The sequence below is a fragment of the Glycine max genome, chromosome 10 (genome assembly GCF_000004515.6).
Source record: "Glycine max cultivar Williams 82 chromosome 10, Glycine_max_v4.0, whole genome shotgun sequence".
Taxonomy (NCBI): Eukaryota; Viridiplantae; Streptophyta; class Magnoliopsida; order Fabales; family Fabaceae; genus Glycine; species Glycine max.
Window position 1 is genome coordinate 1,014,226 of NC_038246.2, and position 121,896 is coordinate 1,136,121.

The 121,896-nt window shown below is 32.3% G+C and overlaps 13 protein-coding genes, 1 long non-coding RNA gene, 1 other non-coding gene and 2 pseudogenes across 29 annotated transcripts; 11 read left to right on the forward strand and 6 right to left on the reverse strand.

Annotated features, from left to right (window-relative positions):
* The window catches only part of LOC121172984 (uncharacterized), a 1,259-nt pseudogene extending 243 nt beyond the window's left edge, over window positions 1-1,016 (forward strand).
* Window positions 1,017-6,455: 5,439 nt separating this feature from the next.
* Window positions 6,456-12,874, forward strand: LOC100790536 (long chain acyl-CoA synthetase 1). 6 transcript variants are annotated; one of them, XM_041006267.1, is made up of 20 exons: window positions 6,456-6,586; window positions 7,270-7,435; window positions 7,616-7,679; window positions 7,778-7,867; window positions 7,975-8,031; window positions 8,133-8,181; window positions 8,493-8,569; window positions 8,694-8,733; window positions 8,827-8,921; window positions 9,377-9,553; window positions 9,637-9,747; window positions 9,900-9,987; window positions 10,220-10,286; window positions 10,419-10,494; window positions 10,662-10,779; window positions 11,233-11,478; window positions 11,574-11,713; window positions 11,953-12,135; window positions 12,379-12,498; window positions 12,613-12,874. In XM_041006267.1, the coding sequence occupies exons 2-20, from the start codon at window positions 7,290-7,292 to the stop codon at window positions 12,658-12,660; spliced, it is 1,992 nt and encodes a 663-aa protein (XP_040862201.1). In that variant the 5' UTR covers window positions 6,456-6,586; window positions 7,270-7,289; the 3' UTR covers window positions 12,661-12,874. The 6 variants fall into 6 exon arrangements, with proteins under 6 accessions (XP_040862201.1, XP_006588558.1, XP_040862203.1 ...); XM_006588495.4 differs by having other exon boundaries at window positions 9,377-9,544; XM_041006269.1 differs by having other exon boundaries at window positions 6,503-6,664.
* Window positions 12,875-14,912: 2,038 nt separating this feature from the next.
* Window positions 14,913-18,275, reverse strand: LOC106794709 (probable pre-mRNA-splicing factor ATP-dependent RNA helicase DEAH2; annotated as a pseudogene). The gene is made up of 7 exons (XR_005886895.1): window positions 18,039-18,275; window positions 17,142-17,906; window positions 16,630-16,966; window positions 16,089-16,214; window positions 15,746-15,985; window positions 15,573-15,620; window positions 14,913-15,213 (listed from the first exon to the last, which is right to left on the reverse strand). The product of XR_005886895.1 is annotated as a probable pre-mRNA-splicing factor ATP-dependent RNA helicase DEAH2 (transcript).
* Window positions 18,276-24,881: 6,606 nt separating this feature from the next.
* LOC100781133 (probable glycerol-3-phosphate acyltransferase 3) lies at window positions 24,882-27,616 on the reverse strand. Its single transcript, XM_003536816.5, has 2 exons — window positions 26,676-27,616; window positions 24,882-26,082 (listed from the first exon to the last, which is right to left on the reverse strand). Exons 1-2 carry the CDS (start codon window positions 27,402-27,404, stop codon window positions 25,141-25,143), a joined length of 1,671 nt encoding a protein of 556 aa, XP_003536864.1. The 5' UTR covers window positions 27,405-27,616; the 3' UTR covers window positions 24,882-25,140.
* An 8,680-nt stretch (window positions 27,617-36,296) lies between these two features.
* LOC100306582 (uncharacterized) lies at window positions 36,297-39,167 on the reverse strand. 2 transcript variants are annotated; one of them, XM_006588498.4, is made up of 4 exons: window positions 39,001-39,167; window positions 38,228-38,792; window positions 36,624-36,767; window positions 36,297-36,491 (listed from the first exon to the last, which is right to left on the reverse strand). In XM_006588498.4, the coding sequence occupies exons 2-4, from the start codon at window positions 38,790-38,792 to the stop codon at window positions 36,475-36,477; spliced, it is 726 nt and encodes a 241-aa protein (XP_006588561.1). In that variant the 5' UTR covers window positions 39,001-39,167; the 3' UTR covers window positions 36,297-36,474. The 2 variants fall into 2 exon arrangements, with proteins under 2 accessions (XP_006588561.1, XP_003535905.1); XM_003535857.5 differs by having other exon boundaries at window positions 36,297-36,767; window positions 39,001-39,163.
* Window positions 39,168-50,192: 11,025 nt separating this feature from the next.
* WRKY54 (WRKY transcription factor 54) lies at window positions 50,193-52,955 on the reverse strand. 2 transcript variants are annotated; one of them, XR_001382923.3, is made up of 4 exons: window positions 52,358-52,955; window positions 51,703-51,846; window positions 50,993-51,487; window positions 50,193-50,442 (listed from the first exon to the last, which is right to left on the reverse strand). XR_001382923.3 is itself a non-coding variant. In NM_001250509.1 (3 exon segments), coding segments are annotated over 3 exon segments (972 nt in total).
* Window positions 52,956-65,036: 12,081 nt separating this feature from the next.
* LOC121172987 (uncharacterized) lies at window positions 65,037-69,413 on the forward strand. The gene is made up of 2 exons (XR_005886899.1): window positions 65,037-65,403; window positions 69,000-69,413. It is a non-coding gene; the product is annotated as an uncharacterized lncRNA (long non-coding RNA).
* MIR403B (microRNA MIR403b) lies at window positions 65,173-65,272 on the forward strand. Its single transcript, NR_048848.1, has one exon. It is a non-coding gene; the product is annotated as a microRNA MIR403b (primary transcript).
* Window positions 69,414-72,377: 2,964 nt separating the features above from the next.
* Window positions 72,378-81,037, forward strand: LOC100798285 (uncharacterized). Of its 2 annotated transcripts, none has more exons than XM_003535863.4 (8): window positions 72,378-72,955; window positions 73,027-73,094; window positions 73,799-73,865; window positions 73,966-74,120; window positions 74,224-74,300; window positions 78,567-78,635; window positions 79,823-79,923; window positions 80,603-81,037. In XM_003535863.4, the coding sequence occupies exons 1-8, from the start codon at window positions 72,704-72,706 to the stop codon at window positions 80,909-80,911; spliced, it is 1,098 nt and encodes a 365-aa protein (XP_003535911.1). In that variant the 5' UTR covers window positions 72,378-72,703; the 3' UTR covers window positions 80,912-81,037. The 2 variants fall into 2 exon arrangements, with proteins under 2 accessions (XP_003535911.1, XP_040862214.1); XM_041006280.1 differs by having other exon boundaries at window positions 79,832-79,923.
* Window positions 81,038-86,229: 5,192 nt separating this feature from the next.
* LOC100781679 (pentatricopeptide repeat-containing protein At1g02370, mitochondrial) lies at window positions 86,230-87,908 on the reverse strand. Its single transcript, XM_014762880.3, has 2 exons — window positions 87,615-87,908; window positions 86,230-87,529 (listed from the first exon to the last, which is right to left on the reverse strand). Exons 1-2 carry the CDS (start codon window positions 87,855-87,857, stop codon window positions 86,342-86,344), a joined length of 1,431 nt encoding a protein of 476 aa, XP_014618366.1. The 5' UTR covers window positions 87,858-87,908; the 3' UTR covers window positions 86,230-86,341.
* A 140-nt stretch (window positions 87,909-88,048) lies between these two features.
* On the forward strand, window positions 88,049-90,383 carry LOC100499918 (uncharacterized). The gene is made up of 8 exons (NM_001251026.2): window positions 88,049-88,177; window positions 88,257-88,352; window positions 88,429-88,533; window positions 89,234-89,333; window positions 89,475-89,566; window positions 89,670-89,750; window positions 89,886-89,954; window positions 90,038-90,383. Exons 1-8 carry the CDS (start codon window positions 88,055-88,057, stop codon window positions 90,167-90,169), a joined length of 798 nt encoding a protein of 265 aa, NP_001237955.2. The 5' UTR covers window positions 88,049-88,054; the 3' UTR covers window positions 90,170-90,383.
* Window positions 90,384-92,430: 2,047 nt separating this feature from the next.
* Window positions 92,431-99,524, forward strand: LOC100305437 (NAK-like ser/thr protein kinase). 2 transcript variants are annotated; one of them, XM_006588307.3, is made up of 8 exons: window positions 92,431-92,800; window positions 92,873-93,208; window positions 93,904-94,275; window positions 96,858-97,067; window positions 97,776-98,147; window positions 98,285-98,528; window positions 98,608-98,755; window positions 98,863-99,524. In XM_006588307.3, the coding sequence occupies exons 1-8, from the start codon at window positions 92,767-92,769 to the stop codon at window positions 99,238-99,240; spliced, it is 2,094 nt and encodes a 697-aa protein (XP_006588370.1). In that variant the 5' UTR covers window positions 92,431-92,766; the 3' UTR covers window positions 99,241-99,524. The 2 variants fall into 2 exon arrangements, with proteins under 2 accessions (XP_006588370.1, NP_001235388.1); NM_001248459.1 differs by lacking the exons at window positions 92,431-92,800; window positions 92,873-93,208 and having other exon boundaries at window positions 93,921-94,275; window positions 98,863-99,240.
* A 967-nt stretch (window positions 99,525-100,491) lies between these two features.
* Window positions 100,492-101,142, forward strand: LOC102667123 (uncharacterized). Its single transcript, XM_006588499.3, has one exon. It carries the CDS (start codon window positions 100,492-100,494, stop codon window positions 101,140-101,142), a length of 651 nt encoding a protein of 216 aa, XP_006588562.1.
* Window positions 101,143-105,522: 4,380 nt separating this feature from the next.
* On the reverse strand, window positions 105,523-111,277 carry LOC100782216 (pentatricopeptide repeat-containing protein At1g71490). Of its 5 annotated transcripts, none has more exons than XM_041006266.1 (7): window positions 110,973-111,277; window positions 107,989-110,772; window positions 107,701-107,844; window positions 107,267-107,346; window positions 106,989-107,178; window positions 106,027-106,834; window positions 105,523-105,908 (listed from the first exon to the last, which is right to left on the reverse strand). In XM_041006266.1, the coding sequence occupies exon 2, from the start codon at window positions 110,659-110,661 to the stop codon at window positions 108,490-108,492; it is 2,172 nt and encodes a 723-aa protein (XP_040862200.1). In that variant the 5' UTR covers window positions 110,662-110,772; window positions 110,973-111,277; the 3' UTR covers window positions 105,523-105,908; window positions 106,027-106,834; window positions 106,989-107,178; window positions 107,267-107,346; window positions 107,701-107,844; window positions 107,989-108,489. The 5 variants fall into 5 exon arrangements, with proteins under 5 accessions (XP_040862200.1, XP_025979796.1, XP_040862199.1 ...); XM_026124011.2 differs by having other exon boundaries at window positions 106,027-106,235; window positions 106,643-106,834; window positions 106,989-107,346; XM_041006265.1 differs by having other exon boundaries at window positions 106,027-106,264; window positions 106,643-106,834; window positions 106,989-107,346.
* On the forward strand, window positions 107,392-108,225 carry LOC112998115 (uncharacterized). Its single transcript, XM_041006091.1, is given in 3 exon segments — window positions 107,392-107,437; window positions 107,729-107,854; window positions 108,009-108,225. Coding segments are annotated over 3 exon segments (360 nt in total). The 3' UTR covers window positions 108,197-108,225.
* Window positions 111,278-111,662: 385 nt separating the features above from the next.
* LOC100802533 (ATP-dependent Clp protease proteolytic subunit 5, chloroplastic) lies at window positions 111,663-115,929 on the forward strand. The gene is made up of 9 exons (XM_003535870.5): window positions 111,663-112,014; window positions 112,567-112,686; window positions 112,760-112,874; window positions 112,963-113,055; window positions 113,290-113,335; window positions 113,466-113,538; window positions 114,798-114,832; window positions 114,965-115,053; window positions 115,530-115,929. The coding sequence occupies exons 1-9, from the start codon at window positions 111,896-111,898 to the stop codon at window positions 115,749-115,751; spliced, it is 912 nt and encodes a 303-aa protein (XP_003535918.1). The 5' UTR covers window positions 111,663-111,895; the 3' UTR covers window positions 115,752-115,929.
* Window positions 115,930-120,222: 4,293 nt separating this feature from the next.
* LOC100783287 (uncharacterized) lies at window positions 120,223-121,495 on the forward strand. Its single transcript, XM_003536819.5, has one exon. The coding sequence runs from the start codon at window positions 120,460-120,462 to the stop codon at window positions 121,315-121,317; it is 858 nt and encodes a 285-aa protein (XP_003536867.2). The 5' UTR covers window positions 120,223-120,459; the 3' UTR covers window positions 121,318-121,495.
* The last annotated feature ends 401 nt before the right edge of the window (window positions 121,496-121,896 follow it).

Consider the following 121,896-nt stretch of genomic DNA (forward strand, 5'->3'; position numbering starts at 1 on the left):
GTTGGTTTTAAATTTCAACTTGCACTTTGCATATTACCATATTATTAGCTCAAATTTTTATTTTTAATCTATTTCTCCAAATTTATAGCTTCCTTTCTTGCTGGGGTTATTTTATTCCTCTGTTGATTTGCTTCAACTCTACCTAGACGAAAAGGTCTCGAACAGGGTTCAAGAGGCAACTTTAGCAAAGACAATTCTCTCGCCAATGTAAGTACCTACTGCATTATAGGTTTATAGTATGAAATGGAGAATGCAGAAAAAGTATGTATTTATAATATATATATATATATATATATATATATATATATATATATATATATATATATATATGGGATTAATTATGATTTGAGTGCAATAAAATATCATGATTTCTTTTATTTTAATCCTTTTATAAAAAAAACTATTCATTTTAGTCCTTAGTTTAATAAAATGACATGGTTTATATCTTACTTAAGAAATTAAAAACACTTGTAATAAGCAAACTAAGACTATATCATTTTAGAGTCTAAGAACTAAAAATGTATCAAATATTTACAGAGATTAAAATAATAATAATAAAATCATGATATTTTCATAAATTAAAGTGATATTTAAACCTTATAGGGTTATCCAGTCCTAGATTGCTGGCGCTGTTTATAGAACTGAGTGCCGGAATAGCGGACAAGATTGAAGCCTACATTTTATTTGCTGCAGCAGACTCATATGGTTTTACTTGGATAGGACATGGCCAGGTTTCACCTTGGCATGCATTGTTGGGCTTGGTTGCCCATTGGCTGAGGTTCCAATTATGAAGTAAACCCTTTTTTCTCTCACCCAATTGAAATTTGAAAATATGTTTGGCTAGGTATTCATGAATACTTTCTCTTTTGCTTCTTTCAGGTTCTTCCACCTTTGGTACTATCCTCAAGCGAATATTGAAATCTTTGGCCAGGTACATGATATTACAATCAGTTCCCACTAAATGTTGATGATTTCTAATTATGCTCCTCAAACTGAGGACTCTCCCTAGAAAATTATGTACCTGTGCTGTCTATTACATTAAGTAGTACTAATAAATAGCATCAATTTGCAGCCTTTGACGGACACATTGTGGCAAGGCATTATAATAAGGCCTTCTAGATCAATATATCACACTCGTGCATTAATGACTTAGCGCACTTGAATTAATTCTTTATTTTAAATTTCCAACTCCTCTAGCTCTTTGTTCCTATTGAACAGTAAAGTGAGGCATTTTTCATACAAGTTGGTTCAGTGATATCATTACTATAATTTTAAATATTATAGTGACAACTAAACAGTTAAGTTTAGGAACTACAGTAATATAATAGAATTTTTTTTATATATACACTATCGTTTTTATTCATTGCATAATGCCATTGTGGCTGTTGCTTGCTTCCTTTATTTTCTATTGTATTATGGAAAGCTTATTCTAAAATACGAATTACATTTTTGAATGAGTTTTTCATAATGTAATGAAAAGTACATGAAGTAATAGTGAAAGTGCAAGAAGTTTTGTCTGTCGTTGTGTTTCGTTGTGTTCTGGTGACGAAATGATAAGCCAGAATTTGAAAAGGGAAAGGGAATGGGCTAGCCCGATGCCGAAACATAGCTTGTCTTGGCCCATTAAATGGTTTGGGCTGGTCTAATTTTGGAAAGCTCATTCTTTAGTTGAGCAATTCATAGATGTTAAATTAGCTATCAGCAATTGCTTCCTAAAACCATAATTGTTTCCTGCACTTTTTTTTAATCTTATGGAAAGTTTAATCCAAAATATAATTTTATATTCAAGATTAACCTTTCTGAAATATTATTCAAAATGTAATTTTTTATATTTCAAAATCACTAATTTGAGATGTAAATTACATTTTGGATTAGGATGCAGGAAGCGATTGCCTTAGCTATCAGCTCGTCTGTATTTCTCCATCCTACAAATTCTAATGCCCACGTTTTTGCGTCACGCACTGTTGACCTAAGGACCCCACTTGTACCTTTATAATGTAGTAAACTAGTCACTAGTAATAAAACAAGAAAAACACAACGAAAATAATTGTTTGAATTGGACTATGATAGCAAGCATTTTTTTCCCCTAAAAGAATATTTTCATGGTAAAAAATTATGAAACTAATTTTTAATACCTATAGATTATTGAAATAAATTATATTTTTCAATGAAATCTTCTTCACATGCATGATAAAAAAATTGAACCCCTATCTATTTGCTTAAAAATTCTAGTCATTCATCAATTATGTTGAGCCTTACTAATATAAATCTATGACAAGTTAATAAGTGTAGTTGGACATGATCCTACTCGAGAACGTTTGTGTTTGTCACGTTATATGGGAATCTAATTCTAAATACAACATAGGTAAGAGGGCTCTTTAAAAATAATAAAAAATGGCAGTACTTTAAATAAGACTTGTTTTTTTTACTGAATACTTTAAATAATGATATATTCAGAGGATGCTTGTGAATTGAGTTAGATGAATTTAATGTAAAGTTCTAGAATCCAAACTTACTTAAAAAAATTTAGAGAACTAATTAAAAATTTTAGTAAAAGCAGAGTGCGGAGTAATTAAACTTAAAATATATAATTAAAATAAAAAGTATATTATTTTGAAAATAGAAATATATTTCCAAAAATAGGCAAAAATATAATAATAATAATAATAATAATAATAATAATAATAATAATAATAATAATAATAATAGAAATCGTATTGTTACATAAAGCGCACAGCTAAGTATTAAAGGATAGCATTTATAATGATTTCTGGTGCCAGAATGGAAGTTAATGAATCTTCAGAAAGGCGTTCAAAATAAAATTCAACAATTAATGTAATTTATTTAATATTTTTTTTTCTGTACAAATTTATGTAAGTTGTAAACTGAAAATGCCTACTGCGTTGAATGAACAAATTATTGAATATCCTGATATTATCTTAATAATCATCACCAATTTTAGATAAATCAATAATTTTCTGTCTCACTATTTTATACAATGTATCAGTATCGAGCAAAGTACGTCTTTGTTGTCCTTTTCGGGGGTTATCCACATCAATTTGGCATACGTTTCATTCAATAATTTAAGAATAATTAGGGGTCAAACGGTTTTCATTTTTATTTTTTGTTTTTATTTTCTGTTTTCATTGCTTGAAAATTGTTTTTATTTAATAATAATAATAATAAAAAAGTCGAAATAGTGTATGAATATTGTGTCAAGTACGTTGTTGTTGTCCTTTGTGTGGCATTAATGTAAACCTAGCTACTGTCAACCGACAATAGTGCTATCCAATAACGAGATGACAAGAGGGGAAGGGCAATGACACCACAACTAATTCAACATGGAACCACAAATCACAAGGGAATTAATCAATATTGCCATGTAAATGTCACTATGACTATAGCCTATAGGACAGGGACAATTTACTTACTAATACAATCACTAAAACATAATGTTGAATGTACCTACTTTTGAATATTTCGTCGTTTGAAAACTCTACCGTTAAGCATATCTAATTTGAGTAATTTTAAGATAGAACACCTATTGTGAAGTTTCTTATCAAGTGTCTAAGTTAGACAAAACATGCTAAAACATTTCATATAATTTTTTTAAAAAAAATCCACACAAAGACAAATCTGTATATTAACTGACAATTTTAATGCGGACCACAAATTTACTGTTTAGAAACTAAAAAAGATTTTTGAAAAAAAAAATAATCCCTCGAATTTAATATTTAAGAACTAACAACGTTCCATTAAAAAAAACTGAAATCGTATTTTTTTATAAAAAAATTAAGAGATTAAAATAAGTATTTTTCTCAAAATTTAGGAGACTAAAACTGAATTTTTCCTAAATTTCAGAGACTAGTCAATTTTTTATAGTCTTATTCAGTATTGAATTGTTAAAATTATCATTGATAATTCTTGTGATAATTATTTAAAAGTCACATTTAAAGAATTAACTTAATGATTACTGTTTCCACAGCACCTCTGATGCTTTAATGAAATTGCTATTGCTGAAAAAAAAAAACTTAAAGATCACTATTGTCACTGATTATCCAAACCGGCAGTAGAGCAACCTAAAACACCATATGCCAATAAAACTTATTAAAGGGAGATGCTCTATCAAACACTGTCCAAACGTAGAAATATGTGCGCTTTTGTCACTGATTTAAGCTTGAATAATTAATAAAACGGATTTGCATCCTTTCATGTTAATAAATATTAGGATAATGTTATATATATATATATATATATATTTGCTAACATACACTAATTTGTGTTTTAGTTGAAATACATTAGTAAGTATAATCGTCTACTTTAAGATAATTTTATTTATGGCTTACTTACTCCAATTTAAAAAAAAATGTGTAATTACTATTTAGCAAATTTAAAAAGTAATTGTTAACATAAACACAATTATTTTTTAATTGAAATGTGTTATCGTTTAAGATAATCTCTAACTAATTAATTATAATTTGTTAATAAAAATAAGACATTTAATACTTGATGCAAATCTATTTTGAGACAATATAATAATTTAATATTTATATTTAAAATTCAATTATTTATCCTCTGCTCATTTTCTCTCTGTTTCCTTGTTTCACATAAAAATACTTAATTTTCTCTCCTCTCTCATTGAGCCGAACAGCTTGTTGAGGGTCTTCGGCTCAACCTATGTAAGGCTTGACTCGGCTTGACTTGTTTATTATAAAGGACAAGTTCAAGCTTTTTAAAAAGCCTTTTTAGATAAAAAGGTCAAACTCAAACCATAAAAAAAGCTTGTTAAGCTTAACAAGCCGGTTTGTTTAACTAATAATAATAATAATAATAATAATAATAATAATAACTTTATTTTATCCAGATTTTATTCTATCTAGATTTTATTTCCTCCAGATTTTATTTCATCCCATCTTATCTTGTCCAGATTTTATTTTATTTTATTCATTTATGGGCTTGGACTTAATAGATTTGTAAGCTTTGGGGCTGAGGACCTATATATCAGCACCAAGGTTTTAGTTTAGGAAGTTTTTGTTCGGAGAGAAGAATAATTCTAAGATTTTAGAATTCCAGTTTTTATTACTGTTCATGCACACTGTTCATGTAGAATAAAATTCATTTTCTGCAAATCATCTCTACTTCATACATTTTTTGATATTATGCTCTTTTTATTTTTTTTTATATGCTTTGTGCTTTAACGACTTAAATTCAATATGATTTTGTATATCAATTATTTTTGGATTTATACATTACTTATAGGAAATTTTATAAGTTTCATTTTTTAGTTAGTATTTCACTAGGTTTTAAAATAATTAATTAATCAAAGACGTCTTTAGGCGAACTTTTAAATAGACTTGTGGATCAAGCCAGACTTTTATGTAAGCCGAGCCTTAAAAAAAAGTATATGATAGATAATGAGCCAAGCTTAAGCCTTACGTGTCCAACTCAAGCCAAACTCAAACCTAATAAAGCTTTGACTTGGCTTGACTCATTTCCACCCCTATTCATATCTCATTTCTCTTATTCTATCTCATCTCCTATCAATCAAGAGGGATGGGTGGGATTGACATAATAAAAAGAAGGATGGGTGGAGTCCGTCATTGTTAAGTTGTAACGTTGTACTGCATGCTCACACACGACTTAGATTAAGTTCTTAGACACAATTTCAAATTTTGCACCCAATTGAAATCAGGCTGGTTTCTTTATTCGTTCCCTTGTCTCAATTTATGCATATGGGAGAAAAGTCCTCCGCATGGTTGCAGGGTCCAGGACATTAAAATTAAGATAGAATGAGTTTCTGTTGAGATCGATCGGTCACAGATCCTAGATTTGGAATTGGATGAAATGTGAAAAGAGAAGATAAATGAAAATTTGGATAGAAGATGAATGAAATCAACTATTTTTGCAATCTCAACTTTTCGGATGGAAAAGTGGAAAGAAGTGTGAGATAAGAATACCATTTTTTTTATACGCTTTTTAATTAAAAATATTTATATTATTTATACAATCAATTAAGAGAAAATAAAACTTTTTTTAATTTTTTTTCTCTCTTATTAAATAATTTAAAAATCGTTTTATTTCTAACTCTTCTCTCCCTTTACTTTAATTAACTTTTTATCTTAAACCAAACAAAACGTAAGTCATCACCTTAACGAACAATATTAAATTCCATCTTTTTAAGTAAGATAAGAAAGAAAGATCCAACTAAGTGGTCAGTCAAAAAAATTTAGATATCACCAAAATCAATATGTAATTAGTTCACACAAATATGGTACTGTTCAGAAAAAACATAAATGAATAGGGTGAAAACAAGTAACCTAAGAGCACGAGGGAGGAGATGGTCACGTGGAAACAATTGAAGTTTCTGTAAGATAGGGCTCCTCTTCATTCCTCATTATTATTCGTTTCCAACTTTCAACAACCTCATTTACACTAGCTAGCAACTTGCACTTGCACCTCCTTTCTTCGCTATAAAATTCTCAACTTGCTTCTTATATTATATAAGCCACCCCTCAAATAACCAAACTTATCCTATGTCTGACTTCTACCTTTGTTTCAACACCAAGTTCAGACAAAAAGCAGCGAGGTACACCCTATACACATACACAGCAACCTAGTCTCATTTCACACGTACACCCACCCACGCCAACGTCCGCACCTATCTGTAACCATGTTTCTCTTACGTGCCATGAGATTTTGACTTTAGTATCACTCACCCTTTTCGATTTTCAGTTGTCTTTTCTTTTAATGTTATAATTACTAATTAATATGATTATTTGCGATGAGTAAAGCCACTCTAAGTTTCTAACATTCTCCTTCCGTTCCCTGGGATTCGGAACCATGCTTCTAATGCGTGTTTTTTTTTTTCTATGTAAAACTATTATGTTGCCTTATTCTATGCTCCGGGACCACGTAAGCCAAACTCTAACGAATAATTAACTTTTTTTAATTGTTGTGAAACTGTTAATAAGAACTTGATTACATGTTTATTTAAAAATTAGTTGGGATCATATATTAGTCGATCGATGGATAAGTAAGTGATAGTTTCGTTTTGGACCATGCAATGTAACAAGTCGTACTTTATTTTTGTCACTCTTATTTTAAGGACTTTTTAATCATGCTTGACTTTTTGATGCATGTCCTTGGATGATTTAATCATACTAGAGAAAAAGTGCACGAAGTTGACAGAAATTTATGGGAGTTAATTAGTGCTCGTTTTCCTTGCCAGGCGGCTGAATGTTTATACTTGCGTTGTGTCTTGTTGATCAGGTTTTTCATAACAAAGGAGAATGAAGGCTTTTTCAGTTAAAGTTGAGGAAGGAAGGGAAGGTAAAAATGGTAACCTTTCTGTTGGTCCAGTATACCGTAACCTCCTCTCAGAAAATGAATTTCCTCCAATGGATCCTGATTTCAGTACCACTTGGGATATTTTCTGGTAACTAATTAATTTCAGTCCTTATAACTATTCAGGAGTAGCTAGTAGGATATAATGTTATGATCTATGTTCTCTACTGAGCTTTGCCCACTTAATAATATGGTGGGGTCTGTTAAATGTAAATATAGAAAATATTGAAAGTTGGTAGTTGACCAATGAATGATGTTTTGATTATTGCAGTGTGTCTGTCAAAAATCATCCCAATAACCGGATGCTGGGAAAGCGTAAAATTGTTGATGGAAAGGTATCTAATGGAGACAATTTTTTATTTTTTATTTTGTTATAGGACTTTATGTGTCATGAAAATCAAGTATTTTAGTTTTTGGTTCATAACGTTCATAGATTGGACCATATGTCTGGAAGACATATAAAGAAGTCTATGATGAAGTTCTGCATATGAGTTCTGCTTTACGAGCATCTGGTTCCGAACCTGTAAGTGCTTGTGAAAGGGCTTCCCTCGTAATTTATATGCACAGTAGATTTGTAGTTTTCAAAGGGAATTAATCTTCTTGATGTCTATTGTGGTGATCCTGTCACAGGGCACTAAAATTGGAATTTATGGATCTAATTGCCCTGAATGGATTGTGGCAATGGAGGTTTGACACTTCTATAACCCTTGTGTTCTCAACGTTTTCTCTCTTGTTCTTTCTATAATGCTACCATATCATAGTTCATAATCATGTTTATATTGGTGTAGGTTTGTTCTGCTCAAAGCTTTATTTGTGTGCCTCTCTATGACACCCTTGGTAAGTTTTCTCTGAAATGAAAATTGTCAAATAAATTCACGTATCCCCACTTCTCTCTCTCTCTCTCTCACACATCTTTATTGTTCTGCGGTTAAGACTTAAGAGTCATGCCAAAGAATAGATATGATCCTAATCGAAGCCAATCTTCGAACTTTGTTCATTTTACATCTCTTAGTAAACAGCTATGGTGCTCATTTTCTTTATTAGTGACACATTATTTAATTAGTTTTCTGGTCTAAATAAAATAAAATAAAATAAAAAAGCAGCATTCAAATTTTAATTAAGGCATTTTTTTTTCATTTTTAATCCAGGACCTGGTGCTGTAAATTTTATCATAGATCATGCAGAAGTAGATTTTGTGTTCGTCCAAGATAAGAAGGTTAAAGAGGTGAGGAAGAAGGAACAATTTTTTTTTAAAATAATAATTAATATTCTGCTTCAGATAATTTTATAAATCTGAGATTCAGAACAGCAGTTTATAGGTTCTTACTTAGTTTCTATACCATTTGCAGCTTTTAAATCCTGAATGTAAATCCTCAAAGCGACTGAAAGGTAAATTTAATTAGGTGTTTCAATTTCAATATTTCTGTGCTCGAGCTAGCAGAACGATTAAATGAATTAAACTAAAATTGATTATGGTTACAGCCATGGTGTGCTTCACTACATTAACAGAGGAAGAGAAAGCTAAAGCCACAGCAATTGGAATTAAGCCATATTCGTGGCATGAATTCTTGCACTTGGTTAGTACTTAGTACGTAAGGAATTGGTCATTCAATGCATAAATCATCCATCTATGCTTAGCACTGAATGAAATTGCTATCTTGTATAACTGCTCGGTTGTTTTCTTCAGTTGCTTGCACGTTTTTTATTTTTATGATGCAATTGTAGAATTGGGTTTGTTTTGTGAAGGTTGGATGCTTGCTCTTTCTAAAAACTTGTTCACACTGGATTAATGAGTTACTTTTCTTCTTTTGTAAAGGTGTTGTGTTATCCATATGAACCTCTTTAATTGAATCATTTGCTCTTTTATGAAATAAATGTAATCCCAAGCTGGCAGAAACTTTACAAAAAAAAAAAACCACCATATGGATATATATGTGGTGCTAAAATTGTTCTCTGTAGGCTATTCGTGTGATTCCTCGTACTTAATTATCTCTCTGATCTGGTTAAAACGAACACCTTATTATTCTTTCAGGGAAAAGAAAACCCAAAAAGTACTTTTCCACCTCAAGCTCATGACATTTGCACAATAATGTACACTAGTGGGACAAGTGGAGACCCTAAAGGTGTTGTTTTAACGTATGAAAACGTAACGGCTTTAGTAAGAGGAATGGATCTTTTCATGGAACAATTTGAAGACAAGGTAAATCTGGTGCTTAATACACAGGAAAAGTGTTATGATACCATTTAATTTTCTCGTAACAAAAGTGACATGAATATTAATAATTTGCATAGATGACCGTGGATGATGTGTATTTATCATTCCTACCCTTGGCTCATATCCTTGATCGCACTATTGAGGAGTACTTTTTCCGTAAGGGTGCATCTGTTGGATACTATCATGGGGTACGTTTGTCCTCCAATTTCTTGTTAATTTAGATTTGCTTGGTAGGATTATTAACTATTGACATGATACTATGGATACTATCATGAAGCACAAATATTCTGTGTTTTTTATTTATAAATTTTCGTGAATTTCTTGAATTGTTTGCTTGAAGGATCTGAACGCGCTGAGGGATGATTTAATGGAGTTAAAGCCAACACTGTTTGCTGGTGTCCCACGGGTTTTCGAAAAGGTCTATGAAGGCAAGGCCCTCAACAAAAAAAAAAATCTATTGCTTGTGGATTAGAAATGCGAGCAACACTATACATGTTTTGAACACATTTTTTTGTTGTTGCCTTAATTTTATTAGAAACTATAAAATTTTGTGAATCTTATTAATTTTATAATTTCTAATAAATTTTAATTAATCAAAAAATGAGTTAGAAGAAGTGTGTTGTTTACACTTTGTTTCAATGAATGAGAAATTTGTTTCAGGTATCAAGAAAGCAGTGGAAGAACTCAATCCAGTGAGGAGAACAGTTTTTGGCATGCTCTACAACTAGTAAGTTGGAATTCTGTATGATGCTATATTATCAGCAACAGTTTCGGTAAAAGTAACAGTACTCTCATTTATTGAGATCATGGATTTTGGGCTGAGGTAGTTTTGCCAATTCACATTTTTCTTTGAATGCAGCAAACTTGGTTGGATGAAAAAAGGATATAAACATAGAGAAGCATCACGTTTAGCCGATTTATTAGCCTTCAGAAAGGTTGTATAATAGTATCTCTTACTTAAAACTTGTATTTTTATTTTAAAAGATCAACTTCTCAAATTTTTTTTCTTTTATTTTTCTTGAAATTAGCCTTCTTTTACATATGGGTAATACCTTCTCCAAATTTTCAACCTACTCCTCCTGTCTTACCCCCTCCATTTTAGGTCAAAGCTAGGCTTGGTGGTCGTGTTCGACTAATAATATCTGGTGGGGCAGCTTTGAGCCCTGAGGTGGAAGAATTCCTGCGTGTCACTACTTGTGCCTTTGTATGCCAAGGCTATGGTAAGGAGAAAAGTTATTATACTATAAGAAATATTAACAACACCTTTTTTTTCATCACACTTGAAATTTACTTGGGTCTTATTAAATATGTAATCTCATTTTCAAATTAGTGAAAATCCAGGTTACAAAAATTTTTAAAAAAATATATAAAATTTAGTAAAAAAATGTATTATTAATCAAGAAATTATTATATAACTTGAAATGATGTGATGTTAATCGATGTTCACATAAATGTAACCATATTTTTAAATTTATTAAAGAAAAAAACTAATAATATATCACATGAAAATTGGTCAAAATTACATAATCCGGAACCATATAATAAGTTTGATTTACTAGTCTTATACTAATTATAAATTATAAATAAGATTAAACAGAGAAAATTTTAACATTTTTATGTTGGACATAACACAACATAATCAATACGTTACATTGACACACTGGTTAATCCAGGTCTGACAGAAACATGTGGACCAACTACTCTTGGCTTTCCTGACGAAATGTGCATGCTTGGTACTGTTGGAGCTGTATCCATATATAATGAAATAAAGCTGGAGGAGGTTCCAGAGATGGGCTACAATCCTCTTGAAACTCCTCCATGTGGTGAGATATGTGTGAGAGGGAAAACTGTTTTCACTGCTTACTACAAAAATCCAGAGTTAACAAAGGAAGCTATTAAAGATGGATGGTTTCACACAGGTAATTGAGTTGTCATTTCCTGCCTCAAAATAATCTGTTTTTAGGAATCTTAATATGGTCTAATGTGATTGTCTGTCATTGTTTGGTATCCTCAGGGGACATAGGAGAAATGCTTCCTAATGGTGTTATTAAGATCATTGACAGGAAGAAGAATCTTGTTAAACTTTCCCAAGGAGAGTATATAGCACTTGAGCATCTTGAAAATGTTTATGGAATCACTCCTATAGTTGAAGATGTAAGTATTTTCACTAGTTCAGCATAGTTTTTTTTTTCCCGATAAATGTTAGTTAATTGTTAATTTTTTGGTTTGCGGGAGGAATCAAACTCACCATATTTCCCTTCTTCTCTTCTCCTTTTACCACCAATCCAACCCTATAACTCCTAGTTCAGCATAGTTAATTGGTACACTTTTTAGTCCATAAACTCTCGATTGTTGGTATGTTTGTGATTCGTTTTTGTATGTTTTACTGTTAGATCTGGGTTTATGGGAATAGCTTCAAGTCAATGCTGGTTGCAGTAGTAGTTCCAAATGAAGAATTTGCCAATAAGTGGGCATATTCGAATGGTCACATAGCTTCTTTCCCCAAACTCTGCTCTCTTGATCAACTGAAGAAATATGTGCTATCTGAGCTCAAGTTGACAGCTGAGAGGAATAAGGTAACATCTACAAATAATGAAATGCTGTTAAAGTAAAAACTTTATTGCTTTAGGTATGAAAAAAAAAAAAACTTAAAATTATTATATTATTATTTTTGGAAAGATTTATAAACTATGAAGCATGGAGGCTACATAACAAACAGAAAACTAGAAAGACTTTGGTCTTGCAATCATATAACATCTGGTATATGATTCTCTAATTGTCTTGTGTCCTCTTCAATTTTTTGTCCTTCATAAAACTAGCTGAGGGGCTTTGAACATATCAAGGGGGTGATATTAGAGCCGCATGAATTTGACATGGAAAGAGATTTGGTGACTGCAACACTGAAGAAGAAAAGAAACAAACTGCTCAAGTATTATCAGGTGATCAGATATCCTCTTATTTTGGTCCTTACTTTGCTTACTCTCATTTATTGCAGTCTATTTAAATAGTGGTGTACACTAGAAATACTCACAAAATTGTTCATATTGTCACAGGTGGAAATAGATGAAATCTACCAAAGTTTGACAGGGAAAAAAGCATAACTTCTGAGGTTGCTAAATTCTAGACACGGATATGCCTATTTAGTAGTACCCAGTAACCCCGTTCCACAACTCTCATCTATATATATAATCCTAGAAGCTCAATGCTAGTATTTTGTGTGAGGTATTATGCAGCAACTAGCAACTGCTGAACCATGATATTTACCTAATTGTCAAAGTCTATATATACGAGAACAATTCATTTCGCGTGGAGAAAGTATGTTTGTTGTCAATCCTCATATGCCCGCGGCACGCTACAGCCTACAGGCATGTTGAATATAAAATCAATTTTTGCACACGGAATGAAATCAAGTCCATGAATTAGATTAGAGAATAGGTGGCCAGATAATAATTTCAGGATTCTTACGCTAAGTTACCCCGAAAGTTTGATAAAGTTAAAATGTTGTAAACAAGTACTGCTATATATATATATATATATTTATATATATATATATATATATATATATATATATATATATATTAAGATGGATCACATCAGTTACAAATGACTAAAATATTCTTCCCCAGACTTTGAAAATTCTCTCTCTGAGGTAGCTTTTGAATAAGTTAACTCTAATCAGTTTCTAACATGATGTTTAAATTTACTCAATATTGTTGTTAGGCTAACATACTCTTGCGGCTAATATGTCTGATATTGAGCATTTAAATAATGGACAAAAGAGATAAAGATGATATGATGTGATAAACAGAGAGAAAAATGATAAGTGTTGAATAAGTGTTTAAAAAAAATAGATGTTCAAATATGTAGTTCTTCCTATTTTCAACTCACGGACACTCAGACTCTATACATCTACAAAAACAGACACAAGAGCTGAAGGAAGTAAATGAATATCCCATCAATCCTTTCCACCAAATTTGTATCACCCAATACATATATGTACTTGAAAAACTCTCTTTGTTGCAACTCTTTTCAGTATTATTACTTGCTAGAATTCATTTTTTACTAAACCATTAAAATGTTTGTAAGTGATCATTATCGTCGCTCAATTGTTGGAAGCCTCGTTGAACTGAAATCTGAAAGCTTCTTGTCACTCTACTGATGTACCCTTGAAAAATCCAACCTCAATCTGGTTCAGACAAACAAATTCAAAGATCAAATCTTCAATATGATAGTGCATCGAAATGAGTAATAAATAATTTTGTATATTTTCATTTCAATTATCATCTTGATTGTCAATTGCCATTTGATAAGGTGGCATGTGCCAAGGGAAAATATACTTAGGACAAAGTATGATTGCTACTAGTAAAAGTATGTGAAGACAAACAAAATATGACAAGCTACAATATTCAAATAAAACATCATCAATTGACCTCTTTTCTTTGGGAGGGTTTAGTATACAAAACCTACATGGGAGTCTATCATTTTCAACCTAAAATTTATGGAAAAGTTTAAATAAATTTCTACCTTGCTTATATTTGATTAGACACAAAAAAAAAAATTAAACTAAAATATATTTTTGATCATTTATTTTTAAAAGACTTATTTTGATCTTTTAACTTTAAAATTGGAGTTATTTATTATTTCATCAACTTCAAAGTAACATCATTATTATTTTACTTTTAGTCATTTATTTTTTAAGATTCAATTTGATCTTTTATTTTTTAAAGATTTATTTTTATCTTTTAACTTTAAAATTGAGGGAGTTATTTGATAATTTCATCAACTGCAAAGTAGCATCATTATTATTTTACATTTTGCACCGGTTATAAAACACACCAATAACAATTTTAATCCATTAGTGAGCCAAGGAAAATATAACAATTTACAATATTGAAATAAAACATCACTATTTCACCTCCTTACTCGACGGTGTCTTCTTAGTAGCTCTACTTCATCTTTACACATTGTATTGTACTGAGGTGAAATAAGAAGAAAATCTTAATTTAAATTATTTTTTATAAATTACTTTCATTTTATCTAAAGACAGAAAATTTTCTAATTTTTTTTCATTCCATTTTCCTTTTACTTCTATCCTTTTTATTTCCTCTTCATTTCCATTCTAATCCAAACAAAACACGCATTATTTATTTTTTTACAAAATAATAGCCGTTCTTTTTTCAGAGCTTTCAATACAAATTATTTTAATAAAAAAAAATGAAAACATATCTCATTAGAAAAATGCATGATAAGGCCTCCAAAATAAAAATTAAAAATAGTAAAATTCCCATGGTCAATACTTAGGTGTATAAGAGCAAAAAGTGGACGAATATAAAACATGTAATACACTAATAAATAGTACAAGAAACACAGCCTATTTCTCATTAAAATTAACAATCAATAGGTCCTTCAGAGGTAATAAAACAGTACCACTCGGAAATTTTCCCGTGACAAAATTACGATGTCAAAATGCAGGAGACTAAATATCCAATTCCAATTCAAAGGCAAAAAAGGCATGGATTGTAGGACTTCATTTACGACTCCTGGCTTCCTCCTTTTCCTTTTCTCGCTTCTTGTAAAGCCTCTCAAGAACACGCTTCGCTTCACATTGTGGACAATTCGACAAATCATAGTAATGTGGGGCTACATCCACTAACCTGTAAAGTTGACTACATCTTAATAACATCTACCAAAGAAGAACCACAAGGTCCACAAAGATAAATTCGACAGTTCATCATGCAACGCTTCTACCAGCTAAATCAAGGAGTGGATGGAATTTAAAATGACATATTGGGTATATATCCCTGCTTCATTTCAATCTCAAAACCAAATGTTTCTGTAATTTATAATAGAAAACTATATATTTAATTGATTAGTTTCAGCGTTCTTTTACTCTAAAACAAAAACAGGCCTCCTTTCAAATACTATACACGAAATGTGTTTACGTTTTCACCATTTCGAGGTTGTCAAACTCAATCTTAGCTAAAGCATTCCAGATATCAAACAAAAATCTTACCCACTCCGGTTTGTGGTCCAGGCAATTTGATGGATGCAAGAGCACCACCTACTCAGAAAACAAACATAAATCATTAATATAAATATAATCTTCCAGCCTTCACGGTAGCTCTTTTAGTAGTGCAACAAGAAAAACAGAGAAAGAACTACAAACAGCATCTCTTACTAACAAACCTGGTTGTTTTTCACTGTCAAGTAAATGTCCTGTCCGCTCCAGATGGGCCACCTGCATGAAATATCCTGCCAGCATTGCCTTTCTAATGTTGACATAGTAGTCACGGCTATTGAAATCAGTGATGCATAACTTCAAGTTAAACCGAGCCATGATTCGCACAAGTTGTTGTCTAACACTGTCCGCTGATTTCAATGCCCTATGATTAACAAAGTTATCATAACACCAAGAAGGATCGTCATCTGAAAAGCCATTCATATATAATTAACAAATTTGACATCAGAACAAATAAATAGCAAGAATTCAATAATTAAAATATAAAAGGTATCATAAATATGTACTTACTATTTTGCTTGTAGGCATGGTATACATTCAAGAGCGTGAGATGATCCCCATCAATGTGTCCTAAACTAGCTTTTGCTTCATCTGCAGCATTTTGTGCTGCCCTAGGCCGGACAAAGCAATTGGGTACTAAAGAAAGAAATTATTATCACACAGGAGGCCCACAGAAGGTAAGCAGATGCATAGAGGCAAGACCACACCATTTTCTTCAAGAGATTGAGAGAATACTGAGAAACTGCAATTATCTGCATCAGCATTTACTCGGCATCCTATGGTGCATGCCAACGAGGGCATGGAACCCAGAGAAGACAGTTGCTGATGACTACCTAACAGGACATTTTCTACTAAACGCATTCATGCGCATCTGAGCACATGTGTAAGCAGTCAAACATCCCATCATGTGCACAATATTGCATCTGTGCAGATGTACAAATGCTGGACATCCCCATCAAAGTGGAGCCCAGCAAACCGACATTCCCTTAGCATTATGATTGCACTCTAGAGTCTAGACAGACACAAAAATAAACAATTAAAAGAAGAACACCAGATAGCACGGCAGAAACGGAAAGAATCTCATTTGAACAGTTGAATTCAGGACTAACAACGAGCATCTTTGGCATCTGAGGGTCCAGTGGAAATTCACTCATAATCTGACCCAGCTTTGTTAAGTTACCATCATCGTCCAGTGCACCCAAGTAATTCAACACTTCCAATGCACGCATTAAGGTCTCTGGGGCAGGAGGGTCCATGAAATCAAAAGGCACTAAATCATCTATACCAAGTTTCTTTAAGGTAAGAACAGTGTAGGCAAGATTAGATCTCAAAATTTCAGGATAGGTCTGCGGCAGAAGATCATTGTTGAAACTTTTTCAGTATAAAGTCTAAAGCATTTCCCTGGTTGAGTTCTTCCAGCATGTCCAGATCTCTGGTGTGCACTAGCCTTTGATATTGGAGACACCAACAAAGACTCAACACGCATTCGAGGGTTATAAACCTGCTGCTTAGCAAATCCAGGGATTTAAGGATAGGTCTGCGGCAGAAGATCATTGTTGAAACTTTTTCAGTATAAAGTCTAAAACATTTCCCTGGTTGAGTTCTTCCAGCACGTCCAGATCTCTGGTGTGCACTAGCCTTTGATATTGGAGACACCAACAAAGACTCAACACGGATTCGAGGGTTATAAACCTGCTGCTTAGCAAATCCAGGGTCAATAACATAGACTATACTATCAATTGTCAAGGACGTTTCTGCTATTTTTGTTGATACCATAATCTTCCTTCCAGGATGCCCTCCCTCCTTAACTGGAGGTGGAGCTGGCTTGAAAATCTTCTGCTGCATTGCAGGAGGAAGAGTAGAATACACAAGGGCACCACTTTCACAGGGCCCACCTGGTCTCCCATATTGGAAATTTCTTTGTTTATTTTGCGGCATGCATCCTCAATCTCTTCCTCTTCAGTGAGAAAAACGAGTATATCTCCAGGGAGTTCACACATGTGAATCTGCACCACCGTCCTAATAGCAGCCTCCAACTAATCCCTTTCTGGGTCCTGAGTATAGAAGATTTCCACCGGATGTAGTCTTCCAGGAACCTTCATAAGAGGGGCCCTGCTAAAATATCCCTGGAAATTCTCAGCTTCAAGTGTTGCACTCATAACAACTAACTTCAAGTCAGGTCTATTTCTAAGCACTTCCTTAAGAAGGCCAAACAGCACATCTGTAGCCAAAGTCCTCTCGTGTGCTTCGTCAAGAATAATTACTTTGTATCGTTCCAAAAGCGGATCCGTCATTGCCTCTCTCAGAGGCATACCATCAGTGAGATACCTATTGGCGGGAGAGAAAAACATAAAACATAAAACATCCCATTAGAGACATAAAAGAGCTAGCAAAAAACAAAAAACATTATACAGCAAGCTCTGAATTAATTAATTAATTAATTAGTATAATACAACATACTTCAAAAGTGTCCTGGCACTACTACAATCCTCAAATCTGATGCTGTAGCCAACCAACCTCTTCTCCAATGTTGACATCCATCTCCTCAGCCACACGCCTGGAAACAGACATCGCAGCCACTCTACGAGGCTGAGTACACGCAATCATCATCTTCCTACGTTTATCAGGGGTTTCTATATCCAAAGCTTCCGAAACAAATTGAGGAATCTGTTCCCCAAAATATAAAACAAAACACAATTAGAAAAGTACATTTTTTCTAGCAATTACTCCTAGTTCGATAGTAGCATCGCAGAATAAGGTAAAGCAAAAGCAATATATATGGGAGTTTGAATAGAGAGAGAGAGAGAGAGAGAGAGAGAGAAACCTGAGTGGTAAAGCAGCCTCAATGGAAGAAGCTCCTAGAAACTGGTAAAAAAAAAAAAAGTGAAGGAGGAACGTGGTGTGCGATTGAGATTCTGAATATTTATTTGGGCCGACAACGTTTTACGAGTGTGGATCGGGCTGTTTGCTATCGGGTTGGGTTTGGGGTGTAATTGTAATTGGGCCTAGTTTATTACCTTAATTGCACTTACGCTGTATTAAGATGGGCTTATTCTGTATGTTCACTGCTACGCCCATTCCAATATCACCAGTCGGTCCACTCCTCGTTGCTTAGAAAGAAAAATTTAGACAAGTTATTTTTCTGATACTCATAAGGAAACACTTTTTTTTCTTCTCTAAATTAGTTTGAAATAGGAGGATTTTTTTATTGTTAAAAATAATAAATAATTTCATGTTAAAAATAATAGATTAAAAAGTTAAACTTTTTAAATTAATGTCAAAATATTTAATATGATTTGTTTATTTTAATTTTCTATTCCACTTATCAAAACAAGTTGTAAGAAGTTACTATTTTATTTTGATGATTATAAAAATTACTTTTTTTCTATATATTTCATCGACATTTTCCCCCTGATATAAATAAAGGCAAGCATACGTAATAATAATGCTTGAGTTGGCAGTGACCAATGTAGACGGTTGCAATGGATAATTGGACATAGTGATGTTCGCCCGTGTCAAAGTTTTTGAAAAGGAAAATGTATGTAGGTGGAGTAGTGTGTTATAATTCGATTTGGAGGATGGTATAACCTACACATAATCATTTGAGATGGATGTTTCTGCAGTACGTTATGGTGCCCGTGTGATTGATACTGGTATATCATACACAATCATTTGAGGTGGATCCAGTACGGTATATTGCCCATATGATTGACAATTTTGCATGACATTCCAACTTTGAAGGTTATGTCACTTTTTTAACTTTTTTCTTCTAAAGTGCAGATATTTTTTTGCTGGAGGTAAAGTGGCAACTATTCTCCCTTTGGACTTCTGATTAAATAGGAAAATCTTAAGCAAGTTAATCCACCTATTTGAAAACAGATGTGATGTCAAATCTGGAAGCACATAAAGAAACAAAACTTAAAGGTTGGCCTTTTACAATTATTTCATCTTTATATCCTTGAAATATATAATAAAAAACTCAATTGTGTAACGTCTCTGTATTTAATAAATAAATAAATTACTTATCCAATAAATAAATCTGTGTAAATTTTTATTAATGTTTAAAATATCTATAAACTAACTTTGTTAACTTTAATTATTAGATAGTTCTTAGGATAATTACTTAAAAATAATATATGAATATAATTAAGATAAATAAACAATCAATTCATATTGTTTTATAATTATTATGTTATCTAACTCTTGCCTATAATTAAATAGCTAGGTTGTTTCAGTGATGACATTTCTCATTTAATTTTACCATAAATATTTTCTTTATCTCATAAGTGTTACGTAAGAGAGAAAAGGACAGAGAAAGTGATAAAATAAGGAAACAGTGATTGAAGGTTTGATACATTAATTCTAATCGATACTTTTAGGAATAAGCATAAAAATTATGGATTTGAATCTCATATATAGCTATAGACAAATAATATACTACGGGCATAGGTATCATATAACCCCAGCAAACCATGGTATTTCAGTTCAATTTCTATCAGATGGGCATAGGTAACATGTTAGTTACAAATGTTTAATTTTGCTATTGTTTATTTAGTGATGAATTTAAAATCATGAGCATAGTTAACATATTCGTGTAGTTTTTTATTATTATTTGTTACTATGATGTGATAGGTCCAAAATCATTAGTATAGTTTACATATATCTATAAATATAATATTTTATTACTATATAGTAGTAGTACCATTTAGTGATATATTCATAATTATAAATAAAAAATTATTTTATATGCGTACAAATGTTTGTTTGAATTGTTTCCATCCAAATATATTATAGAAATGGGTTTTGAAACTGTGGTTGTATACTTGTATATTTCATATTACATACTCTATTTCTTTTTAAGTGTCGAATTGTTGGTAAATTTTTGTTTCTGTCTATCTTCCGTTTGCAAAATTTAATATTACATTTATTATTCTTATTTATCTATTAATCTAATTAATTTATATATGTATTTATTGTGAAGGGAAAAAAAGGTAAAAAAAAAAGAGAGTCTTACAACTACAGCATTTTATCATAATAAATAAATATTATTGTATTTTTTTTAATTTGTTTCTACAAAACAACTTAAAAGGCAAATAATAAGTCGGGTTGATTTTTTATTTTTATGGATTGATCTAACTCAGTTTGTTGAATATGATTTCTGAGTATTATAAATATACAATGTATAGTGATGGAATTAATTGTTGTGAGTTACAGTTTCCCATAAATAGAAAAGGCCATTAGATGCGAACCTCAAGCTATAGCTAGGTCATGTAACATTCCCGGGAGTTACGTCCAACCTATTAACTGAGCCTCGAGCAACTGCAGTCTGCACATATGAAATTTAAAAACCGTCCAAGATAGATGAGATTTCATCATCGTGTAAAATAAGTTAAGAGGTTAGTACTATTGTTAGTTTTCGGTTCGGTGTCACAGATCATAAGTTGTGTAGTTTGCATGTCCTTTTAATTCACGTACTGATGTACCTGGCAACTGTTTCATAACTAGGCATTTTCAAAAGTACATGATGATACGTATCATAACTTGGCAACTATAGTTTGCCTTCCTGTTTGGATTACAACTTGAAAACTTCCCATTTTCACCATGCATATAGTCATCTGATTTTTTTTTTTAGGAGACATATATTCATCTGTTATACATATTGGAAAAATTTCATTAATCTGTGATGAAATATTAGTTGCATTTTACACTAGTATGTATAATCTGTTTTCGATTAAACTATACAGTACTTGTCATCGATCTGTTTCCAATAACACATTATGATGCGTAGTAATAATTATAAATATATATATATATATAAAGAAACTTATCGTTTGTGGTTTGTACTAGGCATCAGTTTCCAAATTCCTAACTTGAGATTCGTGGTAAATACTCAATAGATGGTTCCTTCTTTCTTCCGAAACCAGGACCACTGGTGGTTGTTACAAATCCAATTAATAGCAAAGTGAGAGAAATATGATACCTATAGACTATAGTTGGCGGTTGATGGAAAAACAAGTGACTATCCATTTCCAAAACTGATTCTCCACTGTGGGATCGTTAATTGGTTACTCCTATTCCTATCATCCTCACTCAAGTTCCACTGCCCAACCGCAACGGGACCTATCTAGCCGCCTCATTCCCGTCCTACAACAACTGTATTTTCTTCTTAAAATGTCAGACTAACTAATCAAATTAGTTAAACATATTTAATCACATTAATTTTAATTAAAAAGTAATTTTTTTAAACTTATCTTTTATTCAAATTTTATATTAAGAATGAGAAACAATCAATTAAATTAAAAATATTTTTAAAATAATATTATTAAATAATATAAAATTAGTTGAAATTTTTTTATATAATATTTGAGATCAAGAAAAAAGTTGTTTTCTTATAAGTAAGACCAAAGGAAATATATTAAGTTTGTTAATTTTTATAATAATTATTTTTGAAATTAAATAAGATATGAGTTTAATTAATTAATTAATAATATAGAAATAAAAAAATTACACTTACAATGCATGCATTGTCGATTGAACTCTTTCTTTTAATATTTGTTTAATTTTGATTAATTTGATCTGAAGAATTTGTTTGTTTTACATAGATGTCATTCATTATTGTTAAATAATACTACTACAACAAAAAAAGTAAATAAACTTATTTTTTGTGTGTGTGCAGAGTTGAAATTAAGCACTAATGAGTAATGAAAAAAATATATGTGCAGGTCATGTAATAAAAAAAATTATGTCTCCATGATGGATGCATTGTACATTTGCATTGCATCTATGAGTTATGATTTTTTTAGTTTGGATTATAAATATTTTTTATTGAAGATAATTATATTTAAGTTAGATAAAATTATTGTGAGCAATAAATATCTCCTTCCAAGTATATGCTGCGATTTTCTTCGCAGTCAAATCACATGTTGAGTGCGTTCAAGCCTTCAAGTTCAAGCCTTGGGCTTGAAGTATGCTATTAGTCTTTTACTACAAGCTTATTAATTAGTGCAGTCATATTCAAAACCGTCGCCATGGTTCATTTTTTTTTTAGATTGGCACAAACTCTTTGGCTGGATCAGAAATGTTGCAGAAGTTACGTACGGACCTTACGGTGCAACTTGGTCTCATGCACTCATATCTCGGCGGCAACTATCACTTTTTCACATCAAACTTCTTACACAGCTATAGTTGCAACACAAAGAACATGTGCATTTCCATAGCTTAGAAGTCGATAGAGATAATATAAACAACAAAACTAAGATTAAGATGAACGACGTAAGAAGAAAACAATTGTGAGATCCATAACTTCCCTGTCATGTTTCCTTTTACCGCGTAGCTAAAATTAATATTTTATTAACCCTTGGACTTGAAGTATGCTATGAAGTCTATAGTTGGCCAATTGGAGCACTCGAAAGTTCTGGTCAAATAGTGTTTAATTGCTTATTCCCCTCTCCCTGCTCTATCTACTCCTGCGTGCGGACGTTGCGCACTTCAAGAGCACAGCATTTATGATTTTATCGTTAAGGAAAAAAATACGCAGCATTTATGATTTTATCGTTAAGGAAAAAAATACGCAGCATTTATGGGACTACGAGACTAGACTGTAGTATTTTTTTTGCGGCATCATAATACCGTGGACGAGAGTAAGAGAACCATGTATCAAAATATTTACTGACGGCTTAAATGGGATAAAGTGGTTTGGTTCAATTAATTTTTTTCAGTATATATAGACATTTTTCTACTACTATTAAATATGAGGATGGATATATAGAAGGGATTCAAGGATTAAGGCTCAAACTTAGCCACATCATAATATATATATATATATAATAAAAAAGTATGAATAATTTTAATTTTTTAATGTTTTTATTTATTAAATGAATATAATATCAAAAAAAGATATTGTAGGAGCGCATAATTTAATATAAAAAAGTGAAAAATTCTTTAAAAAAAGATGTTAAGTTGGTCCAAAAGTAATGATTTTTGAAAAGCAGGACATAGCGAACCCATATTTCATTTTGTTTTATTTTTACAGAAGAGGATCTATTTTATGAAAATCATAACAGACGAATATCAAATTTGATGGAATAAAAAGAGAAATTACAATAAAACACGGAGGGACGAATTTGTTGGGCCGCAAATAAAATACTAGAGAGATTTTCATTTTTTTTAATTTGTGGGAATCAAAGATAAATATTAAAATATTTATAATAACCCACACATTCTACTCAATCAATTAAACTAGTTAGACTTGTTTGATAAAGAGATTTTCATTAACAAGTCACAAACAAACTACATAAATGCAATGTGTTTGAATTTTTGGTGGATTTTTCATATTATTTTACATATTATTCAACTTTTTTTACCCATAAATTTTGGATATGTTTGAATTTTTGGTGGTGGAAGGATCCAAAAATATATTTAAAGAGTAAAATTAATTTAGAGTCATGATTACTCTTCAAAAATATATTTGAGTAAAAAATTTCTTGCAAAATCAATTTTAAAGAACACAAATTAAAGTTATGATACTTTTACAAATTCTAATCCAAACATAAATTTATTGGTTCCTTCTCATTTCACATTTATCTAATCACAACAACTATAGCTATCAAGTATATCAATTAACTAAATTATTTGTGGTAATACTATTTAATTACACTGTAAGTTTCCTTTCTAAAACATTATATTCCAAATTGTTTAGTGTATATCAAATATTGTTGTTAAATATCTATTTTTGATGACATAAAAAAAAATTTCTTGTAAATCATCTTTAATCTTGCAGGAGATCCGTACATAAAGGAAGAAATAAATTGAAAAGAAAACAGAAAAAAATTAATAAGAAAGTGACTTATTAGACTAATTTTTAGCACAAGTATTCTTGATGACACCTGTTTTCAGGTGTTAAATGCTGGACAATTAATTACTGGGGAGTTAGGTGCATTAAAACTGTATTTGCGACATACTCGATCTAATTATGCACAATAGAAGTTTTGACTTTTGAACATCCAATTAAGGAACATTATAGATATTAAATCACATCTCAAACCATTTTAAAAATTCCGAGGAAAGAGAGTAGTACTACTTTTTGATTTTGACTTTGATAGTACATGATAGGAAAAGGTCATGGACAAGAAAACTGAGAAATGCAAAATCAATAAATGAATGGGATCGGAGCTGTGAAGACTATGTAAAATCTTGTTCGAGTTAAATTGCATTTCTATCTTAATTATACAACATGAGTGCATGTACATTTAGGCGGTAGCTCGATCCATTAAATTGCATGCATAATAAGAAGGACTATATATAGATGAGAATTAATTATTAAAATTGCTTTTGAACGTACTACACAAGGAATTGAATTATTACAAAGTTTGAAATAATAGAAAGGAATAGGAGTACGAATTTAATTAATTTTACTGGAGGCCCCATTGCTTGGCCTTGTATCTTTTTCATGGATCCTATATATATAAATACATAATTGGTCATTTTCGTCACAGCTAACGGTTGTTGGATGACTTTACAGAGGGAAACGTACTAGCTAGCTCTCGATCTGGATTTCGATCCACTACGACTTGGACTTGCTTTTGCATTTGGTGTTGGAATTAACAATGCCTTCATTACCAGCTAACATCAAGTACTTGTCCTTTCGTGTGAGTTTAGTGCACTCAAACCCCAACGCGGTACCAATCTGTGTTTGGACCCTATTAGCCACATGAAACCTCGAAGTTTGATGGTCAAGAACGCTGGTGTTACTGGTGTGAGATGATAGTAATTGGGAAGGGAAAACATGGTTGAGCAGCTGAACCGTGTAAACAGGCTCGGGGTTCATGAGAAAGAAGAATGGGTCCAAGCACTTAAGTCCACCAGCAGTGGTTCCGTGGAACATACTAACGTGGGAATCAACTGCAACGGGGACAATCTCATCGCACATCTCTGAGAACAGAGGGCTGAACCTCAATAAATAAGGTTCTCTACATGTGGTCCCTTCAGGACAAACCACCAGGTCCCCTTGCCCCAGCAAATTTTTCATCATTTTCGCATCCTCGTCGCGGTTTCTAGTTAACCGCACCGTTTTGATTGGGGCAAGGATCTCAGACATCCTACTCAAACTGTACGTGACGGCGGTTAAGTTTTTTTGCAATGAGAAAGATATGTAGAGCGGGTCTAATAATGTTCTGTGGTTACACACGTAGAGATTACCAACAATGCCCTTGTTGTTTTGTTTAATGTTGTGGGGGCGTGTGGGTGCTGATGTTGTTGTGGTGAGACGGATCCCACTAAAGACCAACAAGGGGGTTGAGATGGTAAATGGAAGAGAGAGAGCCAGGGAAATGCGAATAACAGAGAGGATGATTGCATAGGGGAACCACATCAACATTGCTATGGACTCCGCTGGAGTGGGTCTTAGCGCCAATCTTCCATCGTGAAAGATAAGGCCTCTGGGGTATCTCTCCCTTGCTAGCTTTTGCCAGCTCCTCTTGTCTGCTTCTGACACCACGTACACTTCCTGTATTTATTGTTTACAAACACAAATATTAACATCTCAGGTTAAATTTAAACTGCTGGAACTTCTCACTTCTCAGGGCATTGTATTCCCACATAAATATAATTTAATACTCTATTACTTTTTCATTCAAAAACTTCTCAAATTTTTACTAGTTTCTTACTACTAGTAGTACTATATAGTATCATGTGAAGATCATCGTGGAGTCCTTTACATAAAAAATCCAAGAGGCTAGAGTGTTACAAACACAACACATTTGTTAATATACCTCTAGTATATTATTATTTATTAACAATTATAAAATTATGAATAAAACTAGCTAAATAAAAAAATAAACTTACAAGATTTGATAAAGAGCTAGCGTGCTTTTAGTATTTTTCATAAATCACCAAGTTTGACCGTTGTGGGTTTTTTTTGTTTGAAAATAATAAAATATTTTTTTGTACTTTCTATATGATATATTGTTTATCTTTTAACGAAAAAATTGTTTCTGGTTCCTTAACTTGTAGAAATAATACATACTAGAATGGAAAAGAAATTTAAGACGTACATACTATACGGAACTTAAAAGGGTAGGGAATTAAAGGGAGACTAACCTTGCAATGAGAGAAAAATAGATCATGGTCGCGAATGTTGCGAAACCTTGTGATTCCGATCATGTCGGAGCATCCTTTCCCTTCTTTTACTAGCTCCAAGGCATGCATAGTTTTTGTGTCCTCCATCAACCCCACGTAGTATCCGCAGAAAACTTTCATCTCCCTTCCCACAACGAAATCAATGTCCAAATACTCTCTCAAGAAGCTTTCCACCATCACGTGGGGTAAATTGGTAACTCCCACTGTCTTCCCTCCTTTTTTGAGTGCCTCAAACATTTCTGCACCAACGTCCTCCAAGAAGAATTTGGGCAAAACGGACCTTCCAACTCTGAAGCTCGATGCTTTGATCCCGAAGAAGCATGCCATGACCATTATCTTCAACCCCATCTCTTTTCCTACGACACAAACAAAAGGGTATAGAAGAACCAAAACTATGGCTCTAACAAGCCCCCCTGCCTCAAAGGCCACGAGCATGAAATATGGGAACAAAGAAGAGGATTTCAACAACGCGTTTTCGACATCAAAGATCAACATGTGATCGTTGAGGTCTGATCGGTGGATTAGAGAGGGGAATTTCTGGTACTTATTAAACTGTGTTGGTGTTGCACCCGAAAAAGAATTGCTTATGGTTCTGTGGAAACGGATTAGGTTCCTTAGTTGCCTAAAGAGAAAACGGTACCAAAAGAAGAAAAGAGACTTGAAGAAAAACGCTCTGAACAATTTAGCCATCGAAACAAAAACACAACACCGTTGTTAGGTACTGTATGCTGCCATTTTCAGGAGGGGAACGCCTTGTATTTATAGAACCACGGATGCGTTAACACCCATGTTTTTGCGCTATTATTACGCTTCTGCCATTTTTTATTTGTCCGTGTTGAGCCAGCTTCACATGGCTTGCCAACTGCATTTTTTTTTTATTTGTTTTTTGTTGACCAAACTCCCAAGTCCATTACATTAATTGCATGAGGACTTTTTTCGGTGTTTTCCCTTCATTTGGTAAATATTTACAAAAGTTTAACTTCGTTGACTTGAATCACCATGGCAGACTCGGGAATTTGCAGAAAAAATTTCATATACAGTTGTGCTGTAACAATAAATTCCTGTGTCGGCATAGGGCTCTCAAGTGGCATTACACATTAGTAAAGCTTTTCAGCAAATGATCGAGTTCCCAAAGCAATTAATTAAAGATGATGAATATGGCTGAAATTAGAAGAAAGTGGCTAACTAAGTCTTACTATAACGGTATTCATGGCAGTGTCTTAACCAATCCATCGCCTTAGCCAACTTTACAACATCATGAATTGTTGTAAAGCTTTTTACAATATTTTCTTATTAAATTCTGTAAAAAAATGTATTTTCTTATTAAATTATTTTTACAGAATTATTACAAGATGTTGAATTTATAGTTGAAAATCTACGAAAATAAATATTGGAAAAATCTTTATTCATGACCAACAAACAAATTACATTAATAAACTTCACACCATGCATATTTCAATCTAGAACCTTAAGACATCATCTTTGCATTATTAGAATAAAATCCAATATCATTTTTCTGCCTCCTATAATTAACTAACTAGTCAAGAGTTCAATATGATTAATGATATTATTCATGAAAAACTAGAGTTAAAAAAATCAAGAAAATGATTAACGTGAGCAATGGTCAATAATAATAACTTAATAACATGCTCTAATTACAAAACAGAGAAAAATATTGGCGATATTTTATGTGACACTGTGTTTTTTTTTTACTTTATCTCCTTATTTTGAGATACGATTCACACAAAAAATGAATAATTTTCAATACATTTAAGTTAATCATATATATATATATATATATATATATATATATATATATATATATATATATATATATATATATATATATATTATTTGTTCATTACTTCTTTTTTATTTTATTTGTTGCCGACCTCAAGAAACTAATGGGCTACAAATTGAAATCCATGTTTTCCGTGAACGAAGGCATATGACTCTAGATCACAAATTCCCGATTCAAGAAAGACTTCAATCTCTATGTATAGCAAATCACATCAATCTCCGTGTATGTTCTTGCGAGTATAATATTTAATTTCACAATACGGAAAAATTAATAGAATATATACTATAATTTAAAAAACTCAATAATTACTATCAATTTATTCATAAATAGTCTACTGTTATATCTTTTAAAGCAATCACTTAGTTATTGAAAGCATGTACATTGGTGTACATGTAAAAAATAGGAACTGTCACTTGATATTCTCTCTTTCACAAATTGGCTATATATTAGATGAAATAATGAGTCATGAGAGAACATTAAAGTCAAATGGAAATGTTTTTTTTTTAAACAAGTCAAATGGAAATCATTCTTTTTTTTACTGAGTCAAAATGGAAATTTTATCCTTCTTTAAAAATAAACAAATGATTTAACATTCATTTATGATGATGTTACGTCCATTAGACCATACATACAAATTTGACGTATTTACCAGTAGGGTTTAACAACATAAACATAGACACATGACTATTCTAAAAATTAAAATTATATCACTTAAAAAAATTGAGTTTACAAAGAAAAATATATTAAGGTATACATTCAACCTTCCGGGCCGTGTCTAAAAAATTTAGAATCTAAGACAAAAAAATTGTCGAAATTTAATATAATATAAATTATCAATCTTTAATTTAATTTGAAAAACTTTTTTTAGCAATAGCAACCATTACGGGTATTGCAAGTAAAATTTTATAAACAATGTATACATCTGGAAAAATATTATCTTTTGTCATATATAGTCTAATATTTTGGATTTTTAATTTCTTATTTTAATAATTCTTCCAATACTTTCATAATACTAGCATAATATCTAAAACTTTTACGGTAAATAAGGCCAAGGCTACGGCCAATAATTAATAACTGGTTGCCAATTATAAAAACAATCGACAAAATAGTTTTTCTTACACACAGACCGTAACAGTTGGATAAAGAAATGGGGCCTTAGGCGGTTGCCTAGATGGCTTGCCCAATACACGGCTCTGCAAACTTTATATTAAAAAAAATCATGCATTAACTCTTTTTTTTTAAGGGTTGAACTCATATTTTAATAAAATAAAAAATAATAATATTTAATATATATAAGATCAATTAAACAAATTTCTAACACCTACAACTACAAGTGACTCCATCACAATGTTATTATGTTTGGATCAATAATCAACTTGGTTAGAATAATGAATCATTAAGTTAAAGATTCCATTCAGATCTAGAGAGTCATTAATTGACATGTATAACTCGATCAATATTAAAAAAAATTAAATAATTTAATAATATATAAACTTATACACTTAAAATTTAAATTTAATATATTTAGAAGCATAATTATGAATTTATTTAAAATTTTAATGATGCAACATATTTATTTAGAATCCAATATAAATAAATAATCTTAAGTTAGAATTTAGATTTTATATATATATATATATATATATATATATATATATATATATATAATTGTTGTATAATGATAAACATAATATAATATACATACAAATTAGCCAAGGGAAAATTAAAAATGTTAACAATTATATCATCTAAAATTTTAAGATGTGGTTATACTCAGTAAAAATAAATTAGCAGCAAATCTTTAAACAATCAAAGTGTAAGATATAAATTTATTTTTCTAATATTAGTGATGTTGTTCAACTGTAAAAAAAAAAAATTAAACATTACATGACCCATTGATTCAATTGGATCACTGAGTCACGTTTCAAGACTAAATCATGCCAAGTTGAACTGGGTCAAATATGGAACAAATTCAACAATTGGCTCGAACCCATTGGATGTCTGATTCCTAGGTCAAAACGTGGACTTGAGTCCAAATCGAGATTAATAACCATGCTATGTCCCCTTCAAAGGTTATGGAGCAATGCAAGCATGAAGTTTTCACAAGTTTGTTTCCCAATGCATCATTAAAAAAATAGGAGTGGTGATATTTAGACACTTCTCGTTAATAACAAACACCCACCAACATCTTTAATTTTGGTTTTATTTCTTTTTTTCCATCTCATCATATCATCTATCATATTTATGTTTTTTTCTACTCATATATATATATATATAGAGAGAACATGATTCCGTGAGAACAATATTTTGTGCGACAATATAAGGAAAACTAAAAGAAATCATTAGATCAAAATTAAAAATAATAAGTAATTGAGATTAAAATATTTAAAATTTCAAATTAAAATATAATATATCATCAAATCTCTAAAAGATTAATCAAATACACCAAACACATCTATAAAAATATCGATTATTACTTTTTAAATCATCTCATTTAACCCATCGTCACCATCATGATTGTCGTTGTCATCATCATCACTACTGACATTAACCACCACCTCCATCATCAACTTTCATAACATCTATCATTATAATCTTTGTCATTGTCATTATCACTATCATGATATATCGCAGTCCATGGTTTGAAGTCTTTCTGTCAAACAATATGCATGCTGTGGGCGCTCTCTACCTATTGGAATGGGGATGGTGACTTAACGGAAAGCGAGACATCTCCGACGTCAAATTCTTACATGTATTATAAAATTTCAACTATTATATATTAGCCTCATAATTGCTTTATAAATGCTAGGAAGAGGCTAACATCATGGACAAAGGATCCATATGCCGTGGCAAGCATTTATTGTGGCATTGTGGCATTATGGCCATGCTCTATGGACCATATACCATAATGTCAAAGGATCAAAACCCATGTAATGTAAAGAAGGATTATGCAATGCACACTCTCTAGTTTCTTCAATTTCTTTCCGTCTTTGTGTTCATGTTCCGTGAATTGTACAATAAATTTAAGTTAATCTATATATATATTATTTGTTGATTACTTCTTTTTTATTTTATTTGTTGCCGACCTCAAGAAACTAATGCGCTACAAATTGAAAGCCATGTTTTCCGTGAACGAAGGCATATAACTCTAGATCACAAATTCCCGATTCAAGAAAGACTTCAATCTCTATGTATAGCAAATCACATCAATCTCCGTGTATGTTCTTGCGAGAATATTTAATTTCACAATACGGAAAAATTAATAGAATATATACTACAATTTAAAAAACTCAACAATTACTATCAATTTATTCGTAAATAATCTACTGTTATATCTTTTAAAGCAATCACTTAGTTATTGAAAGCATGTACATTGGTGTACATGTAAAAAAATAGGAACTTTCACTTGATATTCTCTCTTTCGCAAATTGGCTATATATTAGATGAAATAATGAGTCATGAGAGAACATTAAAGTCAAATGGAAATGTTTTTTTTTTAACAAGTCAAATGGAAATCATTCTTTTTTTTACTGAGTCAAATGGAAATCTTATCCTTCTTTAAAAATAAACAAATGATTTAACATTCATTTATGATGTTACGTCCATTAGACCATGCATACAAACTTGACGTATTTACCTGTAGGGTTTAACAACATAAACATAGACACACGATTATTCTAAAAATTAAAATTATATCACTTCAAAAAATTGAGTTGCAAAGAAAAATATATTAAGATATACATTCAACCTTCCGGGCCGTGTCTAAAAAATTTAGAATCTAAGACAAAAAATTTGTCGAAATTTAATATAATATAAATTATCAATCTTTAATTTTGAAAAAAAAAATTTAGCAATAGCAACAATTACTGGTATTGCAAGTAAAATTCTATAAACAATGTATACATCTGGAAAAAATATTATCTTTTGTCATATATAGTCTAATATTTCGGATTTTTAATTTCTTGTTTTAATAATTCTTCCAATACTTTCATAATACTAGCATAATATCTAAAACTTTTACGGTAAATAAGGCCAAGGCTACGGCCAATAATTAATAACTGGTTGCCAATTATAAAAACAATCGACAAAATAGTTTTTCTTACACACAGACCGTAACAGTTGGATAAAGAAATGGGGCCTTAGGCGGTTGCCTAGATGGCTTGCCCAATACACGGCTCTGCAAACTTTATATAAAAAAAATTATACATTAACTCATTTTTTTAGGGGTTCAACTCATATTTTAATAAAATAAAAACTAATAATATTCAATATATATAAGATCAATTAAACAAATTTCTAACACTTACAACTACAAATAACTCCATCACAATGTTATCATATTTGGATTTGTCATCGACTTGGCTAGAATACTGGATCATTAAGTCATAAATTGATTCAAACCCAATGAATTATCAATTGACCCGGATTAATATTTAAAAAATTAAATAATTTAATAACATATAAATTTGTATACTTAAGATTTAAAATTTAATATATTTAGAAGCATAATTATAAACTTATTTAAAATTTTGAATATGTAACATATTTTTTTTTAGAATCCCGTATAAGTAAAAACCTTAAGTTAGAATTTAGAATATATATATATATATATATATATATATATATATATATATATATTATTGTTTCATAATGATAAACATAATATAATATACACACAAATTAGTCAAGGGAAAATTAAAAATGTTAATAATTATATCATCTAAGATTTCAAGATGTGGTTATACTCAGTAAAAATATATCAGCAAATCTATAAACAACGCACGTGTAAGGTATAAATTTATTTTTCTAATATTAGTGATGTTGTTCAATTGTAAAAAAGAAAAAACTATAAATTGCATGATATGTTGATTCAACTTGATCATCTAGTCATGGTTCAAGACTGAATCGTGCTGAGTTGAACTGGGTCAAATGTGAAATAAATTCAACAATTAGCTCAGACTCATTGGGTGTCTGATTCTTAGGCCAAAGCGTCGACTTCGGTCCAAACCGAGTTTAATAACCATGCTGTGTCCCCTTCAAAGGACATAGGAGCAATGCAAGCATGAAATTTCCACAAGTTTGTTTTTGAGCGCATCATTCAAATAGGAGTGGTGATATTTAGACACTTATCCTTAATAACAAACACCCACCAACATCTTTAATTTTTGTTTTATTTCTTTTTTTCCATCCCATCATATCATCTATCATATTTATATCTTTTTCTACTCCTATATATATATATATATATATATATATATATATATATATATATATATATATATATATAAAAAGAGAGAGAGTACGACTCCGTGAGAACAATTAATATCTTGTGCGACAATATAAGAACAATTAACAACAATCATCAGATCAAGATTAAAAATAATAGACGATTGAAATTAAAATATTTAAAATTTCAAATTAAAATATAATATATCATCAAATCTTTAAAAGATTAATCAAATACACCAAACACTATAAAAATATCGATTATTATTTTCTAAATCATCTCATTTAACTCATCATCATCATCACAATCATCGTTATCATCATCACTTTCATCAACCACCACCTCTATCATTATAACTTACCTTTGTCATTGTCATTATCATGATGTATCGCAATTGATATTATCATTTGTCACCAACTTTCACTATTATCGTTATCAATTGTCACCACCAAGATCGTCATATCATCGTTCTCACAAAAAAATAATTTTCAATGAATTATATATATATATATATATATATATATATATATATATATATATATATATATATATATAAGTAATAGGAAAAGGGCTAGAAAAAACATTCAAATGATTAAAATAAATAAAACTTAACGTACTTGATTATTTTATGTTTTCTAAAAAATAAATATATTTTATGTATACAAATCTTTAACCCCCTCTCCCCATCCAAAAAAAAAAGTAAGAGAGACGGGCTCCAGTCATCCATAATTAAAACCAATAAAGAAAAAGTCATGTGAATTTACAATATGAGTCATGTACCATAATTAAAACCAATAAAGAAAAAGTCCTGTGAATCTAGGGTATTCTATTTCTATTAGTAGAATGCAATTTATCACCACATCCTTCTCATCTTCTTAATTTATAGTTTCTACACCATTCGTGCACAAATTGTGGATCCTCAAATGATTGGCCAATTCCCGATATGTTCAAACTTCCACAGCATTATCCAGCTAGGCAAGAGTGGCCCAAAAACAAATATTTCAGATACACACATATTAAGGAAATTGAATTCAGCAATCATGCTGCCCACCCCCCACTTTCTTTGGGGGAGGTGTGGTTCAGTCTCAGTGCATTCACTGATTCACCCGCAACTCATTTCTAGAAAATCGTTGGTTGTACATGTATGTTCAAACTTAAAAGCATACATGAATCTGTGATTTGAGGCTACTCACATGGATTTAATAAGTATTGTATTTTGTACACTTATTTGTATTTTTTAAAACTAAATTACAAATATACTAGTACATAACTTGAACTTAAGAAAATAGTATTTAAAATAAGTAATACATGAAAACAATTAATATCAAAGTATAGACAATTGAAACTTGAGAAAAAAATTCTTTTAAAGTTCATAAATATCTACTTTTAAATTAAATTTGAGTTCTCATCTTGAAAAAAATACTTTTAAGAGTCATACTTAAATGAGAGTGTATATCCTCACTCTTATTAAGCCACGTATTTTTTTTTAAAGCCTCATATCTTATCTTAACCAATGTATCTAGCATATAATTTTATTGTATTTTTAACTTTCTGATTCTTCTAAACATACTTCTTAATTTTCATTTTAAATTTTAAATCCAAATCATTATATCAAACTAAAGATATTTTTCTTATAATAAAAAAATTAACATCACCAAAATGGTGTAATTAAGGTGTGTTTGATTTACATTTTTATTTTTTGAAAATTATTTTTATTTTCAAAAAATTAGAATTCTGAAAACATGTTTAATTTAACTTCTTGTTTTCTGTTTTCAAAAAATAAAAACAGTAAAATTTATGATATATTAACTTCTTGTATTTTTTGTATTTTTAAATTTGCTTAAAATTATATTCTTTGTCATTATATTTTCATTTTATTAAAATGAGGTTTGTGTTTTTAATTGAAAACAAGATTTTATTATTTTCATTTTCTGGTTGTTTCCTGTTTTCATTTTCACTAAAAATGTTTTAAAAAATTCAACCAAACACATTTTCATCATCATTTTTTGTTTCCAATAAAAATGAAAATAAAAAATAGTCAAACCAAACACCCCTTAATTTTTCTTTAAATGAAGAAACTTTCAATAGTTTCTTTTAAAGAAACAGTCAATATAGTTAAAAATAATCATATAACGCACTTTAAACTATTCATTAAAAAAATAAAAACATGGACAATTATTTTTCTTATGGGTGAAGGCGATCATTTAAGAATAAGCTATATTCTTACATGCAAATTGACAAAATTTTACATATCATTTTTAAGAGGTAAAAAAATCTGCTAACAGAAATTAATTGCCACAAAAAAACAACTTCTGCGTCGTGGCATTCTGCCAAAAACCCAAGTATTCTAAAGTTGTTACTTGCATTAGCTTATAATTTCCTATCAAAATCTTATGGATGAAACGGTAAGAAAAATGATATTTTCTCAAAAATCTAATACTAGTAAAATCTAAACATGCAATCCCTAGGAGAAATCAGCAGTGCCATCATTACCAAGGTGGACAAAAAAACTCACCTGGACATACTGCAAGCTAAGTCAGCAGAGACGAAATAATTTATAAGCAAAACTCTTTTTTTTTTTAATTAGCATTACCAATCAAGTCACTGTACAAGCAAACTTAACAAATGGCTAAGATTCCTAATGGCTGTACAACAACACATACATAATCCAAACTATTAAAAGAATAGCCTAAAATCACATTGAAAGGGAAAGAACCTTCAAAATTTCCACATTATCTTTTCTGCTGAACTGCAATAGTACAAAACAGTAGGAAAAGAATCAGATTGCTTCAATTTTGATATATTCCCATTAGTCCATTACCGTAGAGTACATAAAATTTCCTTCAATTACATAGTTGTGAAAAAAAAAGAAAATACACACATGGATTGCGAGAGCCAGGTGCATCTCCTTCATTTCTATTGAAGTCTGGGGGATACTGAATTGAAATCAAACCCTCATTTCCTGCAATTGTTGCCTCAGGGGAATCCATTAACCCAACGGCAGCACTATTTGCAGATCTGATTCCTGCATGCAATGTCTAAGGAACATGAGTATTTCCTAAATACCAGACTTCCAAATGAAAAGCATCCAAAACTATAAAGTTTGATGTGCATAAGAAGCCAGATTCCCCCTAGAGTTTGAAGATAAACTGTAAACTTTTTGCTGAAGGCAGGACGAAACCAAGAAAGCAAGATAATTTTACATGGTAAATACTATTTAATGAAAGCCAACTTTAAATATAATTGCACATAAACAAAGCTGAATAAGCACGGCTTAGTAGGATTTAATAATTATGCAAAAATGTTTGGCCATTCCAGGGCAGAAAGTCAGAAACCACATAAAAAACTAATAAAAAGAACGAGACATTCTCAAAACACATTGAAAAACTATTAACAAATCCTTAGCTCCAATAGTCACTTTACAATATTTCAAGATGTTCAATTAATATTCAAGACGGTAGGTCAAGGCTCAATCTAACTCCCCAACATAAATATTTACAGTTTATGTTTGGTTTTAGTTTCCTTATAATATAATGCATATTCAGAAGGACAAAATTATCATGTATAATGTGAAACGATAATTTAGTATTAGGATACATTCTCAAAGCTGTAGATATATAATATCATAGACAAACTTGAAGAAGAATGAAACCATTAAATACATACATTGAATCAGAGATGAGATTTGATTTGGTGAATACACGCATGCATTAAGCCAAATACCACTCATAAATTTTTTCAACTCAGAATAAGTATTCGATTTTGTAATAGAGCTTGTTATTTGTTACCATGATGAAGGAAAGGTAAAAGTAAAAAGACAGGGAAACAACAAAAGTAAATCAGACCCTAATGATATAACCTATATCTTGGTGATGATGAAATTACACAGTAAACTTTTCATTTAAGACAAGTCTTTGCTGTAATAGTCAGAAAAGTAGCCATGTATTTTTTCAGAAAGGGTAGATGTAAATCAACTAATTAGTGAAAAGATAAAATGCTAGGAGATATTTACCATGAGATAAATATAAGAAAAGAGCATGAGAAAAAGATGGCGTACAGTAAACTAAGTTTCAAGTTTTAGCCATCAATATAAACACCAAAAGAACCACAGTTGCAATGCAAATGAACTCAAGCCAGTGTATCAATACAAGCAGCTCTATGCTTCGGATTAATGTACAGAACGAACAGAACAAATGCTTCTCTCTATTATTCATTTCTAATCACCAATTTGGTATTTGGGAGGAGACAGTTTAGCTTTGATGTTAGTTTGAAAGTGGCTACATATATGACATGACACCGATTTGAGATTTGGGTGGGTGGTGTACTAGTAAACATAAAGTGTGTGTTTGAATTATCTCATTTACATTCAAAACAACTTATGTATTGAAAATCTCGTTGAGAGATCCTTAAAACTATATCAAAATTCAAATGTGCACTAATTACACCACTAGGAGGACAAAACTAACAAAAGAACTGCTTATTTACCGTGAAGTATTATGACAAGGAAGAAGAAAACAGTGATGACCATGGCATAAAGACTGGTATATGTTGATGATGACGATGAGGACTTGCTCGCTTTCATCTTTCTCACTGCTTTCATTTTCTTAACCCTTGCACGCTTCTGCAAGGCGAGCTCCGCAAGTTCCTCCATAAACTTCTGATCACCAGCATCCAGTGAAGGACCTCTTGGAGGCAGGGGTGGCTTTGGAGGCTTTTTGGGGATAAAGAGCTTAGTCTTCTGTTTTGCATGATTACCATTTACATTGGAAAATTGGTGTTGGACAAAACCCTTGTCCACAAGCAATTCCACATTATTTTCATCCATAACCACAACATCACCAGATTTTGCTGAATTGCTACATGACTCAGTCCCACTTTTACCCTTATATGATCCATCAACATTCAAAATCCCATTCCACGCCCAACCAAAAGCACCCTTTGATTCTCTATCACTAACATAAAGATCGTTGCCTACATCCTCATCGCTAGAGTTCCCACCACATTCAAGGTCAAATTCAACGTCTTTCTCTCTTGGAACAGTATGGTCCATCTGACGTTAATCAATTTCATTAACAAAGAGTTTCAATTTTAAAAACCCAGCTCCTAATCACGCTAAAGATTAAATTTTGAATGTTTAAAAGTATGAACAGATTACTCAAAAACAATGGATTCAAAAATTAAGATGAAATAGATAAACATAAAAAAATGGCAAATCGAAATATAATAGAAGATGAAGAAGAATAAGAAGAGGGATGTACCTTGAGTCAAAGGGTAGAACCCTAGAAACATTCCTAACTAGGAATCTATCGGTACCCGCAGGCGCACTCATACACAGACATGACATTTTTTTTTTTTAAAACAAATTAAAAGACGACAATTTATGTTTTTTTCTCTTTGAATAATGGCCAATGGTTTTTCTTTCCTTTTTATTTAATTTTAAAAATCTATTTTGATGTTTTTAATGAAGCCGAACGTCAATGGTTGAAACTTGAAAGTTGAAAGGCGTCTATTGGGAATAGAGTGAGTCAATACAATAGAAATAGACACGCTCTGTCCTCCCAATTCCAAGTTCCACAAGACGACACAACAACTATTTCCAGGTTGCATCCATTATCCATTACGTGTCAATTGCTCAAAATCTTCTATTTTATTTTTACAGGAATGTTATACAGTTTGTTCTCCCTTATAATTCATTCTAAAAATTATCCTAGTATACCTTTTATAATTTATTCCATAAATTTTCCTACTAATTTATAAAAAAATTAATAAAAATAATATATTTAACATTTTAAATAAAAAATTCAATATTTATCATAAAAAATTACTAAAAATATTATAAGAAAATTCAAATATACTCATCGGATATTGATCAATTCATTTTCAATACAGTTGTTAGATTTTTTTATCATACATACAAATAAATTTCCTTACCAAATTCCAAACTCGTATTGATAATTTTGTGAGTTTCAAAAGAAATTAATTTTCTGAAAAAAATTAATTTTAAAAGAGTTTCAAAAGGTTTTGTGCATTTCAAGATAGAAAGACTAGCTAGGAAAGATAAAAATAAAAAAATAAAAATACAATTAATAGTTGTGCACCGCAAGATATAATGGGCAATATAATTGTATTTTCATTTTTTTTTACCCCAACTATATACAAGAAAAACAAATTTTGGTAATGTGAATAGTAACTCCCTTCAAATAACCATGAGCAGCCCAAACCACCACTTCCGTAGTTAGTTTTTTTTCCCACTATATTTCAATAAATTATTTTTTAAAATACCTGTACCCTGAAAAAGCCCAAAAAATAGTATCCTATTTCATTTTTATTTGGGTAAATAACAACTTTAATAACCAAACCAACAATAAAGCTTGTCAATACATTGGATCACAAAATCAATGGTCGAATTTCAAAATCACCGACTGAACTGATCACTCGATATTGTAGTGTTATAAATAATTTTTTGTATATTTATATAATATACATATTATAAACATAATATTTGTCAATATTGTTACAAGAATAACCTCCATCTTAGTGTAAGGTGTGCTTGTGTCAGTTGCTGACGATAGATTTGAGCCTTGATATGTTGCTTTTTGTTAATTTATTCCATTAAATACGAATATCTTATTATAAATATCACATTTGTCAATGCTAAAAAATAAAAAGGCTCCAGGGTAGTGGTAAGACTTGTTTATCTCCCATCACTGGAGATATATTGATACCTATCATTCCACAACAAAAAAAAAAATTCCTTCCTACCACTTTACTTGATGAACTCAGATCCTTTTCATAAGTTGAGTGTAATCAAATCAATCATATTCATTGGATTTCAATAGTTTCTTTTAATCTTTATCAAGTGAGAATTTATATTTTTCATTTGCTATAGTACTTTGTAACGATTTAACTCAGATCCTTTCGGCTACGAGTAATTATTTAGAGAAAATAATTAATGTATTGTCGCATATTTCCCTGGAAGTTGTATTTCATGGAAGAATCTGTGAGATGATGGGTCTAGACCCTCGAGTTTCTTGCATGAAACCCCTTCAAGAGATTGTATTGGAAAGTCACAAAGCTAAACACACGGGTATTTTATCGCTATATATATATAGTCCTTCTGTTCTTTTCTCAAGCAAGGTAATAGATATACTTGCTAGTTACAGTAACGATGGATTTTGATGAGTTGTTTGATCTGAATGGAGTGCTAATCCAGACCCAAGTCACAAAAAGGAGAAATGTAATTGATGATGTTCTACAATCTTTCCCGCATCCTACACATAGTGAGGAAGTGAAGGCTATTGGGTTCGATACTGAGTGTCATTTGTCAGATGAAGATAATGAGTGAAAAGAAGTCAATCCATGTCACTGATGGAGAAATAGGAAGGGAGCCCAAAAAACCCAACACCTATTACCAAATGTGCGACTGTGGTGGAAATTCATGAATCATTATTCAGCTGCTACATTTGAATTCGATTCCTCTGTCACTGCTAAATTTTCTTCGTATGCCGGATTATACTTTCGTGGGTGTTGGTATTAGAGAAAATTAGGATAAGTTGGAGAAACAATGTGGAATTAGATGCAGAAATGCAGTGGAACTAGGACCTTTAATTTGGCTGCTACTGTGATGGAGAAGCCTCGTTTGAGTAGTGCTTGCGGCATTGATGAACTTGGTCTTCGAAGGCATGGACCTTTGAGTGTGGTCTTTATGGATTGGTGCCAATATAAACTAGCAACAAACGACCTACTAGCTACTCTTGTTACGCTGTTGGGAGAAAATTGCTTGCTGCTAATTTGTTTGGGAGGGGTTTTATTAATTAATAAATAAATACTGATGAGTGCTTGTGGTAATCTGATTATTAGGTATTAAAATTCTATTTATTGGCGAAGGGAAAATGCTAATGTCATGGTGTGAAGTATTTAGTTTTTTGTTGATATGTTTACCGTGTAATTTGTACGTTACCACCATCAAGTACCACATTCATCCGGATATTTTTAAATTTAATAGATCTTGAAATTTTTAATTTTTCGTCAAAACTTATCTTTAATCTTTAATAAATGAGGCTTTTAATAATTTCATGGAGTGGTATTAACAATTAGGAAAGACGAGCTATTTGAGGATCCTTTCGGCTACCAATATTAATAAATCTAAATTAAGATTTAATCTTGGAACTAGTATGCAAAAATAAAAACAACGTCTTTAATTTCGCATATTTCCCTTGGAAGTTGTATTTCAATTTCATGCTGGAATTTATGAAATTGGACTAAACCCTCGAGCTTCCTGCATCAAACCTCATACATTGATGAGATTGTACTGGAACGTCAAAACGCTAAACACACATGCATGTATCTTATCCCTATATGTAGTCCTCAAACTTTGTTTTTATTTTCAAGCTAGGCTGATTTTTTCTCAACAACTACGGTATCAATGGAAGAGTTTGAGTTTAGGTTCGGTAGTAATATTCTTGTGAAGACTAACGTGGCAAAGAGGTAGGATACATTTATGACGTCATTATATTTTCCTTTAAGTTGTTTCTTCTTATTTTTTATGTTTCGTATGCCATTGAGTGAGTTGTTAATAGAGTATCATACAATTAAAAATTAAGTAATTATCTAGCGTGAGAATGGAAGTTTGGATACAATTGTTTTTAGATTAAGGGATGATGACCTTAGTCTAAATTAGGCTCGGCCAAGTGAGAGATATTACTTTAGACAATTCTATGTAATAGACATCTTATGGCAAACCTTCATATATGTCCTTGAGATAAGGCTGATAATAAAAATAAGTAGACATACCAATTTTGTAGTAATCGAGATAGTATAGAGGTAATGCTGCTTAGAAGAGCAACAATTGATAAGAGTATATTTCTTAGCATTATCTACGTCATAAGTTGATATCTGAGTTAAGTTAATCACCTTGATCAACAATAATGTTCAAGATCTAAGCATAGTGTAAAGAACGATAGATGTGATGTATAGGTGCAATAGAAAACATTATTGCAAGTGCCTATAATTATGTCCACCATAGGCATGATGGAGTTGCATAGATTGTTAGACACTTAATGAGTGGGGGTGAACTAGTTGTGATAGTCATTAGCTTAGTTTGAGCCTAACTATGAAGAATCCTTTATAACCATCAAATTTCAATATTTAAGGAAAATTTAAAGGAAGATAGATGTGTAGGAAGAACATGTGATTTGATCTTGATTTTCTAGGACAAAAATCTTTTAAGGAAGGTAGAATTATAACACCTCAAATTTTGAGTACTAGGAATATATCATAAGGAGAATTCTTATTAGGAATCTTTTATTATATTTTTTTGTAAATATTTGTTATTTTTATTTGTATATTATTGATTTTGTCCTAAACATGTACTCATGTTGTGATAGTGTGTGTTCTTATACATGTGAATATTTTATATATATTATTATTATTGTTGTTGTTGTCTTTATCTTTATTATATTATATTTGGTGTTAGAAGAGTATTAGATTAAATTTTTATAGTTAAAATGCTTGAAAAGTTGTCTAAGTATAGTGTTAGTTTTATTTTGGAAATCCTAGAAAGACCATGTCATATCTTGAGTTATAGTTGTCTGTTTGATGTGTTGTTTGCGTCGTTGAAAAGCTTACTAAAAAAACTATAGTTCATTCACATACCTTAAAAATCAAGATTAGCTTCTATCTTAGAGAAAAAATAGCTCCTAAGTGATCATGAAAAACACTCTAAGTCCCACATTGAACAAAATAACCTCATGAATCTCTTTCTTCTTCTAAATATATATAAGAGACCAACAAGCCTTATATGCATCAAAGAATTAAGTGACCCTACCCTTAGGCGCGTAAACCCTCCTTAAGTTTATGATTATAACAGGTTTCTTTTCTTATACGGGTTGTGAATACCCTAAAGCACTATATTTTGTTATGATTTGGGTGAATTTGATTGTTGAATGTGTTGATATTTTGTTATTTTGATATTCTTGAAATTGAATTTCATAATTGATGTGGGACGCACATGCTAATTTTCTAATAGAAAACTTTAACTTAGAATACCAAAACATGTACTTAAATGATAAAATTAGACTTTAAGTTTTGTTTGTAAGAGTTGTAGCCCTGGATGGTAACTCCAGATATTGTAATTTTAGTGTGTAAAGGTTAAGTTGTCAAAATTATATAATCAGTTTGTATATTTTCTAATTTTAGGTTTCTAAACAATTGAAAGAGATTTTTAGGTCAACATAGAAGTTATAGATGACTATATTATCTTTTTGACGAAATATGAACCAACTCAATAGGATTAATACAATTCTAGACATGATAATTATACTCTATGAAGATTACAGTAACATAGAAGGAAAAATAAGTGTGTATATTGATATCATATGTTTTGAAGTGAAGGACATTTATGAACTTAATCGGCGAAGTCATGAATGAGTTTATGTATGACTCTGATCGTGGGATGCAATAATTTGGAATCTCCTTTAAGCTTATGCTAATGACATGTGTTAGAGTATCCTTTCAAGGCGGCCAAAACAACCTAACGTGCTACCAATAGTGTTATCTCGATGAAAGTGATAGTGTCGGGTTGCCCATTGTGTGACCATTCATTGACTACATGGACTCTTGGGCTACATTCGCAGTATTTTCCAAAGTGGTACCACATGCATATAAGTTTACGGGTCTAATGTGCATCATGTTTTGTGTGTGGCTTTGTGCATGGAATGTTTGGTTTGGATTAGGCATGTTTGTGTTATGGAACATAATTGTTTATAAATGTATCTTATATCATTATGACATCTTTAATGTTTTAAATTTATTGTGAGATATATCTAACTTCCCATTTGTTTGTCTTATTTGTATTTAGACTAAATGTCACTATCACATGTGAATGTCTGTATGGTTATGATGATGATACTACATAAAAGAATTAGGTCTCCACTTTATATTATTATTAATTTTAGTATTATGGATTCTTTCAAACAATGTAACATTGTGACACAAATTTTATTCATTTATCTAAGGATTAAATTAATGAATAATTTTTCATCATATTTTATTTATTATGGTTTGTATGGACTTTGTAGCGTCAAGATTTGTTTAAAATGGAATCACGTTATTTATTGATTTGTTTTCTTCAAGTTTGCAAATATCTAACATGTAATACTCTTACTTTTTTTTAAAAAAGTCGATACATTTTTTTAATTAAATTCCGGTGGGAATGTATTTAGAAAACATTATAAGTGTATGTGTCCTGGGAAAGAAGGATGTTACACCTATCCTTCAAAAAGTGAAAAACAAATTTCTTTTTCCTTTCAATGAGAGATAGAAACCTAAGATATTTTTCAGTTCCAATCAAATAAGAAACAACAAGAAATGATATAATGTCTTGTGTTGGAACTAAAGAAAATCTCAGATTTATGGAAGTTGATGATTTATCCTGATGCTCTTCCATAGGTGTCCAAAACATTTATTAGAGTGTTTGCTTCTTCTTTAGTAACCCTAAAAAAAAAAAAAAACTATCATAAGCAAATAAGAGGTGTGAGAGGGTGAGGGCCCAACACACATCTTGATACCATGTATACCTCCCATTCTCTCAAAGTGTTTTAAGATACATGAAAGTCCTTCTGTACAAAGTATAAAGAGGTAGGATGACACTGAGTCACTTTGTTTGAGACCTCTCCCAGGATAAAATTGACCTACCAAATCCTTATTAACCCTAACAGAAAATTAAACATTTTTCAAGTACATTTTCATCCATTCAATCCATTTATCTTTGAATCCCATTTTTCCATTAGATTGAAAAGATAGTTCCATTGGACCCTATCAATCTTAAGGGCAACTTCACATGTTTTGCATTTCATGTGTTGAATGATTTCAAAGGCAATAAGAATATTGTCAAGGATGAAACATCCTTTTAGAAAGGTAAATTGTTCTTAAGGATATGCATTTGTGAAGAATAAGTTTGAGGCGATTTGCAAGGGTTTTGGATATGCATTGTCATGTATATCTATTTACTAGTCAGTAGACTATTTAACCTAACCATGCCATCAAATTAATGGTAACTAATCTTTTTATTAATCAGTTAATGTTAGTGCCTTTAACAGCCAATGCTAGCAATTTAACTTTGAGACTAATGCCAATTTTTAAAAATGAAGGGACTAAATTTTTAAAATGAGAGTAGAGGAATAAAAATTTTAATTTAGTTTTAATTTAGTAAAAAAATAAAATATATTAATTATAAAATTATATTTTTTTTATAAAATGTATTAATTTTTATCATATTAGATACAAAATATAATTTAAACAATTATTACAATTTACAATCTATACCCAAGATAGATAGATTTTTCCCTGCAACTCGAGGTAGAATTGTAGAAATAGAAGTAAAGATATAAATTAAAAAAAGTTAATATCCTTATTAATTTTTTATCATATCATTTATTACTTATTTTTTACAACTTCCTTCATTTATTGTAATTATATTGGATCTGAAAAGTTGTGATTAAGAGTCTAATGGACATAAGAGTATAATTATAAAAAATGTAATTATTTCCAAAAAATTGTAATTAAAATGTTGTTTTAAACTTTTAAATTGATAAATAAACAATTTTTTTTCCGAAAATTAATACTCTTAAAAAGTTTTACATTAATTTATCTAAAACACTTTTAAAAGATTGGAGTAAACTTTTCTTGACATCCAACACTTAGAGAGACAAATCAAGTTACTGATTGTTTAGCTAAGTATGGTCCGTCTATTGAGGATAGAACTCATATTTTTTATGTTATTCTGTCTTTCATTTATTTGGTCATTTCGGCTGATGTAACTTTTACTGTGTTTCCTCGCTGGTTTTAGTGGTTCTTGGGATTATTTCTCCTTTATTTCACAAAAAAAAGATATTGATTTTGTGCTAAATTGATAAAACAATATTATAATTATAATATTTTAGGCTAATATAAATTTTTTTATTCATAATTTCGCATAAATAAGCGATTATTTAAATGAGAATGAGAATTTTCTTACCTTCAGCCTTCAAGACTTGAACTAACCTCTAATCCTCTAACTTCTCCAGGTACATGCAATTCTAATTTCTAAACATTATACAATCAATCATATTAGCAATTTTGTCATCATAATAAAAAAATTATACGAATTGAATCCTTTTTCTAATTATCCCATATCTAACTAGTTGGGCTCCTCTCCAGTGGATATTTTTTCCCATCTAACAAACTTTTCTCCCCTTCTCAAGTACATTGTCACTTGTCAGTCCTAACAATAACATCCTCAATTTTCGTAAACCATTTTTCTTGTTTCTCGTTTAAACTATTACAATTTTTGCCCTTTTAAAGTTAGCGACTTTGAGCATTCGTAAATCCTTCAATTAGCAGTTACAATTTATACTCGTTTCCTTTAATCATTTGATGCTGTTGTCAATTTGACATAATTGAGGTCCAGGTCCGACTACTAATATTTGAAGTGAATTATCAAATTTGACAAGGTACTTAGTGTTCTCCGTTTGATGTTTTTCTTCTAAGTACTGCCACATCTGTGTCACTTGTGAAAGCAGAGTAATGTTTTAACCCGTTTTTTTTGTGCAGGGTTTCTGCAACTTTGGTTATTAGTATTACTCTTTAAGAGTCATAGCTGCTCTGACATACATTTGTCATCCTCTCGCTCCCAACAAAAAATGCTCAAAGAGACAGGTACATTCTGAAATATAGTTCTTCCACGGTGAAATATAAAAATCAGCAACCTTTTTACCCTGTTTGATTTTCGTTTCTTTCCAATCAAGGTTTTAGATTGTGGTCACAATGCCATCATGGTGAGTCCAAAAACCTTGACTTTGCGGACCTCTTTTGAAACCATGTTTCTAATTGGTTGATTATTGTTTCATAAGTGTCGTGTAGTCCCATTGAATTTCGTAAGGCTTTAACTTTGATTTATCATGCATAAACATAATTGTCTTGCAAAAACATATGGTATGGTATCATTTCTTTATTTCGCACAAATGTGTCAGCCTTCCTGTGCATTCTGATGACATATTCCTATTTCAGTAATTCCAGTAATTCTACTTTGGGGATATTCTGCAAGCCAAACCAAAACAGGGTTTATTTTGTCGACTTTGTGTACTGGTGCAGTCCTTGACTTTTTTAGTATTGTATATTCAAAACCATTAGTGATTCCCCTCCTCACTTTTTCCCTCCCAGAGTAGATAATTATATATTGGCTTCTTCAATGAGTTATTTTGGTTACTTTGTACTTGTTGCTATTTGGGCATTGACGATGGTTAGACTCTTGTCCATATTTTGCACATGCTAAGTTTTTACTTCTTGAAACTTGTTTAAAATGTAAATATGATCATACTATGACACATAATTTTTTTAAAACCAAATTTAATCATGTATTAACAGAGTAGCCTATGTTTGTTGCTAAACTTTATTTAGCCATGGTCTGCTACTTCATATTAACAGAGTAGCCTATGTTATGCAGGAAAAATCATGCTCATTGGCTGTCAGAATCAACTCAAAACAAGTCCTTTTGCTTGGCAGGTCTATTTATATTATTCTTCTTGGGTGGCTCAAATTCCAGATTGTCTACAATTACTATCATTGCAAGACTTTTTAACTTGCTTCATAATTTATTTTCTAATGTTTCTTGTGGTTGTTTTTGTTTGGTATCAATTGTGCGCTTCAATTCTTTATTCTAAGCAGAGTAGGATGTTCCTGAGTTAAAACAAAACTCCTAATATCCATCTCCAAGTGAGAGAAAAACTCCTCAAATCTTATTCACTTTTCAACTAGGATGTTGCAATGCTATTATTCTTGCTAACTAATTCAAACTAATGACTAACAATTTGTAACTAGCATAACTAAATATACTAGTGTATTCTACAAATGCACCCTTACTTGTATCATAAGCTATTACTATTCGGATATTTAGTTATTAACTCCCTCCAACTCCTCAAGTAATTAAGGAGAGTTGTAGAGTACGAAAGTGAAACTCTAACCATTGTTGATTTAAAATAAAGCATCGTATAAGCGTTATTAAACCACTGTAAATCAATGGTGGCTAAACTCTCGATCACTTTCTTAATTTACAGCAGCTAAATCTTGATATTGGGGAAAATTGTTGCATTTCTATTTTCATAGCTGGAACTTTACTCTAAAAGAATATATTCTGGGTAATATTACACTCTGAATCTCTGATAGCTAGATAACCAAATAATGCGCTAAAATGTTCCAAATAAAACCTGTTTAGACTTGTGGAAGTAGGATAATTTAGGTGATTGTGAAACATCCTCCCTCACACACAAAAAAACATGACTTTTTTTTTTTCTGAATAAGGCGTGCTATTCGTATTTCATGAAGTCGTGCCAGGCTTTCCATTTTCTTGGTGGGGGCAGGTTATTGCAGCTGTTGATGCACGTTTTCATGTATGGCAGTAATTCATACTCGGCTAGTCAATCAAAGAAATATTAGGATTTTTATTCGTACTTTCATCGCTTGTAAGGTGTGAGAGGAATAAGAAATTAATTAAGCCTACAAGGCAAGATAAGAAGTGTGGCTCCACTACTACAGTAGGCACCACACAATTTAGATTCGCTGTCTGCTTGGTGCATTACTAAAATTTTAAGACGAATAATTATATTGAAATTTGACATAAATGGCGTTTTCAATTCAAGTAATGCCATGTGATAAACGGTGCCAAAATTTCCGTTTCATGCAATGGTGTTGCCTTTGATGTTAAAATTCTGATTGGTTGTTGAGGTTCTTGGGTTCTTTTCGACAATCTAGAAAATGGATTAAAAAAGGATCATGGATTTTTTACTCCCTTTCTAAACAAAGTTTAATATATTGTTTGTTTAATCAAGTCAACAAGGCCGTAATGCGTGGCATTTATATGTCTATTGGCCGAAAAAATCGAAGTAGGCAAATCAAGAGACAATTTTGGCTTTGTAAGAAGAGTGACAGGGTTACAGATTATTCCCACTTTATGAAGTGAAAGATTGTAATTCGATGCAATGTATGTGGCATTTGCCGTTAAAGAGAAAGAAAAGGAAAGCATACGAGAGAAAAGGGAGCTGGTCCCAGTAATTTCTTTGACGGTGGCGTGTCGTATATAACATCTCACAATATGTTAGCCTATGCCTATCCGTGAACGGCTATATAAATATCTCAAAAACTTCAATAATTCTTCACTGTGAGAACCTCCTTCAACTGCTCAATAAAACAAAACTTGTAAACAAACACGACCTATCTTGATACCTTCATAAATAAAAACTAACATGTGTCGTTATCAAAATCTATTCCATCATAGTGACCATATCACACTCGATATATGCTTAGCTTGTATGTATAAAAATTTCTCCTTTTGTATTTGTTCTTCTTTAATTCTCCCCTTCTCCACCACTATCCAATCCATGAATGGATTGCATCGCGTGCAGGATACACAGAGGCATTTACTCATTCACCTCAAAAGAGGGATCAGAATGGTTGAATTACTCTTCCCATTTATATCCTCGTGTCCATATTGGGACAAGACTTTTAGCACCATATCATCCTAATTTGAAAAATATTTTTCTATAATTAGTTTCGGTCGACTTCCGGGAACAAAACAAAGCAGCAAGTTTCCACACCAATTCTTCCCGTTTAAAATCCTTAACCTAACAATCTTCACTGCTGTACATCTGTGAAATCAATGCACATTCCTTCAACAAGAAGAAACAAAAAATACAAGACAAACGAGGAGTCAGAATCAGAATATTAAAAAGAGGACAGAAGTCCATTTAATTTATCTATTTCATTTTTATCATTCACACACAACCCACCAACGTTCTTTTTTATGCTTTCTTATTTTTTTAGGGGAGGGTGTTCAGTGTTCTATACCGTAGGAAATTAAATTAATAGGTGTTACTAACTAGTGTCTAAGTTAAACTAAAAAAAAATAATCATAGAAGAACATAAAAAATATTATAAACAATATAATTTTATATATTTAAAGAAATATTTTTTTTAGTTCCTTAATAAATACTGTAATGATACTAATTAGTATTATGCTTAAATTAAAATAGAAGCAAAATAACTAGAACTAGAAGTAGTCCCTGCATTAGATCATAATCCATCATGTTATACAGCCATAATGATGTCCTATGTGGAAAAGGATAAAGTGGGTTTTACAAGTATATATGATCATGATCACTAATATTACCACCGGTGGTCAGGAAGAAAAATTACATGTACCAGTACTAGAGTTCTCACCTAATTATCCCATAGGAAAAAGTCAGCAAAAAAATAAACCACATAGAAGCATGTTGACTACTAACTATGGAGTTATATCAGCTCTACTCTTCTTTCAACATGTGTGAAGGAACAACATCTTGAAGAAGTCCATGGTCCCTCAGAAACGCATTCGTCCCTTGATTACTACAAAGCCGTCTCTCTTGAATAAAAACAGCGTTCTTTGGAGATGAAGAATCATTGTAAGGAAAACCCAAAGAGGACAATGTGTTGACAAGTAGCTTTTGTTGTTGGTGGTGATGGTGCTGCTGCTGATACTGGGATAAGTAGTTTCCTAGTGGCAAAACTGAAGCAAAGTTGTTGGCGTATCCAGAAGAGACAACTGAGCGAGGCATAACTGGGCTGGGATGTGTGTGTTGGCCTTCATAGGTTGTCACTACAACGCTTGGATCAGTGAAAGATCTCTCCACACGTTTCTTCACATTACATGAAACACTGGTGCAACGATAGTAGCTCCTACATGTGATTGATCCACACAAAGTATATTCCAAATGTTAAGTTAAGGCTATTTATTTATTTATCTATTTTATAATTATATATTTGTTTATTTTGTTTTGGTGCAAGTAAATTAAAGAAATTAAGAGAAGTAGGGAAGGAAGCAAAAGTAGGTAGGTGCAGGTGAGTTAAGAGTTAAGATTTGAGTTTATTGAGAGAATTACAGCATATGTTACCTGGGAAAGGGGCTATTTTTCACGGCCTTTTGACCGTACTTTCTCCATCTGTACCCATCTTCCAGATGATCGACCTCGCTTTTCGTCATGAACGCGAATCTTGGTTCTCTCTGTCTCTTCTGATTTGTCTTCTTGGGCTTCAACCTAAACCCAATAAGAACCAGATCCCAGAAACCATCAAATCTTAGAACCTTCCTCACATCAACCACACCACATGTATGTATATATTCATTGTTATTTTATCTCTAAAGGAAAAAAAAAAAGTTAACAAAAGGCATGCCCATGATCATCTCATTTGTTTATCTAATTGGATGGTGAAATATGTTCTCCCTTGCTACATATTAAAAGCGAAATCAGATATAAAAACACGTACTTTATACTAGAGATACCAATCCTAAATTGTGTGTTCTTCACAACCCATCAATCATTCAATGCTAAAATTAACTTTGAAAATAGAAAAGGAAAACAAAAGCACAGGCTTAAACACTAATAGGATTGTTTCAGGATACTTATGGTCTTAACAAAAAATACTAAATACTTGCACAAATTAAAAAAATTAAAAAAACCACCATATATATTCTTATCCTTTCATTATGAAAAAAAAATGGTTTTCTCCAGAAAAGAAAAAAGTGATGAGATAATTAGAAAAACCCACTGTTTCTTAGTCTTGTGTTGTCCTTCATCATCATCATCATCATCTTCTTCTGCTTGGTCTAGAGTCTTCTTCTGTTCATCATTGACTGCATCAGTGGACGCGGATGAAATGGAAGAAGAGTTTGGAGTGGCAGGCTGGTGGTTCAACACCTCAGAACACTCTTTCCCGTTATCAGAAGGAACCGTAACTGTAGAGTGATGATGAGATTGCACGGACACAGTTGAAAGTTGAGGCAACTCAAGCAGAGGACTATAGTCCTGCACACCCAGTAACTCCATAAACCCTAAAGAGCTCTTTTCAACCTCAGAGAAATCAAACGCGTTCGAGAATGGATAAAGGTTTGAATAATTATAACAAGGGAAAGAAGAGGACCCAACCGCATCCTCAGTTTTCACAGCCATCTCTTTCTTCTCCATATACCTAACAAGTTGATCTCTTTAAATGGTAAAATCCTTCATATCTTGCACACCACAAACTCAAACTTCACAGTAGTAAGAAGTGGAGAGAGGTAAGGTTGATCTGGTTTATAGCTTAGGTTTGTGTAAAAGAGAGAGAAAGGTTGTGTGTAGTTTTGGGTTTACAAAGAAAGTGAAAACAGTGTGCAAGGAGCAAAGATAGAAATGAAGCCGAGAGTTGACCGGCAATTGTAGGTCATAGACTCGTACGGAAAACGTTAAGCCGGTGGCAATCAATGCATGCCATTATCGACGCTTTCATACGTAGCGTTTGACCACTCAACGGGTTTAGACTTTAGGTTGTGTGTGTGAACGGGGTTTCCCCATCTTTTGGATTCTAACGGCGTTAAATGAATATATAAATAAATATATATATATATATATATTTATTTATTTATTTATTTTCTTCCGTCTTTTGTGAAATGCCAAATTGTAATAATAGTGTTCACTCGTGTGCAAGTGATGATCTAGGAAAATCTGATGAATCTTTCAAAGTTTATCGCCACTTTCTTAATTCTTTAGTTTCCTTTTTTTCTTCTTTTTGAACCCTCCACTTTTATTTATTGATTTATTTTTTGGTTTCACTGTGCGAAGCTTTTGCAGCAGGTATTAATAATCCCTTGGAATTCGGCCAACTTGTCTTACAAACGAACAAAGCACAGGGAATTCGTGAATAGATTATGAAAATTGAAAAAGTCGTACCAAGAAAAAATAATAAAAATAAATCGCGTGACATGGCAAAAAAATAATCCTAAATCCTGAAATGAATTAACGGAAACGATGAGTTTAATTCCCATAAAAGCAAGTTCTCGTAAGTAAAGGACAAGTTAATTTACATATTACATGTTAATGTAAAAAAAAAAAAAAAGCTGGAGGGAGAAAAGCAGACCAATGCGGCAGCGAATTATTATTCATTCATTTATAAATAGCTAGAGAAAGAGAAATACTGAATTACTGATCATATAAGTATGATTCTTCATGGTTAAACTGGGAATTGTACCAAGTGAGGGTTCCAATGAGAATATAGCCCATTAGCATTACTGATGGAAGCAAAATTAAGAATATAAATTGGAAGCCTTCGGCTTTGGTGCATAAATTAAAATTGGAAAGAACTGATCCAGTTTTCGTTGAGTGTAAAGAGAATAGTCATTCATATATAGACTTCTGTTGGAAAACCAACCACATTCGAGACGGAGGCAGTCATACAGTAAGGATTCGGAACCACAAACCTTAAGTAGCGCGAACGCATAATATTTAAAGATCATATGTATTGTCGGTGGATGCATCCTTTTAATTTTATTTTTTTCTTACTTACAAATTAATACTAGTAGCAAAAGTATATATAAAACCCTTCTTCCTAAATTTCATTTCCAATTTTCCATGCTTTATTGGGAGAGGGTACGTAATCGCTGATTTTTATGTAAGGATTAAAGCGTGAAAACTAAAAGAGCAGAGAAATCACAGAAGAAAAAAGGGACAAAAAAAAAATAAGAAACCAAAAAAGTTGCAAGATATGGAACTCTTTCCGCAATACTAATACTTCTCTTTTGTGCGATGGGAAGGGGAAGGGGAATGGGAAAAGCTCATGCACGTGTGGTTTTAAGTGAGCCACGACCACTAGAAGCATGCTGACATTGTTTCCGTGTGCAGTACTTGACTGCTATCGAGCACGCGCCTCAATTATTTCTGTTTCTTGCTAATCGATTATACATTTTGTATTTTTTTTTTCAATTTGCTTATATTTTTATTTCATTACGGGTATGTAATAGTAGTACATACATGTAATAATTAATGTAAATATGTAATCTAAATTAAAGCGTTGTATTCCATTTGTACATTGTCATCTGAAGATATTGATTTATGTTATATATACATCATGCATCACTTCGAGATTTTTCTTGTTGGCCATGTATGCGTGTTTACACATGGAAGATAGTTATGTATTTATGTATTATGTATAACAAAGCATTAATCATAAGTTTTGTATAGGGTATCATAGAGCGATTAGCCAGAGGAGAGGTTCTTTTTCTCTATTCTTTTTTCCATCACTCATTAATTATTCAAGTTGTTTTGCAACAATAAATAAGCTCTTTGGAGTTTTCTCAAATGAATAGCTCCTTTAAATGTTGGAGATCTGTTAGGGCTGTACCTTGTAGTACGTCACCTATTCTTCTGGATGTATGCCCGCAAAAAAAGCAAGGTTCTTTCGTCCAGTTCTAAATTTCATTACCTTGAATGGTCCCTACTCCATTCCCTAATCCCTATTCATATCTATAATTACCGTATAAAATGATTTATTGAATTCAAGATGTCAGTGACAGCAGAAAAAAGGACATGGGGACGTGTAAGGAACCATACATGATGTTAGCTTAATGGAAATGTAATAAGTTATATAGAAATTAAGAGGTATTTGATTTAGAAGAGAGAAATAAAAAAAGAAGAATAAAAGAAAAATCTTTGAATTAAAGTTAAATGTAAGAGAGGTATGAGTCTTATAAAATAAAATATAAATTTTTTCTTGTATATTTCAAAACAAACACACCTAAGCGATTATTGTGAATGAAAATTCGAAAGCTACATTAATGTTAAATATAATAGATAGAGATATACAAGAATCTTTAATATAAAAAAAATAAAGGGGAAGGGGGATATTTTCCTTTCCGATCTTGTCATATCCTAAGTTTCTCTTTACAAAATTTATGTCACTAATACTAAAAAAAAAGTCTCTTTCTTTATTCTACATTGTATTGTACACCAAACAAATTGTCTTTTTTTTTTAAAGTAATTCTACCACTCTATTTGAAAACACTTCTCTATAAATAAGATAAGAAAAAATAAATTAAGCTTGGCTTATAAACTAAATTTAGTTTAAGTATAATTTAAAATTATTTTTTAAAGAAGCTAAGTTAAGAAAGTTTTTACAAATTAATTAATGCATACGTTAATTTAAGCTTATAGAAGAAGTTAAATCATTTTTCTTTGTTATTTTTTCACCTAAAATTGCTTATTGAAAAATTTATCCATATAAAAACTATAATTTATGTGAGTCTTCTTGTTGATTTTATTTTATTTTTTGTCGACAGAGTCTTCTTGTTGATATAGCATAGTTATACTCTTTCACCTAAATCCTTCCTACATTAGGAAAGTATTCAGAATAGATAACTTTTGAAGAGGGATATTCAAATTGATTTTCTTAGATAAAAAAAAACTTGGAGAGGTTGGACAAAAGTTGTCTCTCTACAACCTTATTATCTCTCTGTAACCTTTTTTTTCATTTCATTTCTTCATTCTCTCTCCTTTTTTTTTTTTGGAGACACAGACATGGTATATTTTGGTAGTTCTTTCATAAATACATTAATTGTTCTAGTCACAAATTTACCGCCCTTTTCAACATGATATAAAACAACTTAATTTCGAAAATATAAATATACCACCCACGTGATTAATTAATGTACGTACGTAGGGCACAAATTTTGACTGCCTAAAATAGATTAAAAAGTGTCATGACTTAAAACATCAAATCCATAAACTGATGCACATCATTAAGAAATAAAAAACCATAAGCTCGTGGATTAAGTAAGATTCCATTAATCATATATTATTTTTAGAAATAAGTACTCAAATTTTGAAGAGTTAAGAGAATTCAAGGGAAAAGTATTGGATTGGCGCAAAGGGTTTACGTAGAAAATTCAAAGGAATGGCATGATCATGGCGAAAGCAACACGAGGCAGGATACACGGTGGCCTGCCTTTAAGGGGTGATGGGTCCCCTTTGCATGTCCATGCGCGAGCTGAGGAGATTTTTTATGACTATTTATTATTATTCGTGGAGAAATTTTTATATACTTTGAATTTAGTAATATTTAACTTTTGAGATTTTATATATAAAAGAAGTTATCCAGAGAATCTTGATTTGACTCAGTCAATATTTATATTTTTTGTTGAAATGAAAAACCATAACTATGAAAAGAAAATTCAATACCACCGAAAGTTATTATGAATTTTGATCGATTAACTGTGTAAAATATTTAAAAAAATAAAAAATAAAAATGACATATATATATATATATGAGGGCGAGCCCTGATGCAGCGGTAAAGTTGTGCCTTGGTGACTTGTTGGTCATGGGTTCGAATCCGGGAACAACCCCTCCCTCATAGCAATGGGGTACGAAGTTTTATATATAAACAGATGAAAAAATAACTTCTAGCTCTCCTTTTCCTTTCTGAATCGCACAAGTGGAGGGACTCCTTATATGGCTCTTACCCTGCAATCGGTATCCGGCCCATCCCTATAAATGTTTCCAAGCTTATTTCTATTTTTTGCATCCCACGTTATATATAGCCATATGTACTCCCCATTATTAATGGCAGGATAAGTTCTTAATATTTCTATGTTCGTTATATTTTCATTTTTCCCATAATCATTGAGTTACATATCAGTAAGGAATAAATAAAAAATGAGTCACAAAGTTATGGCCCACTGTTCAACAAAAAAAAAAAAAAAAGAAGTTCCCTTGATACTTGATTTGATCTTCATCTAATCAGTTTAATTCCCAATTTCTGGTTCACAAAAATGGTAATTTACAACCTTGTCAACTGGTTAGTAAGATTTCTCCTCTCTACAGTGTTACTTATAAGTGTGCTTGTTTTTTCGTAAAAAATTCAAACTTACATCGAAGTTACTTCTTATAAATAAAATAGTACATTAGAATGCGTGTCAATCGATTTCAACTGGAAGATAAATACACCCTAAGTCAATAGCGAAGTCTACCGTTAAATACACTCCCAAAATAATAGAAAAGGCACTGTGCATGTTTAAAGTTACGATGATTAGTTTCGAATTTAATCAACCTTGTTTTGGGGCGGGGTTTTTAATTCCATTTCTACATTTCAAGTTTTACGGTGATTCAGGGATGTTTGGATAAAATAATTGCTAAATCATTGCTTTAGTATATTAAAATATAAATATATAAAAACAAGAGTATCATCAATCTGGGACTGTGTTTGATTGGGGTTTGCTTGCTTCTGGGATACGTTTGGAGAGGTGAATGTAGGGACAAAAAATAAAGAAATAAAATATAAAAACTAATTTTGTCTTGTCGCGATACGTCACCGTCTTCTCTTACAAGCCCAATCTGCCAATGAATTGACCACTGTCACGAGTCCACGCTACTTATCCGATGCTTGCTTGGTCAATTTCTATTTTTCTACTCTCTTTTTTTTTATTTATTATTATTCCCCTCAATACCCTCTTTTTCATTTATTGTTTATTCTCTTTGCAATGCAGTTGCATGCCACATTCACCGTGCATCCTAAAACCTAATCTTTCTTTTTTAAGGTGGCTCTATTTTTAATGTTTATTTCCTTTTCTTGCTCTCAATTGCACGTGAAGATGCACTACAATCCCCGATTATATTATTGAACAATAATTTCCTTGCTTATTCGTATAACCAGTCACTGTATATCCTTTTTCTCGATTATTGTTTTTATTCGCAATGTTAGACACATACTGATATACTTGATCATCGAAACCAAACCCTGCTATTACAGTCTAACAACTTATTAGCAGTTAACAGAGACACATTAATTTAAGAAAGAAGGAATCGCAGTATAACGATTGAGTTGCATACCATCTTGGATCAATTGCTATCGTTTTATATATTAGGTTGCCAATTTTTAGCATTGGCGTGGATTTTTTTTGTTTGCATTCTTAACTTAAACAAATTAATTTTAGAGTATTGTATTTATTTATTTAAATAATTTAAAAAATCTAACCGTTATTTAAGTTTTGATTTAATATTATAAATTAACTCATTTAATAAAAAAAAAAGAAAAGAATTGAAATTGATTCTAAAGAAAATAAATACTTGAAGAAGACACGATCAATAAAAAGAAAATCAAAATTAATTAACTATTAGTTTTACCCATTAAATCCTAGCTGTTGAACTTTATATGGAAATAATTAAGTTAAAATAATTAAATGTAGAGAGTATCATTCAATGTACGTCATAATTCATGTTTGGGATAGATTGTTTTAAAAAATAAACATTTCTGAAAGCTCTTGAAATTTTGTAATAAAACTAAAAATGATTATTTTTTGAGAATAAGCTGACAATACTTTTTGTTCTTGATGTTTGGTAGGTATTACTTTATTTCATTTTTCTTTTCTTTTCTTCTGTTAAAAAGATATGAAAACAAATAGAATATTACAAAAAATGGTAGGGTGGAAGCCGTACCTTTGGGTTCGTGTTATCGGTAACAAGTTACAGCACCTCCATTATTGCCGGGTCATAAGCTGAAAAAATAAATGGTTAATTGGTGGCATTAGTGGTTGCTCAAAGCCTCATGATTCATGTATATTTGATACAAGATTTCTTACCCCACCTAACCGTAACTTTTGATCACAAATGACCCACTTGGAGTGGTGAACTTATCCTTTTTCATGACCGAATTTAAAAAATAATGAACCAAATCTTTATGATAATCTTTTCCCTCTCTCAATCTGTGGGAAGAATTTCTAGAAGATTGACATAATTTAAGGCAAGAGAAGCTCCGGCATTTAGCCAAATCCAACTCGTGAGTGTCCATGAAGCTTCCGCTTTCTATTTCCTTTTTTCTTTAATAAGAGAAACAATAAAATATCTCACGATTTTAAATTAATTTGGCGTTTGGATGAGTTTTCAAAGCCTAACATAAAGTTAAAATTAAGGTGCTCGTTGCACATGGAGTCAATTAAAATATAAAAACCATTTAAGTTAGATTGGCTTTTTGCTATGTATTCAAATTCAACCCCCTCTCTGAATTGAAGATATGATATTATTATATATAATTTGCTTGGCAAAGAGTAGCTCCTGGGTGGGAGTCAAGTATAAAGAGACAAAGATCCATAGTTTTTAATACTACCAATCCTTTTCTTCATTATATCTGGAATCCAATAAACACATCCACACCCTTCACTGTCTTCTTTCGGATAGGGTGCGGCAAAATTTTCTTTTGTATGCTTGCAATTCGTTTTCTAGTTATCAATTTCACAATAGCAAAAAAAAGAAAAAAGAAAAGCAGAAGAGCCATTGATCTAGTATTGGCTGTGTCTTTGTGATACGTCTTAATCGAATATTTTTAAGCTTTGAGATTTTGCTAGATGAGCGTATAACATCGAAAAAAGAAGGACATTGCGTAAATGGTGAAAGAAAAGGAGCAACCCATGACTTGGTGTTGGTGTAGGCTTATTAATGAAGGACTATAAATTTTTCTCTCTTTTTCGTGGGTTATTATTCTGTGCTACATTTTGTATTTGTATTATTTGCACATACGAGCGAAACGCTGACATTCATCTACTTTTCGTTGGTCAATGGTGCCTACCGACAACTTTATTAAAATGGGAATATTTTTCAGCAGAAATTGCTAATCCAAAAAATATTACCTTCCCATTCCTACACTAGCTCTTATTCAAAGTTTAAAAGATAGGGAAATTTATGTACAAGTACCACTCCATCATCACCAACATCAATTAATGAAATGGCATGTCATTTCATTTTCTGTTAATTTTGTAATTAGTTGTTTGGAAATATTTTTTCGTCTTATTGTTAGGAAAAATAATAATATTATTATTATTAAGATAAGCAGACATAGTAATATTAATATAAGCCACATGCGTGTGGGGGATATTTTCCCTTTTTACCTGCTGATGAAATGACCTAGCTATTTGATTGGTTTGACATACTATTATTATCTAATGGGCATTAAAGGTATCATAATGCATGGTGAGTCCCACTTGAAATGCAGAATGGCGTTGGAAATGTTCCAAATCCATGGCTTTTAGCGATAAAGATTAGATAAAACAAACTCATGAGAAAGAGTGATCATGTGATCTTGTCACCACCTAAATTTGTTGAGCCTACATTAAGTTTAATTCACCTCACCAAATAATAATTAAATAATTTGATTATATTTTGCATTTCTGTTTTGGAAAAAACACTTTTAGGTGGAGCTCTGGACCTACAAATTCTTACCAGAAATTCCCACTGCTTTGAAAATCCAAATCTTAACATAGATAATCTAATCTCGATAAAAAAAAAAATGAAGCAATAATATACTAGCTCGTAGCTGCTAAATGAGTACTTTTAGCTCCACCACTATTTGTTAACCCTATCTCTAGTTCTTGGTTTGAACATCATTTTCTGTGGTTGAATAACAAGCAATCATTTTTTATAGATATAAGATGGAGCTAATAGTAAAAGGAGACAAAATGAGAAAAAGATGAGATTGTGAGTACAAATCTTTCTGTTAATTAATATTTGCCTATCAAAGTAAACAATTATGTTTTTCTTTGAGTCTACAACATCACTGGTTTTTTTTGTCTCCTAATAGTAAAAGTAGACGAAATGAAAAAGAGATGAGACCGTGAGTTTAAATCTTTCTACTAACAACTAATATTTCCCTATCACAGTAAACAGTTATGTTTTTTCTTTGAGCTCTGCAACATCATCGCTTTTCGGTGTTTTTTGGTCCATAGGATTTTCGTTTTTAATGAATGTTTTGTAAGGCCCAACAACTAACAAGGGAAGGCTACTAGGGCTGCTCATCCAAACTTTGGATGGGCTGGATCAAACAATTCCATTTTTCAATTATACATTGAAAAAAGGATGTTTAAAAGTTTTTTATTTTACCAAGCGAACTCAAAGCCTTATCCTTGACAAAATTGAGACCCAAATGGAAAATCCTACGTGGAACAGGGCCTAGTAAATCACCTCAAAAAGGGTAAATTAAATTTTGATTAACTTTGGATTTCTTTTGTGTAAGGCCCACCAAATAACCTGCCCGACTCGATGCTTAGAGAACCATATGATGCGGTGCCTAAGCCCTTATGTTAATTCTATTTGAGCTATGAGCATTTATTTTCATGTTTTCGTGAATTGTAGATTTTAGGTAAGTGTCACAAGTATTCTACATTATCTGAATATATGTTTGATTTATCAATAAAGTAAAGTAAAATATGATATGGTTGATAAATAATATATATTTTTTTAAATATGTGATCATGAATTTGATTCTTAATCCATACAAAAGGATTAATCCTTAACTTTTTTTACTAAGAAATATCTTATTTTATCAAAAATATATATATGTTTGATTTATGGAAGAAAATAAAATAAATTACATTAATTATTTCTAAAGTTTTGTGAAATAATACAACTATTCCCTGCTTTTTTCTCCTATATTATTTCTCTTAATTATTTGTTTGATTTTTTTTTCTATTGGACACTTTAGATAAAGAAAAAAATAAAAAATATGGTAAATAGTTAAATTTATCGTTAGAAGTGTGAGGTATTGATAAATTAATCCCTAAAAAATAAAAAAATTAAATTTAGTTATTGTGTAAAAAACGCTACTAATTAATCCTAGCGAGAGTTTAATGATAAATTGGTTCCTAATTTACAATTTAATGTGAATTTGCTTCTAAAAAACATAATTTATCGTCAAATTAATATTTGAATAATATAACTTAATGATAAAATTATTTCACAAATTTAATAACTAATGTGTTATACTTTTTACAGATTTAAAAATTAAATTTATATTTTTTATTTTCTAGAAATCAATTTATCATTACATAAATTTTCAGAAATAGATTTGACTATTTACCCCTAATAATACAACATTAAAAATATTAGAAACTTTAAATATTTTAAAGTTGATGTAGTATTAAAATGTTTTAATAAACGTCTTATTATTTTATGCGTTTAAATAAATAAATTTTGTAATATTTTTCGTAAATGATTAAAATTATATTTTATTTTAAAATATCATTTATTTAACAACTTATTTCAAATTAAAATGTTATTTAGTTATAAAATATTCTTAATGTGATTTACTTTTCTTAATGTGGCATATAAAACAAAAAAATATTACTAAAAAAATTATTTATTTAACCACAACAAAATAAGCGACTTCTTAGACTTTTATTAAAACATTTAAAAACTATATCAAATTTAAAATTGTTGAAGTTTTTAAAATCCTAAACGTTTAATTTTTTAAAATAATTTTATTTTTTAATTATTTAAAGTGCTCACGAGTAAAAAAAATATGAATTTAAAAAAATAGAAAGGAAGTGGATTTTATTTTAAATTAATCAAAAACACCTACACGGTGCAATAAAAAAAAGCTTAACGCTCGGGAGGATTTTGTCTCACAAAACTGATAACGTTAATTGCATTATATATATATATATATATAGGGAATCTACATTGTGGGTAATGGGGGCCATTGGAAAGTAAAATTTACTTGAATATATCGAATAAATATTTTTTTCCTCTATAAAAAAATAAATCTTGCCCCAACCGGATAGCTTTTTCATAAGGTAAATATAAATAAATGTAAAAGATAAAAGAGAATAAATTGATATTAATTTATCCTTTTAAATTTTACTATTTTTATTATCATTTTTAATAAAACTTATATAATTGTTTGTTTGAGAAAATATTAGACTATTTTTTACTTAAAAAAATTTTCTAGATCCAGCATCTTAATTTTAATACATACTGGTGGATTAGTAACCCATGATTCGATCACAGACCTATAATCCAGTGTCTCAATCCGGTCATTTTCCCCATAATATGGCGCAGGAATACATAAAGAAGATGAAAATCTTTATTCATTTCACGATTGTTAGGTGATCTTGTTGCTTATTGCACCTCTGGAATAGCTAACCACGTGCAACAATGAATCAGGAATGGCTATTCCAAAATAGTCAGTGATGTTTCAAAACATGACTTCTATATTTCATTATAGCTATTCCTAAATAAGATATGTAATACGGAAATGTATTTCATAATAGGTATTCCTAAAATTGTTATTCTAGAATAGGAATATGCAATCTAAAAACCTTTTTGAATGAAGGGTAATATGAGAATTTTAAAACATTTGGGGGTGTATAAAACAACAATGGGTGCAGGAAGCAATTGCTCAAGTAGACCCACAAATACAGCTGCACTATTAAACACAATATTTAAATGCCAGGAATTTGATATCCAAAAATCATAAATCCTTTGCATATATTCTCTATGCTGATATGCTTTTCTTTTATGTGGTGCAGATTTTACTATTTTAGGAAATATTTATTTGATTCACCTAAAAAAATATTTATTTGAGTAATTTTTTTACAGATATTTGATAAAATAATTAGAATTATTAATTCATAATTGGAAATGGTTGCAGCATGGCTTCACTGACCTGTCCTGACACTGTAAACTGTGAAGTTCTAGTACAACTTTAACTTATCGTTAACACTTAACAGCAAGAAGTTTTACCCAAATGCAGAACTTAACAGCACACAAGAATTTAAAAGTTAAATTTGTTTAACACGTGGACAGTAGTATGAACATTTTTTTTCATTGTACATTTTAACTTTGACTCTTAATTAATTGTGTTTTTAATCTTATGTATATGAAATAAATTTTATTAGAAGAAAAATATTTATTTTGTATGTATTTATGGTTTTTAACAAAGATTAATTATCACGTTTGACAAGAATTATTTTATATCAATATGTAAAAAAAATATTTTTAGTCCATAAATTAAAATGTTTTTTAATCTTTTAAATAAAAAATATATACTTTATATTTCTTTAAATTCAAAAGGTTTTCTTCTAGTCTCTCTTCAAATGAAAAATTATATATTTTTTAGTTAGTCAAATTTTGGGGAAATGAATAAAAATATTATTTTTTAAATTTGAGAGATTAAAATACAAAATTTATTTGGAGGATTAAAAAAATACACTCCTTAATTTAAGGGACTAAAAATATAATTCAGCTTACATTTTAAACAAATCATTTTCTTGAATGACATATTTTTAAAGTATATTAAATGAATTTTATAAATTATTTACATTTCATAAATATGTCCATTGTAATTTAAAATTATTGGCTTGTTTTTTATTTTTATTTGGAGATAATAAAATAAAAATATTAAAAAAATTTAACTATGTTTTGGATAAAATAATATTTTGGAAACTATATGTAGTAATTTTGGTTGGGACAAAAGTCACAAAAAAATCATTTTATTTGCACAATTCATTTTTTCATTTCCGTTGAAAAAAATGATTTCAAATTATTATTATACATATACTAGTTCATGTTGCTGTATAAAATACTACTACTACTACTATGTATTTGTGTCCGTTTCATTTCCCAAAATGGAATAAAATGATGGCGTCATTGCTGAGCCTACGATAACAATCAAACGGCTAGAATGAACTATTGGTGGCGTGAGAACCTCGAGAAGCTTCGAGATGTAAGTTGTAACGTAACGTTCCTTCCTATTGCATTCAAATACTAGATAGGCTTTTTAGTTGTACATGTGAGAGACAGAGGCAAATCGCAGGTTCGTGCGTGAATCTAATCAAAGTTTCTCATTAACTTCTGCGTTAGATTCACGCACAAACTTGTCATTTCCCTTTTCTTAACCTTTTTTTTTTCCTTTTCCGTCAAAACTTTGTTTGTTACATTCGACTTCGAATTCAGATTCAGATTTCTCTGTTTAGTGCTCCTCAAACCGATGACGCCGCGGCTTGTTAGCTTCTGGCTCCGCTACGGTATGGCATCTTCCATATTGCACCCATTTTGTTCTTTTTTTTTTCTTTCTTTCTTTTCCCTAAATTTTCCATGTCAATATTATGTAATTCTGTAAGGAGATTTTTTTAAATGTAAAGCCATGCCTCCATAGCTATTTTTTTTATTGGAGGTAATTCGTTCGAACTGGACTATTATGAGTGACAAACAAAACTTTTTCTCTAAATATGCAATGCAATTCTACTCCAATATGAAATCTTTGATTAAACTGCAACAATATTACCATCGCACTTGATGGCATTCAGTGAAGAGTTGATTGCATGGTTTTGTTGGCACTTGATTTGTGTAATTTCATATCCATTTGGATTCTTTTCGTTTAATTTCTTCAAAAGTTAAAGATAGATAACTTGATTTCAGTATGTAAAAAGCCTCTGAATATATATATGAAAAGTTTATCTGAAACTTAATCATGCTATTTGTATTTGTTCAAATTATAGTTAAGGTTGAGGAGCTTTTGTATGCAATTTGGTGATTGACATGTTGATTTGACGCCGAAATTATACAAGTTCATCGTTTTGATAATTTTTACAACAAATTTTGTGTAAGTTATATAATTAAGGGGAAATCAACATTCAATATTGGCTTACAAAATTGCAATCAGTTCACAAGATTTTTTATTCAATATATTTACTATCTAGTTACCCTGTTTAGGAATATCCTTCGGTCAACAACACTGCTAGAAATGGCTAGGCGAGAGTCATGGGAGTTTGGGTGTTAAAAACATCTCTACTTTTAATGATGCGTTGTTAGCTAAATGAATGTGGGCCTTGTTTAACCAAAGTCAATCTCTTTGGGTGGATGTTCTAGAGTCTAGTGTGAGGGTAAAGGGATCTTTTGTGTGAGGAAAATAAACCTAAGAAGTCTTTTAAGTGAAAGAATCAGTTAGGTAGTGGTTTTTCACGTGTGTGAAGGCTTTACAAGTCTGAAATTTTTGGTATGGCTGGCTAAATTTCATCACAGTTCTACCACAATGCCATATCATGCATTTTTGTCAACACTCACGTTATTTAGATGCATCAAAGGAGGAGGACTGTTGAATGGTGGTTTGGGCTGCCATTGTTTAGTGCGTATGGAATATGAGAAACCTTTGTGTTTTCAATGTGATGGATCCTTTGACTTTGATCTTCTTATGCAGAGAATTATTTTCACCTCGTGGTCCTGGTTGTAGGCTAGATGTCCATAATTTAGCTATTTTTTTATGCAATTGAATGGAAAATTTATGGGAACGAACTATTTTGAGCTTGAGTTGAGAATAATTAAGCATAGAAATTGATCAAGGTTTATTTTTAAATTTTTAGATAAATTTAATTTTGTCTTTTTAAATATAATTTTGAGCCTTCCTTGTTATTTAAAAAGATTTTCTTTAGTTCGGTCAAATGTTTAGGAACCACAAATGCCTTGGTGGAAGAACTGTAGAGACTAATCTCTTTCCTTGAAGTAGTCTGGGAATGGTACCAAACATCTCTAGTGGGAGTGTGATTCCAAAAGTAGTTCAACTTGTGACGAAGGGGTCCAACACGAATCATCCATGCTGTAACACTATAAAGATTTGATTCCAAAAGTTTAGGAAACTCAATTTTTGGAAGGCAAATAGTGTGGCAGATTGACCAACACGTTATTGTCTTTCCCAACCCATTAAGATTGTTCCTCTAGCTAGGGTGAATTCTAAGGTGAAGTGGTAAAACACTTCCACACCGGTGAGGAAGTGTTTTTTACCTGCGAGGTCAGTTAGTTATCGGAAATAAAAAAAATTGAAAATAATATTTAAAAAATGAAATTATTAAAAGTTAAAGTTAAATATCTTTTTAGTCTTGTAATTTTTTTTTTACTTTAAGTTTTTTTATTTCTTATAAATAATGTTTGTTTTATTTTTAATTATTAAAATATTTTAAATGGTGTTTTGAAGTAAATAAAATTATCTAAAATATTATAAGGTCAAAAAATAAAATAAATGTGTAAGGAGCAAAAAAATAAATAGTAAAAAATAAAAAAATATTTAATCCTATAAAATATTTTTTTTACGCTCACTTCCTTTCCCTTTTAATTTCTCTCTTTATCTTTCTTTCAAGATCAAACTTTGCCGATATCACCCTCCACCACGCCGACCACCTTCCATTCGCCGTTGCCAACTACGCCTTCTGCCACCATTGAGCCTTTTCTCCACCTCACCTGCAACAAAAACTTTTGCTCCACCTCTCTCTCTCTCTCTCTTTATTTGGTTTTTTGTTTAGATTTGAGGCTTGCGGCTCATTCACAGAATACCGTAGAGTCTGTGAACGTCGCCTCGGCAGGCATCGTCACCACCCTTTTTCATATCATCGATCCCTTCCCTTCTCTTCTGCAACTTTGTTGTCTCCGACCACTCTGCGGTCAAGCTCGCCAACCTCCGGTCATGGAAATTAGACTTCACCGTAGAAGTCATTGTTCCTCTATAGGAGGATGTTCTATGTTACTTGTAAAGAACTTTGATGGGTTTGTCTATCCCATATTGTATCCACAATGTAATTCTTTTGGGCTTTTGTCCTTCTCAATAATAATAAATAAAAAAAAGACTCCACATAAATTTTCTAGTCACCATATCTTTTCCTCTCCCCTCTAGTCACCACTCACCACCTCCACCTTTCTCTTTTCTTTACCCAACCACCACCTAAACCAACCCCTTCACTTTTTCAGTTGTTTGTTTGACAATGGTGCCCCCTTTAGGTGCCTACCCTTGCTCCAACACATTTTCCCCTTACAAATGAATTTGTTACAACAGTCTTTTGCAACAAGTATCCAAACTACTAGAGTTTCTTTAGGCAACACTGTTTTACTCAGTTTTGTTGCCTTTTAAGCGAGTTCCTTTGCACAACACTGATCATCTCAACTTCGTTGTGGGTTTTTTCGACGGTCTTAATTAGATTTTGATTGCTATTGGACAAGTGTTGATCATGGAGGGACAAAAAAAAAAAAGAAGGAAAAAGCGAGACTCTATCATGTTTGTTTTGTAATAGGTTATTTTTGTGTTCTAGTCTTAGGATTGCTAAAATGAGTTGCTTTTTAGCTTTGATCGTGTGCCTTATTAAATTTTAAAATCCTTTATCATGCATAAAAATACAAATTACATGAACCAAGAAATAAAAACCATTTGCATAAATTATATGATATACGTGCATAATCTAGATCGTGTATGCTTGCAGCGATGAAACAAAAGTATATACAATAAAAAGAAAAAAAAATTGTCAATTTGTAAGAGTATTATTACTTTTGGATTAATTATACGAAGCAATCATTTCTTTTATGTTAAATTGTGATGGGACTTTTATTTATTTTATTTTACCTAGATTTATTTTTATTTTTTCATTGGCTGGCCTTTTGAGTCATTCATTTTAGATTCGGCTCTTCTTCGGAATATGTTTTCTTTTTTATCAATGAATTATCGACTTTTTCATACTTTATTTTGAATTCATTAAATTTATACTAGATTTAAAAGATCAAAACATTATTTATATACAAGAATCATGTATTTTTCTCAAGTAATTTTTTTAACGTTCCAATTGAGTCAAAGTTTTGTGACCAGGCATCTCAACTCCGCCAACCAGGTTAGTCGGAGTCCAACCGAACCAAACGTGTACCATTCCTGAAGAACATTATCCAATTGTTGCAAGTAGAAGGAACACCAATGCACAATAAGGTGATGCACTTTCAACGTTTTCCCACGAGCCAACAAGGTTTGGCTAATCATGGGAGTCTAATTGGCATGATGAATATAATTTAATTCTATTTTGACAATAATAGTTTTTAAATCATCGTGAGTAACTTTCTTTACGACCATTGTAACGAGGTGGAACAAAGCTTTCACAATGAGGATACGTGTTGCACACCTACAAACAAGTTGAGCGAATAAAAACATTCAAAAGTGCTAAGCCTATAACAAAGCAAGCAAAAAAATATATTACTATAATCAAAACTCAAACGAAGCAAAACATTTCAATTTACGACAATCCAAATTATTACTACAGAAAGCGGTGTAGAGTGCTACCAAAAATTAATCACACTCCACGGGACGTCATTCATACGATCATGATTTGATAAGTCGTTAAGCGCAACCAGTGGTGATATAAAAGAGGTCGAGTACACTAATGCAGGTAGTACATGTACATTAAGATACTACGTTAATATATTACTTTTTAAATGGGTGTGATGGTTTCACACGCATAGTGCATTATAGACATCAATGCTATTTACGGGTGTAGGTTTAGCTAAAGAGTGAAAGTGAAAAAAGTTTTTATTTCATTTTTTTTTATAGATACTTCAGGATTAAAAGTTAAAACGACAGAAGCAAGAAAAAAAAACAGCAAGCAAGCTACTGTCTCACGAAGACTGTGCCTATAGAATCAGCCAACCTATGCTGATACACACATGCTGGGCAGTGGGCACGACATTAATGTTTATATCTTTATATTTGATAATGTTTGATAGTAGTATTTTGAGTAAGATTATTTTTTAAAGACAAATATCTATAACGTTCTTGATAAATACTTTGGCACGTAGTTAAATATTTCTCACGCACTAAAAGTATATTTTATCTTTTATAATTTAGTTGTATTATTTATACTATTTATTTTTGTATTTATCTCTTTCTATTAAAGCATTAATTACAATTAAAAAAAGATATTTGTACAAAAAATTAAACAAAAAAAGTTTATAATTAAGAGAGTGGAAGAAAAAAAGAAGATAAATTTAAAATGTAATAAATAATACAATAAAAAACAGAGACAAACACAAAAAAATAATAATATTATATATAAATCACATCTCTTTTGTAATTTAAGTTTGTATGATAACATTTTGAATGAGCCTTTGCTAAACTTCCAACATAAATAAATATTTTTTAAATATAAATTATTGGAGAACTAAAATTTATAATAAATAATTATTTTAAATATTTAAACTATATTTTAAATTTACAATTAATAATTTAAATTATAATATATGTTTTTTTAGTTATTGACTATTTCTCTTTAAAAATATTAAAATTTAATTAAAAAAGATAAAAAAATAAATTGAAAGAGATAAACAATTAAGAATATCAGATATATAGATGAAGACAATATTTTTTTAAAAGAATTGAAAGATAATTTTTTTATTAGTTACGAGAATAATATATGAAATGTAATTCTAAAAAGAATAAGGAAAAAATTACATTGAGAATGTTCATTTAAAAACGTGAAGAGAATGAAAATCTTTTTCAATAAATGGCATGATTTTAAATAAATTATTCATTTGACTTTAATAGTTGTATAATTTTTATATTTTAATTCTTATATTTGGATGTTTTAATCTATATGTATGCACTTTTAGTTATGTTTTGATCGAGTTACTTGTATTTTAATTTCATTAACTAACATTTGCGTAAAAATAATCCGTTAACTAGGAAAACCATTAAATATAGATTAAATTGTAAATTTATAATTTTGGTGTCTCAAGGATCATAAATCTATTTGTTTTGGTCTCTTAGAATTTAATTGAAAGATTTAATCCCTAGTTTTAAAAAGTAGCAATTTTGGTTCACTTTTTAGATTATTACTTAATAATTATGATTAAGAAAATTATTAAGTTAATTATAAATTAATTTTAAAATATTTTTTTATGTGCCTTTACAAATCTATCCCTGACCCCCTCATTCTGTAATCCTAATTCTTCGTCAACACACTTCATCGCCATAGCCAACTCTCCCTCTGTCGTCGACGTCACTTTGCCGGAATCACTCCCTTGCCACGATGACCCACTCAACATCAACTTCTTGGCCACACACTTCCTCTTCCCACGGCAAGCCGCCCCTCAAAACCCCACCACCACAGCATTCACGCGTGACAAACCTTTTAACAGAGCATGACACTAAGTACAATAACCAGTGCTTCTCGTCGAGAGTCAGACGCAAAGGTTGATGAAGAATGGGATTTTGGTTTTGAAGGAATTAGAGAGAAAGGGGGTTGCTAAAGGATGGGTTTTCGACCCCAAAAGTCAGTGCTTTGCCTCGGTTGGATTGCGCCCAAAAACGTATCCAAAAATTTGGATCTCTCGATCCTGCACCTCTTCCAGATCGCTACAACAATTACTACCACTGTTGACGGTGCGGTGGATCTGAATTGAAGAATTCTGGTGACGGTGATGGAGTTTCTGTTGTTTGTGACAAGATTAGGGTAACATAGAATGAGGGTTAGGGACAAATCTGTAAAGACACAAATAAAAAACAATAATGATTTTTATTTAATTTATAATTAGTGTAATAATTCTATAAATTATAATTATCAATTAATAATTTAAAGGGTGAACCAGAATTGTTATTTTTTAGGGGATCAAATCTTTCAATTAAATTTTAAATTCTAAAAGGATCAAAATTATAAATTTATGATATTAAAATACAAAATTATAATTTAACCTTAAAAACCTTACATTTAATTTTCATTGTTACAAATTCTTTGTGACACTTTTTTCTTATATGGAAATTTTGTGACAGTTGTTAAACCACCGCTAATGTAATAATTTATTGTAATTTAACAATTCCAAGAAATTTTTGTATGAATAAATGATAATTTTTGTTGTTATAAATATAAAACAATGATAGTTTAATTTTTGAAAAAACCATCTAACTTAGTATCTAAATATCTAAAAAAAATATAACAAATATTATCATTAAATTTTTGTGGACTATTTTATTAAATTATAATATTTAATGACTAATTTAATGTTAAGGTATAAGTAGAATATAATTGTTTTACTCTTTACACGTTCATCCGATTATTATAGTTTCATTCTTTTATATACAGATTTTGATCCCTTTATATTTTGGGATAAAAACAATTGTTTATCAAATTAATAATGTTTAACATAGATGTATAGGTAAATTGAACAAGTATATACTTATTGTATCTATTTGTTTATTGATTAAAGTAAGAGAAAATCAGGCAAATTGTTTTGAGAAGATGCTCCCAATAGATGACAAAGGCAGGTGGGGTGTGTAAGGCGTATATGTCATGGTAATGGTTGGGTAAAAATAAAGTGTCCACTGTCCACTGTCCACTGTCCACTGTCCAGGGAAGGCAGAATGAAAGTGCTGCTTAAAAGGGAGAAAAGCAAACAAAAGTCTAGTGCTGTGCGTCACATCTAATGTCTTAGTTTCTGTGATCTAATCTAAATTTTCAAGCTTCTACAAATACCCACCCAATCCATTTTCATATATAATCTTCTACCACGAGCACGTGCTGCCTCCATTCCAGAATGCTTCGTTACCTTTTGATGTTCTTCTTATTGGGCTTGGGAACCCGTGTGGAGTCACACGAGGAATCGGGTCATTGGAGCTGCGAGTCCGAGTCGGAGATCCGAGTCGAGGCTGAGTTCAAATACGGTGTAATCACACTGGATGGTCACACCGATGATTGGAAGGACATTGATGGGTCCTACTTTCCCCTCCTTCCCGCCCTTGACCCAGATGCTGAAAATGAATTCAAAGGGGGAAAGATCACCGTTAAAGTATACACCACACATTCTTCAGCCAGTTTTATTATTTATTTTCTCACTTGGTGGTCATGATTTTATTGCAGAGTGTCCATGACGGCCGCGATATCTTCTTTCTGCTGCAAGTAGATGGTGACTATGCCTACTCTAAAGGGTAAATATGTCATGCCAAAGCAGATAAAATTTCATCTACGATTTATGCTGCTTATGGCTAACGTAGTTTAATAACTCGTTGAGCTTATGTTATTAACTTGTTTCTATTGATGGTGTTTTAAATGTTATAGTGTCCAACATGTTTGGAAACAAGAGAAAACAGTTTAGAAATAAGAATTTAATTTAAATATACTCTCAATGTATTTTACATAAAATTTTTAGTTATTTTCTAATTTTTAGTTTTTTTATGAGCTGAACAATTTATTTAATTATTCGGTAAATAAGTTATTTTTTTTTTAATAATTTCTAATATTTTTTGAAACACTAAAGTTTTTTAAAATACTAATTTCTAATTTTTTATTTTTATCCTTAATATATTTAATAAATTTTTTTATTATTCTTTTTAATTAAATCATAATTTTTTTATTTTTTCAATTATTTTAACAATTCATTTTATCGAATACTTATAATTTAATAAATTAATTTTTTAATTTTTAACTAATTTTAAGTAACATAGCTTATGTTTGATTTTTTTTTATCATATCATACTAATTATTAACATGACCAGTCAATAAGGTGAATTCCTATTTAATGTGTGTAAAAAAAGTTTTACTCTAATATCACATATTAATTAAATTCTTTATAAATATTATATTTTTGGTGTGTTAATCCATGATGAACTTTTGTCTGGTTGTTGCAACGCAGAGAAAGCAATAAATGTCCATCTGTTGCTCTCATGTTTCAAATTGGAGATGGTGCCTCTTATCATAATGTAAGTTTTGCAGTCTTTTCTTGCTTTCAATTATAATCCCAACCTTACTAGAAGATTTTGTAAAACAGTATTTGATAAAGATTGTGTTAATTGTTATAAGATGGGTGGCTGTGAAGAACATCCGACCTCGTGCACTGACAAGAGCTGCAAAGGTCATGAAGTTGACATTATGCACTTTTCAATAGGAAGTGCCATTCCAGGACGACTTTACGGTGGCAATCCCCTAGACAATAGATATGGAAATGGCGGCGATAGGTTATGAGCTAAAAACTTCCTTAACTTTCAATTCATGATAGTTGTGGGCTATCTTATTTGTTGGTTATGTTCATTCAGCTTCCTATATTCGTTATTGGTACAGGTTTGGTCACTTGGTTGATCTATATGCTTGGAATCCACATTGCAGATACTTGGATGGAATTGGTCCTCCAGGTTCTGGTATGTACAAATGCAACACCATTGATAAGAATTATATGCTTCTATGACTGAAAAAAAGCAGAATAAATAGATTACATTATTAAAAAATCAAGTGGAAGTATCACAGATGCTTCCTAAAATTTTAAAAACTACTGTTCTGTAGTTGCAGTAAATATGACCATTGCTTGCATGACTTCACTTATGCCTTTTATTCAGGTGTTAATGCAGTTCTTTTAGGTGATTTGTACATAAAGTAAATTACTTATGTAGAACATGTTTTATTCTTCTATATACATTTTCTATTGTCATATTGCTTGTCTTTTCCTATTGTACATTATTTAGTTTGCTTACTTATTAATATCCTTCATAGTTTACTCACTTTGGCCATATAAATAATAGCCATATCTTGTTTTGAACCATGCACAAGGTGGTCCATTATTTTATTCCTTTAGCTTAGCCATGAAAAAATCAAGGTTCAGGTTTGATATTAATCTCTTTTGACTTTGCTCCTTAGTTTTTGTAAAATAATTTATCCTTGTCCTACAAATCCCAATTTAAAATTGATGTAACTTTACAGATGAAAGTGGATCCCAAAATGATTAAGCAGTGATTGGATTTTGGCATGTGTATGATGCGTCTTAAATTACTATAAGATGGATTCATTCACATTGGAAGAAAGGGATGTGTCAAAATTAAGACATCTGATATTTGTATACTAGAGGACAAGAAGATGGAAAGATAAGTGCTTTTTATGCAAACATTACACAGACAACTTTTTAAGTTCCTAACTCAGGTAAAGGTGAAAGTTTTAAAATGGAATGACACAAGATTAGCAAGCGCGATTGTTGGGCCCACAGTGCATGGCTCTCAAGACAACAACACCAAGCAAATCGTAATCATAGTCGCTGTCTTACATCAGTTCCTTTATACCCAATGGGATTTTCATAATCGCCAACATATAATATTTTCTCTTTGTATCTAAAATGATGATGTGTGCTGCATAACATATCAAGTCTCATAATGCCAAACCACATTATATTATTTTCTTTTTCTGTAGAAAAAGCGTTATTTCAGTGAGTACAACAGCATCACAAGCTACCAACAAGGCATAGTTGGTAGATGACTGAGTTCCTCAAACATGAAACATGAAACATGATGACATGGGTTCGATTCCCTGACCATGTGTATGGAAGAGACTTTGTTGGGAGAGGCAAAATCCACTTTGGTGATCTCTATGCCTCGAGGTTAGTCTCATGGTTTTCGGCTCTAATACCATCTTAGAGTGTATAATGTGAGTGAGAGGCCTAACTCAACCCCAAAAGATAGATCAAGGGGTGAGGGTTGCCCCTCACTTATATATTCTAATGTGGGATTACTTTTAGCCGATGTGGGACTTGGATTATTTCCAACAGTGAGGATATCTTGCTTCCATTAAAAAAAAAACATCACAACCTTTATTCCACTAGGTGATATCGATTGCATGGGTTACACAATGCCTTTCATTTCAGCTAAAAACCAAAACTTCAATGATATTATTTATAACAAGGTTCTTCTTAACAACTTTTTCAATGTTCTTCTTAGTCTCTCTCTCCCCCTTTTTCATAGAACTAAAAATAATGTAATCTACTCTTATGTTTCTTGTGGCCTTTGTATGTGTCCAAACTACTTTATCCGATTTTCTGCTTTTCCCCCCTAAATTAGTGCAATATCAATATATTTTCATACACAATCATTTTGTATCTTGTCTTTTCTTGTGTGGTCACACGTCCATCTTAACATTCTCATTTCTACTACTGCGGTTTTCTCTTGTTATTCCTTTAAAGCCCAACATTCACTACCATAGAGTATAGTTGGATGTATAGTAATATGATAAAACTTGCCCTTGAGCTTTGGTAGGTACTTTGCAATCACAAATAACCGTCAATACCTTTTTCCATTTTAGTTATCTCACTTATGTCTTGTGTGACATCTTTATTAATTTCTTCGTCATTTTGTAGTATTGATCCCAAATATTTAAACTAAGAAATCTGTGGCATGACATCTCTCAATTTTACTTTCAAGTTATATTCCTCTTGGCTCTTGCTAAAATTACAATGTATATACTCTATTTTACTCCTACTTAATCGAAAATCCTTTGTTTTTGAAGTTGTCTTCAAAGTTCAAGTTAACAACTGTCCTTAATTCAAAACTATATCATCCACAAAAAGGATGCAATCAGGGATAATCTTTTGTGTATCCCTAATAAGCACACAAAGACTAAATTAAACAAATAAGGACTTAAGATTGAATCTTGGTGTAGTCCTATCCCCATCGAAAAGTTCTTAGTCTCGTCTCCTGGAGTTATCACACTAGTAGTTTCCGACTTTCCCTATCATACGTCTTATATAGTTTAGATATAAGTCACACAAACACCTTTCTTTTCCAAATTCTTCCAATTTGTCACCCTGAACTCTCCTCTTAAGTGATTTAATGTTCCTCCTCCTTCTTGAAACAATTGTTCATAATCCTAAAATCATAAGTCATAGAGAAATAAAAAATAAATTGTCATTCTTTATTTAGTTCTCTAAAACTAGAGCCACCATGGGCTCCTATAAATTGCCATGCCTCACTACCAATATGTCCATTTAGATCCTTCCAAAGAAAATATTTTCCTCTTGTGGAATGCCTTGAACCAATCCCACCAAACTTTCCCAATACTTTTCTTTTGAAGTGCTTGTAATCCTACTTGTGATGCTTAAGTACTGATGATGTTGGTGGTCTCCTATGCAACCAGTAATTTGAGGCTAAAATTGTGTCCAATTCGTTTTACATCCCCCAGACCCTCTTTCTAATACTTGTCTGCAATAACACCACACCATTCTTTTCTCTAATTTTCCCTGTATACCAAAATTTAAATCCTACAGTACCTAACTCCTTGGTCTCTTGTAGGCGCATAATGTTAATCCTCCTTTAAATTATGGGTCTGTCACCTTCATCGACTTACCTGTCATAGTACCAATATTCTAAGTAGAAAAACCTTTGAACTTCTTTATCCACATCCATCCAAGAAAATATGAGGACTCTTGACCACTTAACATTATATTTGAGAGCACTTATGTTGCGACTCTAAATCATTTGACTTTGTACTCAAGTCATACAATGCCTTACTTGATCGAGTAACTTTTGAATCTAATCTCTTATGAGAATCATGAATCAAGTTTATGTTGGTAGATTTTTAACAAGAAATTGTTAAGGCACATTGTTGGTCTATTAGAGCTCATTTGATGGTCAAGATATGATAAGATAAAATATAAGAGCAAAATAAGAACTTGATAAGATAAAAATAGGATAAGCTTTACTACTATTTAATGGTTAATGCACATCATGATACATACTAGATAACGATAGGTGGTGGCTGTGGTGACAACGACAGACAGCCGTGATAGTAGTGGTGACGATGATAGTATTGATGGTGACGATAATGGTGACAATGACAATAGTGACAACAATAATTGGTGGCGATGATGGGAGTGATGATAGCAATGGCAGAAACAGTGATGAAGCGGTGAGGGCAGCGGCAGCAACGATGGTGACAATGATGGCAGTGGCGGTGGTGGCGACGATAGTGACAATGACAATAATGATGATAATGATGGTGACGATGATGAGAGTGATGGTAGCAATGGTAGAAACAGTGGTGAAGTGGTGAGGGCAGCGACAGCAATGATGGTGACAATGATGACGGTGACGACAATAGCGGTGACAATGGTAGGAGTGACAGCATCAGTGGTGGTGGTGTGGTAGTTGTCATAGTGGAGATGGCGATGATGGTGATAAAGATGATGACGTTGGTGGTGGCATTGACGATGATGACAATGATGGTGGTGGAGTGATGAGAGGGAGGGAGAGAGTGACTATCCTATTTTGTTGCTCTCTAACCAACACACTCTGTCAGGATAAGAAATACACTACACCAATAAGATAGAATAAGCAATTGAATAAACAAATCATATCCTATTAGTGCATCAAACAATTGATTACAACAGCATGGGATAATTATCCTATCATATTATACCATATTCTAGCTACCAAACAATCCCTCTTTGTTTATGATTTGAGAGGTACAATAAAATTTCCATTGCTTCATAAGTTTTGAATAGAATGGCAATGCATCTCTTTTTTAAAGTGTAAAAAATCTGTAAGGAAAGACACTTCCCTCAAGGCAATTAATTTTTTCTTTATGTATTATGACTTGGAATGTTGTGGGTTCTAAGTTATATTATAGACTGACCATTTTTCTGTTGTCAGCTAATGATTCAAGTGCGCAGAATGACTGGAAGGGTGCTTGGTGGCATAGCAGCTTCACAGTTCACTCAGGTGATTGATTCATTTATTTATAGATCATAAACAATGTCATATCCATTAACTGTAGTTGGAAGCTGAGTCTAGACTGAAATTTTGGTTGGTAGTGACAGGAATCTCAAAACAATATATTCTAAGCAGTAGTTAAAATATGTTTCCTTATATATCTAAATACTTCTTATGAAGTGAATGGTTCGTATATGAGATAAAAGCATGCCTTATACTATGCTTCATTTATGAATTTTGTTTTAAGATATTTCAACAGCACTTTAAAAATTTTCATACATGTTAGTGCCGGTTGTTTTCAATAATGTATAAATGGTGCCATATAGAAGGGTTAATCTCCCCACTAAGTGCTAAAAGTTCAGTGATCCATTAAAGGTCAACCCGCTTTGTTTCTTATGGCTTCTTGCCATACAATTCTTTTTTTAAGATTAATTCATTTTTCGTCCTCCATAGTTTCAAGCCCCGTCACTTTAGTCTCTCAATTATTCAAGGTATCATCACATCTGTCCTTCTTTGATGACATTTTGCTTGATCGAGAGACTAAATTGATGACATTTTGCATTGTTTAGTGACTAATTTATGTTGGAAATATTTGGAGTGTTAAAGTGATGACTCTTTGCATTGTTGAGGGATTAATTTGATGATAAAAATCTTGAGGATCAAAATGATCACACTTATTTCCTCGGAGGACAAAAGTAGGGATTTACTCTATTTTTCATGATAAAGCATATTTTGATTTCTATATTTCTAGTGCATGAGTGTTATCAAAAACTCGTCATTGACTCAATTAGGTGCCGGGCCACCGTTTCAAAAAGTAATTGGTTTACTGGATGGACCATATATGTGTGTGATAAATATAATAATAGGAACATTATAAGTTTATAACTAACTTGGAGTTCTGGTGAAATGGTTGATATAAATTGAGCTGTTAATCATTAGGTTGTAGGTTCAAATATAAGCTCATAGATTCAAATTTTACCTGGAACTTTATACTAAATATTTTACAAAACCAGTAAAAATCATTAACTTCATACTAGTTATTACTGATTACAACTTGCAACCTTGTGTATGCAATATGAACATTTGCCTCAAATACAGTACCTTAAATTTGATCTCTCTGTTTTGTTTTGCCCTGTCATTTAGTTAGTTTGCATTTTTTTTCTTCATATTGGTACTCTCATGCTTCTCTGTAACAGGATTCGTAGAGGATGAGAGTCCATATGCAGATAATGGAAAAAAGGGCACTTACTTTTTTGAATTCTCGAGGCCTTTGAGGACTATGGATCATCTTCAACAGGTTGGAACTTAGAAAGTAATTTGATATTCATAAGTTTTATTTGATAAGAGTTTGCATTGATTTGTTCAGATTTTCTTTCCCAATTAGCTGAATTTTTTGTTCGCAAGTTCTTTTTCAATTAATTTTTGGGATCATTTGTAAATCTAATGGATTGTGGATGGAAAGACATGAAATTATTTATCAATTTTAATCAATGTTGGCGCAGAGTACCCTAAGCCATGTGATAAAAATTTCTTTTTAACTAGGTCTCTGCGTTATTTGTTGTTGAAACAACTTTGACTTTGAACTTGTACTGGATTGTTTGTTTTACATTGTTTCCCTATGCAAACCTGCCTTCTGAATATATATTTCTTGGCTGTGGCCAAAAGCTTAAAAACAAGATTTAGATCACTGCCTCTTTTTTCTCGTATTTTGTTTGGGGTGGGGGCATAAATGAAAAAGATCTTTTCAAATATAATAGATGTGATTGAAGGAATCTTCTGAATCACGTGGTTTTTGTTTAAACATGCTGTGGTTATTGTGTTTATGTTTTAGTTTCTTTCTATCCAGGGACTCATTTTGTAGCTTGAAACCAAATATATTTTTGTTTTAGTAGCATTGTACCAAATAGTAGATATATTCCTGAATTCCATTTATAAGATAACAAACAAGTAAAATGATGTAAAATAATACCTTTCAGGACGTGCAATTTAACATCGGTGGATCCAGTAAGATGTCTGTTGCATTCTGGTATCCAGTAGATGGTCAACCGTGGCATGGTTCCGGGCACTACTCTATTTACTGTGATTGGGTTCCCATTGACATATCTGTTGGTAATTCTTTGAGTGGCAAGTCAGTTGATGCAGCATCAAGTAGCTCGTGGAATGTTGCTAGTGCCTTTTCTGTTATACTATCAGTAGCAGCACTTTGCGTGTCTGTTTTTGTGAGCTATAGGGTGTTCAGCCCCAAGAGTGTCTCTTTTACACCAATAGAGAACAACAACCTTTAAATATTGAACCAACAGCTTGAGTTTGGGATTGTACTATTCATTAGGCTTGTACTAGATAGGTTTGTACTGTTTAGTGCTTTCTCTTTGCTCTATTTTTTTATTATAACTGAAGCATTACTTTAGTTATTTTAAGCAGTGTCAGAAAAGTATTAATTCATTATCAGCATTATGGAGTTCCATCCTCTTTGGCTTAGTTGTTGAAATTGCAGTACCGTTTGCTTTTCAATTTTCAGCATTCATTCATTTCAAAAATGAAACCTGAGAGTTGCAATCCGGCGAAAGAGAGAGGAAGATTTTGAGTATAAATATAAATAAATTGAGACAAATTGAAAGCATGGCTCCTTCCTTTTTGGTTCACAATCAGATATCTTGATAGGCATAACATAACCGTGAGATTGACTCTTGTTGAAAGTGACGGTTAGGTAAAGTTTTCTTTAGATAGCAGTGTAAGAATTTAAATTTCTAACATTTCAGACAAAGTTTACCTATAGTTGTAGTCTATTTTCACTTCAACTAGTTTAAGTGATAAATTGTTCAATACAAAATACACACAAGGGCAGCCAAATTGAAATGACAACATTGACGAGGGATAGGTGATATAATTGAATTTAACCATCCTTTTGTATAATTGTATCAATGTTGCCATTTTAAATAGTTAAAAAACTATGTCTATTATCAAATAAACTAGCAAGAGTAATAGCGATATGAACATAAAAATACTTATCGATTGGTCACATAATGTTTGCGTCTGTAATTACTACTAGTATAGCCGTGCTGGTTTTTTTTTTTTTATTAACGGGTTGGGTCTTTTATTTCTCTATTTTTGTAAAAGTTATATTAGCAATGCTTACATTATTTTTTTGCGTAATTATAATGGTTCTAATTGAAGAAGAAGAAAAAAACAAAAGTCAAAATAAAAAGGTTAATATTATGATATTGGGCCTGTGATTGAATAGTTATAGATCATTTTAAAATGTAGCAAGCCACTTCAATGGGCACTCATAGTTGAATACCCTCTTTCAAAATTATGAAGGAAACATAAAAATTAAAATGTGATGAATTTCTGCCTCCCTATCAGTTTAGTCCATGACAAAAAACAAAGCAACCTTATAATATAGTTGTAACCTTATTTGACTCTTAGGGAAATTAAAAAACTGATTTGGCCGCTTCACTTGAGATTATTGTCGAAGTTACAAATTCTAAATGCAAATGTGATTTCAGCCATGCAAGTTTAAATCCAGGCATGATCAAAACTGATAGCCTTGGTAATCTTGTACAACTCATCATGACCATCGACATTCATCTCTTCTTCATAGTACTCCAGAAAATCCCAAACAATTTGTACTGAAGGACGCCATTCATCATCACCCTTGACTTCTGAAAACGCCACCTCTAAGTGCCTCACAGCATCATCCAACTCATGTATCTCCAAGAAATACGACATCAACTTTTCCTTAATACTAAACAAAGGTTCTTTGCTCCTTCTCCTCCTAGCTTCCTCAAATACCAATGCAGCTTCTTCCACCGTGTTCTGCTTCAAGTAAGCTGCAACACAATCACTAACCAACCTCACATCATAGGTATCACAACTAGACTCCCACTACTCCTTATAGCATCTTGTTATGCCCTCCAAATCATTAAGCTCCCTGAGGGTATCAAACATACTCATCAGATTGTTGAAACTTGAAAGCCTGAGAATTAGTGACATAACCCAATTCATCCATTTTATCAAAATGCCTCAATGCCTCGTCTTCCATTAGTTCATTTTCTCAGCAGCATCCACCCCTTTGGTTTGCACACAAGATCTAAATACATTGCATAATTATTCCCGGAAAAGTTAATTTTCCTCTTCTCCATCCATTTTAATATCTGCAATCATTATCATTAATCATTATAAACTTCAACCAATTTCGAAATAAAAAAAAAAAAGAAACATAGAAGTTTCCATAATGAAATTGATATATATTATTTAGGTTCGATTTCATCCTTTAATTTTTTTTAAGTGGAATTTGATTTTTTAATTTTTAAAAATAATTTCATCTAAATTAAATTGATGATATTAAAAAATACATATTTTGTAACAGTTTAAAAATCACTTAATAAATATCCACAAAGTGAGATAGAGTTTTGGCTTTTTGGCGAGTGTCTTAGACAGCCTGCCTTGTGTCCCTCGGCGTAGGCAAAACTACCATTTAGGGTTTTTTTTTCTTCTCAAAATTATCAAATGGAGATAAATTTTAAATGAATATCTAAAAAAAAGTATGCCATAAGGTAACCCATGACTTCTACGTTCAAAGTCTTAAATTATTTTAGAACTTTTTTTGTTTTGTTTTCTACTTCTTAATTTTTTTTAAATACCACTTCATAGTCGTAATTGTTTTTATGTTTTTGATAGAATTTATAACTTTAAATTTATATATATATTTTTATTTAAATTAATATTTATTTTATTTAATTTACTTTCTATAAATAAAGAACTAATAAAGTGAAATTATGATTATACATACAACTTTAAAATCGAACTCATTGAAATGTATTACAATTAGGAGAAAAATCATTAACATTAAGAAAAAAAATATTAAATGAAATATAAAAAACTAAACAAATATATTAAATAAAACAATATACAAAATAAAAAATATTAAATAAATAATATATAAAATATAAATTTTTTATATAAAACTAAAACTAAAAATATTAATTTAAATAAATTATTTGTGACTTTAAAGTTATAAATAATTTATAACTTTTATAAAAATATATATAAAAAAAACTTACAAAGTCGTATGTAAAAAAAATAAAAAACCATAAATTATTTTACAACTTAAGTAGAAAAAGAAAAAAAATTACGAATTTAATCACAAAAATCATGACATATCCTAGGATTTATTTCTTTTTAGATATTTATTTAAAATTTATCCCTATTTAATAATTTAGAAAAAAAATTTATCCTAAATGATAGTTTCTCCCTGTGTGTAGTACATCTTCGTTGATCAGTGCTGGCTCTTTGTCTCCTGTTGGAACTGGAATCCCTTGGAGGGTTTACCAAAACACACAAATATGCATGGAATTATAGACTTGGCAGCTCCACCGAGGCTAATATAGAAAATAAACTAGGATTTTTTTTTCTTTCTTGAAAAATCTATTGTGACATGATATGCCAGGATCCTTTTGTAATTCGGTATTTTTTTGTCAAGAGGATATGATATTATCTTAGTTTTTATTATTATTATTATCATTATTATCGTCATAAATGAGAGTTAATTTAGAATCAACAAGTAGATAAATTTTCTCTCTCTTAAATTGAATATTATACTAATAACAATTAAGATTAGAAGTCGTGAAAATAAACAATAAATTATATTATTAACAAAAAAATTATCAACATTATCGATTTAAAGATTAAACTTTTTATATCTTTTTAAGATTAGAAGTTGTCAAAAATAAAGAATAAATAAATAAAGTAGCTTTCGAATTTCAAATTACCATATCTAATTAATAATTAGTGACTTAAAGATTAACTTTCGAATATTGTTCATATCTTGGTGATAGAGAATTGTGATAGTATATGGCTAGTTGAAAGTAATAGAGAACCAATAGGGTTTCGTTTTCTCCGCAAATTCTCCGGGAGACCAAGGCTCAGGTAATGAACACCTCCAGGTGGCGGCGTCTTTGTCCAACAAAATGTTCCGTTCAGGAATAAGATGATGAGTAACAAGGAGAAACCATTTTCTCGTGTGTATAGATGCACATATTCCTATTCACTTAGAAAAAAAAACACATTTTTTCATCTATTTGATAGGCACCAAGAAACCTATTTTATCATTACTCCTAAATTCTACCATTAAAGCTACAGAGAAAATCTAATAAAGTAAACTATATTCTTCTTCATTGATGATAATAGTCAAATGAGAAATACAATACATAACCTAATGGTTGTTAATAGCAATCATACAAGTGTCCCAATCTAATCTAAATTAATATAAAAAAAGTCATCTAATAGCTAACTTAACTATTTGAGCTTCTCTCCATGATGTCTCTGGTCCATACGTTTAGAGGCCTATCACGATCATGTCTAGTTCTTCCTTCAAAGTTCGAGCATTCTTGTGGGTTATTTGAAAAATATTGAGGGCTGCAACGAAAAATAAAAAACGATCGAAAGAAAAACCTGAATGGTAGAAGGCGTATAATTTTATTTTTTTGACAAAGAAGGCGTATATTTTATTGAATAGGAATATGTGCATCTATACAGCACCAAAGAAGCTAGAATCGCATGAAATCTGCAACAGATACCTAAACAAAGGAGAATTTTATATGCTATTGTCTTAGGTTATCTCTAGATCATCATCTAGAGGTTTCCAGTGACACGGACAATCACCTAACAGGTATATCAACTATAGACTTCAAGGGTTTCATATTTAAGTTAATCATAATGCAGTTGTGTTAAATTTTTTGGAAGAAGAGCTTTACTAACAGTACTAGTGTACTACTTAGTTCAACATAGATTAATTAGATATCAATATGATATCCATATGCTAGGGCTCCAAGATAAAAACTAATTTTTTTTTTAAGAAAATAGACTGAAATAATAACTAATGAAAATAAAAATAAGAACTAAAAACATTTCCTTATTGAAGTATTAAATTACGAGTTAATTATAATCATCATCCTTATAGTTTACTTTTATTACATGTTATCTTTTTCTTTTTTATATTCCTTTTAATCTCATTTATCAATTCCGTGAAACTTTTGTTAATAAATTTAATAAAACATGTGATGTCTTTTATCTTTTGTTTTATAAAGCATTCATTTAGAAAACTAGAAAACTTTACTTAGAGAATTATCCATTGTTAAAGTTTTTATTGCATTATGAGTAAACATTTCAGAATAAAAATAGAAAACTTAGAGAATAAAAAAGATTCATTTATGAGAAAAAAAAAGATGTCTAAATAGTGACATGAAAATTTTTTTAGAGTCATTGTAATACTAAATTACATGTAATTTTTTAATTTACTTAATTCAACTTTAAATCTTAATTTAGTTTATTAAAATTTAATGTGAATCATTTTACATACATACATTTCTCAACAATCATTTTAATGTGAAATAAATAAAGAACATTTTAGGTAAATTTTTTTTTTATTAAAAATCATGTATTCCTTTCTCAAGTTTAAAACATCAAATGATATATGGCGAAACAAAAAACTAACAATTTAAATTTTTTTGTAGGATTAAAAAAAAAACAAGAATGTCTAATGTAATAAAAGCAAATCACAATAGGTGATGATTGTAATTTTCTCTTAAATTATAAACGATTATGCAGAATTTGTTCCTTATCTTAGGAAAACCAAGTTAACAGTCAAATCACTTGCTTCACATTAATTGCACCTACATGCTACACACAATTGTTTTTCCATGATATCTAGTAATCTAGTTCTCCTGCGCATGGTAGACTTGAGAATCTTCCTTCATTCCTGGATCAATTTCAGGAGACGATTTGGATGCAGTAATGCAACTTTTAATCCAGGAATCATCAAAATTGTTAGCCTTGAGAATCTTGGACAACTCATCAACACCATCCACATCCGTCTCTTCTTCATAGTACTTGAGAAAAGCCCCAACAACTTGTGGTGAAGGACGCCATTTATCACCCTTGACTTCTGAAAGCGCTGCCTCCAAGTGCCTCACAGCAGCATCCAACTCATGTTTCTTCAAGAAAAACTTCATGAACTCTTCCCGAACCCTAAAGAAAGGCCCTTTGCTCCTCCTGCTAGCCTCCTCAAATACCAATTCAGCTTCTTCCAACATGTTCTGATTCAAGTGAGCACTAACACAGACACTAACCAACCTCGCATCATAGCTAACACAACTTGCCTCCCACTCCTTAAAGCATTTTGTTAACCCCTCCATATCATTAAGCCTTCGGAGGGTACTAAGCATAACAAGATAGCTGAAGTTGGTGACAGGGGAGACAGACTTGAGGGAATCCCACACTCTATGAACCTCCCCAAGATTACCAGTCCCTGCATAAAGGCCAAGCAAGCAATGGTAAGCATCACGCTGCTTCGGCTTCACTTGTTCCTCCAGCATCTTAAGCATCATCTCAGCTTTCTCAAAGTCCTTAAACTTTACATAAATAGAAGCAAGGTTGCTGTAAGTGTGCCAACCAATTTGGCCTTCATTTTCAGTTTTCATCTCCTCATAGACTCTCTCCGCCCCACCAAGATCGTTTGAAGAGGCGCAGCTGTTCATCCAGATATGATATGTGAATGGGGACATGGGAATGGTCCTCTTTTTCATAAGCTCCACTAGCTGAGGCACTTTCTGGGGTTCACCCAGTTTCATAAACAGAGTCATGACATTGTTGAAAGCCAGATTAGTGACATAACCCAATTCATCCATGGTGTCAAAATGACTCAATGCCTTGTCTTTCATTAGTTCCTTACAGTAACAGTTCAGAAGAGCACCGTAGGTATACCTGTTCTTGGCTGGAGGAGGAAGACCGCCGAAAAAATTCTCCGCAGCATCCACCCCTTTGGTTTTGGACACAAGATCTAATTGCACAGCATAGTTACTCCAGGAAAAATTAACTTTTCTTATCTCCATCCATTCTATTATCTGCATTCATTATAAAATGATAGAGTTCAACATTTTAGAAAAAAATGTGAAAGGTTTACAAAGTGAAATAATTGATATTTGATACCTCGAGTGCGTGCTGGAATCGGCGATACTTTCGGAGCTGCTCGACGCACCGCTCGAGTTCTGGTTTTTTGATGACTTTGCCTTCCATTATATATTGGTCCAACGTTTGCGACACGGTGCCTCCGGTGATGTCCAGCGCCGATAACATTCGATAGAGGTTTGGCTTTTTCGCGGGAGTCTCAGCCGCCGTGCACAGTCGCCGGAGAAGCCATCCTCCGCCGGAAATCAGACGGGCGTAATTCATCTCTTTTGATACGAGATTGTGACACAGCCAGCAGGCACGGGTGCTCTCTGTCTCTTCTTGTAGGGGTTTTGTTAGGGTTTACCAAAACGCAAAACGTGGTGTCGTTTTGAGTTTCACTTGAATTAACCGGTAGCCGGTAACCTTTTTTTTTGTGTGTGTTTTTAATTGAACAGTGAATGGGTACGGTTGGAGAGAAAATGAAGGCGCTAGGCGCTGTTGGTGGTGGTGGTGCCCCAGTGCCAGTGGTATGTTCTAGTGTTCGGAACCATCGATTTCGCGTTTCTTTCTCTTCTTCTTCTCCGTCGCCGGGACCCAAAACGGTGCGTATCTTCCACTTTTGTTTTTCATATTCATGCTACAAAAATGTGTTGAAGAATTATTTCCCAAAATGTGAATCAGGTGGAACAAGTGGGAATTGGAGCTCTGAAATCTGACTACAAACCCGGTGTGTTTGATGACTTGTTTCTCAAATTGTTCCGTAACAAATTGGTACAGGTAAAGAAAACCTTGTAGACTCTTCTTCTTATATGATGGTTGTTATTGCTATAGTTGAGTGTGGAAGTATTAACAGGAGGTGGGGTGGGACTCGAAGAAAGCTGGATATGATGGACTAATTGAAGTTGCCAATCGTCTAATGATGAAGGGCACTACCAATTCTGATACCGTAGAAGCAGCGGTATTTGCATTTGCTCGTTATAATTACACCCCTTATATAGTTATATGCAATAGCATTTTCTCCAAATTGTTGACCTTAAAACTAGTATTGTTATTTGTATTTGGCTCCTTTAAGATAAGAAAGTGTATACGATGAGAAAGCCTAGCTAATTAATTTAAGCATCTTCTATAGGAGTTGTTTATGGGGTTCTTAAACTTAAGAATCAATTCTTATGCAGTTTTACTTTTACCATTCAAGCAATCCACGGTGACAATTCGTGTATAAGAAATTAAGAATTGTTGCTTATATCATATAAGCAACGTTCTTACCAGAGTTTTTAAAATTTGTGAGATAATTGCAGAACCCATTTTAAGTTTTTATGAATTGTACCATTGAAGAGGAAACTTGTTGAATTTCTTAAGTTTCATGTGGGATTGTAGGATCTATAAAAAAAAGTGAGTTAAGCAACTCCATTATGATTGCACTGCTGGAGTTGCTCTAACAAATATCGATTGATAAAATCATTTCAAATAAAGTAGACAGACATTATTAGGTAAAAATGAAAATTTGTTTTGTAGTTGATTTTGTTCAATTGTTTGAGCTAGTTTTATCTTTTAAGTTGATCAGAAATTGAGGTCATGTTGACTCTAAAGTTTCTTATTAATTTTGAATGGTCATGTTGTCCGAAAGTAACTTCACTAGCTGTTGTGACTTGTGTCAGGTACGAATATTGAGGTCTCTGTTCCCTCCATATCTTTTGGAGCTCTATAAAATGCTCATAGCTCCCATAGGAGGAGGCAAAATTGCAGCTATGATGGTTGGTGAGTCTGATCAGATACAATTCATTTTTCAATTCTTCTAGATGAGTCCCAAATCTTTGTTCCTGCCTGATGTTCCCCCGAACTTTACAGGCTAATAAACTTGTTTAGATATCCTAAAACGTTTTGGTTTTGACTTTGAAGCAAGGGTTACTGTACTGACTTGTCAATGGCTCATGGGCCCCTGCAAAGTCAATTCTGTAGACCTACCAGATGGAACCTCATGCAGTAGTGGGGTGATCACTTGTACCTTTCCATGTGTTTGATCTTTTTTATGAGCTTTATAAAACTCATCAAATAATCCTGTAATTTTCAAAGTGGTTTTATAAAATCTTGTAGGTGTATGTGGAAAGATGCAAGTATCTGGAGGAAAGCAAATGTGTGGGTATTTGCACCCACACCTGTAAGTTTCCGACACAGGTTTGTGATTCTTCAAAATACTTGCTCGTTTCTTTCATGTCACAATGAGAGCTAAACATGTTGTGCATGCTTCGAAGTGAAGTTTTTTGCATTCTCTGGATGATTGCATCTGATCTGACTCTATTTTCAATCTAGACCTTCTTTAAGGACCATATGGGGGTTCCATTACTTATGGAGCCTAACTTTGCCGATTACAGCTGTCAGGTAATATTAAGTAATCCTTTTTGGAGACCACCTTTTGAAAGATGACCTCCTTGTCATTACTCGCTTATCTTTTAAAATTGCAGTTCAAATTTGGAGTTCTTCCCCCACGGGATGATACTATCGTGAAGGAACCTTGCTTGGAAGCATGTCCAAATGCAAAACAACGACGAATGGTTGCCAGAAATATTGATATAACTGCGTGCCCAAAGACATGATATATTTTTCTTGGGCTTGGGGTTTTCACATCATTTATGTAGACTTTCCAGTTTGCAAATTCTGGTCCCAACCTGTACTTGAAGATGGAACTCCATAGCGACGATAGCTCATCTTTGACGAAAGCTCAGATGAATTTATTATTAATATAATTCATCCTTTTGTAATTAGATTATTATATGTTAATATTTTTTACTTGAATACGTTGATGTTTAATCACCTTGGTTTAGACATTTTAAGGTTATGTCAAATATAAAATATATTTTTCATTTCATGGTTGAAGATAAATTAATCAGAACCTCCACAAGTAGTATGATTACCAGACCTTTAACCCACCATTGTTGCCTCTCTTGGCCTAATCTACCTCACAATCTATGTCATCATTTTTTTCGAGGACGGTGATGTTAGGGTCCTCAAATTCAAACCCTAAAATACTCACTTTTGTAATTGAAAAAGAAACAACAACTGTTCTTGAGCTGAAAAAGGAGTATTTGAGCATTCCATTTGTTTACAATATTTACAATTAGACCAAATCCATGAAAAACTCATTTTGCTTTAGCGACATGAGAAGTTTATGGTTAAAATAAGTATTGATATTTTCGGGATTCGCTTCTATGAATTTTTTAGTATGTTTTTTGTCTTCGTAAAATATAAATACGTGATATTTTGACTCAGTTAAATTCGGGAGATTCAATCCTACATGTCAATGTCATCGAATCAACACGTCAAGTTTTAATTATTATGTGATAAGGATCTGACATTGATACTTAAGATCAGATCTTCTAAATCTAACTCCAAACCAAAATATCACACATTTATGACAAAAAATACATTTAAATCAAAATTTATTTAGATTTTAGTCACATAAGATAATCAAAGTCACAAGTCAAGTAAGATACATGGATGATGATTCTCTTCTCATAGGATGCTAAATATATATAAATATAATGTATGATGAATATTGAATGGTGATATAAAATGAAGAGCTAATAAATTTAATGTAACTCGGATATATTGTTATATTAAATATTTAGAGAAATAATTTTATCATGTATAATGATTTTATATGACTCAAATAAAATTATTTTTAATGAAAAATACGGTTTAAAAAGAATTAATAAATGGTCTTTTTGATAAGAATTTTTTTTACTAAGGACTTGTTTTAAACAAAATAAATAGATAATGACAATATTTTTAAAGACTAAAATATATTCAAGTGAATATCTTTATATTTCATAATTCTTGCATGTTAAATAATTTAAAAATAAAATATTTGCTGGAAAATATATTATTCATTTTTTATTTAAAAACTCTTAATAAATCTTGTAAAAATACTCCTTGCACTGATTTTTTTTAGATTAAAATAGATATTTGACACTTTATCGTGTTATCTCATTAAAAAAGATTATTCAAAAAATTATAAATTAAGAAAGTGTACAATTACAAGATCCAAAATATATCTTTTGATTTTGTTATTAAGAAAGTATCGTTATTTTTAATCATATTCTGGTTATATTTTTATTCACCTTGAATACACATTGACTTGAGAGCATTATGTGACCTAAAATCTACACTATCTTATTGTGTGTGTGATTAAAAGATTAAACATGCACAAGTATTAGCCTAATACTTCAAATCAATCCACAACTTCAAGAAAATACTCTTAAATTGAAAATAAAAATCATACTAGTAAATTTTCTACAGATATTAATAATATTTTTTAATACATGCATCATATAATAATTTTATTATTATTTTTAAAAGTAATTATGTATTTTTCTTTATTTTCCAAAACAATTTTTTTTTCATAATTACTACTTTGTTTCTTTAATCAATGTCTTAATTCACTAATTAATGTTTGTCATAAAAAATATACTCCTATTTAAAAATATCTTAAGCTATTTAAAAATTTAGTAAACAAATACTACTACTTTGAAAATGTTACTTAGGGAACAATTAATATTACATTAATTATGTAATTAACTAATATTTTTAAAAGTTAACATATTAAACATTTCGTTGAATTTAACAATTATTTTTTCATAAAAAAACAATTGTTTTTTAATATCAAATTGCTTAGAAAAAACTCTTAAAATGACGGCAAACAAAAAATGTCTAGTTTTTAATTACTAACAAATAATGATCAAGTAGTCTAATACAGTTTTTATAGTAATATTTCTGCGTTGAAAAAAATCCCGGTGTGGTGACAGGGCGTGGAAAAGATAGAGAAGAAACGTAATGGAGCTTCTTATCACTTATCACTTATGTAATGTTTTTGGAGAGCTACCTGTCCCTTTAAGCTCTTACCGTTACCTTACCGTTAATGTCGTTCTTATTTCCGTTAACGGTGGCCACCACCTTGTGGCCCCGCTCCACAATTAAGGCCTCCCTCATAAAAAACACACACACGCATTTTTCCCCCTAACCCCAAAAACCAAACCAAATCTTCTCCCTCAGGCCACCACCGCTAACAGTAACACCTCCGATTCAACTCAGTTATGCCCACCTTCTCCACTCCGAGTCCCACTTCACTCCCTCCCCGCCGTTGATTTTATCCCTCCCCCCGTAGATCTGATCTGGACCGTCCCTGGCGTCGCTGATGTCGCTGCTCGCCGCTTCCACCTCTTTATCTGGTTAATGATAGGTCTTAAATTATTTTATTTTGGTTAGGTTGGGTTTGTTTGACATTTTTGCAAATAATGCAGGTGGATTGAAATGGTGGCTTGTGTTGTTATCTTGCATGGTTTGGTTTGTGGTTGATTATGGTGTGTGTGGAAGAGCACTGCAGCTGGAAGCACCACCTTCTTTGTCTCCTGCTGCAGCACCTGTTGTTGCTGTTGATGATCTGCCACTGCCGGTAAATGCTCATGGGTTGAAGCATTTGCCTGCACCGTTTCCGTCACGCGCCAATTTCACCAAAGGGAGAGGAGAATTACAACATCCTCCGGTTTCTGGGTTTAAGAATATTGCCCCTATGCATCCCATTGCTGATGCTATTCCTTCTGCTCTCGCTCAGCCACCATTGTCCCCTTATGTTTCCGGTAAGAAAAGAAGAGGAAAAAAAATACATTTCTAATGGAGGAAACCCCACTTTAGTCCCTGATTTTACCGACCATTGTTATAGTATTAGTTTATGAAATTAGAAAAATGTTATTAAATGAATTCCTGATATAGATGCAAATGCAATCATACCACTGGATCGAACCGGAAGCTTGTTTGGACGATAGTAATACTAGGATAGATAACCTTCCGAGAAGTACTCATGTTGTTACACCTATCTTGAAAAAAAAAAATCCAGAAATTAAAATCCGTCAGTGACATTAGTCTCTGTCGTTAGCTTTGTTAAGAACTATAATGATGCTAACTACAAAGGGTGTATTTGGATTTCCGTTCAACACAAACAGACGGACGGACGTTCATCTCAATCCATACTTCTTCGTTCAACTGACTTGGAATTCGTGCAAACCATAAACCGAACACAGACTAAGTTATAAAATTTAGGGACTATAATGATGATAAATTGTGCATTTCAGGGACTAAAATAATAGCAATGTCAGTTTAAGGGATTTATTTGATATTTTACTAATTTGAGGAATTACTATGCCAGCGTCTCCTAAAATGGGGGTTTGCTCAGTTCTAATGCTATTGTGTGTTACTTGAATTGTAATGTGCTTTTTTAAATTTTAATTGGTGAATTAGTTTCAAAGTAAGGCATTATCTCTCTGTGTTGTGCCAGATTGTTGCAAACAAGACATGGTGTGGAAACGTGGCAGTGAGGTTTGCCACTGTGCTTATCCCATAAAGATAGACCTGCTTCTTTTGAATGTCTCTCAAAACTCCAACTGGAATGCTTTTCTCAATGGTTTGGCCACCCAACTTGAGCTGCAGACTACACAAATTGAAATTATTAAATTTTATCTACTCAGCTTATCAACATTGAATATATCGGTGGATATCACTCCACATAAAGGGGTCAGTTTCTCGGCTGAGGAAGCAGCTAAAATAAACTCATCGCTTTTACTGCATAAGGTTCAACTAGACCGCAGATTCGTGGGTGACTACAAAGTAATCAATGTAACCTGGTTTAAACCTTCACCTCCTTCTCCGGGTAAGTTCAGAACTTTAAAATTCTGAAATATGACATTGCAAATCATGATGCTTTGGTGTTCTTAATAATTGAAACTAACAGTGACTGTAAAATGATTATTGTGTAAAAATTACACATCTAATGTTTATTTGCACAAGGTATCAAAACCTTTGTAATGTTATGTGTTAACTCATTGGCAAGTGTACCAAATCTTTACAAGTAATAAACTTCTCGGAAGTCCGAATCCACAGGGACTTTGTTTGTACTTAGATTAATGCAAACCCAATTCAAAAGCAAGAGATAAGAAATTTAAAATTTAAAATAAAAGATAAAGATAATAGATAAGATAAGATGAAAGAAATTTAAAATAAAAGATAAAGATAATAGATAAGATAAGATAAAAGATTTTTAAAATTTAAAATAAAAGAAAAAGATAAAGTCAAGAAGATAAGATAACATTGGAAACTGACTTGCCTGCCTAGGATGTATGAGTTTATGATTTTTTCTTTACCAATTCAGGTGATTCTATCTCACCCACATCTATTCATTTACTTGCCCCTGATGCCTCACGATGACAAGCCTATTTTACCTATTTATCCCCCAAATGCCTTTGCAAAGACTCATTAGATAAAATGCATGAAGTTCTAATTCTAGATGTTTGCTTTGACGCATGGGCATAATGCAATCACTCTATGCCTAGCAATGATTTTATTATGATATCTTTTCTTCTTGTTCTATTAGAAGTTATCCTCTCCCGAGCGTCTAACCCCTAAAACTCTTTAAATCTTATTTAGAAGTTACCCTCTCCCGAGCATCTAACCAACCCCTAACAGAATATAAAGATGAGTATGCAAGGTAAAAACAGAAAAGAAAATAGGAAAGAAAAACCTGGTATTGCATTGATAAATAGTGAAGAGTACATCATACATCACATTGGCTCCTAGGCCTGCCAGACCCTAACTAAGGGTTTAGCCACTCATGGCCATGGGCTTTACAATGAGAAGGGGGTGAAAGGAAGAGAGTAAATGAAACCCCTAGGAGAGGGGGTTCTGCTGTGGTGTCTTCTGTCCCTTAAACTGGCTCTCTATTTATAGCTGTTGCAGTGGGCTTTGGGCCTTCGTAGACGCGCTCAGCGCGACACCCCCTCGCTCAGCGCGTGTAGATCGCGCGCTTAGCGCTTATGTTGCAGGCTTAGCACGTACTTCTGTTAGATCGCGGGCTTAACGCGCGTGTTGCAGGCTTAGCGCGCGCTTCTGTTAGATCGCAGGCTTAGCGCGCGTGTTGCAGGCTTAGCGCGCGCTTCTGTTGGATCATGGGCTTAGCGCGTATTGGACTGGGCCTGCTTCAGATTTTCTTCTTTTCTTCAATTTTTCTGGCCTTTTTGCTTGTTACACCTCCAGTTTTTATATCTGTAGCCAAAATTCAACAAAACATCAATTCTTTAATATTTAAGCGCAAATAACTGCTAAATAATTATTTTTAAAGACAATGTTGCCTTATTTTCTATCTCAAAATACAATTATTTAGCAGTTATCATTATGTAAATAAAAAATCTTACTGTTTTAACTACTTCCATGCTATTGTTTTAATGTATATAGATTTCATGTCCATTTGTTTTTCATTTTTCCAATGTTGCTGCTAAGTGGTGACTGGTGAGAAAAGGACGAGAAAGATATGTTGATGCTAAAGGAACTAATCTATTGATTGCTCATTCCTTCTGATAGTTGTTATGTTTTGATGTTTCTTGATTCATTTTGTATTGTACCTACAAACAAAAATCATATAATTTTGATGCCTAGGAAAGTTTTCAGCTACATTGTCAATTGTGAAATGCAAATTTGGATAGTTGTTTGTATATTGCTAATATGTGACATTGTACTGTTTAGGTATCTATGTTTGTGGTTTGCATATTGATTGTAAATATGGCCAAAGTAGAGCTTATAAGATTTGGGCATTCTTCACCTCATAAGCCAGTTTTTTAGGTTGAGTTAGACCTGGCCAAAATTTAAGATGGTATTAGAGCTTATCATGGATCCAAAAATCTACCTAACTCTGTGGCTTTCCTCCCGGTGCAATCTACCTGTTCCTGTGGCTTTCCTAGTGCAATATAAAAAAAAAGTCTTAAAATATCCACATTACAAATAGTCCAATCCTAGGCATGAGGACGGTGTGTTGAGATCCCACATCGACTATAGATATGACCAAAGTAGAGCTTATAAAGGCTTGGACAATCCTTATCTTATGAGCTAGCCTTTGAAGTTGGATAAGCCTGTATGTTAGTCTTCCTTGTTGTCTTGTTGCTACATTTTTGCTACACATTTAATGTGATATCCCATCTTATAGCAACATTGTACAATACTCCTAGTTTCTTTGGTCTCTCTCGAGGCTTTAGAAGATGTACTGAACAGAACTACATCTAGTTTTCTTAAACTTTTTAGTTGTAATCTAACATAGTACTAGATATTTTTCTGTGGTTACTGCATTCGATCCGGTGGAAGAGGAATTACTAACAACTGCCTCTTCAATCTTCATGGGGGGTGTTAAGAATGAATATCTATGCATTTATATATAATAACATCTTTGTATTCTAAATTCTAATGCAGCTCCTACAATTGCTACATCACCAACGAAAGCTCCCAAGAGACGAGCACCTACAACTACATTATCGAGTACTTCAGACGGGGGAAGGCATTCAAACTTGCTTATTATTCTTGGAATTGTCACTGGCGTACTCTTCATTTCCATTGTATGTGTACTTATACTTTGCTTATGCACAATGAGGCCAAAAACAAAAACACCTCCCACAGAAACTGGTAAATATTTCTATTTCAAAATCCCTATTACTTTTTCTTTTTCTTTTTTGCATTCTCTATAACCACCTAGTAAAGGTGAAAGCTGCTGTGGATTATTTTTTGCCACCTTTTTATGTTTGGATATTGTATAGGCAATAAGTATAGCCATTAAAGGAGGGCAACTTGGGTTCCCTTCAATGAAAATTTTCTCATGACACAGAAACAAGGAGAGAAGTTCTCTGGACTAAATTAATTGCAATTGTTTAGGATGAGTATTTTCGGAGTGGATTATAAATTGCTCCAAAAAATATTTATTGGAATTCAATATGGATGTCTACTAATATATTGTGAAATGTGATCATTGATTGTGAAACTTGATATAATATACACTTTTATCAACTGAATGAAGAATAGTTATGCTACTGGTGTAGTGATGGTTTCCAGTTTTCACGTAGTTATAAATCTGTTTGGAGGAAAATAGCAAAGGCCCTTTTTACCTTATTGAGAACTTAAACTCTTCAGGATTTCAACCTAACTTGACTTGACGTTTTCAGCTATTGAAAGGTAGAAATGCATGAGATTCAAAATGTATATTTAATATTTATGGAGAAATAAGATGCTGTCCATTGATGAACCCAGATTGAAAGGATGGTTGCTCTTATCTGTTGACTGTTGCTTTGGTATATTGTCTTCTAGGCCTGCTACTAAGGTTTGCTCTCCTTTCTACAGAAAATTCAAGGATTGAAAGTGCAGTTCCTGCTGTTGGGTCTCTTCCCCACCCAACCAGTACCCGCTTTATTGCTTACGAAGAACTTAAAGAAGCAACAAATAATTTTGAACCAGCAAGTGTACTTGGAGAAGGAGGTTTTGGTAGAGTTTTTAAAGGTGTCTTAAATGATGGAACTGCTGTTGCAATTAAGAGACTTACCAGTGGAGGGCAACAAGGTGATAAAGAATTTTTAGTTGAGGTTGAGATGCTTAGTCGGTTGCATCATCGTAACCTTGTAAAACTAGTGGGATACTATAGCAATCGCGACTCATCACAAAATCTACTTTGCTATGAGCTTGTCGCAAATGGAAGCTTGGAGGCCTGGCTTCATGGTAATATAATTTCTCAAATGATGGCACCAGCTCTGTAATCTTGAAATTACATGTTTTTCTTCTTCCAAGTTTACAATAATGTTGGTTCAGAAACTATTTTATTATGCTTAATTGAAATTGGCCTTGGTTTTTCCTAGGTCCCCTGGGAATAAATTGCCCCTTGGATTGGGACACTAGAATGAAGATCGCCCTTGATGCTGCAAGAGGACTTGCATACCTGCATGAAGATTCACAGCCCTGTGTTATACACAGAGATTTCAAGGCATCAAACATATTGCTTGAAAACAACTTTCATGCTAAAGTTGCAGATTTCGGTCTAGCTAAACAGGCACCCGAAGGCAGGGCTAATTATCTATCTACTAGAGTCATGGGAACATTTGGGTTAGTTTCATTCTATTATTTCTTATACCTGTTATTTTCATTTAATTTTGATTTAAGATGAAATGAAACTGTTATGTAGGTATGTAGCGCCCGAGTATGCCATGACCGGACACCTACTTGTTAAAAGCGACGTTTATAGCTACGGGGTTGTCTTGCTGGAACTGTTGACCGGAAGGAAACCAGTGGATATGTCACAGCCATCTGGACAAGAAAACCTTGTTACTTGGGTTAGATTCATGCCTAGACACTTACACATTCTCATTAAGTTCAAAATTTCCATTTGGAGTTTTACATGAGATAGATAGACAATAATTTACTGGGCTATTCTTTTCAGGCAAGGCCAATTCTTAGAGATAAGGACCGGTTGGAAGAACTTGCCGATCCAAGGCTTGGGGGAAGGTACCCAAAGGAAGATTTTGTACGTGTTTGCACAATTGCTGCAGCCTGTGTTGCTCCTGAAGCAAGCCAACGACCTACAATGGGTGAAGTGGTACAATCACTTAAAATGGTGCAGCGGATCACAGAATCTCATGATCCTGTGTTAGCCTCATCCAATACACGGCCCAACCTGAGACAGTCCTCTACCACTTACGAGTCTGATGGGACGTCTTCAATGTTTTCTTCAGGTCCTTACTCTGGTCTAAGTACCTTTGACTATGACAACATTTCGAGAACAGCTGTTTTCTCTGAAGATCTTCATGAAGGACGATGAAAGTACTTGGAAAGCAAGCTAACCACGAATATGCACCCAAAGGTTTTCACTTTTCACACCATAATTTAGAGAAATTTTCCTTCACACAGCTGAAGGTGGAACCATAATTGGTGGTGTTTTCTTGCAAGTGATTGAAGGTTTTTTTGGTGTTGTTGCTGGTTACAGAGGGGATTCTTCTGTGGTCGCTTTTTGCCATCCTCCTCGGTAAACCACCATCCTAGGAGACAGTGTTTCCTCGTGTGGATGAAATTTTGTATATATGTGTATTCTAGTTTGTTTTTCCAGATTGGCTTCAAAAGCTTTCTTAATTAAAATATATATATATATATATATATATATATATATATATATATATATATATATATATATATATATATATATATATATATATCTGCATAGCTTCACTATCATCATCATATTCAAGGACGCATAGTATTGTTAACAACCAATAGCAAGTCATGTTCTCTATGATTCAGCGAAAAGCCAACGCCCCTGTTGAATTTTTGGCTTAGAAAGGAGTGGATAGTATTGATCCCATGAAGCTTGGGTGGATCCCAAGATGACACCATGGGGGTTACTTTTCTGCGTTAGCTGCGATTTGTGTCTGTTGTTTGTTTACTTTCCACTGAGTAAAAAACAAGGGACACATCATTAGTCTAGTTACTAGACATGATGAGCTCCTGTTTTAGTGTAATGACCATGCCTTTTGAGATAAGGCGATCCATAATGTCCCATTTCTCGCTACTACATGGCGAAGGATACCTGGTTTGGGATTCACCAATATGTCATCATATCATGTTGTAAGTAGTAGTATAATTTAATGAAATTTTAACTTTTTAAGGGTGTTAGTCATTAAAGATTTAATTTCAAAGTTTTAAATCACAAATAAATAATTAAAAATTTAGTAAAGTTATAGCCCATAGGCAAATTTCGATAGTATTTCAAACCCCTTCATTTTGGTTCCTCTCTTTTTTAGTTGGCATTCTGTTCGGGCATAGAAGGAAACATACAACCCATTTCACTAATTTTTACCTGGTCAACAACTTTTCCCTTTCTATTTATGCATGAACAAAAGTACGTGTGGGTGACATTCAATCAACAGGAATAGTACCCATAATCAACAACTAAACCATATCAAAATTTGAGTGGATAATCACTACCAATAAAATTATAAAAGCCCGTTCCCACACTTCGGAGCAGAACACTGCTCGAGTTTGTTCCTTGTCTCTACTCTTCGAAGGAGAAGAGACAATGGATCAATTCAACAAAACCACCATTCTCTTCATCGGGACCCTCTCCTGCCTCCTCCTATCCATCACGGCCGTCCCCTCAACTCGCGTCTTCGAACTCGCTCCCAGCCAAGCCCCGACCGTCCAACCCAAAGCCTCTGGCATCCGACTCTTGGCCAACCTTGTGGCCAAAAACGCCAAGCAATTCAGTCCAGAGATCCTTAAATTCTGCAGCGGCACCGAGCACGCCGCCCTTTGCGCCGAAACTATTGCACCATACCTAGCCGGCGAATTCGACCCGTTGAAGGCTCTGGAGATGGAGATCAACGCGAGCATGGAGAAGGCGAAGGAGATCGGCGGGAACATCAAGAAGATGCTGGACAACCCGGCCACTGAGAAGAAGGCCATTGACGCGCTGGGCATTTGCCAGTCGCAGTACGATGACATGGTGGATAGCATGAAGGAGGGCGTGGATTTGGTGCGGCAGCAGAACGTGGTGGATGCTCGGTACAAGCTCAGCTCTGTGCTTTCGTACAAAAGCGCCTGCGATGACGCTTTCACCGAGTCTCCCGGCGTCCACATTCCCTTCCCTGAAGACATCACCAAGCTGTTCCAGTTGACCAGCAACTGCCTCGCCGTCATGGATGCCATTGTTCACAAGCACAAGATGTAAAATTAATCTATGTAGATGTTGGAGACAGAGAGGATGAGAGAATATTAGGTGATTTATTGTTATATTATTATTATTAAACACACACGTTGATTAATAACTGCGTCTATGTGCATGTGCATGCATGCAGCATAGTTTGTTGTTAATGAGACAATACTGTTATCTTGGTTAATATATATATGTGTGTTTTGATCATCATTTTTTCTGGTTTTAAATATAACAAGAAAAAAAACACCGAGTATGTATGAAGCATCCGGCCGATCGAGGTCATCAAGGTTCTCAACTAGATCGAGCACGTTTCTGTTTTGAAATTTTGGATAACATATAATAATATTTAAATTATACTATCATTTACCTGCAAAAGCCTAGTTAATCCCTCTTCCACGGGCTATAAATATCAGTTCATTACGTACAAAATTTAAGTATAAGGATTGATTATTGATTTTTCTAATAACGTACTACATAAATAATCTGTGCAGAACGTCGTCGATTTCTTGTGATGGTCCTAAACCATACTGAAGCCATGCAAAATGGCCAAGAGTTCAGCATGAATGCTGGAAGCAATACCGTGTAAAATGTTCATGGTTTTATTGGTTGGATGAAATTAAAGAATGAAGATTTTAGAGGGATTCAAACCTTTAACCCATTTTCATCATCTATTTTTTTTCACTAAAATAAAAAAAAAAAATCATAAACAGTAGGCAATCACCTTTGCCAAATTGGAAATATATTGAGTTGCTAAAAGACACGTTTTGCTTCTGCCTAGCTTGCTTCCTTGCCAATGGATCCTAATACAAAACTTAATTAATGACATTAATTGATGGAGATGTTGTGATAGAGGGCTATCCAAAGAACATAAAGACCTAGAAGCATTTCATGACTTGAAGGATCCAATGACAAGGTTCAAAGTCAAGTTTCTATAAGAAGAGATGGTCAAGAAGATCAAGATGAACTACTCATCAAAGACAAGGAAGGAGGAAATCACAAGGTGCTGAATTGAAGTACGTTAAAAATTGAAAATTGTTGAACAACTCGCTAAGCGTAATTCCAACAATTGGACTTAGTGTGAATGTCTGGCTTAGCGCAATTTCAATCCGAGGAGAAATTGGATTTAGTGCGAATGTCTAATTTAGCGTAAACCTTCAGCGATAATTTATGAAACTCTTGTTTACTTGTGTAAATAAGTTTAACTTGAGTTTGATGTAAATAAGTCTTATATTTAAGGGGTTATTAAAGGCTTAGTTATCTTTTAAGTCTAGTTCTATAAATACTCATAAACTTCTAATTGTAGGGACTTTCGCATAATTGAAATTAAGCTTGTGTTTAGAGAGAACTTTAGTCTCTTTATTAGTTTTTGATTAAAAATCAAATTGATTCTTATCAAAGAAACTATTTCTTTGTGACGAATCCTCCTCTAGTTTATCAATTCTCCGCGGATCCTGACGTCATTCTATTCATCTTCTTTATCTTCTCCATCTTTTTTGTTTTCTATTCTTGTGTTCTTGGAAAGTCAACAATAATAGTTCTTGAATTTGCATCTGAAACGATCCAAATCAAGCGTTTGCGTCATGTTTTGTCTTACCCTTCTTAGTCCACTAGATTACTTGGCAGATTGATGTATTTCACCATTTCAAGATCTAACATCAAGTATGTTATCAACAACTTAGTTAATTCATGTGTAATTCGAAGACTTCACACTTGCAAGTTGTTCAATGTGTTTTATATATAGCATCCCTCAAGATTTCTCCTAGCCAAGAAACCTATGTCCTGCTCATTCCTCTACCAAAATCACTATCTATATATGTAGATGATGATTGAGGTAACTGTTAAGTAGGTAACTCGAAAATCTAGAATTGATTTTGCATTTTCCTTGGTGCTCCCTTAGTTTCTTGAAAGTAAAAAAAAAAAAAAAACTAATGTGGCTTAATTTTCTGCAGAAGTAGAGTACATATCCTTGGCATGTCTTACTAGTGAACTACCTTGGCTACAACAATTGCTCAGGCCATTTGAACTTCAACTACCGACCATCCTGGTTCTTTTGTGACAATAACTTTGTTATTTGAGATAAAATGACGAGCCAACATTTTATGGCGAGCAGGTCCGCGTGGTTAACAAAATTTAGGAGGTACAGTGTTAAAGATTTTTGTACACTTATATATATATTGCTATGTAACTAAAAATTATTGATTTTAATAATACCTACTTAGAAAGCTAATTTTTAATTATCAAAATTAATTTCTAGTTTTCTTCATACAAAAGACAGCAATTAATATTTTTCCTGTGTGACAGTAATTATTATGTGCAATAATTTTATAACTCACAAGAAATCAAGTGTAAAATACACACTTCCTACTTTTCTCTGAAAATAAAATTCATTACACTTTATAGTTCATTTAATTTGAATTATATACAATTTTAACAACTCCATTTTTAAAAAAACTTATTAAGTTCCTTACATTTTAAATCAAACAAATTTAATCCCTGTTATTTTTTGTCTAAAATTTTCGTTATTATTTCTTTATCCAAATATTTAGAAATTTATGAAATTGAAATATAAAATAATTTAAATTTCAAAAACAGGAAATTTAATGAAAACTTAGAATTTGAAAAGAAGAAACTTTGTATTATTTTTACTTTTAAATAAAATTCGATGCATCAATTGTGGAGTTTTTAAAAGAAACTAAATTCAATTTATAAATTTTTTAAATGAAAGTTATGAATTTAAAATTTTAGATAAAAAATTAATAGAATTTTTTAAAAAATAAACTTAATTAGCTAAAAAAAATTAAAAACCAAAATAACACAACCTAAACTATAAGGATAAAAATAAAAAATGAGAGAAATGAAGCATGATAATTTCTTGCTCCGTAAACTGTAAAAATTGTACAATCCAAATGAAACCCACCTTTAATGATTAACACTATTATTATTGATAATGAAAGCAAACACTATATATTTGTTGCATATTTAAACTCGTAAAGATGTGAGTTCCGTAATTCAATGCAAAATTTCCTACAAAACTTGAGCTCTAGCTAAGATCCACAATTGGGACCAAAAATGATAAATGTGAGCTACATCCAACACAACATGAAAATTTTCAAAATTATCGTTGCATGAAATTGATACAAATTGCGAATTCGTAAATGATACAAATTGCGAATTTGTAAAATTCATAATGAACTTACTAATTCACAATCCTTAATGTAAGTGACTCATACGATTTTTTTTAAACTTTTTTTCAAAAATATATTTTACAAATTAATAGAACATGCAAAAATTGAACATGTGACTTTTATGTTATTAGCATGACGCTCTAACCAATTGAACTAATAAATTAATTATGTTATAAAATAATTAATGTCACTATATATAACATTAAAAATTTTAATATATATTTAATGCACATATAAACTTACATAATAAATTTTGTAACAATTAATTTTAATCAAACAATTAATTTGTTTACATATATAAATTTTTATTAAACCTATGATTTTTATTTATAATTTATATATGTAAACAAATTAATTATTAAATCAAAATTAATTTTCACAAAATTTATTGTTTATTATGTAAATTTACATGTTCATTAAATATATTTTAAAAAATTTAATATTATATATAACAACATTAATTATTTTACAACATAATTAACCTATTAGGTCAGTCGATTAGAGTGTTTACTAATAATCCAAAAATCACATGTTCTTGCATGGATTATTAATATAGACTTATGGATTCACAATTTATATCAACTTTACCCAAGGATAATTTTAGAATTGTCCATCTTATAATGAGTGTTCCAGTAAATTAACTAGTGCGCAAAGCAAACCCTAAATCTGAGCTTAACATTTTCGAAGCCCGAAGGGATAGAAATCAGCCATCAGCCATCAGCATCAACCAACTCGACATCACAAATTTGGTGGTATAATACTCCCAACGCATTTGTCTGCGGACGAGTTCTAGGATGGGAAAGTGTGGCATAATTCCCACAGTGGGAAAGTTACTCTCAGACGTTAGATGAAATCAATTTTAAATCAACGGTTTATTATTTTTCCTAATTTTTCTTTTTCTCCTTTCCCGTTTACCCCTTCTCTTTCTCCGGTGGCCACTTCTTCCCCACCCTGTTTCTCTTCCCTTTTCTATTTCCTTTCTACCATCCGTGGCGAGAAAGATTAGGCGGTGGTAGATTGGATTTGTCTGATAAAGGAAGGGTAAACAGGGAAATACAAGGAAAAAAAAGTAAAAAAGAAAAATTTCAGCCATGGATCTGAAACTAAAGAATTCTAACGGTGGGAAGTTACTTTCCCATAGTGGGAAACTTGAGTAACTTTCCCACCCTAGAAACCCGTCTTGTCTGCGTATCAAAAAACAAAAGACTAATTGGCATAAACAACAGAGGCATTTTTCAGCAATTAAACCAATCAGAGTCTTCCCACATCGAAGAACATGACATACAATACGAGAAAATTCAGATAGTAAATGTAATTTAATTACACCGAGACAAATATAACATGCAAAGTTTAGGGAAATCAAATCCAACAAATAAAAGATATAGACGGTGGAATTGTGATCCTTCGTTTGTCCCCAATTCTCATCCCTGACAAAAGAAAACGAAACAGGTGAAGCATATATAGAAAGGAAAATCCCAGCAAATTCAACACATCAACACAGCACATTCCCAGACGAAATTTAAAGGGTGCTCTCCCACATTTGAGTCAAATATTTTCCCCATCTTTTTGCAGTTTGCTAATATATTTTACACTGACCTGAAATCAAACAATAAATTCCTATTAAAATAAATTACATTTAAAACATTGGTTAAACAGAATTATTATTCAAGTGAACTATGTCAATTCTATCATAAATCCGTAGAAGATGTGTAACCTTCTTTCCAGGAGCAGCTTTTTTGCCATCAGGTTTACCCATAAACAGCTCTTCCTCTATAATCAATCCATTTGGAAAAGTTCTCACTTGTGATGGCTTGGTTTCAGTTTGTTTCTTCCCCTTTTTCTGAGGTGGACAAATTCTGCTTTTCAGCAGCTTCCCCTTCAGACTCTTTGGTCTTTTTCTTGTTTTTCTTCTCAACGAGGACCCTGCCAACAAATACCACAAACAACACAGCCTCCCAAATTTCCAATCTTCAATATCTCAAGCAAAGAAAATAAAGGTAATTGGAAATGACTCTACAGGTACAAAATTCACCACAAAACCAAGCAAGACCTCACAATTTGACATCTTATAGAGTTGAACTCCAATTTACTGAAGGTAAAGATATCAAATGAGAAGGCAAACTCAATTTCCAATGTTCTGTTTCTAATAGAATTTTAGTTCAGTTGACCAGGTGTTCTGCGGATTTAGTCAACAGAAGAAATTGGCTTTGCATATCAATATCAAGAATAGAAAATTAAATATGGGTGTAATATTTAAACCAACTTTCCACACCAGTAACACCAAAAGCCCTGCAAAATGTAACTGATTTCAGTGAGGTGAAATTTCTTACTCGTTATTGGATAGCTTTCCACCATCTTCATCCTTTGCATGAGAAACATCACTCAGGTCCGTTGTAGTTTTAACATCCTCAGCATGCTTTTCATCTGGTTCAGTAGCCTTTGTCTCATTGCTATTGTCAGATACATGATCACTTCCCCCTTTATTATGATCTTTCAACTTGTTTCTTTTCTTGTTTTTTTTCCTGAAACCATTTACCATTATCAGAAACATTCAGTATAAAACAGCCAGCACAGAGATTTAAAACCAATTTTTTTTCTTCTTAAAAATAATAGGTTGGGCCAGTGGCTGGGACACATCTATTCTCAGGAGTAATTAAAATGGTAAATCTTTCTCACCCATCCTGTGGCTCATCTTCATCAGCATGATCAACTTTTCGTTATACACTAGCACAATGATCAACATCTTTTTCCTTCTTGTTGGCTTTCTCAGTTTTCTTACGTGCTTGTTCTCCTTTCGTTTCTGCTTCTGTCTTCTGAGAGACAGACACACCTTTCTCTGCAGTGGTAATTGGAAAGCCATCTTCATCTATACTTTCCACAACAAGGTCAGTATCACCCTTAGAGACAATTGGAAGCTCAGAACTTTTGTTGTCTTTCTCTTTCAACTGAACTACCTGTTTCTTTTTCTTTAATTTCTTAGTTGGATCATCTCCATTTTCAGGGTTATCATCATCCATTATTTCCTCAATTACAACTGAAAGAAAAGGGGAAAAAAAAATACTATGTCATTCATGTTACTATGTATGAAGAAAATGATTACTTTTATCATAATGAAAGTGAGAAATGTATGATAGGATGTTATAGCATATCTATTATCTATCATTATATCTGCATGTCCACAATCAGATGCAATTTTTCCCAGATTATTCTCTTGAACATGAAAAACATAGCCATAGAATTTGAGTATTTGATAAAAAATTTCCTTTTATTTTAATACAAATTTAATATTTGTGTATCTTTAAATATATAAGAAAAAGAAACATAAGAGCAGAAAATACATATAATCATTTCCTGGCCACAAGAAAAGTTGATAATAGAACGAAAATACCTCCACTATTTGAGACTGACAAAGACAGGTACATGTCAGTATCACTATCAACAATGAAGTCATTAGCATATCCATCTTCACTATCATATTCAGATGACTCCTCTGACTCAGTTCCTTCAATATCCTCCCCCCATCCATGAATCACTTTCACAATGTAGTAGGAAATAAAGAATCTAATTATAAAAAAAAAATGTTACACCATGCACTATGTCTTAATTACAACTATATGAACAAAACTTAAACTGCAATGCAAATAAGTCAACAAATGGAAGTTCTTCAGAAGGATACTATTCATAGTCATCCCTAAGATCATCCCCATCATCAAACACAAAATAACCAGAAAGGTGGATGCCTTGTGAACCAACAACCAAGAATGCCACTAAGTCATCTGCATCAAACTCAAGATTCAAAGGGCATGACTCAACCTTATCTGGTAGCAATGAACACAAGAAAACTGGACTTCTGTGTCCAGAAGAGCACTGAAGAATGCTGTTAACCAGACGAACCTGGTCACCGTAAAATGTTGACTCGTTAATTTATCTCAAACAATGCAAAAGGGTAGCTGGTAAATGAAATGACTGACACTGGGGAATAGAGCAATGAAATCCCTTGTGCTAAAGAAGTAAAATGGCCATTCAAAAACAACTCATGATAATTTCAGTGTGCAAAGTTCAATTTTTCTGCTTGATCTGGCAACTGTGGCAAGTTTCTGCTTTTTAGGTCACAAACAAGGGATTGTAATAACAAACTACAATAGACACCTATAAATAAAATCTATTTTAACTTCTATCAGTATGCATTCCCTGCGATATTCATCTCCTCAAAATCTTCCTCTGATGAAACTAACTCCTCACTACGTACATAACCAGCATCTTTCATTAGCTCATTCAATCCATCCATCAAGGGGTAAATCTCAGAAGCATGAGGGTTGGAAGAGTCCCCTACCAGAAAGGGAGAAAACTCACTGCCAACATCAACCCAAGCACAACCAGGAGCCTTTCTCACCCCCAAATTTCTCATATAAGTCCTCACCTCTGCTAGTTTTCTCCAAGAACCAGCAGCTGCATACATATTGGCAATCAACACATAATAGCCTGAATGATCAGGCTTCATTTCCAGCAATTTCCCTGCTGCCCATTCCCCCATCTCTGTATTTCCATGGATTCGACATGCTCCTAGAAGAGTAGCCCACATTGCCGAAGTTGGCTTATATGGCATCCCTGTGATAAACTCCTTTGCTTTGTTTAGAAGACCAGCCCTCCCAAACAGATCAGCCATGCAGGCATAGTGCTCAAGCCGTGGAACTATCCCATGGACATCTATCATCCTTTTAAAGAGAACTTGCCCTTGGGCTACTAGACCAGAATGACTACAAGCCGTTAGAACTGCAACCATTGTTACATGATCCGGCTTAATCTCTAACTTGCACATCTCTTCAAATAGTTTTAAAGTTGTTTCTCCTTCACCCTTCATGCCATATCCCAAAATCATGGAAGTGTATGTAACTTCATCTCTTTTGGTCAATGAATCAAACACTTTTCTGGCTTCTAAAACTCTGCCAGACCTTGAATACATGTCCACCAGGGCATTCCACAATAATAAATATTCCTCAAACTGTTTGTGCTTCATAATGTAGCAATGAAACTCTTTGCCATGCTGCAGATTCGCTATGCGGGCACAAAGGGGAAGAACACTTGCAATGGTCACATAATTGGGTTCCATGCCCTCCTGTAACATCTCTCTAAAAAGGAAGGTGACTTCCTCATATCGATCCATGTGGGCATATCCAGAAAGCATGGCATTCCAAGTGATCAAACCTTTCTCTTCCGTTCTATGAAACAAAATAAATGCATGGCCAAGATCTCTACACCTGGAATACATAGTAATCAATGCATTTTTCACATTGTCAAACACATCAAAGCAAGTTCGCACGGCGTGGCCATGAATCTCCTTTCCCAATTTAATGGCTCCAATGTGAGAACAAGCATTTAACCCAACAACCATTGCAATGGCATCCAGATGAATGGATGTTCTCATCTGAGAAATAAGTTGAAGTGCCCCTCTGAAATTGCCCGAGTGCAAGCACCCTCCAGCAATGGTGTTCCATATAATCACATTCATTTCAACACCCTCCTCTTGCATGCTTCCAAATAGCTGAAATGCTTCCTTCCAGATACCCCTAGACGCATAACAGCTGATTATAGTATTCCAAGAAACAGAATCTCTACGTGGCATATTATCAAACAAGTGACGTGCAATCTCCAATTTCCCAAACCTACCATACATTGAGACCAAAGCATTGTGCACAAACAAGCTCCACTCCATGGAGCTAGCCTCAATAGACCTGTGAACCTCCAACCCAGAATTGAAATCCAATGATTCCCCACAAGCCTTGAGAACAGATGGATAAGTGTATTCATCTGGCTCAATCTTCTTATTCAACATATTCTTATAGACACAAAGAGCCTCCACAAAGAAGCCATTTCTAACATATGCCGAGATTAGCAAATTCCAATGTAAAGGATCCAAAGTATTAGAGCTCTCAGTAACAAATTGGGCATCAACAAGGAGATTAACATTTGTGTAAAAATTAACAAGCCTTGAAACCAAGATAGGATTTTGATCAAGACCCAGTGAGATGACTTGAGCATGAAGCTGCTTACCCTGTGACAGTGACTTAAAATGGGTGCAAGCCAAAAGGAGAGAGCCAATGGGGTGTAAGAGAAGGTGGGAAGAAGCAGCATGGTGCTGTATTTGAAAGAAGGTTTTGAATGCATTGGTTAAGTGGCCATGGGTCACAAAGTCCTTGAGGGATGCAATGAGAACACCAACCATTGATGCATCACTACAAAAGATGGGTTTTTGAAGTGGTTGTTGGGGAGCTTGTTTCCATGATTTTGGGATGCACTTCTGAAGGCGAGACAAGAAGAGGTGTCTGGGTACTATTGAGGAATATGCCATAAACAAATCAAAGGCTCAAAATTTAAAACACCCGAAAACGGTTGTCGTTTTAGGCTTTCCGCATTTTAATAATTTCCCTCTTTCTCTTCCGTCTCCCTTTTATTACTTCATCTGTCATTCACAAAACAGAGACTGTGAGGCTTATGTGAAAAAATCATTGTTCAGCAATACTACACTCGTATTCTTATTCCCATCTCCTTTGAGGAAAAATCACTCTATTTATCCTGCATCTCTAAGCTACAGTAATATCTATGCGAGACCTGAAAAAAAATTGCATGAACAAAACAGAATTTTGAGAATATTTATGTTACCTTGCAGCTCAAGCTCACGATGTTAGTGTATAAGCATTAATCTTGTTCACTTATCAAAATTTCAACCTGTAGCAGAGCCACATGGCACATCTCTTCATGTTCATATTGATGATTATGAAACACGTCTACGAGATGAACTGAACTGAAGGGATGGGGTTACAATAGCGAAAACACAACTGAGAGAAACATGGATGTTTTACGCCGTTGCCAAAGTCAGTTGCGGTGCTGTCGTGTTGAACTGAAAGAAGGAATGGGGTAAGCCAAGAGAAGTGAGAAATTTTCAGAATGTTAATTAAAAACCTAAATAGTAAAATTTATCCATAAAAGTAAGATATGTGATAAATTAGTTCTTTAAAAAAAAATATACAAATTTTATTTAAAAATAAAAAGGAAGAGAAATTTAAGTACTAATAAAAGGTGGGATAGTAGAAATTCGAGCTTTAACATGCAAAATTTTAAAAAACCCTTCACAGCATATTTGTCATGAGTGTTGCCAACGAGGGTAAGTAGTAATTTTAAAATATAAATATAGTGTTTAAATGTGTTGATACCATCTTTAGAGATTAAATCTATATCTTTTATGAATTTGTCATACTATCATATTTTTATAGATAAATTATCCTTGACTCAAAACAATATCAGTTTTGGGTGTTTTTAATTTGAGCCTTGGGATTTGGTTTTAAAAGGAATGAAGGGGTGAGATGGTTTTTCACTGACGATACAAGGGTAGGGTATTAAGCCGTATGGCTTGAGCCTTTCCCATAAACACAAACACAAGCACTGAATTGAGTTCACTGTCCACAAGTTTCGCCCCAACACTCAACTCGGCTCGTCGCTATTGTTGTTGTTCTTCTTCTCCATATCAAACAAAGTATAGATAAAATATCATTGCAGCTTCATTTTCATCCTCCAATTAATTAGCAATGGGGCACACATCCCTTTTCACTCCCTCTTCCTCTCTTAGGTTCAACTCTCTTCTTGTTTCCTCCACCCCCTCTTCTTCTTCACGCTCCAACAGCGTTTCTTTCCCCGCCCTCTCCAGGTATTTCTTTCTTATAGCACCCCATGAACTGCGGTATTTATTTTAGCTGAATTTCAATTAGAGTTTGCCTTAAAGTTTACATTTTGATGACTTATCCGTGAGTTTGTGGCTTTTCCACTTGTTGGTGTTGGATTTTATTGTTTGTTTTTTATTATTATTTTAGAGAATTCAGGTTACCATATTTGTGGAAGATGATGACCCTAAGTTTTTATGCTAATGGATAAGGGTGAAAGTGAGATTTTTGGGTCACTTTTAGATTATGCTTCGAATTGAAAATATAGATTAATAAAAAATGTTATTATGATAAGTTCGAAGTTGTTTATTCTTAAGCCTGAGCCAAATGATTATTCTTGATTCTAAGGTATGCTGTGAAGGGTTTTTAAAAATTTTGCATGTTAAAGCTCGAATTGCTATTATCCACCTTTTATTAGTGCATAAATTTCTCTTCTTTTTTATTTTTAAATAAAAATGGTAATTGAGCATGGAAGAGACTAGTATATTCTCTGTTATGTTATGTCTATGAAGGGGATGAAGCCTTGCTGTGATTTGCAGGAACATAAGGAAATCGGTAGAAGATAGAAAGATTAATAAAAATTCTGCTGTGAAAGCAGTGTATGGTGATGAATTTTGGACACCTGCGAGGAGTTCACCTCAGGATATTTGGTCCATAAGGTAGATTTTCATTTGTTATTTGTTTTATCTTTTAGCTTAGTCTTGTTTATTGACTTGGATAGTGTTCTTGAAGGAGTGATTTGCAAGTCCCATCTTCCCCTTATTTCCCTACCTATGCACAAGGACAAGGGCCACCCCCCATGGTTGCGGAGCGTTTCCAGAGTGTTATAAGTCAGCTTTTCCAATACGTAAGCAATTTTTTACACTTGTTACTTAATGTTGAATATTCTGCTTTTGTTTAATGTTTCTGGTATTAATAATGTATTTTGGATTTAGAGGATAATCCGTTGTGGTGGAGCAGTTGATGACGATATGGCAAACATCATAGTTGCTCAGCTCCTGTACCTCGACGCTGTTGATCCTAACAAGGTCTGTTGTTAGATTTTAGTCATTGAAAACTTATGGTTTATCTTCTTATACTGTTATATATATAAACTGATCCTATGCTTTTCTGGAGATGATGTCAAATGCTTATATTTTGGTATTTCTGTATTTTTATGATTAATGTTGAAATTTTTTGTATCGTTTGTATTATGTGATGAACTCAAAATTTTCTTGTGCATGCACTTAGTCAACTACCAATTTTCTGATTATGTTGGGCAGGATATTGTCATGTATGTAAATTCTCCAGGAGGGTCGGTTACAGCTGGTAATAGTTTTTTAGTTAAAACTATCTTGCTTTGTTTTTTTTATTATTATATTATATTCATCTACATGGGCTAAAAATATATTGTATCCCAAATATTAAAATGCTTTCTTTGTTATTCTTTTCCCCTTAGGAATGGCTATATTTGATACAATGAGGCATATCCGACCTGATGTGTCTACTGTTTGTGTTGGATTAGCAGCTAGGTAACCTTTTATTCTTTCTCTGGGCAATATTACCTTAATGCTGACAAGTTACCAGTTACCACCAGTAGAAGGCTAAAAGTTTTATCCTAACTTGATCTTGATTCTTGATGTATGCCAGCAGAACATATTGATTTATTTATTTATGCTGAATACTGGGAGAATAATGATGATTAATTATCAATTATCTTAAAATTTTCCTTCCACACTGTATCATATCTATTTTTTTTTTAAATAGTTCTTTCTTTAATAACTATGTGATTCTATGGTGGTAGTGGTAGTGGTAGTTAAAAAAAAAGATGGAGTAACTGAATGTTAAGTTGAATGTGTGAATGATTATATACTATGGTACTGATTAAGGAAAAGATGACAAAATATCAATTGAAGTGGATTGGACATGTGCAAAGAAGTTCTCTGGAAACACTGATGAGGAGAGTAGATTACATGGTTTTTAGCCGTGTGAGAAGGGGAAGAGGGAAACCAAAAAGGGGATTGGAGGAAATTGTTAAAACTTTAAAGGAATCTCATGATGAATAATATTCTTGAGAATATAGTCTTTAATCAAGCCCAATGGCATCATGCAATCTGTTCAACCAACCTCTCCTAGCAGGATAAAACTTTAGTTGTTCTTTATTTTGGATGGTTGACCCCTTAACCTTTTTTTCATTTTGTATTTTTTCTATCAATAGTAGATCTATCTTGGTAAGGTCGATTAATAAAAATAAAATAAAGTAGATCCATCTGCTCGTTTAATCTTTGGTTGAGCAGTCTTGCATCTGTGAATGATATATTTTGATTGAGTTCACTCAAGTTTCAGGAGTAGCCAAATTTGAATCTTGAGAACAAATGGTTTACCTGTCTTCCTGTGTATTTAAAGTCTGCTTCATTTCATTTTAGAAAATCTTCTCCATTGGTAATTATCATGTGCTGAGTTATAGCCTTTTTCCGATTGTGAAAGTAAAGGGGGAATGGAGTTGTGTGATTTCCCCCTTTTTTCTCCTTCACCTTCATATTGAGAAATATGGGACTGGAAGGAATGTTGAAAATAATATTAAGTATTAACTAACTTTTGAACTAAAAATCTTAGGTTTTGCCTTTGAAAATATCCTTAACCTTCCATGAATTAAAAATATTCATAAATATTGATAATTTGTCCATGAAAAGTGATTGATAGTTGATTGTATACTATAGTTGTTATTTTTTTTCCTGTTTGAAGAAATTTTATTTTCCGTTCATACTTATGTAGACCTTTTCATCTGCAGTATGGGAGCTTTTCTGCTGAGCGCAGGGACAAAAGGTATTCTTTTAACATGCAATCGCTGTATCTATCCCCCCCTCTTTCTTTGTTGATGAATGCCATTTCCACTTCTTGAAAATTAGAATAATGCTTCTTTCTAACTTTATATCCCTTCCTCCTTCACTTCTGAAGGAAAGAGATACAGCTTGCCAAATTCAAGGATAATGATTCATCAACCGCTTGGTGGTGCTCAAGGAGGGCAAACTGACATAGATATTCAGGTATGGGCCTCAGTTTCCTCCTTTTATTTTTTATTGGATAAACCTCATGTTTCCTTCTCAATTTATAAATTTATATATTTCTACCATAGAAAATTAAAGCCTGTCTTAGGGTAGCACTTAAAATATAATGAGTTAATTTAAACCAAATGAATGCCCTAATCATGTAGTGAATTTCCTAATAACCTAAATTTATTCCATACTCCTAATATTCCTATGATTTATTTCCTATATTATCCTGCTATTTATTTTCCATTCCCTACTGTTATACATTTGGATTTAGCCAGCATTTGGTTAGATTGGATCGAGGCAGACAGTCCATAAGTTTTGATTATGAACAGCAGTGCAATAAGTGACCCTACCAAGGGAGACTGAAGGATTTACTTGTTATATCACTGTTTTGTACAAGTATCATTAATTCATAATTCTGTTATAATAGTTCTTCTTCGAGAAAACTGATTATGATTCACAATTCTCAGGCTAATGAAATGCTGCATCATAAGGCAAATCTGAATGGATATCTCGCCTATCACACTGGCCAAAGTTTAGACAAGATCAACCAGGATACAGACCGTGACTTTTTCATGAGTGCAAAAGAAGCCAAGGAATATGGACTCATAGATGGTGTCATTATGAATCCTCTCAAAGCTCTCCAGCCATTAGAGGCTGCAGCAGAAGGTAAAGACCGGGCTAGTGTTTGAACATGAGAATGTTGCACTTTAATTTCCAAGGTATAAAAAATCATAGTGTTAGACTGTAAGATGTTTTTGGTTGCTGAGTCCAACTTAATTTTTTTTTACGGATGTTGATACCTGTGCCCATGTACCAAAAATGAGGCGAAATTGATACTATTTATTTAATATTCACTGCTTCAGAGTTTATACTGACAGAAGGTTCTTTAATGGAACCTGAATGTGATTTTAACTTCAAGCATTCTTTTGTGATGAACTGATAATACGTCCTCGTATGTTGTAGTTAGATTTTTTTTTTTTTATTAGGCCGTGGTTGTTTTTCATTACATATGTGTGCGACTATAGTGTTAACTGTTGAAAAAGAAATGTTTGCAGTAAAAACGGTACGAACCAACAATGATTAGATAGATACATGTACTCACTGTTTTGTTTGTTTAAACAATGAAATGATAGGCCGCATTTCTTGTTAACTTTGACTTTAAATTTTATTTTAGCGACTAGTATGATTTGTTGATAAATTATTTGTTGGAACTCTGAATAGATTGTCTAATAGTGTGAATAAAATTTTGTATACTTTCTGAACTTTTGATTTTATCAAAGTTCAGAAGTTTCTCGAGTCCAAGTTACTTGTATTGTGTTGATTCTTTTTTAGCCGAAAAAGAAATTTTAGTACCGGGTTTCACATAAGTTGGGCATTTCCACTGCACTTCACAATTGGAGTTTTAACAAAATCATTGAACTAAGAAATTTTTGTGACCGAAAAGAAACGCTGTGTCTAGCCCAAGATGGCGAGAAGAAATACGATTCTTCAACTAAGAACCGTTTGGCATGAAGGACTTTCCACCTTTGCTTCTTTCTCACTACCAATATTCTTCTTTGAAATCTGTATTAATCATTGTTAGTTAGGACTTTAAAAAAAGCCTTCCCCGCACATTTATTATCGATCTTAATCACATGAATACAAATATTAATATTAATATCTTTAAAATCTTAAGATTCTAAATATTTTTTAATTTTAGGATAAAAATATTTGTTCTTTTTTATTTAGCTATACAACTTATGATCTTTTTAATTTTTATTTTCTTAGTTGCGCTTAAGTATTTTAAAATTAAATTTTATTTTATTTATAATTTAAATTTATTTATATATTAATCTATATCATTTTTTCGTTAATTATAATTTGATCTTTTTTCTTTGGCAGTATGATACTTTTTAAATACTTTTGTGACAGTATCATTCTTCAAAAAATTAAGAATAAGTTTATTCTGAAATCACTTGTTGCTAATTATTCTGGAACCATACACGAGTTTGTGCAAATATTATCAGGAGCCTGCCCTTTGTCTAGAACAATCAAGCATCAATGCCGCATATAAAATAAAAAAATGCATCAATAGATAAAAAAAAATTAATAATCGAAGATCACGTCATGGTTGAATTGAATTATGATTCTCGGATCGTTTATGCACGTATGTTACGCGCACCTAGCGGCTACCACATGTAATAATTCCCCTCTTCGAATTATGGGAATTTTTTTCAAGGCTCTTGTAATATATATATTTATTTCTTTTAAGTAGCATGATTCATCAAAATTATAAGATTGGCTTGATGCTTAAAAGTAAAAAAAAATAAACAGATTATGAGTTTAAATCTTCACTAAAATTTTAACAACTAATATTTGCCATAAAAAAAATATCACAATCCATCTTTGTAAGATTATTTTTTATGATTTAAAAACATTTTTGAATTAAAACAACAAAGAAATTACCAAATGAAGAAAATCAACGGCAAGAGAGTAGATATAATACAAGTGCCAAAAATTTATTGTAAGTTACTTATGAGACAGAGGTATATCTATAATTCTATATAAGGAGAACCCTCATCCTATCTAAGGTATACACGATTCTTTGTGGGGGGGTTTTTTTCATCAATCGACACTCTTACCATTAGAGAATTGAGTTCTTGAAAGCATTTCTAACTATAGAACCCAATGGTGATGTGTTGTTGTGTAAGACCTTAGGTGAAGCATGAAGCTTGTATGCAAATTGCTAACAAGCATCGCAACACTTTGACAAACTCAGTGTAGTTGACCTATAATAAGGGCATGTTTGGTTGTGGTGGATGAAGCTTGAAAAAGTACGTTTGTAAAAGACACTCCTTCATTACATTTTTTATCTCATCTTGCTTTTAGGAGGTCTGGATCCGCACTGACGCGCACATATTCTCAAACGCATTTTCTTTCTTGATGATTAGTTTATCAACCTTGTCCATTATACTTGATGAACCACGACCTTTTTAAAGGAAAATAAAAATTGTACATAAATACATTGATATTTTCTTTCATAATTTAATTTATTTAACTAAAGAAAATTGAAGAAGAAAAAAAATACACTTTTCTGCTATGATACCACCAATTGCTGCCGTTCAACAAGTTTCGTGAATTGGGTTATATATCCACTTACGGGTTATATTATTTAGCATTATAGGGATGTTGGGACGCATAGCATTGAATTTAAGTCAGTTCAGATGAGATGAGACAATGTGTTTCTTGCCTACCGGGGCCCAAATCACCCAACCAAACACTAACAGGATAGCCTTATTTGATTTCCTTTTATATTTTTATTAAACAATAATAATACTTTCTTGAGTTTTGCTTTCGTGTGTAAACTAACTCTTCGCATATTTTTATACTAATAAGTTGTTCACACATTGATTGGATCATTGGAGTTGTTATAATTTTTCTTTTAAAACAGTCTATATATGTATATGTTAAATCTGTATTGTGACAACAAAGTTTGAGCAAATATCACTTTTCATTAGGAATCTTGGGGAATTAGAGTTTCACCAAAATTAAGATTTGTAGTTATTAGTGGACAATTTTGTTTTTTGTTTTGTTATTCAAAGATATTTCATTTAACTTATTTATTAAATGTTCATCGCCAGAAAATGCCAAACGAACTACAAGCAGCAGAGGAAAATAAATAATCCATACGAATCTCCTTATTGTTAGTTAACTTATAAATTTTAAACTCTGTCGATTGCGACAACGATTATAGTAGAGACAAAGCCCTTTTCAACTTAATTAGCAAAATGGGAGGAAATATAAGGCCCTCAGTAGAGTTGATGAATTGATCAAACTACATTAATTAACTAGTTTAGTTTGGCGTTTAAAAATCAGTAATTTAGTTTGACGCTGTTCTGAAAAAGTTATATTTAGATCGAGTCAAATTGTATTACTGATTTTTATCTTATGTTCTGACTTTCATAATCCATCAAGTTGGCACAGGGACACATTTACTCTTGTTTTTTTTTATTCGACAGATTTGCGTATTTTAAAAGTACGGATAGTTGAGATCTTTATTTTATTACAGCATTTTTTCCTTTTAAAAAACCAATAATCCGTTAATTTTTATAATTCATAATTTATACAAACTGAATGTCTTTTTAAAGTATTGTGCATATTTTCCCTTTACAAAAATATTAAATGGAATCAAACCAATTGTAATTATTATAATAAAGTATTTACATGAAATTTGATTCATTTCTTGTTATAAAAAAATGATTCATAGTTGACCTTTTTTGTTTGGTGAAATGTAAACGAGAAAGGAGTAAAGTTAAAGTCTGTTTACCGAACGGCCTAAACCGTGTGTCACTAAGTATAGATCCCTACTTCCAACTGAACATGTAAATGAGATACTATTCCGAATCCCATTAGTGTTAGCAACTTCAACTGCAACTATATCTAATTCAAGCCAAGAGAAAAAGAATTTGGTTCATAATTAATGTTTATGGTAACTTCAGGTACGGTTCAATATGACGACGGTCATCATTTTCAGATAAACTCGAGACAACAAGATACCACATTACTATATCTCCTACTATTAATAAAGACAATATTAAAATTTATGGTATGACAGCATAAATAGACTGGACACAATTTGTCATGCAAATGTACAAATATAGAATGCCGGAAAAAATACCTATAATTAATACATTATAACTATACATACTAATTATTCTATTAGTAAACCTGAGTGAATTTAATAAGTATGTAGTATTAACAAAAAAAAAAAAAAAAAAGACATGTGCAATGCCAAATGGCTATATATGTCAATGCAAATTGATGAATCATTCAACTCAACTACGATAAGGATAATAACTTTTGTGGATGAGCTCTCCCATCGCAGGGGATGCTTATAAGATTTGGATAAATCGAACCTTACATGCCAAATGGAAGTTTTATAATTTGTCTGGTTTGCATGATTTTTGCTAATTAATGTTTATCTTGGCATTATATATGATCTTAATTAGTAATTTCAAATATATAGAGAAACGAGTTTAATTATGCTTAATCATCAAGGAAGAGGAAAAGCCACGGAATTGGCGAAGAGGAGTCCTCCAAAATTCAAACTGGCTCCACTCATCCGTCAAACTTGCAGCCAAACACAACACGATTATTCAAAGCAGTATTCCATTTGTACCAAACCAATGCCAAAAGATAAATGAATTTGATATAATAATTCATGTAGATATACATAATCACATATTTAAGTAGGCCAAACATATATAAATATAAAGATTGATTCAGACCATGTCCTATATATTTAAAATGTCAAGTAAGTAAACAATATGGACGTGGCAACCACTCTTAAACTTCCCTTGGCTTGCAAACAAAGACCCTAAGAGGGTGTAGCTAGTGTTTGTTCTCATTCGTTCATTCATGATGATTGGTGCTTGGAAGAAAAAAGCCAAAGAGTTCTTCACCCCAAGAGAGGTCTTCTACCTCCTCACAATCACAATCCTCAGCCTCCTCCTTCCTTTGTCTTTCTTACTCTTAGCCACTCTTTCTGGTGCCCAATATTATCTTCAAACTCTCACTTTGTTCCAAAGTTACTATTCACCACAACCCTTTCCCTATCTTTTCCACCTTGCCCTCAATATCAACCCATGTATTCTCTACTTTCTCGTGTCCATTGTGAGCATGGGGACCCTGATCCAGGGGCTGACGGGTAAAATCACACTTTTCTCCGAGTTACCGTCCAAGTCCTCGCGTATCTCCACAGCGTGGATTTTACTATGCGCGTTTCAAGTTTGCGTTGGTTTGGGCATAGAGGGGAGCATTGCGGCTGGGCTTTACGACGATGATGTGTCAAGTTTTGGCACCGAGCGTAGCCTGCTGAGCAGGATGATATTTCTGTTGGGCCTGCACGAGACGACCCACGTTTGGTGTAGGATGGTGGTGAGGCCCGTGGTGGATGACACGGTGTTCGGTGGAGCCCGGAGGGAGAGGTGGGTCGAGAGGGTGGGCCTGGCTGCTGGCCTGGGCACGTTGTGGTGGTGGAGACTTAGGGAGGAGGTGGAGACTTTGGTACTTGTGGCCCAAGTCAAGAGTGAGCAATTGATGGATGTGGGGATTGGTGACTTTGTTGGATGGTGGTTGTATTATCTCATTGTGACTATTGGCATGGTGAGGATCGTGAAGGGTCTCATTTGGATTTTCATGATTTCTCTCTGTAGAAGAAGGCCAACAACAACAACAATAGAAGTGGAATCGATTCAGAACGATGACAAGGTGTAATTAGAGTTGACCCATTTTCTATTTTCCTTCTTTTATGCTGTTCTAATTGAGCTACCTTTCTCCCTCATTTTGTTATTTGATTTTCTTTGGTCAGAGACGTTAATTACAATATTTTATACCTTTGCGAAATTGTAACAAACCCGCAAAACATTATTGAATTGATGGTATTATTGCTCAACATGTCGATAATTAGTTCTTTATAATATGATTTGTCGATAGTTCTTTAATTCCAATGCGTGTTATTGGATGATCCTATTAATATGATGGCATGACTTACCACAAATCAATATGATATTGTTAATTTTTCTGTGTCATAAGCGCGTCTGAATTATGAATCCAAACCGGCTATTAAAAATGATTTTCAGTGGCCAATCTCATAAGTCCAAAATGTTGCCATTTCCTAGTGATCAATGGGTTTTAGTCCGATTTACTTTACCCTTTTTCTATAGATAAGGGTAAATTACAAACTCTCCATAATTAGAACTGGATATGTTCACAAAACTCTGGATCATTACTCTCTATATACATTTAGGCTATGTTTGTTTCCGTTTAGTGTGATCCAAATTCTAACTTGAATAG

Excerpts from the sequence above, each read along its gene's own strand:
- LOC100802533 (XM_003535870.5), top strand. The coding sequence starts at position 111,896 with ATGGGGCACACATCCCTTTTCACTCCCTCTTCCTCTCTTAGGTTCAAC. Across the intron at positions 112,875-112,962 it reads TAAGTCAGCTTTTCCAATAC|AGGATAATCCGTTGTGGTGG; the intron begins GTAAGCAATTTT and ends TTTTGGATTTAG. Across the intron at positions 113,056-113,289 it reads ACGCTGTTGATCCTAACAAG|GATATTGTCATGTATGTAAA; the intron begins GTCTGTTGTTAG and ends TATGTTGGGCAG.
- LOC100305437 (XM_006588307.3), top strand. The coding sequence starts at position 92,767 with ATGTCGCTGCTCGCCGCTTCCACCTCTTTATCTG. Across the intron at positions 93,209-93,903 it reads ATTGTCCCCTTATGTTTCCG|ATTGTTGCAAACAAGACATG; the intron begins GTAAGAAAAGAA and ends GTGTTGTGCCAG. Across the intron at positions 98,148-98,284 it reads CTTGGAGGCCTGGCTTCATG|GTCCCCTGGGAATAAATTGC; the intron begins GTAATATAATTT and ends GGTTTTTCCTAG.
- LOC100798285 (XM_003535863.4), top strand. The coding sequence starts at position 72,704 with ATGCTTCGTTACCTTTTGATGTTCTTCTTATTGGGCTTGGGAACCCGT. Across the intron at positions 74,301-78,566 it reads AATTGGTCCTCCAGGTTCTG|CTAATGATTCAAGTGCGCAG; the intron begins GTATGTACAAAT and ends TTCTGTTGTCAG. Across the intron at positions 78,636-79,822 it reads CAGCTTCACAGTTCACTCAG|GATTCGTAGAGGATGAGAGT; the intron begins GTGATTGATTCA and ends TCTCTGTAACAG.
- LOC100790536 (XM_041006267.1), top strand. The coding sequence starts at position 7,290 with ATGAAGGCTTTTTCAGTTAAAGTTGAGGAAGGAAGGGAAGGTAAAAAT. Across the intron at positions 7,868-7,974 it reads GAGCATCTGGTTCCGAACCT|GGCACTAAAATTGGAATTTA; the intron begins GTAAGTGCTTGT and ends ATCCTGTCACAG. Across the intron at positions 9,988-10,219 it reads TTTCGAAAAGGTCTATGAAG|GTATCAAGAAAGCAGTGGAA; the intron begins GCAAGGCCCTCA and ends AATTTGTTTCAG.
- LOC100783287 (XM_003536819.5), top strand. The coding sequence starts at position 120,460 with ATGATGATTGGTGCTTGGAAGAAAAAAGCCAAAGAGTTCTTCACCCCA.
- LOC100499918 (NM_001251026.2), top strand. The coding sequence starts at position 88,055 with ATGAAGGCGCTAGGCGCTGTTGGTGGTGGTGGTGCCCCAGTGCCAGTG. Across the intron at positions 89,334-89,474 it reads AATTGCAGCTATGATGGTTG|CAAGGGTTACTGTACTGACT; the intron begins GTGAGTCTGATC and ends TTGACTTTGAAG. Across the intron at positions 89,955-90,037 it reads TTGCCGATTACAGCTGTCAG|TTCAAATTTGGAGTTCTTCC; the intron begins GTAATATTAAGT and ends TTAAAATTGCAG.
- LOC102667123 (XM_006588499.3), top strand. The coding sequence starts at position 100,492 with ATGGATCAATTCAACAAAACCACCATTCTCTTCATCGGGACCCTCTCC.
- LOC100781133 (XM_003536816.5), bottom strand. The coding sequence starts at position 27,404 with ATGGCTAAATTGTTCAGAGCGTTTTTCTTCAAGTCTCTTTTCTTCTTT. Across the intron at positions 26,083-26,675 it reads TATTTTTCTCTCATTGCAAG|GAAGTGTACGTGGTGTCAGA; the intron begins GTTAGTCTCCCT and ends CAATAAATACAG.
- LOC100781679 (XM_014762880.3), bottom strand. The coding sequence starts at position 87,857 with ATGAATTACGCCCGTCTGATTTCCGGCGGAGGATGGCTTCTCCGGCGA. Across the intron at positions 87,530-87,614 it reads GATTCCAGCACGCACTCGAG|ATAATAGAATGGATGGAGAT; the intron begins GTATCAAATATC and ends TAATGAATGCAG.
- LOC100782216 (XM_041006266.1), bottom strand. The coding sequence starts at position 110,661 with ATGGCATATTCCTCAATAGTACCCAGACACCTCTTCTTGTCTCGCCTT.
- LOC100306582 (XM_003535857.5), bottom strand. The coding sequence starts at position 38,792 with ATGGACCATACTGTTCCAAGAGAGAAAGACGTTGAATTTGACCTTGAA. Across the intron at positions 36,768-38,227 it reads CCTTGTCATAATACTTCACG|GAATCAGATCTGCAAATAGT; the intron begins GTAAATAAGCAG and ends CATTGCATGCAG.